At 41.6% G+C, this 127,534-nt stretch overlaps 2 protein-coding genes and 132 non-coding genes across 135 annotated transcripts; 45 read left to right on the top strand and 89 right to left on the bottom strand.

Annotated features, from left to right (window-relative positions):
• Positions 1-43,989: 43,989 nt before the first annotated feature.
• Positions 43,990-44,062, bottom strand: trnav-uac (transfer RNA valine (anticodon UAC)). The gene has a single exon. It is a non-coding gene; the product is annotated as a tRNA-Val (tRNA).
• Positions 44,063-44,165: 103 nt separating this feature from the next.
• trnav-cac (transfer RNA valine (anticodon CAC)) lies at positions 44,166-44,238 on the top strand. Its single transcript has one exon. It is a non-coding gene; the product is annotated as a tRNA-Val (tRNA).
• A 359-nt stretch (positions 44,239-44,597) lies between these two features.
• On the bottom strand, positions 44,598-44,670 carry trnav-uac (transfer RNA valine (anticodon UAC)). Its single transcript has one exon. It is a non-coding gene; the product is annotated as a tRNA-Val (tRNA).
• A 102-nt stretch (positions 44,671-44,772) lies between these two features.
• Positions 44,773-44,845, top strand: trnav-cac (transfer RNA valine (anticodon CAC)). The gene has a single exon. It is a non-coding gene; the product is annotated as a tRNA-Gly (tRNA).
• A 157-nt stretch (positions 44,846-45,002) lies between these two features.
• trnae-cuc (transfer RNA glutamic acid (anticodon CUC)) lies at positions 45,003-45,074 on the bottom strand. The gene has a single exon. It is a non-coding gene; the product is annotated as a tRNA-Glu (tRNA).
• A 128-nt stretch (positions 45,075-45,202) lies between these two features.
• trnav-uac (transfer RNA valine (anticodon UAC)) lies at positions 45,203-45,275 on the bottom strand. The gene has a single exon. It is a non-coding gene; the product is annotated as a tRNA-Val (tRNA).
• A 102-nt stretch (positions 45,276-45,377) lies between these two features.
• On the top strand, positions 45,378-45,450 carry trnav-cac (transfer RNA valine (anticodon CAC)). The gene has a single exon. It is a non-coding gene; the product is annotated as a tRNA-Val (tRNA).
• A 157-nt stretch (positions 45,451-45,607) lies between these two features.
• On the bottom strand, positions 45,608-45,679 carry trnae-cuc (transfer RNA glutamic acid (anticodon CUC)). Its single transcript has one exon. It is a non-coding gene; the product is annotated as a tRNA-Glu (tRNA).
• Positions 45,680-45,807: 128 nt separating this feature from the next.
• trnav-uac (transfer RNA valine (anticodon UAC)) lies at positions 45,808-45,880 on the bottom strand. The gene has a single exon. It is a non-coding gene; the product is annotated as a tRNA-Val (tRNA).
• A 102-nt stretch (positions 45,881-45,982) lies between these two features.
• Positions 45,983-46,055, top strand: trnav-cac (transfer RNA valine (anticodon CAC)). Its single transcript has one exon. It is a non-coding gene; the product is annotated as a tRNA-Val (tRNA).
• A 157-nt stretch (positions 46,056-46,212) lies between these two features.
• Positions 46,213-46,284, bottom strand: trnae-cuc (transfer RNA glutamic acid (anticodon CUC)). The gene has a single exon. It is a non-coding gene; the product is annotated as a tRNA-Glu (tRNA).
• A 128-nt stretch (positions 46,285-46,412) lies between these two features.
• On the bottom strand, positions 46,413-46,485 carry trnav-uac (transfer RNA valine (anticodon UAC)). Its single transcript has one exon. It is a non-coding gene; the product is annotated as a tRNA-Val (tRNA).
• A 102-nt stretch (positions 46,486-46,587) lies between these two features.
• Positions 46,588-46,660, top strand: trnav-cac (transfer RNA valine (anticodon CAC)). The gene has a single exon. It is a non-coding gene; the product is annotated as a tRNA-Val (tRNA).
• A 157-nt stretch (positions 46,661-46,817) lies between these two features.
• On the bottom strand, positions 46,818-46,889 carry trnae-cuc (transfer RNA glutamic acid (anticodon CUC)). The gene has a single exon. It is a non-coding gene; the product is annotated as a tRNA-Glu (tRNA).
• A 129-nt stretch (positions 46,890-47,018) lies between these two features.
• trnav-uac (transfer RNA valine (anticodon UAC)) lies at positions 47,019-47,091 on the bottom strand. The gene has a single exon. It is a non-coding gene; the product is annotated as a tRNA-Val (tRNA).
• Positions 47,092-47,193: 102 nt separating this feature from the next.
• Positions 47,194-47,266, top strand: trnav-cac (transfer RNA valine (anticodon CAC)). The gene has a single exon. It is a non-coding gene; the product is annotated as a tRNA-Val (tRNA).
• Positions 47,267-47,624: 358 nt separating this feature from the next.
• trnav-uac (transfer RNA valine (anticodon UAC)) lies at positions 47,625-47,697 on the bottom strand. Its single transcript has one exon. It is a non-coding gene; the product is annotated as a tRNA-Val (tRNA).
• A 102-nt stretch (positions 47,698-47,799) lies between these two features.
• Positions 47,800-47,872, top strand: trnav-cac (transfer RNA valine (anticodon CAC)). Its single transcript has one exon. It is a non-coding gene; the product is annotated as a tRNA-Val (tRNA).
• Positions 47,873-48,029: 157 nt separating this feature from the next.
• Positions 48,030-48,101, bottom strand: trnae-cuc (transfer RNA glutamic acid (anticodon CUC)). The gene has a single exon. It is a non-coding gene; the product is annotated as a tRNA-Glu (tRNA).
• A 129-nt stretch (positions 48,102-48,230) lies between these two features.
• Positions 48,231-48,303, bottom strand: trnav-uac (transfer RNA valine (anticodon UAC)). Its single transcript has one exon. It is a non-coding gene; the product is annotated as a tRNA-Val (tRNA).
• Positions 48,304-48,836: 533 nt separating this feature from the next.
• On the bottom strand, positions 48,837-48,909 carry trnav-uac (transfer RNA valine (anticodon UAC)). Its single transcript has one exon. It is a non-coding gene; the product is annotated as a tRNA-Val (tRNA).
• A 102-nt stretch (positions 48,910-49,011) lies between these two features.
• trnav-cac (transfer RNA valine (anticodon CAC)) lies at positions 49,012-49,084 on the top strand. Its single transcript has one exon. It is a non-coding gene; the product is annotated as a tRNA-Val (tRNA).
• A 157-nt stretch (positions 49,085-49,241) lies between these two features.
• trnae-cuc (transfer RNA glutamic acid (anticodon CUC)) lies at positions 49,242-49,313 on the bottom strand. The gene has a single exon. It is a non-coding gene; the product is annotated as a tRNA-Glu (tRNA).
• A 129-nt stretch (positions 49,314-49,442) lies between these two features.
• trnav-uac (transfer RNA valine (anticodon UAC)) lies at positions 49,443-49,515 on the bottom strand. Its single transcript has one exon. It is a non-coding gene; the product is annotated as a tRNA-Val (tRNA).
• Positions 49,516-49,617: 102 nt separating this feature from the next.
• trnav-cac (transfer RNA valine (anticodon CAC)) lies at positions 49,618-49,690 on the top strand. The gene has a single exon. It is a non-coding gene; the product is annotated as a tRNA-Val (tRNA).
• A 157-nt stretch (positions 49,691-49,847) lies between these two features.
• On the bottom strand, positions 49,848-49,919 carry trnae-cuc (transfer RNA glutamic acid (anticodon CUC)). Its single transcript has one exon. It is a non-coding gene; the product is annotated as a tRNA-Glu (tRNA).
• A 129-nt stretch (positions 49,920-50,048) lies between these two features.
• Positions 50,049-50,121, bottom strand: trnav-uac (transfer RNA valine (anticodon UAC)). The gene has a single exon. It is a non-coding gene; the product is annotated as a tRNA-Val (tRNA).
• Positions 50,122-50,223: 102 nt separating this feature from the next.
• On the top strand, positions 50,224-50,296 carry trnav-cac (transfer RNA valine (anticodon CAC)). Its single transcript has one exon. It is a non-coding gene; the product is annotated as a tRNA-Val (tRNA).
• Positions 50,297-50,654: 358 nt separating this feature from the next.
• Positions 50,655-50,728, bottom strand: trnav-uac (transfer RNA valine (anticodon UAC)). The gene has a single exon. It is a non-coding gene; the product is annotated as a tRNA-Val (tRNA).
• A 102-nt stretch (positions 50,729-50,830) lies between these two features.
• Positions 50,831-50,903, top strand: trnav-cac (transfer RNA valine (anticodon CAC)). The gene has a single exon. It is a non-coding gene; the product is annotated as a tRNA-Val (tRNA).
• Positions 50,904-51,061: 158 nt separating this feature from the next.
• On the bottom strand, positions 51,062-51,133 carry trnae-cuc (transfer RNA glutamic acid (anticodon CUC)). The gene has a single exon. It is a non-coding gene; the product is annotated as a tRNA-Glu (tRNA).
• Positions 51,134-51,262: 129 nt separating this feature from the next.
• On the bottom strand, positions 51,263-51,335 carry trnav-uac (transfer RNA valine (anticodon UAC)). Its single transcript has one exon. It is a non-coding gene; the product is annotated as a tRNA-Val (tRNA).
• A 102-nt stretch (positions 51,336-51,437) lies between these two features.
• On the top strand, positions 51,438-51,510 carry trnav-cac (transfer RNA valine (anticodon CAC)). The gene has a single exon. It is a non-coding gene; the product is annotated as a tRNA-Val (tRNA).
• Positions 51,511-51,868: 358 nt separating this feature from the next.
• trnav-uac (transfer RNA valine (anticodon UAC)) lies at positions 51,869-51,941 on the bottom strand. Its single transcript has one exon. It is a non-coding gene; the product is annotated as a tRNA-Val (tRNA).
• A 102-nt stretch (positions 51,942-52,043) lies between these two features.
• Positions 52,044-52,116, top strand: trnav-cac (transfer RNA valine (anticodon CAC)). Its single transcript has one exon. It is a non-coding gene; the product is annotated as a tRNA-Val (tRNA).
• A 157-nt stretch (positions 52,117-52,273) lies between these two features.
• trnae-cuc (transfer RNA glutamic acid (anticodon CUC)) lies at positions 52,274-52,345 on the bottom strand. The gene has a single exon. It is a non-coding gene; the product is annotated as a tRNA-Glu (tRNA).
• Positions 52,346-52,474: 129 nt separating this feature from the next.
• On the bottom strand, positions 52,475-52,547 carry trnav-uac (transfer RNA valine (anticodon UAC)). Its single transcript has one exon. It is a non-coding gene; the product is annotated as a tRNA-Val (tRNA).
• A 102-nt stretch (positions 52,548-52,649) lies between these two features.
• trnav-cac (transfer RNA valine (anticodon CAC)) lies at positions 52,650-52,722 on the top strand. The gene has a single exon. It is a non-coding gene; the product is annotated as a tRNA-Val (tRNA).
• Positions 52,723-53,080: 358 nt separating this feature from the next.
• On the bottom strand, positions 53,081-53,153 carry trnav-uac (transfer RNA valine (anticodon UAC)). Its single transcript has one exon. It is a non-coding gene; the product is annotated as a tRNA-Val (tRNA).
• A 102-nt stretch (positions 53,154-53,255) lies between these two features.
• trnav-cac (transfer RNA valine (anticodon CAC)) lies at positions 53,256-53,328 on the top strand. The gene has a single exon. It is a non-coding gene; the product is annotated as a tRNA-Val (tRNA).
• A 151-nt stretch (positions 53,329-53,479) lies between these two features.
• trnae-cuc (transfer RNA glutamic acid (anticodon CUC)) lies at positions 53,480-53,551 on the bottom strand. The gene has a single exon. It is a non-coding gene; the product is annotated as a tRNA-Glu (tRNA).
• Positions 53,552-53,680: 129 nt separating this feature from the next.
• trnav-uac (transfer RNA valine (anticodon UAC)) lies at positions 53,681-53,753 on the bottom strand. Its single transcript has one exon. It is a non-coding gene; the product is annotated as a tRNA-Val (tRNA).
• A 102-nt stretch (positions 53,754-53,855) lies between these two features.
• Positions 53,856-53,928, top strand: trnav-cac (transfer RNA valine (anticodon CAC)). Its single transcript has one exon. It is a non-coding gene; the product is annotated as a tRNA-Val (tRNA).
• Positions 53,929-54,085: 157 nt separating this feature from the next.
• trnae-cuc (transfer RNA glutamic acid (anticodon CUC)) lies at positions 54,086-54,157 on the bottom strand. The gene has a single exon. It is a non-coding gene; the product is annotated as a tRNA-Glu (tRNA).
• Positions 54,158-54,286: 129 nt separating this feature from the next.
• Positions 54,287-54,359, bottom strand: trnav-uac (transfer RNA valine (anticodon UAC)). Its single transcript has one exon. It is a non-coding gene; the product is annotated as a tRNA-Val (tRNA).
• A 102-nt stretch (positions 54,360-54,461) lies between these two features.
• trnav-cac (transfer RNA valine (anticodon CAC)) lies at positions 54,462-54,534 on the top strand. The gene has a single exon. It is a non-coding gene; the product is annotated as a tRNA-Val (tRNA).
• Positions 54,535-54,691: 157 nt separating this feature from the next.
• On the bottom strand, positions 54,692-54,763 carry trnae-cuc (transfer RNA glutamic acid (anticodon CUC)). Its single transcript has one exon. It is a non-coding gene; the product is annotated as a tRNA-Glu (tRNA).
• Positions 54,764-54,891: 128 nt separating this feature from the next.
• On the bottom strand, positions 54,892-54,964 carry trnav-uac (transfer RNA valine (anticodon UAC)). Its single transcript has one exon. It is a non-coding gene; the product is annotated as a tRNA-Val (tRNA).
• Positions 54,965-55,066: 102 nt separating this feature from the next.
• On the top strand, positions 55,067-55,139 carry trnav-cac (transfer RNA valine (anticodon CAC)). The gene has a single exon. It is a non-coding gene; the product is annotated as a tRNA-Val (tRNA).
• A 157-nt stretch (positions 55,140-55,296) lies between these two features.
• On the bottom strand, positions 55,297-55,368 carry trnae-cuc (transfer RNA glutamic acid (anticodon CUC)). The gene has a single exon. It is a non-coding gene; the product is annotated as a tRNA-Glu (tRNA).
• Positions 55,369-55,496: 128 nt separating this feature from the next.
• Positions 55,497-55,569, bottom strand: trnav-uac (transfer RNA valine (anticodon UAC)). Its single transcript has one exon. It is a non-coding gene; the product is annotated as a tRNA-Val (tRNA).
• Positions 55,570-55,672: 103 nt separating this feature from the next.
• On the top strand, positions 55,673-55,745 carry trnav-cac (transfer RNA valine (anticodon CAC)). The gene has a single exon. It is a non-coding gene; the product is annotated as a tRNA-Val (tRNA).
• Positions 55,746-55,902: 157 nt separating this feature from the next.
• On the bottom strand, positions 55,903-55,974 carry trnae-cuc (transfer RNA glutamic acid (anticodon CUC)). The gene has a single exon. It is a non-coding gene; the product is annotated as a tRNA-Glu (tRNA).
• Positions 55,975-56,102: 128 nt separating this feature from the next.
• On the bottom strand, positions 56,103-56,175 carry trnav-uac (transfer RNA valine (anticodon UAC)). The gene has a single exon. It is a non-coding gene; the product is annotated as a tRNA-Val (tRNA).
• A 102-nt stretch (positions 56,176-56,277) lies between these two features.
• On the top strand, positions 56,278-56,350 carry trnav-cac (transfer RNA valine (anticodon CAC)). The gene has a single exon. It is a non-coding gene; the product is annotated as a tRNA-Val (tRNA).
• Positions 56,351-56,507: 157 nt separating this feature from the next.
• On the bottom strand, positions 56,508-56,579 carry trnae-cuc (transfer RNA glutamic acid (anticodon CUC)). Its single transcript has one exon. It is a non-coding gene; the product is annotated as a tRNA-Glu (tRNA).
• A 129-nt stretch (positions 56,580-56,708) lies between these two features.
• Positions 56,709-56,781, bottom strand: trnav-uac (transfer RNA valine (anticodon UAC)). Its single transcript has one exon. It is a non-coding gene; the product is annotated as a tRNA-Val (tRNA).
• Positions 56,782-56,883: 102 nt separating this feature from the next.
• Positions 56,884-56,956, top strand: trnav-cac (transfer RNA valine (anticodon CAC)). Its single transcript has one exon. It is a non-coding gene; the product is annotated as a tRNA-Val (tRNA).
• A 158-nt stretch (positions 56,957-57,114) lies between these two features.
• On the bottom strand, positions 57,115-57,186 carry trnae-cuc (transfer RNA glutamic acid (anticodon CUC)). Its single transcript has one exon. It is a non-coding gene; the product is annotated as a tRNA-Glu (tRNA).
• A 129-nt stretch (positions 57,187-57,315) lies between these two features.
• On the bottom strand, positions 57,316-57,388 carry trnav-uac (transfer RNA valine (anticodon UAC)). The gene has a single exon. It is a non-coding gene; the product is annotated as a tRNA-Val (tRNA).
• Positions 57,389-57,490: 102 nt separating this feature from the next.
• Positions 57,491-57,563, top strand: trnav-cac (transfer RNA valine (anticodon CAC)). Its single transcript has one exon. It is a non-coding gene; the product is annotated as a tRNA-Val (tRNA).
• A 157-nt stretch (positions 57,564-57,720) lies between these two features.
• Positions 57,721-57,792, bottom strand: trnae-cuc (transfer RNA glutamic acid (anticodon CUC)). The gene has a single exon. It is a non-coding gene; the product is annotated as a tRNA-Glu (tRNA).
• A 129-nt stretch (positions 57,793-57,921) lies between these two features.
• trnav-uac (transfer RNA valine (anticodon UAC)) lies at positions 57,922-57,994 on the bottom strand. The gene has a single exon. It is a non-coding gene; the product is annotated as a tRNA-Val (tRNA).
• A 102-nt stretch (positions 57,995-58,096) lies between these two features.
• trnav-cac (transfer RNA valine (anticodon CAC)) lies at positions 58,097-58,169 on the top strand. Its single transcript has one exon. It is a non-coding gene; the product is annotated as a tRNA-Val (tRNA).
• A 157-nt stretch (positions 58,170-58,326) lies between these two features.
• Positions 58,327-58,398, bottom strand: trnae-cuc (transfer RNA glutamic acid (anticodon CUC)). Its single transcript has one exon. It is a non-coding gene; the product is annotated as a tRNA-Glu (tRNA).
• Positions 58,399-58,527: 129 nt separating this feature from the next.
• On the bottom strand, positions 58,528-58,600 carry trnav-uac (transfer RNA valine (anticodon UAC)). The gene has a single exon. It is a non-coding gene; the product is annotated as a tRNA-Val (tRNA).
• A 102-nt stretch (positions 58,601-58,702) lies between these two features.
• trnav-cac (transfer RNA valine (anticodon CAC)) lies at positions 58,703-58,775 on the top strand. The gene has a single exon. It is a non-coding gene; the product is annotated as a tRNA-Val (tRNA).
• Positions 58,776-58,932: 157 nt separating this feature from the next.
• On the bottom strand, positions 58,933-59,004 carry trnae-cuc (transfer RNA glutamic acid (anticodon CUC)). The gene has a single exon. It is a non-coding gene; the product is annotated as a tRNA-Glu (tRNA).
• Positions 59,005-59,132: 128 nt separating this feature from the next.
• On the bottom strand, positions 59,133-59,205 carry trnav-uac (transfer RNA valine (anticodon UAC)). The gene has a single exon. It is a non-coding gene; the product is annotated as a tRNA-Val (tRNA).
• A 102-nt stretch (positions 59,206-59,307) lies between these two features.
• trnav-cac (transfer RNA valine (anticodon CAC)) lies at positions 59,308-59,380 on the top strand. Its single transcript has one exon. It is a non-coding gene; the product is annotated as a tRNA-Val (tRNA).
• Positions 59,381-59,537: 157 nt separating this feature from the next.
• Positions 59,538-59,609, bottom strand: trnae-cuc (transfer RNA glutamic acid (anticodon CUC)). The gene has a single exon. It is a non-coding gene; the product is annotated as a tRNA-Glu (tRNA).
• A 128-nt stretch (positions 59,610-59,737) lies between these two features.
• On the bottom strand, positions 59,738-59,810 carry trnav-uac (transfer RNA valine (anticodon UAC)). Its single transcript has one exon. It is a non-coding gene; the product is annotated as a tRNA-Val (tRNA).
• Positions 59,811-59,912: 102 nt separating this feature from the next.
• trnav-cac (transfer RNA valine (anticodon CAC)) lies at positions 59,913-59,985 on the top strand. Its single transcript has one exon. It is a non-coding gene; the product is annotated as a tRNA-Val (tRNA).
• Positions 59,986-60,142: 157 nt separating this feature from the next.
• Positions 60,143-60,214, bottom strand: trnae-cuc (transfer RNA glutamic acid (anticodon CUC)). The gene has a single exon. It is a non-coding gene; the product is annotated as a tRNA-Glu (tRNA).
• Positions 60,215-60,342: 128 nt separating this feature from the next.
• trnav-uac (transfer RNA valine (anticodon UAC)) lies at positions 60,343-60,415 on the bottom strand. Its single transcript has one exon. It is a non-coding gene; the product is annotated as a tRNA-Val (tRNA).
• Positions 60,416-60,517: 102 nt separating this feature from the next.
• On the top strand, positions 60,518-60,590 carry trnav-cac (transfer RNA valine (anticodon CAC)). The gene has a single exon. It is a non-coding gene; the product is annotated as a tRNA-Val (tRNA).
• A 157-nt stretch (positions 60,591-60,747) lies between these two features.
• trnae-cuc (transfer RNA glutamic acid (anticodon CUC)) lies at positions 60,748-60,819 on the bottom strand. The gene has a single exon. It is a non-coding gene; the product is annotated as a tRNA-Glu (tRNA).
• Positions 60,820-60,948: 129 nt separating this feature from the next.
• Positions 60,949-61,021, bottom strand: trnav-uac (transfer RNA valine (anticodon UAC)). Its single transcript has one exon. It is a non-coding gene; the product is annotated as a tRNA-Val (tRNA).
• Positions 61,022-61,123: 102 nt separating this feature from the next.
• trnav-cac (transfer RNA valine (anticodon CAC)) lies at positions 61,124-61,196 on the top strand. Its single transcript has one exon. It is a non-coding gene; the product is annotated as a tRNA-Val (tRNA).
• A 157-nt stretch (positions 61,197-61,353) lies between these two features.
• trnae-cuc (transfer RNA glutamic acid (anticodon CUC)) lies at positions 61,354-61,425 on the bottom strand. The gene has a single exon. It is a non-coding gene; the product is annotated as a tRNA-Glu (tRNA).
• Positions 61,426-61,553: 128 nt separating this feature from the next.
• trnav-uac (transfer RNA valine (anticodon UAC)) lies at positions 61,554-61,626 on the bottom strand. Its single transcript has one exon. It is a non-coding gene; the product is annotated as a tRNA-Val (tRNA).
• A 102-nt stretch (positions 61,627-61,728) lies between these two features.
• On the top strand, positions 61,729-61,801 carry trnav-cac (transfer RNA valine (anticodon CAC)). Its single transcript has one exon. It is a non-coding gene; the product is annotated as a tRNA-Val (tRNA).
• A 157-nt stretch (positions 61,802-61,958) lies between these two features.
• trnae-cuc (transfer RNA glutamic acid (anticodon CUC)) lies at positions 61,959-62,030 on the bottom strand. The gene has a single exon. It is a non-coding gene; the product is annotated as a tRNA-Glu (tRNA).
• A 128-nt stretch (positions 62,031-62,158) lies between these two features.
• On the bottom strand, positions 62,159-62,231 carry trnav-uac (transfer RNA valine (anticodon UAC)). The gene has a single exon. It is a non-coding gene; the product is annotated as a tRNA-Val (tRNA).
• A 102-nt stretch (positions 62,232-62,333) lies between these two features.
• On the top strand, positions 62,334-62,406 carry trnav-cac (transfer RNA valine (anticodon CAC)). The gene has a single exon. It is a non-coding gene; the product is annotated as a tRNA-Val (tRNA).
• Positions 62,407-62,936: 530 nt separating this feature from the next.
• trnav-cac (transfer RNA valine (anticodon CAC)) lies at positions 62,937-63,009 on the top strand. The gene has a single exon. It is a non-coding gene; the product is annotated as a tRNA-Val (tRNA).
• Positions 63,010-63,366: 357 nt separating this feature from the next.
• trnav-uac (transfer RNA valine (anticodon UAC)) lies at positions 63,367-63,439 on the bottom strand. The gene has a single exon. It is a non-coding gene; the product is annotated as a tRNA-Val (tRNA).
• Positions 63,440-63,541: 102 nt separating this feature from the next.
• Positions 63,542-63,614, top strand: trnav-cac (transfer RNA valine (anticodon CAC)). Its single transcript has one exon. It is a non-coding gene; the product is annotated as a tRNA-Val (tRNA).
• A 157-nt stretch (positions 63,615-63,771) lies between these two features.
• trnae-cuc (transfer RNA glutamic acid (anticodon CUC)) lies at positions 63,772-63,843 on the bottom strand. The gene has a single exon. It is a non-coding gene; the product is annotated as a tRNA-Glu (tRNA).
• A 127-nt stretch (positions 63,844-63,970) lies between these two features.
• trnav-uac (transfer RNA valine (anticodon UAC)) lies at positions 63,971-64,043 on the bottom strand. Its single transcript has one exon. It is a non-coding gene; the product is annotated as a tRNA-Val (tRNA).
• A 332-nt stretch (positions 64,044-64,375) lies between these two features.
• trnae-cuc (transfer RNA glutamic acid (anticodon CUC)) lies at positions 64,376-64,447 on the bottom strand. Its single transcript has one exon. It is a non-coding gene; the product is annotated as a tRNA-Glu (tRNA).
• Positions 64,448-64,575: 128 nt separating this feature from the next.
• Positions 64,576-64,648, bottom strand: trnav-uac (transfer RNA valine (anticodon UAC)). Its single transcript has one exon. It is a non-coding gene; the product is annotated as a tRNA-Val (tRNA).
• A 102-nt stretch (positions 64,649-64,750) lies between these two features.
• On the top strand, positions 64,751-64,823 carry trnav-cac (transfer RNA valine (anticodon CAC)). Its single transcript has one exon. It is a non-coding gene; the product is annotated as a tRNA-Val (tRNA).
• Positions 64,824-64,981: 158 nt separating this feature from the next.
• Positions 64,982-65,053, bottom strand: trnae-cuc (transfer RNA glutamic acid (anticodon CUC)). Its single transcript has one exon. It is a non-coding gene; the product is annotated as a tRNA-Glu (tRNA).
• Positions 65,054-65,182: 129 nt separating this feature from the next.
• On the bottom strand, positions 65,183-65,255 carry trnav-uac (transfer RNA valine (anticodon UAC)). Its single transcript has one exon. It is a non-coding gene; the product is annotated as a tRNA-Val (tRNA).
• Positions 65,256-65,357: 102 nt separating this feature from the next.
• Positions 65,358-65,430, top strand: trnav-cac (transfer RNA valine (anticodon CAC)). The gene has a single exon. It is a non-coding gene; the product is annotated as a tRNA-Val (tRNA).
• Positions 65,431-65,952: 522 nt separating this feature from the next.
• trnav-cac (transfer RNA valine (anticodon CAC)) lies at positions 65,953-66,025 on the top strand. Its single transcript has one exon. It is a non-coding gene; the product is annotated as a tRNA-Val (tRNA).
• A 157-nt stretch (positions 66,026-66,182) lies between these two features.
• trnae-cuc (transfer RNA glutamic acid (anticodon CUC)) lies at positions 66,183-66,254 on the bottom strand. Its single transcript has one exon. It is a non-coding gene; the product is annotated as a tRNA-Glu (tRNA).
• A 129-nt stretch (positions 66,255-66,383) lies between these two features.
• On the bottom strand, positions 66,384-66,456 carry trnav-uac (transfer RNA valine (anticodon UAC)). Its single transcript has one exon. It is a non-coding gene; the product is annotated as a tRNA-Val (tRNA).
• Positions 66,457-66,788: 332 nt separating this feature from the next.
• On the bottom strand, positions 66,789-66,860 carry trnae-cuc (transfer RNA glutamic acid (anticodon CUC)). Its single transcript has one exon. It is a non-coding gene; the product is annotated as a tRNA-Glu (tRNA).
• A 128-nt stretch (positions 66,861-66,988) lies between these two features.
• Positions 66,989-67,061, bottom strand: trnav-uac (transfer RNA valine (anticodon UAC)). Its single transcript has one exon. It is a non-coding gene; the product is annotated as a tRNA-Val (tRNA).
• A 102-nt stretch (positions 67,062-67,163) lies between these two features.
• Positions 67,164-67,236, top strand: trnav-cac (transfer RNA valine (anticodon CAC)). The gene has a single exon. It is a non-coding gene; the product is annotated as a tRNA-Val (tRNA).
• A 157-nt stretch (positions 67,237-67,393) lies between these two features.
• Positions 67,394-67,465, bottom strand: trnae-cuc (transfer RNA glutamic acid (anticodon CUC)). Its single transcript has one exon. It is a non-coding gene; the product is annotated as a tRNA-Glu (tRNA).
• Positions 67,466-67,594: 129 nt separating this feature from the next.
• On the bottom strand, positions 67,595-67,667 carry trnav-uac (transfer RNA valine (anticodon UAC)). The gene has a single exon. It is a non-coding gene; the product is annotated as a tRNA-Val (tRNA).
• A 102-nt stretch (positions 67,668-67,769) lies between these two features.
• Positions 67,770-67,842, top strand: trnav-cac (transfer RNA valine (anticodon CAC)). The gene has a single exon. It is a non-coding gene; the product is annotated as a tRNA-Val (tRNA).
• Positions 67,843-68,000: 158 nt separating this feature from the next.
• trnae-cuc (transfer RNA glutamic acid (anticodon CUC)) lies at positions 68,001-68,072 on the bottom strand. Its single transcript has one exon. It is a non-coding gene; the product is annotated as a tRNA-Glu (tRNA).
• Positions 68,073-68,201: 129 nt separating this feature from the next.
• On the bottom strand, positions 68,202-68,274 carry trnav-uac (transfer RNA valine (anticodon UAC)). Its single transcript has one exon. It is a non-coding gene; the product is annotated as a tRNA-Val (tRNA).
• A 102-nt stretch (positions 68,275-68,376) lies between these two features.
• trnav-cac (transfer RNA valine (anticodon CAC)) lies at positions 68,377-68,449 on the top strand. Its single transcript has one exon. It is a non-coding gene; the product is annotated as a tRNA-Val (tRNA).
• Positions 68,450-68,607: 158 nt separating this feature from the next.
• trnae-cuc (transfer RNA glutamic acid (anticodon CUC)) lies at positions 68,608-68,679 on the bottom strand. Its single transcript has one exon. It is a non-coding gene; the product is annotated as a tRNA-Glu (tRNA).
• Positions 68,680-68,808: 129 nt separating this feature from the next.
• Positions 68,809-68,881, bottom strand: trnav-uac (transfer RNA valine (anticodon UAC)). Its single transcript has one exon. It is a non-coding gene; the product is annotated as a tRNA-Val (tRNA).
• A 102-nt stretch (positions 68,882-68,983) lies between these two features.
• Positions 68,984-69,056, top strand: trnav-cac (transfer RNA valine (anticodon CAC)). Its single transcript has one exon. It is a non-coding gene; the product is annotated as a tRNA-Val (tRNA).
• A 157-nt stretch (positions 69,057-69,213) lies between these two features.
• trnae-cuc (transfer RNA glutamic acid (anticodon CUC)) lies at positions 69,214-69,285 on the bottom strand. Its single transcript has one exon. It is a non-coding gene; the product is annotated as a tRNA-Glu (tRNA).
• Positions 69,286-69,413: 128 nt separating this feature from the next.
• trnav-uac (transfer RNA valine (anticodon UAC)) lies at positions 69,414-69,486 on the bottom strand. Its single transcript has one exon. It is a non-coding gene; the product is annotated as a tRNA-Val (tRNA).
• Positions 69,487-69,588: 102 nt separating this feature from the next.
• Positions 69,589-69,661, top strand: trnav-cac (transfer RNA valine (anticodon CAC)). The gene has a single exon. It is a non-coding gene; the product is annotated as a tRNA-Val (tRNA).
• A 157-nt stretch (positions 69,662-69,818) lies between these two features.
• Positions 69,819-69,890, bottom strand: trnae-cuc (transfer RNA glutamic acid (anticodon CUC)). The gene has a single exon. It is a non-coding gene; the product is annotated as a tRNA-Glu (tRNA).
• Positions 69,891-70,181: 291 nt separating this feature from the next.
• On the top strand, positions 70,182-70,254 carry trnav-cac (transfer RNA valine (anticodon CAC)). Its single transcript has one exon. It is a non-coding gene; the product is annotated as a tRNA-Val (tRNA).
• A 157-nt stretch (positions 70,255-70,411) lies between these two features.
• trnae-cuc (transfer RNA glutamic acid (anticodon CUC)) lies at positions 70,412-70,483 on the bottom strand. Its single transcript has one exon. It is a non-coding gene; the product is annotated as a tRNA-Glu (tRNA).
• Positions 70,484-70,610: 127 nt separating this feature from the next.
• trnav-uac (transfer RNA valine (anticodon UAC)) lies at positions 70,611-70,683 on the bottom strand. Its single transcript has one exon. It is a non-coding gene; the product is annotated as a tRNA-Val (tRNA).
• Positions 70,684-70,785: 102 nt separating this feature from the next.
• trnav-cac (transfer RNA valine (anticodon CAC)) lies at positions 70,786-70,858 on the top strand. Its single transcript has one exon. It is a non-coding gene; the product is annotated as a tRNA-Val (tRNA).
• A 157-nt stretch (positions 70,859-71,015) lies between these two features.
• Positions 71,016-71,087, bottom strand: trnae-cuc (transfer RNA glutamic acid (anticodon CUC)). Its single transcript has one exon. It is a non-coding gene; the product is annotated as a tRNA-Glu (tRNA).
• Positions 71,088-71,215: 128 nt separating this feature from the next.
• Positions 71,216-71,288, bottom strand: trnav-uac (transfer RNA valine (anticodon UAC)). The gene has a single exon. It is a non-coding gene; the product is annotated as a tRNA-Val (tRNA).
• Positions 71,289-71,390: 102 nt separating this feature from the next.
• Positions 71,391-71,463, top strand: trnav-cac (transfer RNA valine (anticodon CAC)). The gene has a single exon. It is a non-coding gene; the product is annotated as a tRNA-Val (tRNA).
• A 158-nt stretch (positions 71,464-71,621) lies between these two features.
• On the bottom strand, positions 71,622-71,693 carry trnae-cuc (transfer RNA glutamic acid (anticodon CUC)). The gene has a single exon. It is a non-coding gene; the product is annotated as a tRNA-Glu (tRNA).
• A 129-nt stretch (positions 71,694-71,822) lies between these two features.
• Positions 71,823-71,895, bottom strand: trnav-uac (transfer RNA valine (anticodon UAC)). Its single transcript has one exon. It is a non-coding gene; the product is annotated as a tRNA-Val (tRNA).
• Positions 71,896-72,227: 332 nt separating this feature from the next.
• Positions 72,228-72,299, bottom strand: trnae-cuc (transfer RNA glutamic acid (anticodon CUC)). Its single transcript has one exon. It is a non-coding gene; the product is annotated as a tRNA-Glu (tRNA).
• A 128-nt stretch (positions 72,300-72,427) lies between these two features.
• On the bottom strand, positions 72,428-72,500 carry trnav-uac (transfer RNA valine (anticodon UAC)). The gene has a single exon. It is a non-coding gene; the product is annotated as a tRNA-Val (tRNA).
• Positions 72,501-72,602: 102 nt separating this feature from the next.
• trnav-cac (transfer RNA valine (anticodon CAC)) lies at positions 72,603-72,675 on the top strand. Its single transcript has one exon. It is a non-coding gene; the product is annotated as a tRNA-Val (tRNA).
• A 157-nt stretch (positions 72,676-72,832) lies between these two features.
• trnae-cuc (transfer RNA glutamic acid (anticodon CUC)) lies at positions 72,833-72,904 on the bottom strand. The gene has a single exon. It is a non-coding gene; the product is annotated as a tRNA-Glu (tRNA).
• A 127-nt stretch (positions 72,905-73,031) lies between these two features.
• On the bottom strand, positions 73,032-73,104 carry trnav-uac (transfer RNA valine (anticodon UAC)). Its single transcript has one exon. It is a non-coding gene; the product is annotated as a tRNA-Val (tRNA).
• Positions 73,105-73,206: 102 nt separating this feature from the next.
• On the top strand, positions 73,207-73,279 carry trnav-cac (transfer RNA valine (anticodon CAC)). Its single transcript has one exon. It is a non-coding gene; the product is annotated as a tRNA-Val (tRNA).
• A 157-nt stretch (positions 73,280-73,436) lies between these two features.
• trnae-cuc (transfer RNA glutamic acid (anticodon CUC)) lies at positions 73,437-73,508 on the bottom strand. Its single transcript has one exon. It is a non-coding gene; the product is annotated as a tRNA-Glu (tRNA).
• A 128-nt stretch (positions 73,509-73,636) lies between these two features.
• On the bottom strand, positions 73,637-73,709 carry trnav-uac (transfer RNA valine (anticodon UAC)). The gene has a single exon. It is a non-coding gene; the product is annotated as a tRNA-Val (tRNA).
• Positions 73,710-77,084: 3,375 nt separating this feature from the next.
• tmem276b (transmembrane protein 276b) lies at positions 77,085-94,446 on the bottom strand. Its single transcript, XM_018763393.2, has 4 exons — positions 93,881-94,446; positions 84,722-84,835; positions 83,274-83,411; positions 77,085-77,942 (listed from the first exon to the last, which is right to left on the bottom strand). The coding sequence occupies exons 1-4, from the start codon at positions 94,305-94,307 to the stop codon at positions 77,698-77,700; spliced, it is 924 nt and encodes a 307-aa protein (XP_018618909.1). The 5' UTR covers positions 94,308-94,446; the 3' UTR covers positions 77,085-77,697.
• Positions 94,447-97,929: 3,483 nt separating this feature from the next.
• Positions 97,930-121,761, bottom strand: slc39a13 (solute carrier family 39 member 13). 2 transcript variants are annotated; one of them, XM_018763143.2, is made up of 10 exons: positions 121,614-121,761; positions 119,406-119,780; positions 115,139-115,246; positions 111,999-112,111; positions 104,251-104,415; positions 103,480-103,569; positions 102,608-102,658; positions 101,886-102,018; positions 100,838-100,937; positions 97,930-100,121 (listed from the first exon to the last, which is right to left on the bottom strand). In XM_018763143.2, the coding sequence occupies exons 2-10, from the start codon at positions 119,731-119,733 to the stop codon at positions 100,046-100,048; spliced, it is 1,164 nt and encodes a 387-aa protein (XP_018618659.1). In that variant the 5' UTR covers positions 119,734-119,780; positions 121,614-121,761; the 3' UTR covers positions 97,930-100,045. The 2 variants fall into 2 exon arrangements, with proteins under 2 accessions (XP_018618659.1, XP_018618658.1); XM_018763142.2 differs by having other exon boundaries at positions 97,930-99,980.
• Between the last annotated feature and the right edge of the window lie 5,773 nt (positions 121,762-127,534).

The following is a 127,534-nucleotide window of genomic DNA, read 5'->3' as shown; positions in this document are numbered from 1 at the left end:
TGGGTCTGGGGTTCGAGTCCTGCTTGGGGTGCCTTGCGACGGACTGGCGTCCCGTCCTGGGTGTGTCCCCTCCCCCTCCGGCCTTACGCCCTGTGTTGCCGGGTAGGCTCCGGTTCCACGCGACCCTGTATGGGACAAGCGGTTCTGAAAATGTGTGTGTGTGTGATTATGATTTAGATTTTATAAAATTTTACAAATTTTAGATAAGAAGGACCATCCCTGTACACTGCATATACTTTCAAGCAGCACTGTAAAGAACAAATATAGAGTTCCTTTAATAAAGCAGTTTTGAGATGTTAATGCGCATCAGTTTTTTTTTTCTCTTTCTTCTTAAAATCAACATTACTAGTTTACGTAATGAAACTGTTTTGACATGCTATTACATTTCGTTCATTTCATATTTGGAATGTGCTACAGTATGTATAGGAAAGCTTTCATGAAACAGATGTGACACGCTTGTGAAAGATTTTAGTTGATTCTTAAAGACAACCACAATAGTTGTGACTTGACCAGTTTCAAGTACTGGGATTAGGAGAAACTGATACATGCAATGCTCATGATTTTCATCGAAAAACAGTAGTCAGCTTCCATGTTAGTTTTTAGTACTGTGTACATGCAGGTGAGAGGCAGCACAAATGATAGATTATATGTCTGTATGATCCCCAGTTATGACAAGAGCAGCCGTAGGATGTAATCTCCCAACAGGAAACGAGGTCTCCTGATTGCTCAGAGTAATATCTAACAAGTTTCCCACACTCTCAGTGCACTAGTCTAGCTCTGCCCCATGCGGATCACACTCAATCTTCACATAGCTGCATAAATACTTTAGCATTAACTCAACAAAGTGCTTTAAAAAAGCGTACAATAAGAACTAAATTAATTACCAAAACTATATGCATATCAGTTAAAGGTTGGCTGCTGAAAACCTCCCAGAAGCCCTGGCAGGATTACACGTTTAATCTCCTCTGTCACTTCCAATGATGGCGTGAATCTCGGGGAGCTCTGCGGGATGTTGGAGCTGTCAGCTTGGATCAGCAAAGCTACCTCAGAAGAAGACATCTACACATCCCTTCTCCCGTCTAGAGCACTCGCATGTCCTCAGACTGCTTAATATGGGCCATGAGCTCAGTCCTAAAATCACACCCACGGATACTGCATCCAAGTTAGTTTAGCAGTGCCCCCACCTCCATCTCCCTAGTGAACCGGCTCCTTGAATGTGAATTACTCACCATCAGCATCCCTGCACTTTAATGAACTGGATCTTGGGATCATGGAGCAAAGACATATAAAGGGCTACCCCTTCAGAATTAGCATGAAAGAAAAGTTTAACTAATTTGTACCCATTACGCTTTTCAGTAATTACCTCCTACCTTTTCTTGCAACAAATGGTATCGGTTTGTCATTGTTAGCCAATGCTACATTAGGCCCAACAATTAAGGAGAAAGTGGAGAAAAATAAGGGTGTATGAGCAGACACACTGAGGGTGAAAATGAGTACGAATGCTGAAGCATTTAATTCCACGTATATTGACACAGTGATTTTTCTCTACCTTCTTGAGCAAACATGTTTCCCTTGTACACAAGTACAAGTTGTGTAGAACAGCAAACTCAATCTCTGTCAAGGGCGCAGACTCTCTACGCACTCCTGCTCAGTATTTGGCGGTCTGAAATACGTAGCTTTTACTTAGTTTAACAGATCTACATGGAGCCATGTTCCAGGGAGCAAAAGCAATTCAGATAATGTCCTCGCCTCCCTGAACCAGCTCTGGCTGTATATCCAATACAGTGCATAAAAATGGTCTCTAAAGCATACGTATTGATCCTTTGTTTCCTCCGAAACTAACAAGCAAAATAAAGCCCTAACAGTTTAGCGAAGCTCTTCCATATACCTCACTTGTAAATACTAACTCTGCTTAAGACCTACAGACGTGCCCAGCACTGCAAGAATTGGTCCAGCTGCTTTTCCAGATTGAACAACTTTTCTAACTAAAAAAACCCAAAAACAGAATCTACACGCACCCTAACAGTGTATAACGTCTGCGTTGTTTTAAATCCTGTGGACATTTCAGTGGATGACAATTCATTTAAAAGTAATTTCAGGTTTGCAAAAGAATGATTGGTCTGCTAACTTGTCAAAAAAAGTACTTTAAAATGGGACATAATGCGTGAATGAGATCTAACAGTTCTCTTACATATTTTTCACTGCTGACAGTTTTAGCTTGGGTGTATTTGAATTTAGGCTTCAGAAATCTATTAACTTTTCTCCTCCACAAATATTCACCGCAATCAACCATGCCAAGCTGCCAGCAAAGATGACATCAAGTCATACACAGCTTTTATCTCCTCCCCACAAACATGTACATGTGGTCGTTTTGGTATGCAGCCAAACCCCTGCCCCTACCCCAACCCCCAATTACCTCAATTACAGAGGGTGCCGATTCCATTCCTACCACCTCCCCAGCCCTCACCCCTCCCCCCCTTTCATCATTGCTTTTTCACTCTCCTCTGGGCCGCAGCCCTAATGAAATATGTATGGGTGAAACTGTGACACTCTGTCGAAAACAGAGTTGATAGTTTCCACATCAGGCTCTATGGGCACTTGTCGAGCAACAGGCAAGAACACATGAGCCTGAGGTCCCCTTGTGGAGCTAAGTGACTGAGCTCAGCTATGAAGCAGGATTGCATTAAGTGACACTCCAATAGGTCAAACTACTCTTTCATTTTATTCCTGTTCTTTTCTTTCAGCAGCCCCACGTCCCTGTATCAGCGTATGTGATATGCATATATTTCTATGAGCTGCATTGATTTCCTATTAATCCAATTTAATTTCTTGAAGATACACATACCATGAAATAAACACACAGGGTGCATAGTAATTTCAATTAGATAAACCCTTCCTATATTATTTTTACCACCCCGTCGGTCTACTTGAGATGTATTCATCCATTGTCAGTAACTACTCGTCCCAAATGGGGGTCACGGCGAGCCGGAGCCTTACCCAGTAACACAGGGCGCAGGGCTGAGGGACACACCCAAGATGGGACATCAGAGCAATGCAGGGTACCCCAAGCAGGGCTCAAACCCCAGACCCGCCACACCACAAGTGGTGGCCAAACCAGCTGTGCAGATAGATATATATATATAGATAGATATATATATACAGATTATAACTGAGAAATACTGGAATGAATCACTGCACTGTTACACACACACACACACACACACACACACACACACAGAATGTCTACAACCACTTGTCCTGAGCAGGGTCGTGGCAAACAAGAGCCTAACCCAGGGCACAAGGCTGAAGGAGGAGACACAGCCCAAAAGTCCACCGCAAACCCTAGACCCCCCACACAGCAGGCCCCAGCCAAGCTACACCACTGCACCCACCTGCATTATGTACAATCATCATTTAAAAATGATCGAGTTGCTGAATCTACTACCTTCAGATTACTTCCACAATGTCTTACCTGTGCAAAATTCCTTAACAGTTACAAAACAGATGATATGTAATTGCTAATCTCTCCCTAATATCAGTGAGGAATGAGCATGAGAATAGAAGACAGAATCCAAAATCCAAAGCAGTCACTCACAGATTAGGGAGACCAGTTGTTCAACAATTCTCATAAGAAGCAAACGAGCACAATGTTTTCATTAGAGTATGAGAAGCAGTCTGAGAGAATCTACTAGACTATAGAGTCAGATATGGCCTTTGCTCTCTTAAATGGGCCTCATTCTCAAGGGTTCATAATAGATCAATTCAAAATTTAAATTTAATACAATTTGAGTTTACCGACAATTGTAACAAATGTTCACTTGTAAAGTTATACATGCATAACAAAGGTGTTTGGTGTGTCTGAAACAAGGGCAACTACAGCCCTTGTCAAATCCAAGGATTATCGTTAGTCAACTAATCAATAGCACATATAAAGACAATAGTATATCATTCATGGCCCTCAGTTTTATGATCAGACAAACAATCACATAGCAAGGGAAAGAGTCAAGTTCAAGAACTAAGCCTTTCACTGATCCAAGCCCTGCATTGGATGAAGAACAAGGGAACTGGGCTGGGGGTATGAGGTCTGCAACCTCCCCAAAGGAAACTGATAAGACGACATCGGTTTCTTGTCAGAAACAAATGTTATGTCGGCCCATGCTCAAGTATTTCAAGATGTTATCTGGGCTTGTTTGAAACTGGTCCGAAAATGAGTCCCCAAGTAGTGGGCTTAAATGGGTCCCTGGCAGACCATTTATTTATCCCAGGCCGAATTCAATAACAGCAACCATATATAAGACTAGGAAAATAACACAGCTGCTGGCAATTTATCACGGGATGGAAACTCATTGTTATCCTTATCTTTCCAATGATGTTCTATTTTCAACCAGTAATGAATTATGGTTCTATCCACATCTTCACAATGTGGCAGTTCATCGGTTGCCTCTGAGGAAGGTTCTGTATTAGCAGAATCAATAAGGAGCTTACAAAGGGTAAACTAACAACAGGGTGCTCGTTGCTTAGCCTGGCTTGGGGAAACCCGTTTAGTGTTGACACAGGAGGTGGAATGGCAGGTGGAAATGCTGTCACACCAGCCATCAAGCAGCAAGGAAATAGGAAATATGGGGTTTTCTGAGTTATACTACCTAGACACTTTTGCACAAAATATGACACTGTGAAGTATCAACAGATAGACCTGTTCACCTTATACATGAACTGGGCTCATCGTTTGCAGCAACAGCATTTATGGTCAGGGTCGATGTCACTAAGTTTCCGACCTGTCACAGTTCTTTCTGCTCCTTCCAATCCAAAAACACAGATCATAGTGTCTGTCCTGAGTATTTAAATATTTAATTATAATTGATATATTGTAAATTATAATATACATACATACATAGAGTCTGAAACTGCTTGCCCTAAGCAGGATTGCGGCAAGCTGAAGCCAAGCATGGCAGCATAGGGTGTGGGGATGGAGGGGGAGGGGACACACCCAGGATGGGATGCCAGTCCATCCCAGGCCCTCCAGAGCGCAGGCCCCGGCAAACCTGCTGTGCCACCGCACCCCTCAAATTATATTTACCATAAATTTATAATTATCAATTATAATTATTGTGAATGAAACTGGAATCAAGTTTATGATATGCAATTCAAGACTGGGTCAGTGTGAAATCTTGTATGAAGAATGTATGAACTTCTGAATAAGGACTTACATTGGGAAAAACACAGAGGCTAATGCAGAAAAAAAACAACATTGAATTATTTAATTTTTTAATGCAATCTTTGCCAATTACACACAATAAAGGTAACTTAAAAATAGTGAGTTAGAGTTTTTCAGGAAAGAACCTAAAGCATCTTTTGTGGTGATTTACATTATGTTTCTTTCAGTTTTCTCAATAGCATAAATATTTAGCTGAGACTATTATTGTTGTTCTTACTGTTGTTGTCATTGTTACTGTTATTGTTGTTGTGTAACACCTGAAGAAATTAAAGAACTAAGAACAGCTGGACCTGGAGGAACGTGTCAGCTTATGTCAGAAGGTATCCACGACTGAGGCACAGCAGGAACTTGGCACAGCCTTTCACTGTGGAGACCATGTTAATCCTGTGGGTCCCTTGATCATTAATGTAAATCCTGAGAGTTCCTTCCTCATTCCTACCTGGCAAGTTTTCAGATGAATGATTAAAAAAATGGAATCAAGAATTACAAGGGGTTTAATTTAATTAATACAGCACAAGAGAGACATAGGTACTCAAGGTCAGACTGAAATTAAACTCCTTTTTCTACCCACTGAGTCTGACTGACTGGGATCGACAGGGGAAAGGCAGCAGACCAGAAAATGCATCCAACAAAAGCATAGATTATGTGCATCAGCCCCACCAATGCTGGGTGACTGCAACATGCAATGGCCTTCTTCACGCATTCTGCCCATTGCTTGTGGCATTGCATCATTGGAGTGATGTAATCGCAGCAGCATTAACCCATGGTTATGGGCCTTGGCTGAATGCTCGATGTTGGGTCCACAGGTTAATACTGAAAAGGCCTTTGTCTTTCATGTTAGATAAAATGATTCTAAAATAGAAACACGTTGAACTCTCAGTTACTAGCTTTCCAGCTATGCCACATAGAGATTGGCCACTCCAGTGACAGTGAATTTTCAACATTCCTTTTGTGAGTCTTCTCAGTGAGTAGGTCCATGTGTTTGCCCATAAAAAAAAATTACCTTGCTGAAAGGACAGCAGTGCTCCAGGGCTACAGAGAAACAGTGTGTCTGGATTTCCAGGAATTAATAACTGACCCCTCACCCTTATCAATCATCTATTTCCCAGTACCCTTCATCAGAGGCCTAAACCACGGCCATTGCTCCACAGTGGAGTGGGCTTCCGTCTGCCTGTTCACTTACAGTATCTCTGCTTACATTAGGTGTGTTTTTAAAAAGGGTGTTCATTTTACTTCATATTTACAGCAGGAACTGACTTCAGAATGCCACTGAACAGCTTTAGAAATGAGGAAAAGTCAACACAAACCAAATATCTTATAACATAGATATAAGCCTTAAGTTATTCTGTAACTTTTGAAATATTGAATATTGCCTTCAGCAACCAAGAGCATGAAACAAGCATAGATGAGGCTTGTACAGTGCCGTGACAAGAATTTCAAAAACATCCAAACATTCACTGTCTTCCCACAGACAAGAAATGGAATATTTCTAATTGTCCTCAAATACGTAGATGCACAGTGTTTTCTTAAGTTATGTTTTTACTAGTCATTAAAGGTTTCGCAAAAAACCAACACTGCGAGGGGTGGTTACACTTACTATGTCTTTTACCCAGTTCTTGAAAGACTGCTTTATTTTCTTTTGTGTAATCCACTTTCGTTTAAAAAAAAAAAAAAAAAAAAAATGTAAGGGACACTACATGCATACACTGTGTTTTTTTCTAACAACCACATTGATAGTTGCTAAAGTACTTTTTCTCAATCCAGAAGGTAAAGTTTAATAGAAGTGCTCAGCTTATGTATCTATTTTAAATATGAAATATGGGCTGCCACTCAAAAACAATTGCCTTTATAAAAGTGTTTCACTCAATTTTTGTCTGCTTCTCTCCATATATGTTGTTCAATTGCATGCACATTAGATGAGAGAGGAAAACACCTCAGACCTTCAGACTGCAAGGCAATGGCACTAAGCATTACACTACTTGCCGAGCAGATATACACAGCCTAAATATATATTTATTGTTCTCAGTTAAAAAAAGCAAGATGCCCTCCTGGCATGTGAGCCTGCATTATGCTGATTTCCATTCTGCTGCATGAAACCTGCCAATGCTTGGTTAACCACTAAGGCACTCCGCTTTATCTAAGGAAACTCATACCACCATTGTTATTAGCCAACAGTTTATTAATTCCTGTCTTACATTTTTAAGGCAATGATGAAATGGTAACTTTGAATGAACATGGCACTAGGTTATACTTTGTGCAACAAGAAAGACAAAACCTGTGGAGGTTACCAGTTTCATCAGGTCTAACTGTTATTTGTCTCTGTTCGAGGGGGGCATTATTACTGAGAAGAGAGAAGCGCTACTCAAGAGAAAATTAATTTTATGTTATACTAAAATCTGATACTGTTGAAATGGGCTAAAACAAATTAAGGAGACCAAACAAAACACATTTCTGCATTCATTCGTTATGTCACAGGTGTAAAACAGTTGGAGATTTTTTGCTAACAAGCTAATTACCAAATACCACACTGTCACATTCATCAAAATACAACGAAAACGAAAGCCCTCCCTGCCAGAGAATCTGTATTAAATTTATGGGTGATATTTTAATTTAATGTTTATGTTAATTATTGGCAAATACAAACTGCAAACATAGGTTTTAAGTGGTAATGGACATTTTATAGCTAATAAAGACATCTGGGGGCAAAGTTTAAAGTAAAGGTTCATGTGCATCTTCCTTCTTTGTCCTGGCCCTCATTGCCACTGCAGTTCATTGCTGAAAAGAGGCACTGGAGTCATAACAATAAAGATCAATAATTCACTTCATAAAACCGCATGCTAGTGTGATGTGACCTTAACAGAGGTGTTCAAGCATTCTTCATCTCTCTTTCAAAATGAAAAAGCTGATGCCTACATTTTTTTTAATGAGCATAAGAAGCTTCCAAATCTATTTATTAAGGTTGTCCAGCGGTTGCCACTAAAAAGCCAGTAGCTTGTGCAAGGAAACACTGATTTTCTTTTTCAAGACATTTTACAGAAAAAAAAAAAATAAATAAAATAATAATAACTTTTTGCCCCAGGAAAATAAACCAAAGACTTTAAGTGAAAAGAAATCTGACGAAAAATTTTATAGTGGCCTGCAGAATTTTGCAACACAACAGACCTAATTTTTCATGTTTATGTCAGCAAAGTGCTGTGTTTCCCTACAGACCAGTGGTATGTCCCGCAATCCCAGCTTGTTCACTAAGAATTTACCCAGCAGTAAAACAACCACAAGGTACAGATATAGCCAGAGTTGATGATATTCAGTGTAAGTGCCCTCCAACCACTGTAAATCGAAACTTTTAGTATTGCATGCTAGTGAGTCCTGAAGGCCAATGCCACACTGCACACGGCCACATCATTACAATCACTTTGATACAGTGCCTTTAGGCACAGTTTATGTTAACCTGATAGAACTAGTCGTAAAAATCCTCCAGATCTTATTGTTAGACGGTGCATGACTATACCGTATGTACCAATATATTTTTAAAACAAAATATCAACACACAAATCATTTTAAACAGGAGACTCAGTGACAGATTTTCTAACACTGTTGTTAAAGTGCATTTTAAAATGTGCTGATCATTAATAGGGGGTCCCTATTAATGGAGTATCGCAGCTGGTTTGACCGAGGCCTGCTCTCTCAGGGGGTCTGGGGTTTGAGCCCTACCTTGGGTGCCCTGTGACAGACTGGCATCTATTCCTGAGTGTGTCCCCTCCCCATCCTGTCTTGTGCCCTGTGCTGCTGGGTTAGGCTCCGTTTCACCGCGACCCCACTTAGGATGAGCGGCTTCAGACAATATGTATGTATGTATGTATGTATGTATATGTGTGTGTGTCTGTGATGATCACTTGCACTATAAATGGTGCTCATAACATGTTCTAATCAACAATGCAAGAAAGATTAGAAAAAAAATTTTCCCAATACAGATGCATAGGTATGATTTTCACATTAAAGGTGTTACAGCAGTGCTCAGTTGAAATCACGTATGGATTACATGACAGCTGTTTCACTAAAATGTATTTTATATAATAATTACATAATTTATATACAGCTGCTTTTGAGGTTAACTTAATTTTTTAAATGTACATGAGGTATTATATCATGCACGCATATTTTGGAAGATGTATTTTAAGAGATTTAATTATGAATTTCTTGCAGCAGAGAACAAAATAAGCAAAAAAAGTAAAGAGTAAAAAATAGGATGTAATTTAAATAACTCATTAGGAGACTGAGACAGTTGTAGTTCTCACTCTAGATCAGCAGGAGGACACCACCCTGGCTTTAAAAGAGCAAGTCTGAATTTGAGAATAATACAAACAACGACAAGACCTCACAGCACAATAAATAATTTTTTTGACAGAGCTTTTAGGAAGATATGCTTCCACTTTACTTCACGTCACAAATACAAATTTTTGCCATCAAAACACCAAAGAGTTAGGACATGGAATGCCTTTTAGCAGATATGAAGAAGGTCCAAAGTTGAAATGACAATGTTTATTACAGTAATAGGACAGAAATGAAGATACGCAGTTGCTCCCATTTATGAGTTAACAGCTTGTTTTTCCACACTGAAGTCCACCTATCTGGGTGGCTATAAAGGGGAGTGGAAATTTCTTCAGTGAACATTTTTTACATTTTAACAAGAGGTTATGTGTAGTTGAATATAAATGCATGTAATGTACCGCATTTACTAAATAATTAACTTTTAATTGGTATTGCTGAATACTCCAACAAGCTTTGTGAAATGTGAAATGTGACTTACGGAATGGTGTGCACATGCAAGTTCACCTTGAAGGCACAGTCGTGTTATCATACACTTGGCATGCCAACCTTAGTTCCAGCAGTCATATTTCCTGAAATACAGTATTTTTTGAGCATATCTGGAAAAACTGCTATTTTCAATTTCCATTTTAATTTTATTTAATTATTAGGAACTTAAGGGGGGGGGGGGGGGGGGGGGGGGGGGGGGGGCGGCGCAGTGGCACAGTGGGTTGAACCGGTTCCGGCTCTCCGATGGGTCTGGCGTGCGAGTCCCGCTTGGGGTGCCTTGCGGCGGACTGGTGTCCTGTCCTGAGTATGTCCCCTCCCCCTCCAGCCCTATGCCCTGTGTTGCCAGGTTAGGCTCTGGCTCCCTGCAACCCTGTATGGGACAAGCGGTTCGGACAGTGCGTCCGCGCGCGTGTGTGTGTGTGTGTGTTAGGAACCCGTTCAGAGTGATGACGTTATTTTATGACTTTAGACAGGAGGCCTGTGCAAAACCTGCATATATAGAGAATTTTAAGAACTGAGTTGCACACATGTGAAACTAATTTCCATCATTATAAAAAGTGCTCCTGATCTTATCAATGCAACTATTTTTATTCAAAATGTGATTTTGATTAACTAGACATTTACCTGATAGAAAAGCAACATTAAGATCACTAGCACTTAAACAAATTTCACTTGATTTCATTGGAGGGGATGTATAAGTTTCATACTAGTTATAAGGAACAAAGAAGTACACTCTAATGAGCAAAGTTTTACATTCAGCACTGAGAAATCGATACCTGGTTTTGTGCTGTGAAGGGCACTAATATTCTACACAACCAAAACTGAGCCACAGAGACCTTTATGGTTTAAAATATATCATCAGTTGTCCTACATCCACATTTGATTATTAATTACTTTGTCCTTCACAACAAACTAGAATGAAAAGAAATTGTTTCTGAGGTTGCTAAAACTAACATCAGCTTGAAAACTGGAAAATATAAAAGGGATAGAGACAGAAACCAACACATCTGATGGGACTTTGAGAACTTATGAAAGCCAATGTTGCTGAAATTGTTAAAATCATCATGCAAGTTCTTTATGCAATATTTGCTTTACCACATTGCTACAAAAACATTAACAAAGAGAGGCAGGGGATAGTGATAAAATTAATGGACCATTAAATTGTAACTGCCTGTTTTTTTGTCTCGGTAAAAACTGCATTATTTTCCAAGGTTGACTCTCTATAGCAATACCGCAATGTGACAATACAATATGTCCAAACATCAGTTGGTCATTTAAAGCCAGTAGGAAGACAATGTTTGTAAATGTAAACTGATGAAAAGTTCTGTACAATAAAGGGGAAAAAAAAATGAATGGAGGTAATTTTCTGTACAGCAGTTTTTTTAAAGCAGGAAAAAAGGAAGAGGGAAATCACATTACATAATTTGTTTTTGCATACGTTATTATAAACTTTATTCCTCTTATCTACAGATGAGGAGAATCTCCATGGATATGAATCAATAAAGCAACACATTTATGGCACACTTCTTATCAAAAAGCAATGAATTATGGGAGGTGAAAGACTCAGTGGCCAACGGGTCTTGTTTGTTTGCCAGGGTTCATGGTAATAATGTAGGATACAGCCTCTACAGTGGAGCATTAAAGTCCTTCACATGCAGTGCCAAACTTCAAACAGTGCCAGCCACCTAAGACAAAACCTTAACTGAAAAAAGTGTAAAGCTACAATGACCATTTCCCTTACAAAAAATGAAGTAGTTAAACTCACTGCCTCTTCTCTCACTTGTTAACAAGGCAGCGTAAAGCAGTATGGCTAAGGATGAGGAGTTGAACCTGTCACATTCTGCTACAAGTCAAGAGCAGTCTTGCCATTGTACTTTTTCTAGAGCAACCTTGTCTGAATTACACAGCAAGAATACCCAGCTATACAATTTGGGTTTTTTACTGCAACACTGAAAGTAGCTATAAGATTGTAAGAGTCCTATAGATAAACAGAGACAGAGACAGACAGACAGACAGACAGACAGATGGTGGCCAAGACCACACAGCAAGACCGGTGCCACATGCCACCTTGGCAGAAGACAGAGAAGGTAAAAAAAAAAAAAAAAACAGCCAGATCTTGTTGAGGTTAGGTGAAACTAAATATTGAGTGAGACATTTTTCTTAATCAACAAAAAAGAATATGCACGTTTGCTAATAGATAGATAGATAGATAGAATCTGCTGTCAAATTTATCAGAGATGAACAGATGAGAACCACAGCACTCCAGAACTGACTGATCCCCACAGAAGGAAACAAGCTCCCAGCAGCATGATTCACTTTAAGTCACATATGAAAGGCTTAATGAGGATTCAATTATCTCTCAAGGCATTAATTAAGAATGAAAAGTGATGATGCTGGCCAATTTACCCAAATATGATATGAATGAATGTGAGAAAGAGAGCATGTCAGATATTTCCTTTACACCAATCTGTCTCATAGTAGCTCTCACAGCATCTTGTTTCAATCTGTGCTTTCAAATTATGTTTAAGATTTCATATTTTTGCCAGCAAATCTGGAATATATTGTAAATCACTGTAAACCATACTAATTAATCTAACTGAACAGTTTTCTAATGAGTGTCGTAGCTAAATGAAACCACCGAAAAAAGGGACAATTATGGCACAAATAAACAATCTTAATTCCTTTTCGAGGGTTCTTTTAGAAGACAGCTGGTAGCATAGCAGTTAGAGCTACTGCCTTTGGATGCGCAGGTTTGCTCCTATCTTTGGGTGTAGAGCCCTTGAGCAACATACTTTTAATGGCCCTAGTAAAATTTTCTAGTTATGTAAGTAATTGTAAGCTTGTAATAGCCATAACATTGCAAGTTGCTTTGGAGAAAAGCATCAGCTAAATATATAAACACTTCAAAATGTCAATTTACTATTATTTTAAAAAGAAAATCAATATTTTTAAACACCTCCAAGGAATATTTATTGATTCAAGATATTTTAACATTCTATTTAATTCCAAAATTAAAGTTTATGAGCAATCTCAGGCCTCTTTATTGGCAAGTAGAAGACAGGTCTACCATTATATTTTGGAAAATGCAGAAACGGTAGTAACAAATTTGAAAGTCACATTTTATGGACGTTCTCCCATCTTTTCCTCCTGCTGTCAAGGAATCTATGCTTTCCGCGATACATTTTCTCTTTTGCAATGGAGCGTAGCTGTCAGTAATGCTGATGCAAAAAGATTTCCTCTGAAAAATAAAGAGGTGATTTAGTTGTCTGTCCTCCCAATGCCATGTATTCAAACTCTGAGTAAAGAGAACGGAATACTTGTCTTCTTCCTTTCAGCAAAGAGGAAACTCACTAACACCAGTGGACGTGTACAGGAGCTGCCATTCAAACAGTGGAAGGTTGAAGGGTAAGAAAGAGACAACTAACCGGGTAATCATTTTGTAATCAAACATCTCAAAAACTGTTTATCTGATCAACGCCATAAACTGTCAGCGAGTTGACTTGTGCCTTTTTACTAATTTCATCATGTCAGCCCAAATAGACAACACTGACTTAGAGAGTTAATTATCTCTGACAACGTTGCCAGCTAATTTCCTATTTATATGTACCAAAGCAATGAGGCCTCTTTTATTCTCTCTTGTCACCGAGGATTTATCAATCAAATCAAGGCCTAAAATTGGCTGCCAGCGCATTCTGACTTGCTGATGGAACGGAGCGAGTTTATCCATTTGAGATCTTTCTGACTGCATAATGACAGCGAACACTGACATGAAACATAATAGGCATTGTTTCTTTTAGAAAGAGCCCTTTCCCCTGTGCCCTAATGAGAGGAGAACAATCCTACAGTGTGTGACTCCTTCACCACGCAGTGAACATGCACACACAGACATCGCACACGGACACTCGTGAACGTGAGCACATTCACGCACAGATTTATAACGTAAACACACAGACACACATACACTCACAAAAAAAAAAAAACACTTGCATACAGGTGTGTGCACACACATACGCACACAAATGTATGCACCCCCACTCTTCCTTGTCAACATCTCTGTGCAACTGTCAAGACTTGCCTCAAGAACCCTTGCTCTAGGCTAGTATTTAAGTTGGCATGTTCTGCCGTTGCCAGCTCTATCGGTGTCGGCAGCCATCCCTGCCTGCGCACTCAGAGTTTGGAGCTGCATTCGGACGTGGAGATGAGAAAAGAGGGATTCCTTCAACATACAGCCCTCCCATGCAGTCGCATTTCAAGCAGTAACAATACTTTCAGCTCCGCCCTGACCTTAATAGCAAAAAATAAATAGCTTAACACATTACGAATAAAAACCATTATACTGTTGCATGCTGTGACGAAATGTAGAAAAAAAGAAGATTCAACTTCTTTCCATACTTCAGTGTGCTAAGTTTGACGAAACTTAGAGGTTGTACTAGTATATTCTTAATATAGTAAATCCTAAAGAGCGCATTGCTGAATTCAGTTTTGCTTACAAAAATTCAAAAGTAGTTTAAACATCTTGGCTATATTTCTGTTTACTAATTTAGCAGATGCTTCCCACCAAAGCAACGCACATCTTAGAGAAAAATACGAGTGTATTACATCAACAGAAGGAGAGACTTGGATGCAGACACGTGATTCTAGAGTACAATTATTTTGTCACAGTCCAACATATGAACCAGTATACATTACACGAGAAGCTCTACAAAGGTTTACCAATTACCTGTTGTTAATTTACCTCACTTTACAAAAGAGTTAATTAACTAAGACATACTATATGGTTGAGTAAAACAGTACAAAAAAAGAAAAACACATTTAAAAATATTTCCACCTGAAAAAAAATTTAAATTTAAAAAAAAAAAAAAAAAATTAAATCATGTGGCACCCCGTCAGCAAGATAAGGAGGGATGAGGAAAATGGCACTTTGACAGTGGGAATCGGTTGGCCTCATAAGCAGGCAGGTGGAGTGGCAGGCATCAGTGGACTGAGGAACCAGCATCCTGTCGCTAACAAATGGACAGCCAGGACGCCTCGGCCCACGGGCCCTGCCACAGCCTGGCTTGTCTCCCTCTCGCTGACACCCGGTCCTCCTGACGGACAGCTCCGACTTGCCTGGCGAGCTGGGGTGTCAACACCGATTGCTCCCGACAGGCGTCATATTGTCAGGTCGGCCATGTTACATGGGAGTGGAACGGAGTGGAACGATGCGGGTGGATAAGGGGGTGCGCAATCCCACATGCTCCCCATGAGCTACCAATGCAGAGTGAGCTAATGGTGGATCCCCATTCTCTCTCATGAAGCTAATCACCCATTTCCTACATCATCTCACAGCTCTCCATTGGCAGGTGCCCAGGGCAATGAAAAATTCCTTCCATGCCACCTCAGCTTTACTAGGTAGCATGCACATGCTCAACACACATTACTTTTGGTTTTATTTCATACATAGTCCATCCCATAATAGTCTTACTTCCTACATAATATTCATGTTCATTTCACAGACTTCTCAAGTTTACGTTGTGTCACTATTCAACTATGGGGAAATGCCCAACTCCATTCAGGGGCTACAATGCAAATATGACACAAATAAACAGCAACAAAAATGACAATTACAGTAATGAACTGTAATGGGAATATTATTAAAATGCAAGAAATTGCACAGAATACCGTGAAGGGTTAAAGTTCAACTACATTCTTGAGTTTCTTTTCACATTCTTTCGCAATGCAATGAAATTACACCCAGTTCTATCACTGCAGGTTATGAGGTTAATTAATGAAAGTAACTACTGCATTTTAAAGATAAGGGATAAGGAAAAAGGAATACAAAGGCACAGTTCACCCTGTCCCAGCTGTCTGGGCCACCACTTAGTCTGAGCAGACTGATTATTGTTATCATTCACAAATGTATGGGCCATTTAACTTAAGCTTCTGATATTCTTGCTAAGTCAATGATAACCGATTCATGTGTTTATGGACTGTATATTATATAGTAACATTAAAGAAACCATAAACATGACAAACATTTTTAACTTTTAAAAGGCCAATTGCCAAAATTTAACAGCAATATGAAATATTAAACATGAAAAAGATTGTAAAACACATAAGATTTTTACTTTACTCAGAAAGTTGATTAAATACCTCTGGTAGCCTAAGATTTCACCAAGTCTGTAACCCTTATGTACTACATGATATTTAACCTATACCACATTGTACTGAATTATTTCCTAAAGAAAAGACAGTACCCATAAAAACTTTTTAGAGCAGAAGAAAAATTGTGCCTTATCATCACTCATTAGCAAACAGATAATGACCTGCTTATATTGTGCTTTAAAGTCTGTTGTTGCCATCAACAGAGGCTGTTTAAATTACAGTAGAGACTAGTGGAAACATCTATTTTTGTGGAACTGATGTAAAAAAAAAATCGGAACTAAAAGGTCATTATTACGTTCAATTCACCATATATACTTTATGCAAGCCTTTGTTTGTAAAAATGAAGTTATGAATGATTTATAAAGCACAAGAGTATTGTAATTAGTGAAATAAACACATTTTTAACGTCCCCATTAAGTGGCTGGAATGCAGTATCGGTTTTCAAGATTCAAAGAGTGTTTAAATGTCCAGAGGTGGCAAGCTGTCAAGCTATATTTGTTCCTGAACGCTTTTGCTGGAGGTTAAAAAGGGGAGATACCTATTGTGACTAATCTGTTTTGATAATTGTAAATGACTGTCTGAAGTGGATATTACAACTGACTGTCCTTAAAAAGTGTATGAACTAGTTAAACGTTACCAGCCGTGCAATTATAACATTAACGATAATAGTTTAATTATTTCTACCAGCACCCTACAGTGGAAGACTGCAATAATTACACATCGGTTTGAAGGCTGTGCATTTTTGTCAGTTACCGGTACAGTTTATGTTATACTGCTCCTCAATCGCTGAACTACATTTTGTTTTATACACAGGAATTTAGAAAATTAATGTTCAGCAGCATTAGCAGCAGCAACAGCCATAATAAAAGTGATACACCACCTGACACTGGAATCTGATTAATTATTGTATGTCCACATGTGCAATATGCTTCACAATATAAAAGTACGGAGCCTTGTGGGATCTCAGTTGCTGCAGAAGCCATCCAGATTCCATCCACAGTCTCACTGCTGTTACATTAAACAACAGAATGTTTAAAATACTTCCAAGCTATAACATTTTCAGACTTCGCATTTCTCAGACAATAATATTATTTACCTTAACACCCCTGACATATATTCATAAATGAAAAAGTGAAATTCAAATTGAAATTTAAGAAGTGTTCGGTACCTATAACTACAAAATCTCTTCTGCAGAAAATGGCCCTCTTCACGACAGCATCAATCTGGCAGACTGCGCCATTAAAACTTGGTGAAAAACTGACAGACGGCAGGACAGAGCAGGAGGAGACACTTCTATCCTCCATATTACTGTATATTATTTTAATGGCAGTGTTCAGAATATTAAACAGTGCTATTGTGCCTTTAAATGTTATGCTTTCCTGCTGAAATATGATCAGAGGGTATGAAGTGAAGAGAGCATTTTTATTTCTGGCTATTAATCTGGGTGAAATGTGCATCTTTTTATTGAATAAGTGTTAATTCATTAAAAAAACAGTCTGTGCTCTTTGAGTTTTTCCTGATTGGTGGTGATAGGCACTCACACTCTGATTGAGCACCTGAGAGCAGGGCAGCTTTACGGCACACTTAATTTAGAATTAAAACTGCAGCCGCAGACGCCCCATCTGTGAATCAAAGGGGTGCAACCGACCACTTCAAACTGTCAAAGACAAGATGAATGATCAAACCATCTAGTCCCTCTCACTATCTGTGTGACAGTGTGTGCCTGGTGGCATATGTGGCTTGCATGTGCACACGGAGAATGTGCTGGGTTATATTTCTCTGTATATTTTCACTTTGGTTGATTCTACAAAGTAGTTGCTGTTGAGAAAATATCTCTTGAGCAAATGTAATAAGTGACAAGTTTGTGTATGCCAGCATTTTTTTTTTTGCATATTTTATTTCTCACTGTAAGTACTCATATGTGCCTGCGCATGTACAGATGTTGAAATAAACCCAACAGAAATTGAGCTTTAGAAATAAATTAATTGTATATTAATATAGGGGGTGCGGTGGCGCAGTGGGTTGGACCGCAGTCCTGCTCTGCGGTGGGTCTGGGGTTCAAGTCCCGCTTGGGGTGCCTTGCGGCGGACTGGCGTCCCGTCCTGGGTGTGTCCCCTTCCCCCTCCGGCCTTCCGCCCTGTGTTGCCGGGTAGGCTCCGGTTCCCCGTGACCCCGTAAGGGACAAGCGGTTCTGAAAATGTGTGTGTGTGTATATTAACATTTAGTATAATTAATATTGACTCTTGTATTTATTGTAAATATAATACATTGAATCCAGGCGACTTTACTGCAGATTACATGTGAAAAAGATTTCACGATGAAACTCAATGTATTTAAGTACTTTAGAACTGAACACGACAACAAAATATTAAACAGGTGTCACCTCCATCAAGTACTACTACCAGTTCATCTGAAGAGATGTAAAAATTAAAGTCTCTGAAACTAAACAAGTGTTTGTCAGCCTTCAGATGTAAAATTTAAACACTGGCAATCTTTTAACATCAATGCAGAACACATCTGTCTAGCTTGTCTTTATTAGCGTTCTGTGTGCATTTATACCAGTAACATTTAATACCAGTTTGTAACATGACGGACTCTCCTAGTATGTTAGCATCAAAGAATTTCACATCTTTTGCAAAATAAGCCAGCATTAGACTAATACGTTGATGAGCAGAGACAGAGCATTCCTACTAATCATTTTATAATACACACACACACACACACACACACACACACACACACATTTTCAGAACCGCTTGTCCCATACGGGGTTGCAGGGAACCGGAGCCTAACCCGGCAATATAGGCCGTAAGGGGAGGGGACACACCCAGGACGGGACGCCAGTCCGTCGCAAGGCACCCCAAGTGGGACTCAAACCCCAGACCCACCGGAGAGCAGGACTGTGGTCCAACCCACTGCACCACCGCACCCCCCCATTTTATAATACTTGATGCTCAATTTGATATTCTCTAGCATACCATTCTTTGTAATATGAACCAGAATCCTAATCAGTCTAAAGAATAAATATGTCCCTGAAGGCTAACTGGAAAGAGACTATTTCAAATAAATGCTTGTCTTTATGACCATTTTTCCCAAAAAAAAAAAAAAAAACCAGGCACACTGTATTCAAACCATTAAGTATGGTGAGGAACCCTCATTGTGGAGATTAGATCCAATTTTACATGCCAGGGCTGAAGGACTAAACCCAGCATGAAAACTTGTCATATATAAAAACTGTACTGTTTGAGAAATAGTATTATATTTTACCTACAGCAACTTAAACTGCAGGCAGTTGTTTTAGCAGAACAGCTTTTAAACTTGTCTGAGGGTACAACAGTAAAGTACCTCCTACGACTTAAACCAGCAACTCCAAGATTGTAATACTGTTCCCATAACTACTAATACTGTGGCACAGAAGGTAGTGCAGTGGTCAAGAAAAGGGACTTACAACGTAAGTGTTCCCCCCACCACTTATAGTACCCTTGAGCATGATGCTTACTCTGAATTGCTCCAATAAAAAATTTTGCTCTATAATTGGGTAAAATCTGTAAGTCACTATGGATAAAAAGAGTCAGCTGGAAAACCAATAACAATAAGTCACTGGACCACCATGGTTGCTACTCTTTCTTCGCAGCATTAAACTTCAGTGTATCATTGCATGCAACACTGCTTTTCTCAAAAGTCAGTTACTCATATAAAAGTGATCAAGGCTTAAGCTCTCTTAAACGTCATGCAAAGTGAAGCCTAAATAGTGAAGCGCATCAATGACAAAAGGGAGAAATACCCTGTATTGGCAACTCACATCTTCAATAGCTTTTCAGCCATTATCTTATCAGAGACGCTATAAGAGCTGCGCAGCCAGACAAAGTGGTGGTCGCCTATAACCAGTAAATCCACTGTAATTATGTGGAAGTTTCTAGATGAAATTTGATAAAGAATAACCACCATGAGCAAATAGAGAACATGCCAAAAAACACTGACGAAACTGATAAATTTTAACTTCGGAATGTGCCATTCTGGGCGTTCAGCCCTGGGAAGAACAGCAATGTCTCCTCAGAAAATGTTTTATCACAGAGTGCCACGCCTTCAGGGTTACACCCCTTCTGCTTCAGGCCAAACAACTTCACCGGAGACTTCCAGGTGACAAAGCCATTTGTTATTATTGTGGCCTGCAGTGTATTTTTGTCACATCAGCGATGTTGCGTTGTCTTCCAAACATTATGTAGCTGCAGTGTACTGTCATGTCGGCATTCCTGCACGGTTTTCCCTGCATTATGTATGTGCAGTAGACTGTCAGGGATATGGAAAAAAATGGAGTTACTTGCCCCAGGAGGAGAGCTCCTTTGGTGCCCGGGTGCGCATAAGTCGCAAAATAGCTTTGCCGTGCGCCACCATAACTCACAAATCCGTGTCCCGAACCTTGGAAACCAGCACGACTCCCTTTAACCTGAGAATTGTAAACATCCTTGGCAGGGCCATCAATAAGGCTCATTCCACGGAAGAGTAAGTAACGTTTCCTGGCAAGCCACGGCACTTTATTAGCAGCCTGTACATGCAAGCTTGTGACAGCTCTTTAAAAATGCATCAAGCAAAAGCGGGCCTCAGGGATGGAGCAGAATGCCACGGTGGGCCTGGTGTGCAATATGTGTCCAAGGGCCAGGGCAGCCGAAACTTTATGATCAATTAGCTTCTTCCACCATTTGTTGCAGCCTGGACCAGTGTTAGCAACCGCTAAATTTAGCCGCTAACAAATGAGAGTGAGATTTTTTTTTTTTTTTTTTTTTTAAACAGTAAAGTGATCAAAGTCCTCTACTTCTTTGAACTAATACAAAGTCATTAGAAATGCATATTGTGCAGCACCAATTGCATATTAACACTGTTCTGGAGCCAATTAATCATTAGTGCATCAATATCTAGTTTGCATAAAATTATTCTCTCTAAAGAGTCTATGTTTGAGGTGACAGGGTTACCTCATCGATAATGCAAATGCCCCATTAAGCCTTCCAAAAGCAGTCCAAAGGAATAAAAGGACACATATTGCCTGTTATTTGATACCCAATAGGTACATCGCATTATATTTAAGAAACGGATCATGTGCAATTTAACAGGTGGCTGCATTTTATGTTTAGTACATTTATACATTATGAAGTTTATCTTAAATACATGCAAAACACTGTTTAAATGATTATTTACAAAGTTTTTAGAGGAATTAATCTAGTTCTGATCTTCAGTTCTTCAGAATGAAGCTATGTTTAATGTGTAATTTTAGAGCAGTGCCATTTGGTTCTCAGGCTTTTTTTTTTATGTCTGTCATTTTAGATTTGTTTTCATGTAGCCTGATGTGCTAAGCCTTTCTTGTAATTTTCAAATATAAACCTCATGAGGCCACTGACACTGAGTCTGCAGCAGTTCTTTTAAAAGCAGGTGTGGTTTGATCTCATCTAGGGATCGAGCGCTACAGCAATCCATACAACTTGCGACCCTGGGACACCTCTGTCCCTTAGGGCTTGCCAGTAGTGCACAGAGCACAGAGCGTGGCAGGAAACGGAAGTGGCTTCGAATTAAACTGATGGCGTTGCCCATTCGTGCTGAGCACAGGGTATGCAGTGAATGTGATCCATCACGGCATTGATTCCATAGAATGAGGGAACGTGTAGAAAGGATGAAAATGCATATGAACCAAGAAGAAGTGCTAATGGAAGGTATGAAAAGCCTTCACTTGCATCACTGCTGTACTTTTTTATTTGAGAGGCATGATTTACATAGTGAAAGGAGTAAATTTACATCCCAAGGAATAGTTCTGTGACGTGTATAAAAATAGCAATCGTGAATTAGACAACTGAAAAAAAATACATTTACGCCAGTGTTGAAGTTCAGAGTGGAATTGTAGCGCAGGGAGTGCCAGCGCTTCACAGTCTCTGGGCTATGCGATCACCTATAGCTATGACCACCCATTCAGTCTGTGTGGAGTTTGTATGTCCCTTTGTTCATGTGAATTTCCTACAGGTGCTCTAGTTTCCTTCCAGAGTGCAAAGATGTGTTTTTCATGTGGATTGATGACTCTAAAAAGTTGTAATGTGCAAGTTCTTGTGAGTGGCCACCTTGTGATGGACTGGCATCCTGTCTGGGGCGTACCAGGCCTAGCCAAGCACCTAATGCTTCTGTAATAGTATCCAGACTGTTGCAGTCCTGCCTTCCAATAAGCAGCCATTCACAGTGAGTGCAGCACTTCAGGACACATCAGCACAGTAGCTTCCACTATGTTCTATTTTACAACATGAGATTTATTCCAGTTAACAAAAAATTTGGAAAGTGTAAGGACAAGAGGATACTCAAATAAAATAATAAATCACTCCACACTGAGGCTGCTATGTGTATATATTTTTTCCACATGTGAGTTTTTTTTATAACTCACAATCTCTATTTCCATCATTGTGTGGAAAACTGCCACTTAACAGAGACAGCCAGATCCTTTGAATTTCCTCCACGGTTGTGATGCAGTGCCAAGTCTCACTTCATCCTCCCTCTGCCCTGCCACTCAAAAAGCACCCATGCTCCTCCAAGCAACCCGCTGACTGTCTGCAAAAACCCACAAAATCCCGATGACAAAACATTACTTCGGCACTCAGAGCTCGTCGGAGAGCCTTCCGTTAACTAAGAAAAATGCACGACAGACTGCAGGGGGTCTTGAGGATTGGGTGAAGCTGTTAGAAGTTACCGCCTTGCATTTGGGACCTTTATGACAGAACATGTTTATATTTCAAGTTCATAAGACCTTCTGGCACAATATATTTAATTCAGATTAAAAACAAAAAACTGTTACACACAATCAAATTTCCTGATTTAATATAAAATTTATCTTAAAACATAAAAGATATTATACTGTACATGATGAGGCATTAATTAGAAGGCAATGAAACTAGATTGTCCTAATCCATCCGACATGATTGAAATCCCCAAATTGTGAATGGAAACATAACTGAATTTGCTGGAGAATAAGCCAGCACAAGATTTTGTGTTTCCACAACAAGCATGCAAAGTTAACCCAGACATTATAGATCATGTGCTTATGAAACTTGAGCAGGGGATAGGCAATTTTTATATTAGGTATAACTGGGGTGCAAATGCAAATATGGGTCATATGAATCTTACAGAAGCGGTGCTAATTATTTTTAGGGTAGCAGCGTGGTTAGAACTGCTGCCTTCAGACCCAAAGGTCACAGGTTTGAATCCCACCTCCAGCTATAGTAGCCTTGAGAAAGTTGCTTATTCTAAATTGCTCCAGTAATATTACCCAGTGGCACACATGGGTAAATAATAAGTAGCATAAAATTGTAAGTTGCTTTGGAGAAAGGTGTCAGCTAAATGGATAAACGTAAGTAAAAGCTTGAATTACAAGTATCTGTAATAACAAACATCGTTGTAAGTACACAAATATCCTTAATTCATATAATCACAAATGTTGGAGATTTTTTATTATCTCAAGGTTTATATTTTAATGTTCAAAGCAGCTCAGCAGAAAGATGCAATGATACAATTCTTATTACTTTAATGTTTAATTGTTTTAGTTGTTAATTTCAATAATGTAGTCCACAAATGCATATTGTGGTTGTAGATAAAGCAAAGCTAGAAAAGGGAACCAACTTGACAGCATTTGTTCTGGTCAAATGCTAAATTTGAGTAGATAGTCACCCGACCAGTGGAAAATGATTAATTGTCCTGGTCAGTTTTCCGGCAAGTGCAATATGGTTTTGCATGACATAGTTGTTGGGGTGTTTGTCTTACACAGAACCTTGTCTTGGAACGCACTGGCTATCGATGGCCAGGCTTCGCTTCTGTGTTATTATTGGTTATTATTGTCCCTGTCCACTGTTTCAAGGTCTACAGAGGCCATCCTACACAACAATATGTATTTATGTCAGATTTCCAAGCTTCTCCCAAGACCTTGAATAGTTGACAACCTGGGCTTTATAGGCACATAGAAGGCTATGGGAAGCTCCCACCAATGTATCATTGTAGAACTTTGCCATCTACTTTTGACAGACTTGGGCTCTTGTTAAAATGAATTTGATTTAGTCTTAACTTTAAATAAAATAGGTGATACTCATGTTGTGAGTAAAATTCTTTTGTTAATTGCAGCTGCTTCTGAGTGCATGAAACTAAAAATTTAAAACACTTTATTTCCACAAAAAAAATATGTCAAATCACATAATTGATACAGAATATAACAGCATTTTCTAAGATTCTGGCCAAGTTCTTCATTCATTAGTTTCCTTGCTTCATATGTCCTGAGGTCCTAATCATTCACTTCACAAAAAATTAAAATTACCTACATCATTCAGTTAAAGACATTTGCCTGCTTAGAGCATTGGAGGAAAAAAGGTTCAACATTTATATCAGGGATTCATTTAGACGGCGGAAAAAAAATCTTTTCATGAAACATAAATCTCAGCCAGCTTTCAAACAGTAATTACAGGAATCCGCTAATACATATTCAATAGAGGGCCTTGCTATGTATAAGTGCATAGCCAATACCACTGACATTTACTGGCTTTGGAAAGATTCTGTGAAAGTCTATCATAAGGATACCAAAATAGTGGCTATAATTGGAGCTTTGGTTTTCCAACAAATGTGTGCAGCCAAGCAAACTTAGTGACTTTAATATTCCATATAATAAAAAAGACCATTTTGCCTGTGTAAGACAAGCCTGGGCTTTAAGATGCAATCCATAAAGATGACACGGGGAGGAAGACACTGGGCAGGAACAGAAATGAGAACAGGCTGGTGACTGAAAGCAAACTCCATGGAAGCTGGAACACATACGGATCTACATCATATCAAGCAATACACATTTTCACATTTGCCTTCATTTAGTCAAGTTACCTAACCACATAGGTAAATAAAGATAGAAGTATAGTGACACAGTACAATTCAATGACAAACATTAAAAAATTATATCTATAAAACATTAAAAAATATATATCTATAAAATGTTATGATACTTTTTTCTAGTATTGTTAAATCAAAAGCCCTGATTTTCATTCAAGAAAATCTGAAATTGTCCAATGTAGTTCTGTATGGTACCAGATCTTAGGAGTTCAGCAACGTAAGCATGAGGAAAAAACTTAATTGCGAATACATGGAAGTGTTTAAGTTATTCTGATTTATCCGTATCAAAATGTGCAATGTTAGCAAACCCAAATGCATGTTTGCAATCAGCTCTGCAAATGCACTCCCAGAGAAATGCCAATTAATGTTAAAAAAATAAAACAGGCACACACAAAAGCAAAAAATAAATAAGTATGAATTAGGATTCAAGAGGTTTACATAAACAGCAGCAAAATTTGAATATTCATCCTACCAGGAAAAAAGGGCTTTGAGTGTATGTGCAATATCATTTCCAGTTTGTTACTAATACTTGAATGAACTGCAACACAAATGTAGTAACAAATACATGCATTAAATCTGAGAAAACCCACCAGTAATTCCTTATTTTCCATTTGTATTGGAGAATGTATAAATATTATTCCTCAGTGTAATTGTAAAGTCAAAAAAGGAATAGAGGTATAAAGCCCACCTTTCTTGATTTGAGTCAGCAACATCTTTTTTTAAAACATGCAATGAAAGTGCTGATTTAAGTTTGTGTTTCTTCAACAAATAATCAGAGAACAGAAAGCATATGGGAACCAAATTATAATAATTAAAATATTTCAGCAGTTAATAAATGAACAGGTATACAATTTTAAACGAGGAGGCAAGGGCAGATACTTGTACATGACTGAACAACTTAGTGCTGCTGGTTTACAATTCCATCCGCTACCCGACTAAAACTTTGACACTGCAGTCACATTGTTTAATCAGATGCAATAAACCAGTTTGAACATTCTTTATTTTGTTTTAGTACCTTTAACTCAAGCAACTGTGTTATACTGCTCTGAAGCAGTAATATAATTATCTGAAGCCTTTAGTATTGATGATCAGGTTAACCAGTGTGGAATAGTGCAGAGCGTTAGGCAGCTGATAAAGAGCCACATGCAAAGAAAGACTTTCTGAAGACCTAAAGAGCCTCTCTCAGGCCACATGGAGGAACTGCACTGGGTACATTTCCACTTGTGCTGCCATCCCAATTTGTACTTCAGTTCAAGTGACATGTCTGCCCAGAGCTCATTACCAAACATGATAAGGTATTCTAAGTTCAAGACTTCTCATTGATTAGCCCTTTAGGCCCAAGATATCATCTTCTGTCCCTATGTTAGCCAATCTACTTCCAAGGCAAACAGCTATTGATCTGCAAGGCAATTCTGTCACCAGACATACAGGTAAGAGTTGAAACATTTGAAGAAACCAATAACAAGAAGAGGTGGATTTCAATATAAATGTGAATTAATGGGAATGATTTCACATACATTAACATAGTTATCAATTAAAATGCAATTGACTTTTTGTAGTTTCATTTAAAGTAATAGCACAGCTTTTGCATCTATTTTGAATATCTTTGTGGTTAGATGATCGATATCTTCGTATTTCAACATGTTTCAAACATAAAATCTGAGTAATGACTGCATGAACTTACCTGGGTGCATTAAATTAAAATTGCAAAAACTGTTCCCCTAAGTATTTCTTAATTTTTTTAAAGCATTCATGAAAATTTTATACAAATGCATTTAAGAAATATTCATTTTACCACTAAATACTCTGCAAAATGCAGTTATGATCTTTATTGAAGAAAAAAATTACAAATACAGAAATGCCTAAACCAGTCAATGAATTCAGTCAGTTAATTCATTTTCCCAAATAATGAAACTTAGATAAGATCAGTCCTATAATTACGGAGTATAATAAATTGGCCAGTTTATAGAGGGTTGGCATAAGGTTACTGTTTACAAGCACAGAACAATCCCAGCAAAGTTAACATCCCATACACAACAAATGTACACATTAAATATATCAAAAAGGCGAGCAAACAGCCTGGATAATGAACCTGAATCATCAGAATCCTGCAGGTTGGGCCAAGTTTCAGGAAAGGTTATGCACATCATTTGAAATCCCTGACATGAGAACATTGAGGGTAATGGACCCTAAAGGTCATGTCTGTTGACTAGTCAACATAATCTCTTGCCAGCTAGAGGACAGTCAGATGAGAGGCTGAAGAAAATACCATTCCCTGTGTGCACACCAAAGTTGCCTTTTTGCCACTAGGAACAGTGACAACAGCACACCTCTACAGCCATCATCTATGAGCAACAAACGACTCAGGGTATCATTAGCATTACGTTACAGTCAGACAGGGAGCACATAATAGCTCATAATTTTAAATGCCAAATTTTCAATCTAATAAAAATTAAATTGATTAATGAAAACCACTTTTGACAGAACAGCTACGCCGTTGTTAGAAATAAAAAAAATGATGTATTAATCCACCACTATTACAGATGGTTCTACCCTCTTGACAACTGCTATTCATTTGAGATGCTATTACCATGCATAATTATGCTAATTAAGTTGTAATTAAGTGCTAATTCTGCAGAGGCCCTTTTTTGTCTATAATTTAATACAACTCGGCTGTTTGAATTTTTATAAAGCTTTTAATTTTTTTTTCCCCTTTTCCTAAATCTGTCCTAAATAATATGGTGAGAACAAAAAAAACACTCCTGTTCCTATTAGAGTTAATTACGTTCCAGTCTATTTTCAATTGTGAGGAGTATCAGATTATGGATTCTTTTCAAGCTCATTCATTTACTATGATGGAGCTCTTCTGTTCTGGTGCCCCAGTCATGTTATGTGTAGAGCGGCTGCAGCTCAGGTGAGGAGAATCCTTTCAGGTTGGAATATATGATTAGTTCAGCTTGCTTTTCATTTTTTCCCCCACTCTTTTATGCACAGTCAATAGAATCGGCATTCACCAAGTGATCATCACTGTTTATCATAAATGAGCAGAACATGGGGGGGACATGTATAAAATGCACTGTCTGTCATATTCTCAAAATCCATCTCCATTTGTTGTATTCTACTGATGCCAAAAGAGTTTTGTATTTGAATTTTTATTAACATGTACATGAGCTCATCTTCTATAGTATTTTACTGTTTATATTCCTGTGCATAAGTGATTTAATTTAAGGACGTATGCCTGTTTGTCAAATTAAAAAAAAAAAAAAAAAAAAAAAAAAAACAGGACTGATTTAAATTTGAATGTTAAATGATTGCTTAACAAAGCAAAGCAGAAGCTTAGATATCAGTTTTATTTTTAATCAGTTTTAAGTCTTTTTCCTAATGTAGTGCATAAATTTGTATGATGCCACTTTGGAAAAAATAGTCTGCTAAATAAATACATGTAAATTCACTTTTATTAGTCCTGCTTGGGGTGCCTTGCGGCGGACTGGCGTCCCGTCCTGGGTGTGTCCCCCTCCCCCTCTGGCCTTACGCACTGTGTTGCCGGGTTAGGCTCCGGTTCCCTCGACCCCGTATGGGACATGCGGTTCTGAAAATATGTGTGTGTGTGTGTGTGTGTGTGTGTGTGAGAGAGAGAAACTACACATAGTCTCTTTGGTTACAGGAAATGTAAAGTTACTTTCACAGTACAACATATGGATTCCTGATTTTATTGAATCAATTCATTCATTTTCAGTAACTGGTTGTCCTGATCAGGGTCGCTTAGGTCTGGAGCCTATCCCAGAATCACTGGGCACAAGGGGGATCCACTCTGGGCAAGATGCCAGTCTATCACAGGGTAGCCATACAGATTAAAACAGATTCAAGCCTATGCCCAAATAACTCAGGTACTGTAAGGTCACAATGCTACTCACTGTGCTACAGTGGCACCCTTTACTGAATTGAAGAATGAATTATGATTAAGAATGAATATCTTATGTAAAGCAAAGAAAATGGTTAGATTTATTTATTCAGTACTTTTTCCATTATGTATAAAACAACAAAAATGTTCTCTTTGTTTGCAGCAAATGTAATGTATTTTAATAAAACATATCACTGTTAAAACAATCAGTTCTTATAATTATGAGTTGTCATGCAGATAATCAATTTTCAGAGAACAAAAGATAAAACAAAGCATAAAAATGGTTAAATATTTACAAAATATCTGCATTTACTTATTTACAACTTTGAGTTGATTCAAATTATTACTTAAGGTATGAATTATGATTTAATACAGACTTCTTTATTATAACAGGATATGAACCACTGAGTAATTCTATCTGAGGTAAGAAAATGCATATGGGTGCAACATCTTCCCATTGCTTTTGTCTAAAAAGCATTCTTCTCCACTGGGAGCCAGTATACAGAAAGGACAAAACACTCCTCACCCCAACAAACAACAACAAAAAACTTTCTGCAGCAGGTTCCAGCACCACCAGGTGGGCTTTAACTACACACCAACCTTTATCACCTCTTCTATATGTACCTGTGTAGCTCACTTGCAGCAAATCCCCAGATGTCTTCAGCGGAACCCATTATACTCCCACAATGAGGTGAATGTCAAAAACATCACTCACTGCAGCAAACCTCCCGCAAGATTTTCGGGTATATGGTGCGCATCTTTGGAGCCATTTTAGCATACAGCCAAGTACCAAGGGATGTCCATTCTCCCCTTGTTTAACTGACATTGTATCTAAAGCATGTCTAGAACAGCATTCTGTGCAATAAACAGACTGGTTTCCTTCTCCAAGTGCCAATAGAAACAATTTAAATGTTAGATGTAAACTCTGATGTCCTTTTGCCCACCTCTAAATTCTTATTTCTGAACAACTTTCATTGGTATGAAGATAGCATGCATCATTTAAAGACACCATCCAACCTGGCAGTTTTGCTATGGAAAAGGTATTCAATCCATACTTCTGCTGAACAGTAACTAGAATCTCACTTAAAATTTTATGCTAGAATTCCATGATCAGAATTATTAAATTCCATTGTTGAGTCTGGGCTTTGCGTTCAAGAAACAAATTGTTTTATTTAGTTTTTTCAAGCATTGTACAGATCCATAATGTGCTCGCTCTTCAAAAAACATTAATCCTCCACAGTAAGGTGATGAACTGTCCATTCGGCTATAGTTTGCCTTTAAGGAGAATTGGACCTCCGCCAGGGGTGCATTAGAGGCAAGCATCTTGGCAAAAGCACAGCTTGCAATCCAATAACCAAGTCTGCAGGCTATGAGTAAGTCAAAATCATTTTCTGAGCAGGAGGAATTCACTAATTGGTAACATTAGTTACAAATCCACTCTTTTATAAAATATACCATGTTGAGTGACTTTTGGAAACATTTTTTTGCAGGAAGCCCACAAAATGTTTTTTCTTTTTTATTTTCTCCCCCTTCTCCCTTGTGAGTATTCTGACTTTAAAAGAGTTGAGAGAATCACTTACGCTCTATTCTCTACACACAGAAGCCATAACCCTGACATTCTACCTGGGGCTCCATGACACCTTAAAATTTAATTAAATGTTATAACTTTTGCCAGATTGTAATTCAAATTAAAATCCCATCAACATCTCTACAAATATGATCTCAGAGATAAAGGAGGCATGTGTGTGTACTCATATCACCCCCACACTTCCTATATAGAAACATATGGAAACACATCAACTAAATTATAAAGAGGTACTTACAATGGAAGCTTCAGTATAAATATAATTAAGTGCAGTGCTAAAACAAATTCAGCACTCCTGCCAAAATGTAATTAGAGATTCATCCGGCATTATATATCAAAATTAGTACATGCCAACAGGGTACAATGCATCAATAGCAACTAAAACATGTTTCATTGTGGAACCCTGGACTGTAGATGTGAAATATTACAGGCAGTTGAACCTCTGAAATTAAGTGATAATAATTAAGTCAGCAGAAGTTTAGCACCTGTTTTAGACCACTGCTAATGGATTTTTGACAAGGGACACTCCTGGTGATTCGCTTAATGGACAAGTCTAAAATAAACAGAAACTTTAGCCTTAACATTTTACATGAAGTCAGGCAGCAGGCTATATATAGTGTTTGCCTCATAAGTTTTGAGAAGAAAGCAAAAAAACTGAACAGTGCATAATGGAGAACTGATATGAAGCTAATATCTGAAAATTACATTTCTAATATTAGTCTCATCGGTCAGAATATTTAGCAGCAGTTTTAACTGCAATTGAGACATCAGTGAGACTGTATTTGAACTAGAGCAAAAGACAGATACAAATGATCAAACTCCAATGTTTACCTTCAGGTAGTGCAAATTCTAATGCAAAAAAATATATAGTATTTATTTGTATTTTACACAGGATGACCATCTTATGTCCGTTAGTTTTGCGAGTAACCCACATAATGTCAATATATCACTACAGAATTGCTATAGTGTGGTATTCAGAAGTCATGAGTTCACATGACAACTTCACTTGAGATAATGTATAGAAGCAGAACAGACAAGGCCCTTAACATCCATTAAGCTGTCTTCATCAAGAGTCCAGTCAGACTCCATTAGGAAGGAGGAAAGAAGCCTATTGATTATCAGATGTTTTCTTCCATATAGCTCTATAAAATGTACTCATACACCAAATGTCTTGAACTACTGGTATAGTTCAAAGGATGTTAAGAGCCACTGGGTACGTGTTTTCCTTCAGAACTCAGAAGAGAAGTGAATCTATATAGTATTCCTGTAAGTATAAGGCAAAGGTGTGTAGTGTTGCAATAACTGAAATAAGGCTTCTGTCATTGGTTCCCTAATTTTTCTAATAACATAACAAGGCACTCCATATACCCCAAACTGAATATGTATAAAATTTCAGTTTACACATTTCAGAATGTTTCAATCCTTCTTCAGCAACATATGAAAAATACAAATGGTAATAGCTAATATGAAGCAACCAAAATAATATTTCAGTCTGTCAGAATAATACAATCTTGGATGACAATATCACAAAAGGAATCCCCCCCCCCCCAATTAAAAAAAAAAATTTAAAAAACAAACACTGAACTGGGAGCAACGAGGTATAAATATATATCTTAAAGGTCATACCACAACACTTTGTAGCCAAATGATTTGACTCATCTTTTTATTTTAAGAAGGTGCATAAAATAAAGAGATTTTTATACTTTCTTAGCAATGTTATACAATCTTTTCCTTTCAAAATGTTAGGCCAGGGATCAATTTTATTGTATGTCACATTCTATCCTGCCAGTACCCTGGATTCTGAAAGTTTCCAGATACTAGATCTCTCTGGATTACTCTAATTCAGTCACCACAGAACTTGCTTATACGTCCCAGTTAGTATTGTCAAACTCATGAAGGGCCAGTACATACTTTCTGTAGATATATGTACTACCAAAGGAGGGTTTAACAGGTCAATGTGAAGCCCATTGTTTTTCAACTTATGCTTTTCATTTTATTTTTATTTATGCCCTTGCAGTTGTTTTTCATAGTGGTCAGTGCCCATGGCAGAGGAATGTAGCTCAGAATGACAGTGTCTAATTCACCCAGGCATCCTTCCCTGCCAGTTTACATGGATGGGGAGACAGCTTCTCATTGGACATGTTAGCATCATTTCATTATATGTGATACATGTCACCCTGGATCAATAGATCGGATAGCCCCAGGTAAGAAGACTGTTTGTTTCTTGCCAAAATGTAGACATGAACATTTTTGTATTTCCAGTTCTCCTGGACCTGGCTCGACAGCCAGCCAGCCCTCCTCTCTCATTAAAACACACGTGACAGAAGAGGGGCGAAAAAAAAAAACAACCTGTCTGTGAGGCCATGTAGACAGGAAAAAGTATGCAAATATTTGAGTGAATGTGTGTGATGCATGAATTTAAAAAAAAAAAAAAAAAAAAAAAAACCTAGAGTTCTGCATCAAAGCAAAACACTAACTCACAAATCAATTAATGTCCAGGACAACACTTGATTATCGACAATGTAAAAAATGAAGACCCCCCCCTACATCACAAAAACAGTTTGAACCCTTATGGGTCAGTCTGCCTTAAACAACAAGCATCAAGTGAGTTTTGAATTTCCATTCAAACAATTCACTGGATAAAGGCTTGAAAATTGGCTTTCATATGTTTTTCAATATGCATTTTGCATAATTTTATAAGATCCATATAGGATACTGATTATCTACTTTTAGCCATATGAAGCTTGAAACAAATACTGTATGTGAAGTACTGAGTTAAATATGACCATGCAAAACAAAAAAGTAAAAAGATATGAAATATTAATAAAGGCATAACACCATATTAGATCTTTTACGCAATGCAGTTGTCTTCACCCCAAATTTTGAGAGGAACTTCCTCTTTGACCCAGTAATCATAGTAATGGTCTTTCCCCATGTTAAGTGACTGTATGATCTCTAATAATGCAGATGCCTAAAATGAACTGGGGAAACAAGCAGCAAGAGATAAATGGATTTAAATCAGAATTAGTATTCATAGGGACATACGTTTCAAGGCCTTATTCTTTTTAGACTTGGTAATGAGGGCCACTCATAATCCATGTGCACTTTATTCCTATATTCACAGGACAGGACCAATTTAAAATTGTTAAAAAAAAACCTTGCCAAATTCATTCAGTTCCTTCAAATTCAAAAGACATTATAAGCAATTCTTGCATAATGCTTTTGCAGTACATTCTATTCTGTCATTTAATAACTCGCCATCTGTGGCTTCATAATGCTCAGGATATCTATAAGATTGATAGTCCAGAGACCTGGAAAATCAAGATAAGACAGAGAGCATCAATACTTGAGTATAAATTTCCTAATTATTTCCAGTTTTCTGCCATTCACAAGAGAGAACAAAGTAAATGGCTTAGCGGGGTTATAATGCAGGGGGAAGAAAAAAAAAAAAATCCATCGATTCCCAACCTTTTAATTCAATTAGATCTATTAGGATACCCTGAATTCTTTGGGCCCTGGCATGGTACAGCAGCATCTGAAAGTGTAAAGAACACATATTTTAGTCTCAGATACCTTCACCTTAATTGCAGTCAGAAATGGTCCCCGCTAATTGACTCAGCATGCGGAAAAAGGCAACGACCACAGAAACTATCAAAACTGCTCACACAGGAGAAGGACTGCAAGTTTCCTCTCATTTTATCATTTACTTCACCAGCTTGGAGCTCACATATCCCTTCTCTTCACACAGTGGGTGACCACATTTCCGAGAGGCACACACTGGAGGGCCTCCTTCTAGAGGGCGAATGCAAGCCCACTGTGCTTAGCTTTAACAAACCGCCCTTGAGATTGTATTATTTCTATGCCTGTGCCCAGAGGTGCTGGAGGTAATGATAGCTCTTGGGAACAGAGTTCAGTCATTTTCCAGTGTAAGGAATCTATCTCTGAGAGACAAATAGTCAATTTCTTCACAGTAAGACATTCTTTCTGCTCTCTGCTGGTGAGGTCTACTACCTTTCGCAAGACGATAGTATACAGCATGGAGAGTATGGCAAATCTTAAAATATAAGAATTCACAAAAATGTATTCTGTTTTAATTGGATGCGCATTTTATTCAGAGGAGAGAACATAGAACATTTCATAAACTAATACCTGGAGCTATTTCATTGTTCCACAAACCTGCAAATAACTATATGTGGAGGTGTAACCATGTGAAATACCTGTCAAAAAGTTTCAAACCTTAGGCAAAAGATGCCATATCTTGGTGTGGTGATCCTAATGATTGCCACTGCACAACTGTTGTCCAAGACTAATAATACAAAAGACAATCTCAGCAATAATCTGAGAGCACACTTAACCAAAACAAATGGATTGGAGGGATCAGAGTCGAAGATAAGAAATCTCAAGCCCATCTGTCAAATCAATTTGCTGAATGATTCACCCAAGCCACTTTAAAGGTTACTTTAAATCACATTTCTTCTCTGGAAGAAACACTACTTTCCACATGCTGACAATTTTTACAGGAACATTAACATGAACACAAAACACGTCTGTACATACAAATCCAAAACCGTTCTGTTCAGACAACTTAGCTGTAATATTTTGCATTAGTCTTGGAATAAGCTTGACATGAGGGTGTGAACCAAGGTCTCAGCTCCCACAGCATACAGGTTACCATGTTGTCTGAGGAGACAATGTGCGCCATGCTGCATGGGTGTGGACACTATGGAGTCCTGCAGCACTCATGGTATCACTTAACACCCCCTTCCCACGTATCTCTCTGGATAACTGTGAATGGAAGAGAGCGTTTCGGGATGCCTTTCTTCATTTGTAACCCTTTTCTTGGCCGTGTCATTTAATCTCGTTAATTGAACGCTTCAATAATTCTAAGAAGATTATAATTTAGCAAAGTGTCATTTTAAGGTCAGGGTTAAGTAAGGCCAATTATCTGTTTGTCAAATATATAAAGCACTCATCTAATTTCCTTTTATTGAAATTGATTGCCTTGTAAAAACAAAGCCCAGATGGCTAATAAGATTTGTTTCTTTTGTGAAGAAAGAGGTAAGGCAAATGTTATTTAAAGGTCCTGGATAAACACAGGATTATATCAAAGTCTAGAACAAAATAAACAAAGCTGACTTTCACCTAATACTGGTCACAGGCTGACAGGCTGCCTAAAGTCTAGTTCGTCATCTGCTTCTAGAGGAATTTGGGACTCTGTATGCTCTTACCTGCAGAACTTCTTTGAAAGGAGCTTATGTGCTTAGTTATAGTGTCTCATTCTTAATCTTCAATCACGGCTTGACACCATACGATTTGCCTGCAGATTGACTGAATGCTGAAAGCTGCACGTGGCTTGGAGACTCTGAAGATGAGCAACAGTCGGATTACTATTAACACATGATGAAAAGGTTTTGTTGGTAAATGTGTGACACCATTTGGCTGCTGGAGTGTTTGCTCATTGCCAACGTGGTGGGACTCGAAAATGTCATGCAGATTTCTGCATAATTAAAGAATGGAGATGGCCTAGGATTAAGTATTGCCACTACAGAGAAGACCCTCTGGTGGAGGTCAGTGATTCACCACCCACCCCAAAGTGAAACAGCTGGACCATTCTGTCAGAAGTAAATTTTGCTCCACAAGGCAAAAAGTTTAGATATCCTAGGTGTCACTCAAAAATAGATATCAAAAATGAACTTTTAGCATTTAACGGTTGCTGTAAAAAAAAAAAATCTGTAGCATGTCTTTATATATAAAGAAACTTGGGGGGAAAAAAAAGTGGTTTTAGGGCACATTTAAAACCGAAGATGTATCTTTACATGTAAGAAGTATGAAACAAAGTTTTCTCTTTCAAATCCAGGGGTTTTTTTTTTTTTTAATTATTATTATTATCTGTGCAACACATTTGACGAGTTCCTTCAGGTTTTTCAGTCAACAAAGAAAAGTCCCATAACTGCTTGCAAGTTTCATGTCTGTTCTGTTGGGAGCGCAACGCTGTCTGAATGAATGACTGCAGACACTCTATAAAGAGACTGCTCCTTTAGTGACCATTTTTGTTCCTGTCTGAAGACATTTTCTTAATGTGTTCCAGGCAGAGAAAAGGCCTGTTCTGAGTATAGATGACAGAAGCTCACCCGCACATGCCAGCAAGACAGGAGCATGTCCTAGGGCGGTGAGGGCTTTGTGGCTTTGTCCGATCAGGACCTTGCCAGTCTTCCAGATCACATCAGCCCTCGTCCAGACACCAGCCCTGTCGGCTGCTGGCTTCCCCTCCTACACAGAGCCTTGGCTGGACAGAACATAGATGCAACACGGCAGATAGAGATGGATTTAGAAAGCTGACTGCTCTTTTTCCGCTCACCGTCGCCAGGGTGGCCTTCAAAAGTTTTTTGTCCAGCCGCATTCAAGGGGGTCATCGTTGTGGCATGGCTGTCAGACTACGCAGCTTGTTGAGCACAGTGGCACTGCTTGATGTATCCACTGCTCTGACAGGGAATATGTTTAAAAAGCTGGCAAGCTGGTGGCAACTGAACAACCGAGACAACCAGCAACATGACAGGGGACCTCTTCGCACTCCTCCTATGCGCACATGGCAGTCAGAGATTCCCGCAGAACCAGCTACAAGTTAAACTTATTCCTCAGTGCCACAAGAATGCTGCATTGACGTGCCAAAAAAGTCTGCATTATACATGTTCACAAAATGTTCTTTCAGTTATTCCCTTTACTTTTATAGATCTTGGTAAGTGGAGTAGTTCATTTTCATTGAAAAGGAAAAAAAAACACTGAACTTTCATGCATTCCATTGGGAGGTATTGTTTTAGGAAAATTGAAGTGGTAATGCAATGAGATCAATCACAGAGACAGAAGTGAGATGGCGCAATGTTCCTCACATGACGTTACATGCCTCGAAATATAAAAACAAACAGCTCTCCCGCTTTCATAAAGATGTATGAAAATATAAGAGCAATTGCTCAAATTTAATTCAATGCACCCTGTACATTAACCTCTATTCTGATTTCAAGGTTATTCAAACAGCAATGAGCACATTTAAGGCTTTTAATTCAAATGAAAGCCAAAAAGCTGTTTTTTTGATGGATTGGTTTTATGCGTTTAGCCGCTATTGTGATTTTATGCAACATCGGCAGGGGATTTTAATTGGACTGCAGATTTTCTTCACTCTCATAAGGTGAATTAAAATGACTTTCCCATCCCTCTCTGGACAGACGGCTCCGTAGCACAGCTTGGAACTGAAGACCATCTGACAGCAAGAACAACTGAGCCGGGAGAATAGTGCTATGCTACCGTACATGTCAGTTAAATCAAGTGTAATTTCTATCACAGCGGCACTTTTCAGCTTGCTTCAGAAATACCATGTATCAACCCTGCACTTCCCAAACAAGAAACAGCGTCATAAGCTGTTGCATAGAGCACTGCAAGTGTGGAATGTTACAAATAGCCACATTATATGGATATTCCATTATTTTAAGAGTATAAGGGGGGGGGGGGGAGCATATGTCGTGAATCAGTAATGTTTGAATTTCAAGCAAAGATCAAAAACATCTTAGCAGAGCAGTTTTCCTGGTACTTGAACCCCTAATGTTCATTTTTACATGAAAATTATACAATTGATGTTCATCTTATAGTAAGGAAACTTCACCCATTTGGGGAAAAAAGCAAGCGATATACTGGACTTATTTGACATTCAGGATAAAATATATTGGGTGACCAGTCCAGAGCTCGTTTTTGGTTATTTCAAGTGCAGTAAAAATACTGCTGACATGTATGCTTAAACAACAGTAAAGGACCACTGCGGTTTTATAAATGACTTTTGACAGACTGATGCATTCTGAAGAACATAACAGAAGACTACATTGTGAGTATATCGTTATTGAAAAGAAAACACACGAGGTCGCAATCTCTTTCCTCCTACCACCCCTGTAAAGACTAAAATTTATATACTGCTAATTCACTAAAGAGCTGAAGAATGCAACACAGCTGACCATGAAAGGACTATAACAGAAACGCTACAATTTTATATTTGGTATTCTTTCATACAGTACAGATTAAGTGAGACAATAATGAATAATCATTAGCTAAAGGTCCACAAATTATTGATGTAAAATAAGCAATGTTTTTTTTTTTTTTTTTGCTCAGCAATTTATTGCCATTAACAAGTAACTTGCAATCCAATAAATGTCACAATTGCTTTCATTTAATTAAAAGAATAGATATTATATAGTAATGCAGGGTGGCATTTATATCTCAATTTCTGTGCAATGCAATTTACAGCCAATGCTTTATTTGAAAGAAACCACAAATAATGGCCATTAAACTGTCAGGGAATAGACACAAGATCACATTAATGAAATTAGATAAGGTAGACCAGTGATATACAGAGCTCTTCTGCCAAGGAAATGCAAAGACCTGGTCACAACTAGCTAGGAGGAGGGGAGGGTGTTCTCTTTACCACATAAATACCTAATGATATGCGGAAAATGGAGTATGAATGAATTTTGAAGGTGTCTAGCTAAGGTGGAACTGTGCTGGCGTTAGCAGCCTGCATCAAGCTAAAGCCCCATTACCTGGTCATGCATTTAACAGGGTTGTTTTTTCTTACAAGCTGAAATAGGATGGTATTAGGTACCCTTCCAATCTCCACCTAACAGAGGCCACACATGAATCCTGACACCAGCATACCACATCATAGAGCTGGATGCTAGCAGTCTAGCTCAGTCTTAAAATAGACACATTTTGCATGAAACTAGATCCAGGAAGACTTCTAATAAAATTGTAATTCATAAAAGGTCATGACTATTTAAAAAAAAAAAAAAAAGATAAACCTGATTTCAGGTTAAAGTTTTCCCCCCACCCCCCCAAAGATATTTCAAGATCCCACAAATAAAACCATGTCTGGAAAATGACATGAACGGAATGCTGTATCAAAAACCGGACATTAAATCCCATTTAGTTAAGCATTTTAATGATGTGGGACAGAAGAGCTTCCATTGTCGAACTTGCAGGTGAAAAAGGAGCCAAACATCTAGCTCTGAGAGAAGGTTGATACATTCATTTTCTTACCACAGAGGTATGAAAGAGGATAATTGAGGATTATTCCTCTATCTGCTTTGTGTAAACTGTTTTAAGTTTTATTTAACTGATTTCATCACTCCTACCCCCTGCCGTTCGTTTTTATTTGTGGTTTGTACATTTGTAAAATCCAACAGTTTGGCTATGATTTCCAGTGGTTACTAAGCGCATATCACCACATTACATTAATGTCTTACGAGACTGGCGCCCTCCACTTGACTACACAATTGTCCAATTCCAATTTGTACAGTAGGTAAAGACAGAACAGATATATCCATGCAAATACATTACATTCATTCTCATTTTGCAGTATTTTAGTATTTTCTAGATAGGCCTATAGCAAATTAAAAACCAAACACTTTTAAAAAAAAACACATTACAAACAATGTTTCAGTTTCTTTACCTGTTCCAGGAAAATATATTACATAATGTTAAGCATGCTTAAAATGTGCATTTAATTTTCTTGAAACAGATTCATTTCAACTCATTAATTCATGGCTCCTTCCTAATAAGCAAAAACCCTCATGCTACCCTGAAAATGGCAGCACCAGGTGGATTTACACCCTAAAAAGGGCAGTTTTAAATCTTCAAAGTAAAGGCCACCTAGACCATACATCAAGGTTTACGTTACTTCATTCAGCAGATGCTTTTCTCTAAAGCAACTTCCAATGAATACTATATAACATTCAATGTACAGCCCACACCTTATTCACCAAGGTGACTCACACTGCTAGATACTTACAATGGGTCAATCATTCATACATTAGTGAAACACACTCTCTGCCACTCACACACTATGAGTACACCTGACTAGCAAGTCTGTGGGAGGAATTAGAGAACCTGAAGAAAACCCACAGACATGGGGAGAGCATGCAAACTCCACACAGCCCAAGTGGAGATCAAACCCACATCCTCTCACACCACCCAAACACTATGAAACAGTAGCACTACTCACTGTGCCACCATGCCACCCAACAATTTGCCCCGAAAAATTATTTACTTATCAGTTACAAGACATTGACGCTGGGTATTTTGAATTTGATATTTTCAAAACAGTTTAAACGCACAGACTCTTCACTTTAACCATAAAGTGGAACTCTTGATTCTCAGATAATTTCAGAACACCACACATAAAGAAATTATTTTTTTGAAGGCCTTTCAACAAACAAAACGTCATGAATGAGATACCTAAGAATGGAGGAAAAAAAAAAAAAAAAAAAAAAAAAAAAAACCAAAAAAAAGTACAACACTGACACCCAGTGATTTCAAATGGAATAACAACATGAAGTTTGTTTTCCTGCTTTACATTTATTTCTGCATGCTGAAAGTTTTACCTGGAGAGAACTAATCTTTAGAAAGTCTCAAAATATATCCAGGAGCTTGAAGCCAGCATAGGGTTGCAGGAAGATCACATAGCAGCCAACCATAAAAAGGCAGCAACCTCACACCCACCAACTGGATGCAAAGAGCCGATATCAATGCAATGATTATAACAAGTTTGTCAGTTTTGAAATGCATTTTTCTATTCACCAATTTGTATGTCACTCTGAAGAAAGTGTCTGTTAAAGTGTAAATGACACCTTACCCCAATTTCCATACCAAAGCTTTCCCAAGCCTCTAGTTTCTCATCACTTTTTCATGCAGGCATTAAATTCAGTCTAGATCTCATTTAGCAGTGAACAAGATATTGAGACTAGTAGAATAAGTGTGCTATGACACCACATGATCAACGGAATGTGATATGCTACACCATGGCTAAACTAAAAAATTAGCCTTATGGTCTACTTTGTCCTGTGTCTCACAGCATCTCAGCACTTTTTGTGTATGTGTGTCCTTATATCAATTAATTTCCCTTGGAACATGAGCAACACACTTCAGCACTCACTGAAAGTCAATTTAAAGAAAAGGCCCGCTAGTTCTAGCACATCTGCTATTTCCACATGCTATACATTGCAACATCATTTATAAGCATTCATTGTAACTACTTTTCCATGGAACCGAACAAAAATAAAACCATGTTCTGTAATTGATTTGTGAAGAAGAAGTGAAACAGGATCCAGAACTTCTATGCAAAGTGTCCCTCATTTCAGAGGAAAAGGAAGTGCAGTCTTCACATATACACTTCAATCTAACCTTTGTGCGGTCCCAAGTTCTTTGACAGCATACCCATTCTTCGGCTAACATAGTCAATGCATTCAGTGAAGTCACCCCGCAGATTTTTTTTGTAAGGCTGTCAAATTACCATAGCTTCCGCCAGAAAAAAAGTTATTGGCTTCTGGATGAAAAATGTGTCACCTATAATTAAGTAGAAAATTCAGATAAAAGCTATTTTATGCTTTACAATGAAGGGCTGGATAGCAGTACAAACATGCTTGATGCTAGATGATTTTCATCTAATCTGAAAAATGTTTACACTAGTGTAAGGGTGCTTGTGTTATTAATGATGTTCATATGAACATACCTCACATGCATGACCACAGTAACACACATGCAGGAAGGAAGAGGGACAATTTCCATAACACACTTTAGTTAAACCTTCCCCAGTAGTACGAAGATGTTTTACTCTGAGGAGATCAGAAAGCATGGCCTTGCCAGAGACAATCATCTCTCATAGTCATCCTTTCTCTGAAAAGCATGAAAACACAAGCTTCACAGATTTTCAGTGTTGTTCCCTGAACCAACCTACCATGGCAAACAGAATACTTACAACCAGTGATGTTAAGCCATTTCCATGTGTCTTGTACATCATTTTGTTTCTGTTTATTGTAAACCTTCTTCCAGCAGGTGTTCTTGCCAGTTCCAGTTCTCAGCTGTCTCTTTACCTGCCTCGCTTCCTCTTGGCCCCCAGCTTATTTGTGATCCAGAGTTTGTTATTAAGAAAGCAACATGCAGCCCTTGAGGGTGCATAGGTTTCTTCACTGGAAGCTATGTTGCCTGCAACATAGTTAATCAGTACATCTATGTCCTTTGCTCCCCTAGGGAACTTGACAGTCTAGTCTCAAAGCAGCCTGAGTCTTCTCAGTCACTGATAATTCATCCTATTGGTTACCAGTTATTATGAAATGGAATTATACACAGACATGAGGTAGAATAAGTTATGCTGTATGTATCTGCAACATTAACATACTATATATAGAAAAATACATGGGAAAACTCAAAATTAAAGCTGAATGCACCATATACTGAACAAATGATTCAATAAATTTCTGCAATATAAACATTTTAGTCCTTTACTTCCTTACCTAACACTAATTGTTCAAAACAACAAGATGATTTCAAACCAGCTTAATCATGGTGATGTTCCCTTAAATAAATACCAGGGCTTGATTCAAGACACTGCTAGATAACGATGAAACAGCAAGTTCATTTGAATCTGTGCTGGAGCATTAGTAATTCAGCTAGCTGTTGGTATTGATAATTGCATATTGCTTCAGAGGCTACTCCCTCTTCCCTATCCCTGCTTAACATTGTGCATTGATTGCCACCACACACTCATTGCCAAGAATAATTTATTTATGAACTTGTCATTCCAAATTATTGATTGGGAAGTCTTTCACTGAAGATTTAATTATATGCAAAGAACAAATGCAATAATTAACAAACCTTTTATCTAATTGAGGGTGTGCACTTCTGGATGAAAGTTCACAGGGGAGCAGTACTGCCCTTGGAACAAGCAGATTTTCGGTGAAAATGTAATTAGCATATATGATGGGCCAACTTAAAAGGTTAAATAGATAAGACTTCTCCAAAGAATTGTACTCACTAAATTTAAAACTTTATATGTTTATTAGGAATATTTATGTGGAATGTAAAAAAAAAATAAAATAGGAGTGGGATACCATGTCATTCTTTCACAAATGAAAAGTTCCAAGTATTTAATGGAAGGGGAGAAAATATCTAGCAGAAGTTAATAATGAAATTTTATTAATCCAAGCAGGAAAATCCACCAAGGGTGCCATGGTAATGGTACTGAACACACATGTTGATTATGAGAAGAAACTGCAGCACACAGAGAAAACCTACAAACTCCATAACAATGAAGCACAAATCAAACTCATATTCTCGCACATCATCAAAGTACTAGAGCACAACAGCACTAGGGGCAACGCCACCATATCCTCACCAGGTCAAGGGTGGTGTACTGGAGAGGTCATGGAAGACCCTTCAGTTAAATCTAATGTTCTTTAAACCACCTCTAAATATTTAGCAGTATCTAGCATATATAAAAGTAAGAAGAGAACCTAGTGGTCTTCACAATACCTTAATATTCCATAACAACAGCAGTGATGGAAGTGAAGTGAACTGAGAATTAAATGTCTGGGGGAACCAGGCGATACACCCGTTACCACTGAGATGTGTTTCCACCCGGTTTCGAACCGGGGACCTTTCGCGTGTAAAGCGAACGTGATGACCTCTACACTATGGAAACTGACAAGTGCCCTGATTTAACCGAAAAAAATTGCTGCCCTAGTCATTCTTGTATCAATCGGGACGTTTTTCACACACGATGAGAGAACCCAAATCATCTTTGTGTTTCCATAGTGTAGCGGTTATCACGTTCGCCTCACACGCGAAAGGTCCCCGGTTCGAAACCGGGTGGAAACAACCTTTTGTTGCAGCCTAAAGAGCTACCGTTCACATGAAGAGAGAATTAAATGTCTGGCGAGAAATTCACAAAAGCACCTCGAGCCAATATCTGGCCGTAAAGCCCAAGCCTAGTTCTCGGACGAGGTTTTTTGGATTCTTTAAACCCGAGAGAGCGTTCCCTGACCGGGAATCGAACCCGGGCGTGTGGCGGTGAGAGCGCCAAATCCTGACCACTAGACCACCAGGGACACGAGGGCAACTTTTGTGAGAATTCCCACAAAAAAAAAAAATTAAAAAAAGAAAAAAGATTCAAGTGCAACCAAAAGTGTGCCCTTTGAGCGAAGGAACCAGGCGATACACCCGTTACCACTGAGATGTGTTTCCACCCGGTTTCGAACCGGGGACCTTTCGCGTGTAAAGCGAACGTGATGACCTCTACACTATGGAAACTGACAAGTGCTCTGATTTAACCGAAAAAATTGCTGCCCTAGTCATTCTTGTATCAATCGGGACGTTTTTCACACACGATGAGAGAACCCAAATCATCTTTGTGTTTCCATAGTGTAGCGGTTATCACGTTCGCCTCCCACGCGAAAGGTCCCCGGTTCGAAACCGGATGGAAACAACCTTTTGTTGCAGCCTAAAGAGCTACCGTTCACATGAAGAGAGAATTAAATGTCTGGCGAGAAATTCACAAAAGCACCTCGAGCCAATATCTGGCCGTAAAGCCCAAGCCTAGTTCTCGGACGAGGTTTTTTGGATTCTTTAAACCCGAGAGAGCGTTCCCTGACCGGGAATCGAACCCGGGCCGTGGCGGTGAGAGCGCCAAATCCTGACCACTAGACCACCAGGGACACGAGGGCAACTTTTGTGAGAATTCCCACAAAAAAAGAAAATTAAAAAAAAAAAAAGATTCAAGTGCAACCAAAAGTGTGCCCTTTGAGCGAACGAACCAGGCGATACACCCGTTACCACTGAGATGTGTTTCCACCCGGTTTCGAACCGGGGACCTTTCGCGTGTAAAGCGAACGTGATGACCTCTACACTATGGAAACTGACAAGTGCCCTGATTTAACCGAAAAAATTGCTGCCCTAGTCATTCTTGTATCAATCGGGACGTTTTTCACACACGATGAGAGAACCCAAATCATCTTTGTGTTTCCATAGTGTAGCGGTTATCACGTTCGCCTCACACGCGAAAGGTCCCCGGTTCGAAACCGGGTGGAAACAACCTTTTGTTGCAGCCTAAAGAGTTACCGTTCACATGAAGAGAGAATTAAATGTCTGGCGAGAAATTCACAAAAGCACCTCGAGCCAATATCTGGCCGTAAAGCCCAAGCCTAGTTCTCGGACGAGGTTTTTTGGATTCTTTAAACCCGAGAGAGCGTTCCCTGACCGGGAATCGAACCCGGGCCGTGGCGGTGAGAGCGCCAAATCCTGACCACTAGACCACCAGGGACACGAGGGCAACTTTTGTGAGAATTCCCACAAAAAAAAAAATTAAAAAAAGAAAAAAGATTCAAGTGCAACCAAAAGTGTGCCCTTTGAGCGAAGGAACCAGGCGATACACCCGTTACCACTGAGATGTGTTTCCACCCGGTTTCGAACCGGGGACCTTTCGCGTGTAAAGCGAACGTGATGACCTCTACACTATGGAAACTGACAAGTGCTCTGATTTAACCGAAAAAATTGCTGCCCTAGTCATTCTTGTATCAATCGGGACGTTTTTCACACACGATGAGAGAACCCAAATCATCTTTGTGTTTCCATAGTGTAGCGGTTATCACGTTCGCCTCACACGCGAAAGGTCCCCGGTTCGAAACCGGGTGGAAACAACCTTTTGTTGCAGCCTAAAGAGCTACCGTTCACATGAAGAGAGAATTAAATGTCTGGCGAGAAATTCACAAAAGCACCTCGAGCCAATATCTGGCCGTAAAGCCCAAGCCTAGTTCTCGGACGAGGTTTTTTGGATTCTTTAAACCCGAGAGAGCGTTCCCTGACCGGGAATCGAACCCGGGCCGTGGCGGTGAGAGCGCCAAATCCTGACCACTAGACCACCAGGGACACGAGGGCAACTTTTGTGAGAATTCCCACAAAAAAAAAAAATTAAAAAAAAAAAAAGATTCAAGTGCAACCAAAAGTGTGCCCTTTGAGCGAAGGAACCAGGCGATACACCCGTTACCACTGAGATGTGTTTCCACCCGGTTTCGAACCGGGGACCTTTCGCGTGTAAAGCGAACGTGATGACCTCTACACTATGGAAACTGACAAGTGCCCTGATTTAACCGAAAAAATTGCTGCCCTAGTCATTCTTGTATCAATCGGGACGTTTTTCACACACGATGAGAGAACCCAAATCATCTTTGTGTTTCCATAGTGTAGCGGTTATCACGTTCGCCTCACACGCGAAAGGTCCCCGGTTCGAAACCGGGTGGAAACAACCTTTTGTTGCAGCCTAAAGAGTTACCGTTCACATGAAGAGAGAATTAAATGTCTGGCGAGAAATTCACAAAAGCACCTCGAGCCAATATCTGGCCGTAAAGCCCAAGCCTAGTTCTCGGACGAGGTTTTTTGGATTCTTTAAACCCGAGAGAGCGTTCCCTGACCGGGAATCGAACCCGGGCCGTGGCGGTGAGAGCGCCAAATCCTGACCACTAGACCACCAGGGACACGAGGGCAACTTTTGTGAGAATTCCCACAAAAAAAAAAAATTAAAAAAAAAAAAAAGATTCAAGTGCAACCAAAAGTGTGCCCTTTGAGCGAAGGAACCAGGCGATACACCCGTTACCACTGAGATGTGTTTCCACCCGGTTTCGAACCGGGGACCTTTCGCGTGTAAAGCGAACGTGATGACCTCTACACTATGGAAACTGACAAGTGCCCTGATTTAACCGAAAAAATTGCTGCCCTAGTCATTCTTGTATCAATCGGGACGTTTTTCACACACGATGAGAGAACCCAAATCATCTTTGTGTTTCCATAGTGTAGCGGTTATCACGTTCGCCTCACACGCGAAAGGTCCCCGGTTCGAAACCGGGTGGAAACAACCTTTTGTTGCAGCCTAAAGAGTTACCGTTCACATGAAGAGAGAATTAAATGTCTGGCGAGAAATTCACAAAAGCACCTCGAGCCAATATCTGGCCGTAAAGCCCAAGCCTAGTTCTCGGACGAGGTTTTTTGGATTCTTTAAACCCGAGAGAGCGTTCCCTGACCGGGAATCGAACCCGGGCCGTGGCGGTGAGAGCGCCAAACCCTGACCACTAGACCACCAGGGACACGAGGGCAACTTTTGTGAGAATTCCCACAAAAAAAGAAAATTAAAAAAAAAAAAAAGATTCAAGTGCAACCAAAAGTGTGCCCTTTGAGCGAACGAACCAGGCGATACACCCGTTACCACTGAGATGTGTTTCCACCCGGTTTCGAACCGGGGACCTTTCGCGTGTAAAGCGAACGTGATGACTTCTACACTATGGAAACTGACAAGTGCTCTGATTTAACCGAAAAAATTGCTGCCCTAGTCATTCTTGTATCAATCGGGACGTTTTTCACACACGATGAGAGAACCCAAATCATCTTTGTGTTTCCATAGTGTAGCGGTTATCACGTTCGCCTCACACGCGAAAGGTCCCCGGTTCGAAACCGGGTGGAAACAACCTTTTGTTGCAGCCTAAAGAGTTACCGTTCACATGAAGAGAGAATTAAATGTCTGGCGAGAAATTCACAAAAGCACCTCGAGCCAATATCTGGCCGTAAAGCCCAAGCCTAGCTCTCGGACGAGGTTTTCTGGATTCTTTAAACCCGAGAGAGCGTTCCCTGACCGGGAATCGAACCCGGGCCGTGGCGGTGAGAGCGCCAAATCCTGACCACTAGACCACCAGGGACACGAGGGCAACTTTTGTGAGAATTCCCACAAAAAAAAAAAATTAAAAAAAAAAAAAAGATTCAAGTGCAACCAAAAGTGTGCCCTTTGAGCGAAGGAACCAGGCGATACACCCGTTACCACTGAGATGTGTTTCCACCCGGTTTCGAACCGGGGACCTTTCGCGTGTAAAGCGAACGTGATGACCTCTACACTATGGAAACTGACAAGTGCTCTGATTTAACCGAAAAAATTGCTGCCCTAGTCATTCTTGTATCAATCGGGACGTTTTTCACACACGATGAGAGACCCCAAATCATCTTTGTGTTTCCATAGTGTAGCGGTTATCACGTTCGCCTCACACGCGAAAGGTCCCCGGTTCGAAACCCGGTGGAAACAACCTTTTGTTGCAGCCTAAAGAGCTACCGTTCACATGAAGAGAGAATTAAATGTCTGGCGAGAAATTCACAAAAGCACCTCGAGCCAATATCTGGCCGTAAAGCCCAAGCCTAGTTCTCGGACGAGGTTTTTTGGATTCTTTAAACCCGAGAGAGCGTTCCCTGACCGGGAATCGAACCCGGGCCGTGGCGGTGAGAGCGTCAAATCCTGACCACTAGACCACCAGGGACACGAGGGCAACTTTTGTGAGAATTCCCACAAAAAAAGAAAATTAAAAAAAAAAAAAAGATTCAAGTGCAACCAAAAGTGTGCCCTTTGAGCGAAGGAACCAGGCGATACACCCGTTACCACTGAGATGTGTTTCCACCCGGTTTCGAACCGGGGACCTTTCGCGTGTAAAGCGAACGTGATGACCTCTACACTATGGAAACTGACAAGTGCCCTGATTTAACCGAAAAAATTGCTGCCCTAGTCATTCTTGTATCAATCGGGACGTTTTTCACACACGATGAGAGAACCCAAATCATCTTTGTGTTTCCATAGTGTAGCGGTTATCACGTTCGCCTCACACGCGAAAGGTCCCCGGTTCGAAACCGGGTGGAAACAACCTTTTGTTGCAGCCTAAAGAGCTACCGTTCACATGAAGAGAGAATTAAATGTCTGGCGAGAAATTCACAAAAGCACCTCGAGCCAATATCTGGCCGTAAAGCCCAAGCCTAGCTCTCGGACGAGGTTTTCTGGATTCTTTAAACCCGAGAGAGCGTTCCCTGACCGGGAATCGAACCCGGGCCGTGGCGGTGAGAGCGCCAAATCCTGACCACTAGACCACCAGGGACACGAGGGCAACTTTTGTGAGAATTCCCACAAAAAAAGAAAATTAAAAAAAAAAAAAAGATTCAAGTGCAACCAAAAGTGTGCCCTTTGAGCGAACGAACCAGGCGATACACCCGTTACCACTGAGATGTGTTTCCACCCGGTTTCGAACCGGGGACCTTTCGCGTGTAAAGCGAACGTGATGACCTCTACACTATGGAAACTGACAAGTGCCCTGATTTAACCGAAAAAATTGCTGCCCTAGTCATTCTTGTATCAATCGGGACGTTTTTCACACACGATGAGAGAACCCAAATCATCTTTGTGTTTCCATAGTGTAGCGGTTATCACGTTCGCCTCACACGCGAAAGGTCCCCGGTTCGAAACCGGGTGGAAACAACCTTTTGTTGCAGCCTAAAGAGTTACCGTTCACATGAAGAGAGAATTAAATGTCTGGCGAGAAATTCACAAAAGCACCTCGAGCCAATATCTGGCCGTAAAGCCCAAGCCTAGTTCTCGGACGAGGTTTTTTGGATTCTTTAAACCCGAGAGAGCGTTCCCTGACCGGGAATCGAACCCGGGCCGTGGCGGTGAGAGCGCCAAATCCTGACCACTAGACCACCAGGGACACGAGGGCAACTTTTGTGAGAATTCCCACAAAAAAAAAAAATTAAAAAAAGAAAAAAGATTCAAGTGCAACCAAAAGTGTGCCCTTTGAGCGAAGGAACCAGGCGATACACCCGTTACCACTGAGATGTGTTTCCACCCGGTTTCGAACCGGGGACCTTTCGCGTGTAAAGCGAACGTGATGACCTCTACACTATGGAAACTGACAAGTGCCCTGATTTAACCGAAAAAATTGCTGCCCTAGTCATTCTTGTATCAATCGGGACGTTTTTCACACACGATGAGAGAACCCAAATCATCTTTGTGTTTCCATAGTGTAGCGGTTATCACGTTCGCCTCACACGCGAAAGGTCCCCGGTTCGAAACCGGGTGGAAACAACCTTTTGTTGCAGCCTAAAGAGTTACCGTTCACATGAAGAGAGAATTAAATGTCTGGCGAGAAATTCACAAAAGCACCTCGAGCCAATATCTGGCCGTAAAGCCCAAGCCTAGTTCTCGGACGAGGTTTTTTGGATTCTTTAAACCCGAGAGAGCGTTCCCTGACCGGGAATCGAACCCGGGCCGTGGCGGTGAGAGCGCCAAACCCTGACCACTAGACCACCAGGGACACGAGGGCAACTTTTGTGAGAATTCCCACAAAAAAAAAAAATTAAAAAAAAAAAAAAGATTCAAGTGCAACCAAAAGTGTGCCCTTTGAGCGAACGAACCAGGCGATACACCCGTTACCACTGAGATGTGTTTCCACCCGGTTTCGAACCGGGGACCTTTCGCGTGTAAAGCGAACGTGATGACCTTCTACACTATGGAAACTGACAAGTGCTCTGATTTAACCGAAAAAATTGCTGCCCTAGTCATTCTTGTATCAATCGGGACGTTTTTCACACACGATGAGAGAACCCAAATCATCTTTGTGTTTCCATAGTGTAGCGGTTATCACGTTCGCCTCACACGCGAAAGGTCCCCGGTTCGAAACCGGGTGGAAACAACCTTTTGTTGCAGCCTAAAGAGTTACCGTTCACATGAAGAGAGAATTAAATGTCTGGCGAGAAATTCACAAAAGCACCTCGAGCCAATATCTGGCCGTAAAGCCCAAGCCTAGCTCTCGGACGAGGTTTTTCTGGATTCTTTAAACCCGAGAGAGCGTTCCCTGACCGGGAATCGAACCCGGGCCGTGGCGGTGAGAGCGCCAAATCCTGACCACTAGACCACCAGGGACACGAGGGCAACTTTTGTGAGAATTCCCACAAAAAAAAAAAATTAAAAAAAAAAAAAAGATTCAAGTGCAACCAAAAGTGTGCCCTTTGAGCGAAGGAACCAGGCGATACACCCGTTACCACTGAGATGTGTTTCCACCCGGTTTCGAACCGGGGACCTTTCGCGTGTAAAGCGAACGTGATGACCTCTACACTATGGAAACTGACAAGTGCTCTGATTTAACCGAAAAAATTGCTGCCCTAGTCATTCTTGTATCAATCGGGACGTTTTTCACACACGATGAGAGAACCCAAATCATCTTTGTGTTTCCATAGTGTAGCGGTTATCACGTTCGCCTCACACGCGAAAGGTCCCCGGTTCGAAACCGGGTGGAAACAACCTTTTGTTGCAGCCTAAAGAGCTACCGTTCACATGAAGAGAGAATTAAATGTCTGGCGAGAAATTCACAAAAGCACCTCGAGCCAATATCTGGCCGTAAAGCCCAAGCCTAGTTCTCGGACGAGGTTTTTTGGATTCTTTAAACCCGAGAGAGCGTTCCCTGACCGGGAATCGAACCCGGGCCGCGGCGGTGAGAGCGCCAAATCCTGACCACTAGACCACCAGGGACACGAGGGCAACTTTTGTGAGAATTCCCACAAAAAAAGAAAATTAAAAAAAAAAAAAAGATTCAAGTGCAACCAAAAGTGTGCCCTTTGAGCGAACGAACCAGGCGATACACCCGTTACCACTGAGATGTGTTTCCACCCGGTTTCGAACCGGGGACCTTTCGCGTGTAAAGCGAACGTGATGACCTCTACACTATGGAAACTGACAAGTGCCCTGATTTAACCGAAAAAATTGCTGCCCTAGTCATTCTTGTATCAATCGGGACGTTTTTCACACACGATGAGAGAACCCAAATCATCTTTGTGTTTCCATAGTGTAGCGGTTATCACGTTCGCCTCACACGCGAAAGGTCCCCGGTTCGAAACCGGGTGGAAACAACCTTTTGTTGCAGCCTAAAGAGTTACCGTTCACATGAAGAGAGAATTAAATGTCTGGCGAGAAATTCACAAAAGCACCTCGAGCCAATATCTGGCCGTAAAGCCCAAGCCTAGTTCTCGGACGAGGTTTTTTGGATTCTTTAAACCCGAGAGAGCGTTCCCTGACCGGGAATCGAACCCGGGCCGTGGCGGTGAGAGCGCCAAATCCTGACCACTAGACCACCAGGGACACGAGGGCAACTTTTGTGAGAATTCCCACAAAAAAAAAAAATTAAAAAAAGAAAAAAGATTCAAGTGCAACCAAAAGTGTGCCCTTTGAGCGAAGGAACCAGGCGATACACCCGTTACCACTGAGATGTGTTTCCACCCGGTTTCGAACCGGGGACCTTTCGCGTGTAAAGCGAACGTGATGACCTCTACACTATGGAAACTGACAAGTGCCCTGATTTAACCGAAAAAATTGCTGCCCTAGTCATTCTTGTATCAATCGGGACGTTTTTCACACACGATGAGAGAACCCAAATCATCTTTGTGTTTCCATAGTGTAGCGGTTATCACGTTCGCCTCACACGCGAAAGGTCCCCGGTTCGAAACCGGGTGGAAACAACCTTTTGTTGCAGCCTAAAGAGTTACCGTTCACATGAAGAGAGAATTAAATGTCTGGCGAGAAATTCACAAAAGCACCTCGAGCCAATATCTGGCCGTAAAGCCCAAGCCTAGTTCTCGGACGAGGTTTTTTGGATTCTTTAAACCCGAGAGAGCGTTCCCTGACCGGGAATCGAACCCGGGCCGCGGCGGTGAGAGCGCCAAATCCTGACCACTAGACCACCAGGGACACGAGGGCAACTTTTGTGAGAATTCCCACAAAAAAAGAAAATTAAAAAAAAAAAAAAGATTCAAGTGCAACCAAAAGTGTGCCCTTTGAGCGAAGGAACCAGGCGATACACCCGTTACCACTGAGATGTGTTTCCACCCGGTTTCGAACCGGGGACCTTTCGCGTGTAAAGCGAACGTGATGACCTCTACACTATGGAAACTGACAAGTGCCCTGATTTAACCGAAAAAATTGCTGCCCTAGTCATTCTTGTATCAATCGGGACGTTTTTCACACACGATGAGAGAACCCAAATCATCTTTGTGTTTCCATAGTGTAGCGGTTATCACGTTCGCCTCACACGCGAAAGGTCCCCGGTTCGAAACCGGGTGGAAACAACCTTTTGTTGCAGCCTAAAGAGTTACCGTTCACATGAAGAGAGAATTAAATGTCTGGCGAGAAATTCACAAAAGCACCTCGAGCCAATATCTGGCCGTAAAGCCCAGTTCTCGGACGAGGTTTTTTGGATTCTTTAAACCCGAGAGAGCGTTCCCTGACCGGGAATCGAACCCGGGCCGTGGCGGTGAGAGCGCCAAATCCTGACCACTAGACCACCAGGGACACGAGGGCAACTTTTGTGAGAATTCCCACAAAAAAAGAAAATTAAAAAAAAAAAAAAGATTCAAGTGCAACCAAAAGTGTGCCCTTTGAGCGAAGGAACCAGGCGATACACCCGTTACCACTGAGATGTGTTTCCACCCGGTTTCGAACCGGGGACCTTTCGCGTGTAAAGCGAACGTGATGACCTCTACACTATGGAAACTGACAAGTGCCCTGATTTAACCGAAAAAATTGCTGCCCTAGTCATTCTTGTATCAATCGGGACGTTTTTCACACACGATGAGAGAACCCAAATCATCTTTGTGTTTCCATAGTGTAGCGGTTATCACGTTCGCCTCACACGCGAAAGGTCCCCGGTTCGAAACCGGGTGGAAACAACCTTTTGTTGCAGCCTAAAGAGCTACCGTTCACATGAAGAGAGAATTAAATGTCTGGCGAGAAATTCACAAAAGCACCTCGAGCCAATATCTGGCCGTAAAGCCCAAGCCTAGTTCTCGGACGAGGTTTTTTGGATTCTTTAAACCCGAGAGAGCGTTCCCTGACCGGGAATCGAACCCGGGCCGTGGCGGTGAGAGCGCCAAATCCTGACCACTAGACCACCAGGGACACGAGGGCAACTTTTGTGAGAATTCCCACAAAAAAAGAAAATTAAAAAAAAAAAAAAGATTCAAGTGCAACCAAAAGTGTGCCCTTTGAGCGAAGGAACCAGGCGATACACCCGTTACCACTGAGATGTGTTTCCACCCGGTTTCGAACCGGGGACCTTTCGCGTGTAAAGCGAACGTGATGACCTCTACACTATGGAAACTGACAAGTGCCCTGATTTAACCGAAAAAATTGCTGCCCTAGTCATTCTTGTATCAATCGGGACGTTTTTCACACACGATGAGAGAACCCAAATCATCTTTGTGTTTCCATAGTGTAGCGGTTATCACGTTCGCCTCACACGCGAAAGGTCCCCGGTTCGAAACCGGGTGGAAACAACCTTTTGTTGCAGCCTAAAGAGTTACCGTTCACATGAAGAGAGAATTAAATGTCTGGCGAGAAATTCACAAAAGCACCTCGAGCCAATATCTGGCCGTAAAGCCCAAGCCTAGTTCTCGGACGAGGTTTTTTGGATTCTTTAAACCCGAGAGAGCGTTCCCTGACCGGGAATCGAACCCGGGCCGTGGCGGTGAGAGCGCCAAATCCTGACCACTAGACCACCAGGGACACGAGGGCAACTTTTGTGAGAATTCCCACAAAAAAAAAAATTAAAAAAAGAAAAAAGATTCAAGTGCAACCAAAAGTGTGCCCTTTGAGCGAAGGAACCAGGCGATACACCCGTTACCACTGAGATGTGTTTCCACCCGGTTTCGAACCGGGGACCTTTCGCGTGTAAAGCGAACGTGATGACCTCTACACTATGGAAACTGACAAGTGCCCTGATTTAACCGAAAAAATTGCTGCCCTAGTCATTCTTGTATCAATCGGGACGTTTTTCACACACGATGAGAGAACCCAAATCATCTTTGTGTTTCCATAGTGTAGCGGTTATCACGTTCGCCTCACACGCGAAAGGTCCCCGGTTCGAAACCGGGTGGAAACAACCTTTTGTTGCAGCCTAAAGAGCTACCGTTCACATGAAGAGAGAATTAAATGTCTGGCGAGAAATTCACAAAAGCACCTCGAGCCAATATCTGGCCGTAAAGCCCAAGCCTAGTTCTCGGACGAGGTTTTTTGGATTCTTTAAACCCGAGAGAGCGTTCCCTGACCGGGAATCGAACCCGGGCCGTGGCGGTGAGAGCGCCAAATCCTGACCACTAGACCACCAGGGACACGAGGGAACTTTTGTGAGAATTCCCACAAAAAAAAAAAATTAAAAAAAAAAAAAAGATTCAAGTGCAACCAAAAGTGTGCCCTTTGAGCGAAGGAACCAGGCGATACACCCGTTACCACTGAGATGTGTTTCCACCCGGTTTCGAACCGGGGACCTTTCGCGTGTAAAGCGAACGTGATGACCTCTACACTATGGAAACTGACAAGTGCTCTGATTTAACCGAAAAAAATTGCTGCCCTAGTCATTCTTGTATCAATCGGGACGTTTTTCACACACGATGAGAGACCCCAAATCATCTTTGTGTTTCCATAGTGTAGCGGTTATCACGTTCGCCTCACACGCGAAAGGTCCCCGGTTCGAAACCGGGTGGAAACAACCTTTTGTTGCAGCCTAAAGAGCTACCGTTCACATGAAGAGAGAATTAAATGTCTGGCGAGAAATTCACAAAAGCACCTCGAGCCAATATCTGGCCGTAAAGCCCAAGCCTAGTTCTCGGACGAGGTTTTTTGGATTCTTTAAACCCGAGAGAGCGTTCCCTGACCGGGAATCGAACCCGGGCCGTGGCGGTGAGAGCGCCAAATCCTGACCACTAGACCACCAGGGACACGAGGGCAACTTTTGTGAGAATTCCCACAAAAAAAAAAATTAAAAAAAAAAAAAAGATTCAAGTGCAACCAAAAGTGTGCCCTTTGAGCGAAGGAACCAGGCGATACACCCGTTACCACTGAGATGTGTTTCCACCCGGTTTCGAACCGGGGACCTTTCGCGTGTAAAGCGAACGTGATGACCTCTACACTATGGAAACTGACAAGTACCCTGATTTAACCGAAAAAATTGCTGCCCTAGTCATTCTTGTATCAATCGGGACGTTTTTCACACACGATGAGAGAACCCAAATCATCTTTGTGTTTCCATAGTGTAGCGGTTATCACGTTCGCCTCACACGCGAAAGGTCCCCGGTTCGAAACCGGGTGGAAACAACCTTTTGTTGGAGCCTAAAGAGCTACCGTTCACATGAAGAGAGAATTAAATGTCTGGCGAGAAATTCACAAAAGCACCTCGAGCCAATATCTGGCCGTAAAGCCCAAGCCTAGTTCTCGGACGAGGTTTTTTGGATTCTTTAAACCCGAGAGAGCGTTCCCTGACCGGGAATCGAACCCGGGCCGTGGCGGTGAGAGCGCCAAATCCTGACCACTAGACCACCAGGGACACGAGGGCAACTTTTGTGAGAATTCCCACAAAAAAAGAAAATTAAAAAAAAAAAAAAGATTCAAGTGCAACCAAAAGTGTGCCCTTTGAGCGAAGGAACCAGGCGATACACCCGTTACCACTGAGATGTGTTTCCACCCGGTTTCGAACCGGGGACCTTTCGCGTGTAAAGCGAACGTGATGACCTCTACACTATGGAAACTGACAAGTGCCCTGATTTAACCGAAAAAATTGCTGCCCTAGTCATTCTTGTATCAATCGGGACGTTTTTCACACACGATGAGAGAACCCAAATCATCTTTGTGTTTCCATAGTGTAGCGGTTATCACGTTCGCCTCACACGCGAAAGGTCCCCGGTTCGAAACCGGGTGGAAACAACCTTTTGTTGCAGCCTAAAGAGCTACCGTTCACATGAAGAGAGAATTAAATGTCTGGCGAGAAATTCACAAAAGCACCTCGAGCCAATATCTGGCCGTAAAGCCCAAGCCTAGTTCTCGGACGAGGTTTTTTTGGATTCTTTAAACCCGAGAGAGCGTTCCCTGACCGGGAATCGAACCCGGGCCGTGGCGGTGAGAGCGCCAAATCCTGACCACTAGACCACCAGGGACACGAGGGCAACTTTTGTGAGAATTCCCACAAAAAAAGAAAATTAAAAAAAAAAAAAAGATTCAAGTGCAACCAAAAGTGTGCCCTTTGAGCGAAGGAACCAGGCGATACACCCGTTACCACTGAGATGTGTTTCCACCCGGTTTCGAACCGGGGACCTTTCGCGTGTAAAGCGAACGTGATGACTTCTACACTATGGAAACTGACAAGTGCCCTGATTTAACCGAAAAAATTGCTGCCCTAGTCATTCTTGTATCAATCGGGACGTTTTTCACACACGATGAGAGAACCCAAATCATCTTTGTGTTTCCATAGTGTAGCGGTTATCACGTTCGCCTCACACGCGAAAGGTCCCCGGTTCGAAACCGGGTGGAAACAACCTTTTGTTGCAGCCTAAAGAGCTACCGTTCACATGAAGAGAGAATTAAATGTCTGGCGAGAAATTCACAAAAGCACCTCGAGCCAATATCTGGCCGTAAAGCCCAAGCCTAGTTCTCGGACGAGGTTTTTTGGATTCTTTAAACCCGAGAGAGCGTTCCCTGACCGGGAATCGAACCCGGGCCGTGGCGGTGAGAGCGCCAAATCCTGACCACTAGACCACCAGGGACACGAGGGCAACTTTTGTGAGAATTCCCACAAAAAAAGAAAATTAAAAAAAAAAAAAAGATTCAAGTGCAACCAAAAGTGTGCCCTTTGAGCGAAGGAACCAGGCGATACACCCGTTACCACTGAGATGTGTTTCCACCCGGTTTCGAACCGGGGACCTTTCGCGTGTAAAGCGAACGTGATGACCTCTACACTATGGAAACTGACAAGTGCCCTGATTTAACCGAAAAAATTGCTGCCCTAGTCATTCTTGTATCAATCGGGACGTTTTTCACACACGATGAGAGAACCCAAATCATCTTTGTGTTTCCATAGTGTAGCGGTTATCACGTTCGCCTCACACGCGAAAGGTCCCCGGTTCGAAACCGGGTGGAAACAACCTTTTGTTGCAGCCTAAAGAGCTACCGTTCACATGAAGAGAGAATTAAATGTCTGGCGAGAAATTCACAAAAGCACCTCGAGCCAATATCTGGCCGTAAAGCCCAAGCCTAGTTCTCGGACGAGGTTTTTTGGATTCTTTAAACCCGAGAGAGCGTTCCCTGACCGGGAATCGAACCCGGGCCGTGGCGGTGAGAGCGCCAAATCCTGACCACTAGACCACCAGGGACACGAGGGCAACTTTTGTGAGAATTCCCACAAAAAAAGAAAATTAAAAAAAAAAAAAAGATTCAAGTGCAACCAAAAGTGTGCCCTTTGAGCGAAGGAACCAGGCGATACACCCGTTACCACTGAGATGTGTTTCCACCCGGTTTCGAACCGGGGACCTTTCGCGTGTAAAGCGAACGTGATGACCTCTACACTATGGAAACTGACAAGTGCCCTGATTTAACCGAAAAAATTGCTACCCTAGTCATTCTTGTATCAATCGGGACGTTTTTCACACACGATGAGAGAACCCAAATCATCTTTGTGTTTCCATAGTGTAGCGGTTATCACGTTCGCCTCACACGCGAAAGATCCCCGGTTCGAAACCGGGTGGAAACAACCTTTTGTTGCAGCCTAAAGAGCTACCGTTCACATGAAGAGAGAATTAAATGTCTGGCGAGAAATTCACAAAAGCACCTCGAGCCAATATCTGGCCGTAAAGCCCAAGCCTAGTTCTCGGACGAGGTTTTTTGGATTCTTTAAACCCGAGAGAGCGTTCCCTGACCGGGAATCGAACCCGGGCCGTGGCGGTGAGAGCGCCAAATCCTGACCACTAGACCACCAGGGACACGAGGGCAACTTTTGTGAGAATTCCCACAAAAAAAAAAATTAAAAAAAGAAAAAAGATTCAAGTGCAACCAAAAGTGTGCCCTTTGAGCGAAGGAACCAGGCGATACACCCGTTACCACTGAGATGTGTTTCCACCCGGTTTCGAACCGGGGACCTTTCGCGTGTAAAGCGAACGTGATGACCTCTACACTATGGAAACTGACAAGTGCCCTGATTTAACCGAAAAAATTGCTGCCCTAGTCATTCTTGTATCAATCGGGACGTTTTTCACACACGATGAGAGAACCCAAATCATCTTTGTGTTTCCATAGTGTAGCGGTTATCACGTTCGCCTCACACGCGAAAGGTCCCCGGTTCGAAACCGGGTGGAAACAACCTTTTGTTGCAGCCTAAAGAGCTACCGTTCACATGAAGAGAGAATTAAATGTCTGGCGAGAAATTCACAAAAGCACCTCGAGCCAATATCTGGCCGTAAAGCCCAAGCCTAGTTCTCGGACGAGGTTTTTTGGATTCTTTAAACCCGAGAGAGCGTTCCCTGACCGGGAATCGAACCCGGGCCGTGGCGGTGAGAGCGCCAAATCCTGACCACTAGACCACCAGGGACACGAGGGCAACTTTTGTGAGAATTCCCACAAAAAAAGAAAATTAAAAAAAAAAAAAGATTCAAGTGCAACCAAAAGTGTGCCCTTTGAGCGAAGGAACCAGGCGATACACCCGTTACCACTGAGATGTGTTTCCACCCGGTTTCGAACCGGGGACCTTTCGCGTGTAAAGCGAACGTGATGACCTCTACACTATGGAAACTGACAAGTGCCCTGATTTAACCGAAAAAATTGCTGCCCTAGTCATTCTTGTATCAATCGGGACGTTTTTCACACACGATGAGAGAACCCAAATCATCTTTGTGTTTCCATAGTGTAGCGGTTATCACGTTCGCCTCACATGCGAAAGGTCCCCGGTTCGAAACCGGGTGGAAACAACCTTTTGTTGCAGCCTAAAGAGCTACCGTTCACATGAAGAGAGAATTAAATGTCTGGCGAGAAATTCACAAAAGCACCTCGAGCCAATATCTGGCCGTAAAGCCCAAGCCTAGTTCTCGGACGAGGTTTTTTGGATTCTTTAAACCCGAGAGAGCGTTCCCTGACCGGGAATCGAACCCGGGCCGTGGCGGTGAGAGCGCCAAATCCTGACCACTAGACCACCAGGGACACGAGGGCAACTTTTGTGAGAATTCCCACAAAAAAAAAAATTAAAAAAAGAAAAAAGATTCAAGTGCAACCAAAAGTGTGCCCTTTGAGCGAAGGAACCAGGCGATACACCCGTTACCACTGAGATGTGTTTCCACCCGGTTTCGAACCGGGGACCTTTCGCGTGTAAAGCGAACGTGATGACTTCTACACTATGGAAACTGACAAGTGCTCTGATTTAACCGAAAAAATTGCTGCCCTAGTCATTCTTGTATCAATCGGGACGTTTTTCACACACGATGAGAGAACCCAAATCATCTTTGTGTTTCCATAGTGTAGCGGTTATCACGTTCGCCTCACACGCGAAAGGTCCCCGGTTCGAAACCGGGTGGAAACAACCTTTTGTTGCAGCCTAAAGAGTTACCGTTCACATGAAGAGAGAATTAAATGTCTGGCGAGAAATTCACAAAAGCACCTCGAGCCAGTACCTGGCCGTAAAGCCCAAGCCTAGCTCTCGGACGAGGTTTTCTGGATTCTTTAAACCCGAGAGAGCGTTCCCTGACCGGGAATCGAACCCGGGCCGTGGCGGTGAGAGCGCCAAATCCTGACCACTAGACCACCAGGGACACGAGGGCAACTTTTGTGAGAATTCCCACAAAAAAAAAAAATTAAAAAAAAAAAAAAGATTCAAGTGCAACCAAAAGTGTGCCCTTTGAGCGAAGGAACCAGGCGATACACCCGTTACCACTGAGATGTGTTTCCACCCGGTTTCGAACCGGGGACCTTTCGCGTGTAAAGCGAACGTGATGACCTCTACACTATGGAAACTGACAAGTGCCCTGATTTAACCGAAAAAATTGCTGCCCTAGTCATTCTTGTATCAATCGGGACGTTTTTCACACACGATGAGAGAACCCAAATCATCTTTGTGTTTCCATAGTGTAGCGGTTATCACGTTCGCCTCACACGCGAAAGGTCCCCGGTTCGAAACCGGGTGGAAACAACCTTTTGTTGCAGCCTAAAGAGTTACCGTTCACATGAAGAGAGAATTAAATGTCTGGCGAGAAATTCACAAAAGCACCTCGAGCCAATATCTGGCCGTAAAGCCCAAGCCTAGCTCTCGGACGAGGTTTTTTGGATTCTTTAAACCCGAGAGAGCGTTCCCTGACCGGGAATCGAACCCGGGCCGTGGCGGTGAGAGCGCCAAATCCTGACCACTAGACCACCAGGGACACGAGGGCAACTTTTGTGAGAATTCCCACAAAAAAAAAAATTAAAAAAAGAAAAAAGATTCAAGTGCAACCAAAAGTGTGCCCTTTGAGCGAAGGAACCAGGCGATACACCCGTTACCACTGAGATGTGTTTCCACCCGGTTTCGAACCGGGGACCTTTCGCGTGTAAAGCGAACGTGATGACCTCTACACTATGGAAACTGACAAGTGCCCTGATTTAACCGAAAAAATTGCTGCCCTAGTCATTCTTGTATCAATCGGGACGTTTTTCACACACGATGAGAGAACCCAAATCATCTTTGTGTTTCCATAGTGTAGCGGTTATCACGTTCGCCTCACACGCGAAAGGTCCCCGGTTCGAAACCGGGTGGAAACAACCTTTTGTTGCAGCCTAAAGAGCTACCGTTCACATGAAGAGAGAATTAAATGTCTGGCGAGAAATTCACAAAAGCACCTCGAGCCAATATCTGGCCGTAAAGCCCAAGCCTAGTTCTCGGACGAGGTTTTTTGGATTCTTTAAACCCGAGAGAGCGTTCCCTGACCGGGAATCGAACCCGGGCCGTGGCGGTGAGAGCGCCAAATCCTGACCACTAGACCACCAGGGACACGAGGGCAACTTTTGTGAGAATTCCCACAAAAAAAAAAATTAAAAAAAGAAAAAAGATTCAAGTGCAACCAAAAGTGTGCCCTTTGAGCGAAGGAACCAGGCGATACACCCGTTACCACTGAGATGTGTTTCCACCCGGTTTCGAACCGGGGACCTTTCGCGTGTAAAGCGAACGTGATGACCTCTACACTATGGAAACTGACAAGTGCCCTGATTTAACCGAAAAAATTGCTGCCCTAGTCATTCTTGTATCAATCGGGACGTTTTTCACACACGATGAGAGAACCCAAATCATCTTTGTGTTTCCATAGTGTAGCGGTTATCACGTTCGCCTCACACGCGAAAGGTCCCCGGTTCGAAACCGGGTGGAAACAACCTTTTGTTGCAGCCTAAAGAGTTACCGTTCACATGAAGAGAGAATTAAATGTCTGGCGAGAAATTCACAAAAGCACCTCGAGCCAATATCTGGCCGTAAAGCCCAAGCCTAGTTCTCGGACGAGGTTTTTTGGATTCTTTAAACCCGAGAGAGCGTTCCCTGACCGGGAATCGAACCCGGGCCGTGGCGGTGAGAGCGCCAAATCCTGACCACCAGACCACCAGGGACACGAGGGCAACTTTTGTGAGAATTCCCACAAAAAAAAAAATTAAAAAAAGAAAAAAGATTCAAGTGCAACCAAAAGTGTGCCCTTTGAGCGAAGGAACCAGGCGATACACCCGTTACCACTGAGATGTGTTTCCACCCGGTTTCGAACCGGGGACCTTTCGCGTAAAGCGAACGTGATGACCTCTACACTATGGAAACTGACAAGTGCTCTGATTTAACCGAAAAAATTGCTGCCCTAGTCATTCTTGTATCAATCGGGACGTTTTTCACACACGATGAGAGAACCCAAATCATCTTTGTGTTTCCATAGTGTAGCGGTTATCACGTTCGCCTCACACGCGAAAGGTCCCCGGTTCGAAACCGGGTGGAAACAACCTTTTGTTGCAGCCTAAAGAGTTACCGTTCACATGAAGAGAGAATTAAATGTCTGGCGAGAAACTCACAAAAGCACCTCGAGCCAATATCTGGCCGTAAAGCCCAAGCCTAGTTCTCGGACGAGGTTTTTTGGATTCTTTAAACCCGAGAGAGCGTTCCCTGACCGGGAATCGAACCCGGGCCGTGGCGGTGAGAGCGCCAAATGCTGACCACCAGACCACCAGGGACACGAGGGCAACTTTTGTGAGAATTCCCACAAAAAAAAAAAATTAAAAAAAAAAAAAGATTCAAGTGCAACCAAAAGTGTGCCCTTTGAGCGAAGGAACCAGGCGATACACCCGTTACCACTGAGATGTGTTTCCACCCGGTTTCGAACCGGGGACCTTTCGCGTGTAAAGCGAACGTGATGACCTCTACACTATGGAAACTGACAAGTGCCCTGATTTAACCGAAAAAATTGCTGCCCTAGTCATTCTTGTATCAATCGGGACGTTTTTCACACACGATGAGAGAACCCAAATCATCTTTGTGTTTCCATAGTGTAGCGGTTATCACGTTCGCCTCACACGCGAAAGGTCCCCGGTTCGAAACCGGGTGGAAACAACCTTTTGTTGCAGCCTAAAGAGTTACCGTTCACATGAAGAGAGAATTAAATGTCTGGCGAGAAATTCACAAAAGCACCTCGAGCCAATATCTGGCCGTAAAGCCCAAGCCTAGTTCTCGGACGAGGTTTTTTGGATTCTTTAAACCCGAGAGAGCGTTCCCTGACCGGGAATCGAACCCGGGCCGTGGCGGTGAGAGCGCCAAATCCTAACCACTAGACCACCAGGGACACGAGGGCAACTTTTGTGAGAATTCCCACAAAAAAAAAAATTAAAAAAAAAAAAAGATTCAAGTGCAACCAAAAGTGTGCCCTTTGAGCGAAGGAACCAGGCGATACACCCGTTACCACTGAGATGTGTTTCCACCCGGTTTCGAACCGGGGACCTTTCGCGTGTAAAGCGAACGTGATGACCTCTACACTATGGAAACTGACAAGTGCCCTGATTTAACCGAAAAAATTGCTGCCCTAGTCATTCTTGTATCAATCGGGACGTTTTTCACACACGATGAGAGAACCCAAATCATCTTTGTGTTTCCATAGTGTAGCGGTTATCACGTTCGCCTCACACGCGAAAGGTCCCCGGTTCGAAACCCGGTGGAAACAACCTTTTGTTGCAGCCTAAAGAGCTACCGTTCACATGAAGAGAGAATTAAATGTCTGGCGAGAAATTCACAAAAGCACCTCGAGCCAATATCTGGCCGTAAAGCCCAAGCCTAGTTCTCGGACGAGGTTTTTTGGATTCTTTAAACCCGAGAGAGCGTTCCCTGACCGGGAATCGAACCCGGGCCGTGGCGGTGAGAGCGCCAAATCCTGACCACTAGACCACCAGGGACACGAGGGCAACTTTTGTGAGAATTCCCACAAAAAAAAAAAATTAAAAAAAAAAAAAGATTCAAGTGCAACCAAAAGTGTGCCCTTTGAGCGAAGGAACCAGGCGATACACCCGTTACCACTGAGATGTGTTTCCACCCGGTTTCGAACCGGGGACCTTTCGCGTGTAAAGCGAACGTGATGACCTCTACACTATGGAAACTGACAAGTGCCCTGATTTAACCGAAAAAATTGCTGCCCTAGTCATTCTTGTATCAATCGGGACGTTTTTCACACACGATGAGAGAACCCAAATCATCTTTGTGTTTCCATAGTGTAGCGGTTATCACGTTCGCCTCACACGCGAAAGGTCCCCGGTTCGAAACCGGGTGGAAACAACCTTTTGTTGGAGCCTAAAGAGCTACCGTTCACATGAAGAGAGAATTAAATGTCTGGCGAGAAATTCACAAAAGCACCTCGAGCCAATATCTGGCCGTAAAGCCCAAGCCTAGTTCTCGGACGAGGTTTTTTTGGATTCTTTAAACCCGAGAGAGCGTTCCCTGACCGGGAATCGAACCCGGGCCGTGGCGGTGAGAGCGCCAAATCCTGACCACTAGACCACCAGGGACACGAGGGCAACTTTTGTGAGAATTCCCACAAAAAAAAAAAATTAAAAAAAGAAAAAAGATTCAAGTGCAACCAAAAGTGTGCCCTTTGAGCGAAGGAACCAGGCGATACACCCGTTACCACTGAGATGTGTTTCCACCCGGTTTCGAACCGGGGACCTTTCGCGTGTAAAGCGAACGTGATGACCTCTACACTATGGAAACTGACAAGTGCCCTGATTTAACCGAAAAAATTGCTGCCCTAGTCATTCTTGTATCAATCGGGACGTTTTTCACACACGATGAGAGAACCCAAATCGTCTTTGTGTTTCCATAGTGTAGCGGTTATCACGTTCGCCTCACACGCGAAAGGTCCCCGGTTCGAAACCGGGTGGAAACAACCTTTTGTTGGAGCCTAAAGAGCTACCGTTCACATGAAGAGAGAATTAAATGTCTGGCGAGAAATTCACAAAAGCACCTCGAGCCAATATCTGGCCGTAAAGCCCAAGCCTAGTTCTCGGACGAGGTTTTTTGGATTCTTTAAACCCGAGAGAGCGTTCCCTGACCAGGAATCGAACCCGGGCCGTGGCGGTGAGAGCGCCAAATCCTGACCACTAGACCACCAGGGACACGAGGGCAACTTTTGTGAGAATTCCCACAAAAAAAAAAAATTAAAAAAAAAAAAAAGATTCAAGTGCAACCAAAAGTGTGCCCTTTGAGCGAAGGAACCAGGCGATACACCCGTTACCACTGAGATGTGTTTCCACCCGGGGACCTTTCGCGTGTAAAGCGAACGTGATGACCTCTACACTATGGAAACTGACAAGTGCCCTGATTTAACCGAAAAAATTGCTGCCCTAGTCATTCTTGTATCAATCGGGACGTTTTTCACACACGATGAGAGAACCCAAATCATCTTTGTGTTTCCATAGTGTAGCGGTTATCACGTTCGCCTCACACGCGAAAGGTCCCCGGTTCGAAACCGGGTGGAAACAACCTTTTGTTGGAGCCTAAAGAGCTACCGTTCACATGAAGAGAGAATTAAATGTCTGGCGAGAAATTCACAAAAGCACCTCGAGCCAATATCTGGCCGTAAAGCCCAAGCCTAGTTCTCGGACGAGGTTTTTTGGATTCTTTAAACCCGAGAGAGCGTTCCCTGACCGGGAATCGAACCCGGGCCGTGGCGGTGAGAGCGCCAAATCCTGACCACTAGACCACCAGGGACACGAGGGCAACTTTTGTGAGAATTCCCACAAAAAAAGAAAATTAAAAAAAAAAAAAAGATTCAAGTGCAACCAAAAGTGTGCCCTTTGAGCGAAGGAACCAGGCGATACACCCGTTACCATTGAGATGTGTTTCCACCCGGTTTCGAACCGGGGACCTTTCGCGTGTAAAGCGAACGTGATGACCTCTACACTATGGAAACTGACAAGTGCCCTGATTTAACCGAAAAAATTGCTGCCCTAGTCATTCTTGTATCAATCGGGACGTTTTTCACACACGATGAGAGACCCCAAATCATCTTTGTGTTTCCATAGTGTAGCGGTTATCACGTTCGCCTCACACGCGAAAGGTCCCCGGTTCGAAACCCGGTGGAAACAACCTTTTGTTGCAGCCTAAAGAGCTACCGTTCACATGAAGAGAGAATTAAATGTCTGGCGAGAAATTCACAAAAGCACCTCGAGCCAATATCTGGCCGTAAAGCCCAAGCCTAGTTCTCGGACGAGGTTTTTTGGATTCTTTAAACCCGAGAGAGCGTTCCCTGACCGGGAATCGAACCCGGGCCGTGGCGGTGAGAGCGCCAAATCCTGACCACTAGACCACCAGGGACACGAGGGCAACTTTTGTGAGAATTCCCACAAAAAAAAAAAATTAAAAAAAAAAAAAGATTCAAGTGCAACCAAAAGTGTGCCCTTTGAGCGAAGGAACCAGGCGATACACCCGTTACCACTGAGATGTGTTTCCACCCGGTTTCGAACCGGGGACCTTTCGCGTGTAAAGCGAACGTGATGACCTCTACACTATGGAAACTGACAAGTGCCCTGATTTAACCGAAAAAATTGCTGCCCTAGTCATTCTTGTATCAATCGGGACGTTTTTCACACACGATGAGAGAACCCAAATCGTCTTTGTGTTTCCATAGTGTAGCGGTTATCACGTTCGCCTCACACGCGAAAGGTCCCCGGTTCGAAACCGGGTGGAAACAACCTTTTGTTGGAGCCTAAAGAGCTACCGTTCACATGAAGAGAGAATTAAATGTCTGGCGAGAAATTCACAAAAGCACCTCGAGCCAATATCTGGCCGTAAAGCCCAAGCCTAGTTCTCGGACGAGGTTTTTTGGATTCTTTAAACCCGAGAGAGCGTTCCCTGACCGGGAATCGAACCCGGGCCGTGGCGGTGAGAGCGCCAAATCCTGACCACTAGACCACCAGGGACACGAGGGCAACTTTTGTGAGAATTCCCACAAAAAAAAAAAATTAAAAAAAGAAAAAAGATTCAAGTGCAACCAAAAGTGTGCCCTTTGAGCGAAGGAACCAGGCGATACACCCGTTACCACTGAGATGTGTTTCCACCCGGTTTCGAACCGGGGACCTTTCGCGTGTAAAGCGAACGTGATGACCTCTACACTATGGAAACTGACAAGTGCTCTGATTTAACCGAAAAAATTGCTGCCCTAGTCATTCTTGTATCAATCGGGACGTTTTTCACACACGATGAGAGAACCCAAATCATCTTTGTGTTTCCATAGTGTAGCGGTTATCACGTTCGCCTCACACGCGAAAGGTCCCCGGTTCGAAACCGGGTGGAAACAACCTTTTGTTGCAGCCTAAAGAGCTACCGTTCACATGAAGAGAGAATTAAATGTCTGGCGAGAAATTCACAAAAGCACCTCGAGCCAATATCTGGCCGTAAAGCCCAAGACTAGTTCTCGGACGAGGTTTTTTTGGATTCTTTAAACCCGAGAGAGCGTTCCCTGACCGGGAATCGAACCCGGGCCGTGGCGGTGAGAGCGCCAAATCCTGACCACTAGACCACCAGGGACACGAGGGCAACTTTTGTGAGAATTCCCACAAAAAAAGAAAATTAAAAAAAAAAAAAAGATTCAAGTGCAACCAAAAGTGTGCCCTTTGAGCGAAGGAACCAGGCGATACACCCGTTACCACTGAGATGTGTTTCCACCCGGTTTCGAACCGGGGACCTTTCGCGTGTAAAGCGAACGTGATGACCTCTACACTATGGAAACTGACAAGTGCCCTGATTTAACCGAAAAAATTGCTGCCCTAGTCATTCTTGTATCAATCGGGACGTTTTTCACACACGATGAGAGAACCCAAATCATCTTTGTGTTTCCATAGTGTAGCGGTTATCACGTTCGCCTCACACGCGAAAGGTCCCCGGTTCGAAACCGGGTGGAAACAACCTTTTGTTGCAGCCTAAAGAGCTACCGTTCACATGAAGAGAGAATTAAATGTCTGGCGAGAAATTCACAAAAGCACCTCGAGCCAATATCTGGCCGTAAAGCCCAAGCCTAGTTCTCGGACGAGGTTTTTTTGGATTCTTTAAACCCGAGAGAGCGTTCCCTGACCGGGAATCGAACCCGGGCCGTGGCGGTGAGAGCGCCAAATCCTGACCACTAGACCACCAGGGACACGAGGGCAACTTTTGTGAGAATTCCCACAAAAAAAAAAAATTAAAAAAAAAAAAAAGATTCAAGTGCAACCAAAAGTGTGCCCTTTGAGCGAAGGAACCAGGCGATACACCCGTTACCACTGAGATGTGTTTCCACCCGGTTTCGAACCGGGGACCTTTCGCGTGTAAAGCGAACGTGATGACCTCTACACTATGGAAACTGACAAGTGCCCTGATTTAACCGAAAAAATTGCTGCCCTAGTCATTCTTGTATCAATCGGGACGTTTTTCACACACGATGAGAGAACCCAAATCATCTTTGTGTTTCCATAGTGTAGCGGTTATCACGTTCGCCTCACACGCGAAAGGTCCCCGGTTCGAAACCGGGTGGAAACAACCTTTTGTTGGAGCCTAAAGAGCTACCGTTCACATGAAGAGAGAATTAAATGTCTGGCGAGAAATTCACAAAAGCACCTCGAGCCAATATCTGGCCGTAAAGCCCAAGCCTAGTTCTCGGACGAGGTTTTTTGGATTCTTTAAACCCGAGAGAGCGTTCCCTGACCGGGAATCGAACCCGGGCCGTGGCGGTGAGAGCGCCAAATCCTGACCACTAGACCACCAGGGACACGAGGGCAACTTTTGTGAGAATTCCCACAAAAAAAAAAATTAAAAAAAAAAAAAAGATTCAAGTGCAACCAAAAGTGTGCCCTTTGAGCGAAGGAACCAGGCGATACACCCGTTACCACTGAGATGTGTTTCCACCCGGTTTCGAACCGGGGACCTTTCGCGTGTAAAGCGAACGTGATGACCTCTACACTATGGAAACTGACAAGTGCCCTGATTTAACCGAAAAAATTGCTGCCCTAGTCATTCTTGTATCAATCGGGACGTTTTTCACACACGATGAGAGAACCCAAATCATCTTTGTGTTTCCATAGTGTAGCGGTTATCACGTTCGCCTCACACGCGAAAGGTCCCCGGTTCGAAACCGGGTGGAAACAACCTTTTGTTGGAGCCTAAAGAGCTACCGTTCACATGAAGAGAGAATTAAATGTCTGGCGAGAAATTCACAAAAGCACCTCGAGCCAATATCTGGCCGTAAAGCCCAAGCCTAGTTCTCGGACGAGGTTTTTTGGATTCTTTAAACCCGAGAGAGCGTTCCCTGACCGGGAATCGAACCCGGGCCGTGGCGGTGAGAGCGCCAAATCCTGACCACTAGACCACCAGGGACACGAGGGCAACTTTTGTGAGAATTCCCACAAAAAAAAAAATTAAAAAAAAAAAAAGATTCAAGTGCAACCAAAAGTGTGCCCTTTGAGCGAAGGAACCAGGCGATACACCCGTTACCACTGAGATGTGTTTCCACCCGGGGACCTTTCGCGTGTAAAGCGAACGTGATGACCTCTACACTATGGAAACTGACAAGTGCCCTGATTTAACCGAAAAAATTGCTGCCCTAGTCATTCTTGTATCAATCGGGACGTTTTTCACACACGATGAGAGAACCCAAATCATCTTTGTGTTTCCATAGTGTAGCGGTTATCACGTTCGCCTCACACGCGAAAGGTCCCCGGTTCGAAACCGGGTGGAAACAACCTTTTGTTGGAGCCTAAAGAGCTACCGTTCACATGAAGAGAGAATTAAATGTCTGGCGAGAAATTCACAAAAGCACCTCGAGCCAATATCTGGCCGTAAAGCCCAAGCCTAGTTCTCGGACGAGGTTTTTTGGATTCTTTAAACCCGAGAGAGCGTTCCCTGACCGGGAATCGAACCCGGGCCGTGGCGGTGAGAGCGCCAAATCCTGACCACTAGACCACCAGGGACACGAGGGCAACTTTTGTGAGAATTCCCACAAAAAAGAAAATTAAAAAAAAAAAAAGATTCAAGTGCAACCAAAAGTGTGCCCTTTGAGCGAAGGAACCAGGCGATACACCCGTTACCACTGAGATGTGTTTCCACCCGGTTTCGAACCGGGGACCTTTCGCGTGTAAAGCGAACGTGATGACCTCTACACTATGGAAACTGACAAGTGCCCTGATTTAACCGAAAAAATTGCTGCCCTAGTCATTCTTGTATCAATCGGGACGTTTTTCACACACGATGAGAGAACCCAAATCGTCTTTGTGTTTCCATAGTGTAGCGGTTATCACGTTCGCCTCACACGCGAAAGGTCCCCGGTTCGAAACCGGGTGGAAACAACCTTTTGTTGGAGCCTAAAGAGCTACCGTTCACATGAAGAGAGAATTAAATGTCTGGCGAGAAATTCACAAAAGCACCTCGAGCCAATATCTGGCCGTAAAGCCCAAGCCTAGTTCTCGGACGAGGTTTTTTGGATTCTTTAAACCCGAGAGAGCGTTCCCTGACCGGGAATCGAACCCGGGCCGTGGCGGTGAGAGCGCCAAATCCTGACCACTAGACCACCAGGGACACGAGGGCAACTTTTGTGAGAATTCCCACAAAAAAAGAAAATTAAAAAAAAAAAAAGATTCAAGTGCAACCAAAAGTGTGCCCTTTGAGCGAAGGAACCAGGCGATACACCCGTTACCACTGAGATGTGTTTCCACCCGGTTTCGAACCGGGGACCTTTCGCGTGTAAAGCGAACGTGATGACCTCTACACTATGGAAACTGACAAGTGCCCTGATTTAACCGAAAAAATTGCTGCCCTAGTCATTCTTGTATCAATCGGGACGTTTTTCACACACGATGAGAGAACCCAAATCATCTTTGTGTTTCCATAGTGTAGCGGTTATCACGTTCGCCTCACACGCGAAAGGTCCCCGGTTCGAAACCGGGTGGAAACAACCTTTTGTTGCAGCCTAAAGAGCTACCGTTCACATGAAGAGAGAATTAAATGTCTGGCGAGAAATTCACAAAAGCACCTCGAGCCAATATCTGGCCGTAAAGCCCAAGCCTAGTTCTCGGACGAGGTTTTTTTGGATTCTTTAAACCCGAGAGAGCGTTCCCTGACCGGGAATCGAACCCGGGCCGTGGCGGTGAGAGCGCCAAATCCTGACCACTAGACCACCAGGGACACGAGGGCAACTTTTGTGAGAATTCCCACAAAAAAAGAAAATTAAAAAAAAAAAAAAGATTCAAGTGCAACCAAAAGTGTGCCCTTTGAGCGAAGGAACCAGGCGATACACCCGTTACCACTGAGATGTGTTTCCACCCGGTTTCGAACCGGGGACCTTTCGCGTGTAAAGCGAACGTGATGACCTCTACACTATGGAAACTGACAAGTGCTCTGATTTAACCGAAAAAATTGCTGCCCTAGTCATTCTTGTATCAATCGGGACGTTTTTCACACACGATGAGAGAACCCAAATCATCTTTGTGTTTCCATAGTGTAGCGGTTATCACGTTCGCCTCACACGCGAAAGGTCCCCGGTTCGAAACCGGGTGAAAACAACCTTTTGTTGGAGCCTAAAGAGCTACCGTTCACATGAAGAGAGAATTAAATGTCTGGCGAGAAATTCACAAAAGCACCTCGAGCCAATATCTGGCCGTAAAGCCCAAGCCTAGTTCTCGGACGAGGTTTTTTGGATTCTTTAAACCCGAGAGAGCGTTCCCTGACCGGGAATCGAACCCGGGCCGTGGCGGTGAGAGCGCCAAATCCTGACCACTAGACCACCAGGGACACGAGGGCAACTTTTGTGAGAATTCCCACAAAAAAAAAAATTAAAAAAAGAAAAAAGATTCAAGTGCAACCAAAAGTGTGCCCTTTGAGCGAAGGAACCAGGCGATACACCCGTTACCACTGAGATGTGTTTCCACCCGGTTTCGAACCGGGGACCTTTCGCGTGTAAAGCGAACGTGATGACTTCTACACTATGGAAACTGACAAGTGCTCTGATTTAACCGAAAAAATTGCTGCCCTAGTCATTCTTGTATCAATCGGGACGTTTTTCACACACGATGAGAGAACCCAAATCATCTTTGTGTTTCCATAGTGTAGCGGTTATCACGTTCGCCTCACACGCGAAAGGTCCCCGGTTCGAAACCGGGTGGAAACAACCTTTTGTTGCAGCCTAAAGAGCTACCGTTCACATGAAGAGAGAATTAAATGTCTGGCGAGAAATTCACAAAAGCACCTCGAGCCAATATCTGGCCGTAAAGCCCAAGCCTAGTTCTCGGACGAGGTTTTTTGGATTCTTTAAACCCGAGAGAGCGTTCCCTGACCGGGAATCGAACCCGGGCCGTGGCGGTGAGAGCGCCAAATCCTGACCACTAGACCACCAGGGACACGAGGGCAACTTTTGTGAGAATTCCCACAAAAAAAAAATTAAAAAAAGAAAAAAGATTCAAGTGCAACCAAAAGTGTGCCCTTTGAGCGAAGGAACCAGGCGATACACCCGTTACCACTGAGATGTGTTTCCACCCGGTTTCGAACCGGGGACCTTTCGCGTGTAAAGCGAACGTGATGACTTCTACACTATGGAAACTGACAAGTGCTCTGATTTAACCGAAAAAATTGCTGCCCTAGTCATTCTTGTATCAATCGGGACGTTTTTCACACACGATGAGAGAACCCAAATCATCTTTGTGTTTCCATAGTGTAGCGGTTATCACGTTCGCCTCACACGCGAAAGGTCCCCGGTTCGAAACCGGGTGGAAACAACCTTTTGTTGCAGCCTAAAGAGCTACCGTTCACATGAAGAGAGAATTAAATGTCTGGCGAGAAATTCACAAAAGCACCTCGAGCCAATATCTGGCCGTAAAGCCCAAGCCTAGTTCTCGGACGAGGTTTTTTGGATTCTTTAAACCCGAGAGAGCGTTCCCTGACCGGGAATCGAACCCGGGCCGTGGCGGTGAGAGCGCCAAATCCTGACCACTAGACCACCAGGGACACGAGAGCAACTTTTGTGAGAATTCCCACAAAAAAAAAAAATTAAAAAAAAAAAAAGATTCAAGTGCAACCAAAAGTGTGCCCTTTGAGCGAAGGAACCAGGCGATACACCCGTTACCACTGAGATGTGTTTCCACCCGGTTTCGAACCGGGGACCTTTCGCGTGTAAAGCGAACGTGATGACCTCTACACTATGGAAACTGACAAGTGCTCTGATTTAACCGAAAAAATTGCTGCCCTAGTCATTCTTGTATCAATCGGGACGTTTTTCACACACGATGAGAGAACCCAAATCATCTTTGTGTTTCCGTGGCGGTGAGTGCGCCAAATCCTGATTACTAAACCATCTGGGATCTGCAACCAACCAGTCCACCCAGGCACCTGTTACCAGCGAGACGTGTATGAAGTGTCAACCAAAAAATAAATGCAACATGAGATACGTTTCTTTTTAAAATCTTTGTGTTATCGGTAAAGGTTTGAAGCCATAATATGTGGAATTATGTATTTTTTCACTGCTTTCCTGATGGAATTGTCACTTCCTTTGTTTTGTTATGATGGCAGGCAGCAAGGAACATTTTGACAATCAAAGAATGTTTTGATAGCCGTATGATTGTTGTACACATATTTGTTTTGAAATTGTAAAATTACAATTGGGTAAAATACGTTTAGACACAATATTAGTATGTTCTAATTACATTTTATTTCAGAAAAATAACATGAAACTGGCACAATTTTTAAACTTTGAAAGAAATTTTAACTTCATGCTAATTGTTCATTGACCTGGTTTGTACACTTAATCCACTATTCTGAATCAAAATCTACATATGCATATATGTGTGTGTGTATTAAATTTTTACATGAGATTATATTAGTGGTACCTTAAATTTCAGGGATCTGTATGTATTTTTTAATTTTTTTTAATTTCGTAAATGGAAAGTACATAAACAGTTCTGTACAATGTGGTATCTTTCTTTCTGGGACCTACATAAACATGAATCATTTATGTTTTTGTTTGCCGTTGTACATATAAATAAGTTCTGCTTTTAGCCACCATAGTACTATACACTTTCAATAGCAACCATCACAACAACCAAGTTCTCATTCAAAAAAATGGAAAAGAGGTCTTTGAAAATTTGTCAGTGGTTGTTCAGATTGTGAGACAGTGTTTTGATAAGTTAGGGTGAGGGTTAAAAATATTGTGCAAGGATGAAATCATCAAAACATCTTTTTGAGACATGGAACCAGATGTAACTGTGTTACAAAATAGCATTAGAATCCTATTGTAGCATGAGTGACTGTAAAAATCCCTGCCTGAATCATTATTTATCAATACATTTAATTTTATTTCATCTTGTTGGATTCCACTTACTAAAACACTGTAAACAGGTAGTGGTATGGCAATTATTCTCCTGCAGTAATATTACGACAAATCTTTGAGAACTAATTCTTTGAACTTTTTTGGTATTTATTGCAATTTGCTGATGAATGTAACTTATGAATAATGCAATGACCTTTCCTGATTTTAAAGTTAAGCTGGGCAATCCTTTATCAGTCCTTTTCCTCTGTATGGCACACCACAACTTCCCAGTGGAAGCAGCAGTCTTTTTATGGGTGAGTGTTCTTCCTGAAATGCTCACTATACATACACTTACATTTCATAAGTGTGTTGTCATCTTCTTCTGCCGAAGGATGTTATTCTCAGTATACATGAACTGCACATCCAATCTGAAACAGGTTACACTTTGCCTGTTACAAGTTCAACTTCTTTTCTAGCCATGAAAAATATGAAGGTTAGAAATAGAATTATCATTTAATAATTAAGTTAGGTGGCATTTACCAAGCTGCAGCAGACTAGCTGTCTAACCTGGGTTCAGTCTAATGCTTTCAATAATGTCTAATTTTGATGCCCTAAATTAACCATTGCCTTGCAAGATAATTAACAGTTCATTAAACTTGAATAAAGAAAGCAGTTTCATTGATTGTGTCTAACCCTATAGGGTTAAAACTTTTTTTTCGATTTTGAGGAACTGTAATGACTGTTCTTTTTTATTTACTTATTTGGATAGTTTTACTTTTACTTTGTGTCTGGGATTTTTTTATGGAACAGTTGATGGTGTAGTGGTTAGGAATAATGCCTTGTAACGTGAAGACTGTCAGTCTGAATCTTGCTTCTGCCAGTTTTAATTTGGTTTGGATGAAGGTCTCAAATGAACTTTATGTTCTTTTGAATGAGTGAGTATAGTACCCTTGAGCAAAGTTGTTGTCACAAAATGCTCCAGCAAAAATTACCCTGCTATATGAATCATTAAGTAATTGTGACTAGTTTATTGTATAAACCTGATAATGTGCGTTGCCTTGGACAAAATAAATAATTGTTTGTAACATCTAACAGAATGTGGTCTTAAAATTGTTTTGTTCTTGATTGATCTAATTAACAGTATCTAATTTTATTGGCACAGATTATTTTATTTATTGAAAAGATATATAAAAATATAATTTTCCAAGAATAAAACTGTATATTGAAACTACTAACATTGTTTATCATTCAAAACATTGAAAAGCATAATATGAGTCAAAGTAAGACGAGTTAGTAGCTTTTTGAGCTGATACTTGAGTATTGTCCTTGACTATTGTTCTTGACTGCTCTGCCTACCTCCAAATGAATTTTAACTCCTTTAAGATGTGCTTCTTGTTAAAGAGGAGACGGTCAAAACCTAGGTGAAGTGTGCAATGAATTTAACTTCTTTGGCACCTTTTGAAGCAATTTCAAAAATAGTAACCTCTTAAAATCATGCAAAGCTTTTCTGTTATTTTCCACATACGTACACAATATTTTTAAAAATCTATCTTGAAGACTACCGGAATATAAAGTATTATTTTAACCCAAAGAAAACAACGATGAATTGTACACCATTAAGAGACAATGATAAGCACGAGGGCAGAATTTGTCAAAAGGTGTCAAGGCAGATAAGTCACAAAGATCAAGAGAAATTTAACAAAGTTTTAAAAAAAACTAAACAAAATTTGCTGTGTACAGACATTCATTTATGTGATATCTCACTTTAACAAGGTTTTTCGAGGTGGCTCAAACTGAGGGCTTGCTGTTCTCGATACTGTAAGTGTAAATTCCCTTTGTTGGTTTATAATAAATGTATGATATAAAGTACAGTGATCATGTTTGCTGGAGAAGGATGGACCCAGGGAGGAAACTAATCAGGCTATTTGCAATAACATACTGGTATACTTTTTACATTGTAAATACAATTAAATGCATTGAAACCCATAACTCTTCTTCGTAACCTGAGAAAGAAAAGATAATTCCTTACGTAAACACTGTTAATGGAACCTTGATTTTTCTTGGATACATGCCAATAGTTTGGGCTTTTTATGTTTTAGGAAAACTGTGATTCAACCCCAAGGGCACAATCATCTTTACTTCCAGGAAACCACCACATAGTCAAGGTTCCATTAAAATGACATTATTACTATGGAAACAAGCATTCAACAAAAAAAATTAACATCAATCCAGAAATGCATGTACACAAACTTTACCCTGGAAGCAAAGAAGTTGCCCTTTAAAGTTTAAAATTGTAATTTTATATTTCAGTATTACCTTTGTGTTTTGTGCTCTTCCGCTACCAGCAGAACCACTGTCAAGGTTTCAGGTATTTTTGGAATTATCAGTTGTTCAAAATCATTTAAAAAATGTATTATTCAAATATTTGTAACATCCATCAAGGTTGAACGTTATGCCAGCATAATTTATTTGGTTAGTATCTCCTTTTTGTATTTTCCAGGCAATAACAAGCACAGTACAGTCCACCCAACTAGAAGACAACTTAATTCTATACGTATTGTTTTGTTTGGGTTTCTTTAATACTGAAATCGTGTCTTTTTACATATACAATTTGTGGTGAGACACAAAATGGGTACAAAGGGAGACAGCACCATTTTAAGAGAATACCTCTTCATAACAGCATCCTTATATCTGTCCACTTTAGGTCGAGCAGTATGCCCCAAAGAACTGCGGGTCCTGTTGGTCTGTTATGTGCGAGTGCTTCTTGAGTTCAGCAATAGTACAGCACTTTGCCCACTTCTTGCTCCTGACAGAACTGTTTACATTAGGAATGTCTTGGAAGGAAATGATTCGGGAGCCAGGAGTCAGACAAGTGCAAGGCTACGTCCGTGGTCAGACACTGCCATTTTCTTGCCTGGGCTTGTGAACCATCGTGCGGGGAGCAGTAAGGGATGGGGCCAGTGTACACAGAAATCCAGCCAGAAGGGTGAGGCCCAGCCCTCCCCAGGCACAAAACATGGACCAGCCATACCCATGACTGATGTCCTCTGGTAATCCATACATGTATCGTGGATAACGGGACAGTTCGAAATTGATCCCTGCCACACAGGTACACAGGGAGATAATGCAGCATGTTCCTGTGGGAGACACCAGATCGGGAAAGAAAATTAATTACAAACCTAAGAAACCTACAAAGAAAGATTAGTAGTACAGAAAAACAAGAATTGCATGCATATTTTTATCACCATTTAAATTTTGCTCTCAAGCCTGTTTAACAGCTGACCAGTCTGTTTGAGCCAACTTTGCTCTCTTTTTTTTTCCAAAAATGTTGACAAGGAATTATTGTAGCTTTATGTTCTCAGCTCAGAAACTGCATTCTTTGAAGAGAGCACACGTTTCATTTTCTTTAGAAATTTAGAGCCAGATCTTGCATTCCACAGGTAAATTTAGAAGTGTAGTTATCTTTACATCTGTAGAATAACAGGGGTGCAGGTAGCAAAATATTTAGAGCTGCTGCAGGACCTGGTTTTAAATCCCATCTACTGATGTGGTAGGCTTGATTAAATTACTTACCCTGAACTGCTAAAGTAAAAGTTACCCAGATGTATAAATGTGCAAATAACTGCAAGTTACTGCTGCAAGTCTCTTTTCGGAAAAAGTGTCAGTTAAATAAAAAGTGTAATGCTGACTGTAGATCATTTGTGAAACCTGTTGGATTTATCTGAAATATATGGTAAACATAAATCAGTAATAATAAATCATAAACCTAATAAATATCCACATTCAATAATAATAATAATAACAACAACAATAATAATGTTTATCCAGTAGATGGCACCATAACTACGTAAATAATGATACGATGACTAAAATGCATTTTGAAGACAAAAAAGAGGGGTTAACTGATAATGGCATCAGTGAAAGAACAAAATAAGAAATTAATCATAGAAATCCACAGAATACAAAATGACACTAAGACATCAGAAAAGCACAATATAAGGAGAAAATAATAGTAAAACAAATGATCAGAGAGAAAATAACACATTTTATTAAAAGCAATTCTAAAAATGTAAATATTAAGTTTACATTAAAACCTGCATAGAGTAGGTGATTCCCCGACAGTCTTGGAAAGGGAATTCCACAGATTGGCAAGGTGAAAACACTCATTAAAGTGCTCACTCAGCTCAGGAATTTCACCCATATTCAAAAAAAAAAAAAAAAAATTCCATTGTGAAATTATAGCACCACATTCCTTCCACATGATGTTGTCCTCATTCACCAATTGTCAGTAGAATTGTGTCATATCCACTATAAACACAATATTCCCACAAACCCAATATTTATCTGAGATGGACAGGCCTCGCACATTCTTATTGATGGAGCCCCAGTTCATAATGACAGTATTACAATGGATGCCATGCTTAGGCATGTTTGACAGGTGGCTAATCTAAACTCTCAAAAGGCAGTCACTTAGTTTCACTGGTGAATATTTCAATTCAAACATTAACTGTGTCAAATGAGTTTTAACAGGAAAAAATGGCTCAGTAATAGTAATAACAGTAGTAATAACAACATTTCTTGTGCTCAAATATTTAGCATGGTTCTATTTTTCGTATTGATAATGGTTCATATGAATTTTAAAATTATTTGCATTTAAGAATTAGCATAGTAACAGTTAACATTTTCTTCTGTATGGATCGCAAACCTTACCATGATAGAGAGCCTTGTGCAAGGGATTCTGAGAGCAACGCTATCTAGAGCTTTATATTCCTGGTGGGGTCACTCTACATCCACAGTGAGACAAAACGGGATCCATAAAATAGACTTAAAAGATCTAAATTGTAATATGAGCATCAGTCCAGACTGTATTCACTGGAAAGCAGATCGACGGTTGGTATTCACCGGCGAGAACCGAGTGGGTGGGTAACCAGTGTAGCCTGGCCATACCACATGTAAAAAGACTATGGGCTCACAAACCACTAGGTAAGGTTTGGATATTATGGAATAGCTGAGAGGCAACAGAATGCATGAAACATTGAGGTGAAGGTGATACGGTTATTTACAGTGAAAAAAACACTACCAAATTAAATAACAATTAACATATTAAAAAATCAGTTACTTGCAAGTGTTTCCAAAGCATAATTCTTGCTTACAAATCTTTCCTCATCTATCAACTTCCCCAAAATGAGGCAGAAGATCTAAGATTCTCACACAATAACAGCCATATGAACTGCAAAGTTAAATATTTTAATTATTTAGGTTACTTTGACCAATCATGAGATTGTTTCATATTTCCATCAAGCCATTAATATACTGAAATTAATCAATACATTTTAAAATTAACAGATCAGTTTCAGTATACAAACCATAAAAAAACATCTCAACACCCTTTAAAAGACCTTAATTTTTTTAAAAAAATTAGCCTTCTGCAAGATATGTGTATGTGTATTAAAGGAGAGCTTGACATATGTAAAGTTTATAAAACTGGATTATGCTAGCAAGCACAAAACAGAAACTGGATGGGATATGAAGCCACCAAACGGATTCAATTTGTTTCTAACTATAGGATGTTGTGCAAAAAAACAGAGGTCGGTAACTGAAAAGCACTCAGATGGGTAAACATACATATATTGTTTGGCGTTGCTATGAAACAGTTGGTCCATGATTTATGTGACTTTAAGATACCATGGCGTGATTGCCAATGCTGCACTTGTCCAAGACCTAGTTCTCTGTCACAGCGGGGGGTTAGGTGCACTGCCTATAGGGGAGTGAGTGAAAACAGAAGAGATCTGTTTAACTTTCACTAAAACAATGCAAACTGGTTCTTGGGATATATGGAATGTCACCACACAGTGAGTAGGGCAAGTGCTTGAGCTCCACACATACTATTTACCCTGATGCCAAACTTTTTGACTGGAGGTGTTCCCTCCCTTTCTCTGGTTCATTGGCTGAGTCCTGTACAGTTAAAGCTTGTTCCAGTAAACAAGAGAGAGGCCTGATGAGGATACAAATTGCATTAGGGGAAACTCATGGTTATTAGTGGTTACCTGCCAAGGAAGCTTGCATGCTATAGAGCCTTTCTAGAGACAGTAAACCCAGTGCCAGAGAGGTAACACCCAAAAACTGTGCAGTCCTAAGAGATTTCAATGCACATGTGGGTAACGGTGAGGAAACCTGGACAGACGTAATCAAAAAAAAACAGTGCGTCTGATCTGAAGTCCAGCAACGAATTATTTCTGGACTTCTGTGCATGTTATGGATTGGACTTAACAAGCACCATGTTTAAGCACTAGGTAGATCACAAGTTAAAGGTCAATCACAACTTTGCACTTTTGATCTCTGACCTGAGGCCATTTGCTATAGACTCTAGGGTGAAGAGGTGTTCTGAGCTGTTAACCAATCACTACAATCAGGGAGCTTGGGAGATCACCATACAGACCAGGAAAGCTGATTGAAGTAATAAGGACATCCTGGGAATGCCTAATGGAGTCTCTGCTTTGGAATGTCTTTAACTTCCACCTCCAAATGAGCACCTCTTGCATTTAGACTGAAGTCAGGGACATGGAGTGTGAATGGATTCCGGTCAAGGCTGCTATTATGCAGGCTGCTTTAACAAGTTGCGGATGTAAGGCTGTTGTCGGCCGCCAGAGAAATAGAGCAAGAACCTACAGGGATAAAAGAAGCTTCCAGGTTAAACCAGGAAGCCTACGGTGCATTCCTGGCCTGGAGATTTAGCAGAAAGTTACAGACAGGTTAAAAAGGCAACAGCAGCATCAGTTGCAGAAGCCCAAGCAAGGATATGGGAGGAGAGGAGTCAGGTTACGTTATGAGGACTGGCCTTTGGGGGTCATGAAAAGGGATCTCCCAAATTGTCTGGCAACAAAGGAAAGAAAAGCAAAGTATCATTCAAGATCTTCTCAGGAAGGATGAGGCTATACTGACTGTGCTTGGGGGTGTCATTGGGAGGTGGAAGAAACACTTTGAAGAATTCCTGAACCCAGTAAAAAAGCTTTCCATTTAGGGGGTAATGCCACATTTTCCTAAAGCATCAGAGTCTCTTTCTAATGCTAACTTCACTGCGGCAGGGAGACAGCTCCAGCAGTGGCAGGACAAGTAAAAAAGATTTGTCAAGAAATATTGTAAGCATTGGATGCTGTTGGGGTTTCTTGGATAAAATGGATCTTCAATTTTGAATGGAAGGCTGGGGCAGCACCTATGGACTGGCAAACAAGAGTAGTGATTTCAAGATTTAAAACGGGGGGAGGGGGGACAAGGGGATTTGTTCTAACAAAGGATGATGCTTCTCAGTCTTTCTGGGAAAGATGATTCCAGGGTACCGGAGATGAGTCTATGGTCAGTTGTCAAGCCTCAGATTCCGGAGATACAATGTGGATTTTCTTCTGGCTATTGAACTGTCCCCTATCTCTGTACTCTTGCAAGGATACTGGAGAGAACAGCACAAGAAAGCATAATCTTCAGAATTTACACCATTTTACATGAGTTTTGTCAACTTGGATAAAGTTTGTGTTTGTGAACCTTGGCATGTTCTGTGGTACATGATGCAAGAATACAGGGGTGATAGGACTACTTCTGTGCATCACATTCTCTGGGTCTACAGAGTGAGAGTTGAGCCTACTTCTTCAATGTTAAGGTATTTATCCTCATTCAGCATAGATACAGACTCTAGCGAGGACGTGTGTTGCCTCCTCTTCTGTTTGTTGTGTTTATGAATAGGATGTCAGGGCACACTGAAGATTTGGATCATATCCACGTTGGGGATGTCAGGATTTCGTTGATGTTTTTTTTTTTTCTTTTTTTCAGATGATGTGCAACTTAGCTTTATGAGACTGCAACTTGCTGAGAGTAGTTCAAACCCAAGTGGGATGCAGTCATGACGAAGGTCAGCACCTCATAAATCTGAGAGGTCACCAGAGCTCAGAATTTTATTCAGTTTACAATCAAGCTGCATTTCTACCTATTCATCTTATTTTTCTCAAAGGCTGGGTGGACACGATTACAAATGCAAAAAGAAAAACAGTTAAATTAGTAATTAAAAAAACATTTAAATTAGTAATTATGGCACATGCCACCCTGACTTAATCAAGAGGTTTGCAGTTAAGAAATAACTAAATGCTTTAAATGTGTCTTCCATGTGAAAATATTGAGTATCCCCATGCACCTGTAGAGCTGTGATAAGATGGATTTAATCTGGCACGTTTTTGTTTCAGGCAAGGAAATAAATCCATGATCAGCAACAGCACTTCATAGCTATGTTTATGAGAAGCAAACGCCCTGTAGCCAACCCTGCTCCCTTGTGAAATAAACAGCAAAGCACAGGCAAAGTGCCAAATAGCAGGCCTATCCCTTCTCAAGAGCAACTGGAAAGGAGCCGGCACAAAATACCACTTCTGCCAGGCAAAGTAGGGACAAGATGTGTGAAACGGTACACATGCAAACTCCATTCTTACCTCCCATGAGGAAAAGAAGTCCTGCTACATACTGCATCAAGTCGTGTTGTTTACAGCAGCCCAGCACCCCAATGATCCAACCAAAGAGAATGATGGATACTGCCATGCCTATAAAGCCAGCTGTCATTCTGCGGAGGTCTAGTGAGACCCAGGGGACAAAGCAGGAGGACAGAGTGAATTATGACATGTGCTACAGGACAAGGAGGCTGGAGGCAGGAGAAAGTCTATCTATCTATCCATCTATCTATCTATCGGGGAAGAACCCATTAAAATTTTATCAAGGTAGTTAGTTATCTACTTCGTATTTCATGCTAAACCATCATGCACTTCAATTTTCCAGAATTTTAGGTTGCACTCGTTTTTAATTTTATTAAATCACTTTATTCAACAATTCATGAAAAGAGTTGAGCTTATAAAGCATATAATTTTCATCCTCTAGTGAGATGCTCTTTGAAAGAATGAAATCAGTTGCATTTCATGTACATTACATTCAACATTCAGAAATGTTCATTGTAATATTCATCTACTTCATCTCTTTGAAATTCAGAGGAATATCATTTTGTTTGTTTTTTTTTTTTTTTACTGAATCCTGCTTCAGGCTCATCTAACATCTAACAAACTCTTGTAAAACATCTAACAAGAGCTTCTTAGATATTTTCTATAGGAAAAGAAGGAAGAAGTTGTTTTAAGAGTTGATATGGCATTTTAAACTCATGTATTCTGCAATATCCTTTTAATAAAATTTTGTTAGCTGTTGTCTTTTCATGAATTCTTGAAAACGATATCGGCAAATGTGCAGCACGACTGACAGGATAATTATGTTAATTAGAATTTTGAGTGTAATTACTTCCAAGTCACCTCCTCTACCCTCAGGCGCACTTAGTATAAAAAAACATATGTTCACTTTATTAAAACCTGTGTGCAGCTGGAGATCAAATGTGGAGTTATACACACTTTTCTTTTTGTGACTCAAAAATGTTCACCTCGTATGCTGTGCGCCACAGTGAAGACCTCCTGGTTTTGGAAAACAATCATAACATTTCAATATTTCAAAAATTGTTCTGTTAACAGCCTTTACATCTACTTTGCTGATATCTTCATCCAAAACTATATAGTTTAGTTACACAGCTGGGCATCTTACTGGAGAAATTCTTGTTGAAGGGTACTATAGCAGCGAACATCTATCAATTTCTTGTCCTTTACTACTGCGTTACTTAATTTATACACCTGATGACACTAAGTTAATCTTCTAAGATGGTTACAAAAGCAGAAGGCCTCACACTTTACCATGTGAGATTTCATTTTCTCATTTACTGCATTAGGTAACTGTGCAGAGTTAGGGCATATCTGTCTTTGTCTAAATTAGCACTAATAGTGCAACATTCACACAGAGAAAGGCAGGCTGCCCAGCAAGTGATAAACAAGGCACTGAGACGGCCACCACTTACGGAGTGCGTGCCACTCGTCCTGCCGTATTGTCTTGGTTATGTTGATGGGCAGATTTCGAGGAAGAACAGAGGATGAGTAGTGGTACTTTACTGGTGTGCAACGCTGAATCAACCCTGTAAACACAAAGTGCACAGCGTCCAGCAAGAGACAGACAAGGAAGGAGACAAAAAGAACAAGAGAAAACAACACTTTTCAAAGAACTTCTTGTCTTAATTATGACTGACTTTTAGCTGTTGCTTTACCTTTTGCTGTTGGTTCAGGGCTGAAGTTCTGCAAACCTTTGCCAAAAGGCTGGTTTCTGACAGATACTGCTTATTTTTGGTTGTAAAAACAAATAATATTGATTTTGGTAAGATTTTCATATCTTTAAGGAATAAATTGAAATTGCTTCCTTATAAATATCTTATATGAGCAATATGCAATTTAAAGAAATTTAAATAAAAATAAAAAAAAATATGCCACTAAATTATTTTTAAGCCTTTTACAAACATAATTTGTCTATGGGTCCAAAATACTTTAAATATGTATTTAGACTATAATTGTTTTCATAAATGCCCAAAAAAGAGTAAAATTGCAACAATGTCCTGTGCCATATTACAGGTGGCTACTGCTAAAGTCTAGGTACATTTGAGCCTTCTAGTGTCAAGCTAATGTAATATTCAAGTATATTAGGACACTAAAGCATCATAAGTACAGAAACAAGCAAAGAGGACAAAACTGTTAAAAAAATTATCAAACAAAACAAATTCGTCGCTTCTGTCCAGGTGCTGTGAGACAATTACGCTATTCGTTGCATCACCATGCTTCTGTTAAATCTGAGATTGTTCTTCACATTCTCGGGCCATCTAGAGTATGGTGCTCAATCACATAGAGCAGCAATACACACAAAATAAGTAAAATAATAAAATTAAATAAAAGGGTAAATAAAAGACTCCTCCGTGAACCGCCACCTTATCGTGGTGGAGGGGTTTGAGTGCCTGAATGAGTCCAGGAGCTATGTTGTCTGGGGCTACATGCCCCTGGTAGGGTCTCCCATGGCAGACAGGTCCTGGATGACAGACGAGACAAAGCGCGGTTCAAAAACCCCTTATGACAAAAAAATCAAGGCGTCCGTTTACCCCGCCCGGTATGGGGTCACCGGGGCCCCACCCTGGAGCCAGGCCTGGGGGGGGGGCTCGCATGCGAGCGCCTGGTGGCCAGGTCTATGCCCACGGGGCCTGGCCGGGCTCAGCCCGAAGCCACAACGTGGAGCCGCTCTTCGGTGGGCTCACCACCTGCAGGAGAAACCATAAGGGGCCGGTGCGTTGTGATTTGGGCGGTGGTCGGGGCCGAGTGCCCGGCCGACCCAAACCTCGGGCGCCAACTCTGGTTTTTGGGACTTGGAATGTCACCTCACTGGCGGGGAAGGAGCCTGAGCTGGTGCGGGAAGTTGAGAGATACCGTCTAGATATAGTCGGGCTCACTTCCACTCACAGCTTGGGTTCTGGAACCACTCTACTCGATCGAGGGTGGACTCTCCACTATTCTGGCGTTGCCCAAGGTGAGAGGCGGCGGGCTGGTGTGGGCTTATTAATAGCCCCCCAGTTCAGCCGCCATGTGTTGGAGTCTACCCCGGTGAATGAGAGGGTCATCTCCCTACGCCTTCGGGTCAGGGAACGGTCTCTCACTGTCGTTTGTGCTTATGCGCCTAGCGGCAGTGTAGAGTACCCGGCCTTTTTAGAGTCCCTGGGGGGCGTGCTGGAAAGCGCTCCCACTGGGGACTCTGTCGTTCTACTGGGGGACTTTAACGCCCACGTGGGCAGCGACAGTGATACCTGGAGGGGCGTGATTGGGAGGAACGGCCTCCCTGATCTGAACCCGAGCGGTGAGTTGTTATTGGATTTCTGTGCTAGTCGCGGTTTATCCATAACGAACACCATGTTCATGCATAAGGGTGTCCACCAGTGCACTTGGCACCAGGACACCCTAGGTCGGAGGTCGATGATCGACTTTGTAGTCGTTTCTTCTGACCTTCGGCCATATGTCTTGGACACTCGGGTGAAGAGAGGGGCTGAGCTGTCAACTGATCACCACCTGGTGGTGAGTTGGATTCGATGGCGGGGGAAAAAGCTGGACAGACCTGGCAGGCCCAAACGCATAGTGAGGGTCTGTTGGGAACGTTTGGCGGAGGCCCCTGTCAGAGAGGTCTTCAACTCCCACCTCCGACAGAGCTTCAACCAGGTCCCGAGGGAGGTGGGGGACATTGAGTCTGAATGGACTATGTTCCGCTCCTCCATTGTCGGTGCGGCTGTTCGGAGCTGCGGCCATAAGGTCTCCGGTGCCTGTCGCGGCGGCAATCCCCGAACACGGTGGTGGACACCGGAAGTAAGGGATGCCGTCAAGCTGAAGAAGGAGTTCTATCGGGCCTGGCTGGCTCATGGGACTCCTGAAGCAGCTGACAGGTACCGACGGGCCAAACGGAGCGCGGCTCTGGCAGTCGCCGCGGCAAAAACTCGGGCTTGGGAGGAGTTCGGTGAGGCCATGGAGGAAGACTTTCGGTCGGCCTCAAAGAGATTCTGGCAAACCGTCCGGCGACTCAGAGGGGGGAAGCGGTGTTCCACGAACACTGTTTACAGTGGAAGTGGTGCGCTGCTGACCTCAGCTGAGGATGTTCTCGGGCGGTGGAAGGAGTACTTTGAGGATCTCCTCAATCCCTCCGACACGCCTTCCGTAGAGGAAGCTGAGGCTGGGGACTCGGAGGGGGACTCGTCCATTACCCTGGCTGAAGTTGCTGAGGTAGTCAAAAAACTCCTCGGTGGCAAGGCTCCGGGGGTGGATGAGATCCGCCCCGAGTTTCTCAAGTCTCTGGATGTTGTGGGGCTGTCTTGGCTGACACGCCTCTGCAGCATCGCGTGGAGTTCGGGAACGGTGCCTCTGGACTGGCAGACCGGGGTGGTGGTCCCTCTTTTTAAGAAGGGGGACCGGAGATTGTGTTCCAACTACAGGGGGATCACACTCCTTAGCCTCCCTGGGAAAGTCTATGCCAGGGTACTGGAAAGGAGAATCCGACCGATAGTCGAACCTCGGATTCAGGAGGAGCAATGCGGTTTTCGCCCTGGCCGTGGAACACTGGACCAGCTCTATACCCTCACTAGGGTGTTGGAGGGTTCGTGGGAGTTTGCCCAACCAGTCCATATGTGTTTTGTGGACCTGGAGAAGGCATTCGACCGTGTCCCTCGTGGCATCCTGTGGGGGGTGCTTCGGGATTATGGGGTTCGGGGCTCGTTGCTACGGGCTGTTCGTTCCCTGTATGACCGGAGCAGGAGCTTGGTTCGCATTGCCGGCAGTAAGTCAGACCTGTTCCCGGTGCATGTTGGACTCCGCCAGGGCTGCCCTTTGTCACCGATTCTGTTCATTATTTTTATGGACAGAATTTCTAGGCGCAGTCAGGGAACGGAGGGTGTCTGTTTTGGTGGCCGCGAGATCTCGTCTCTGCTTTTTGCGGACGATGTGGTCCTGTTGGCTTCATCAAGTCAAGACTTGCAGCGTGCACTGGGGAGGTTTGCAGCCGAGTGCGAAGCGGCGGGGATGAGAATCAGCACCTCCAAATCCGAGGCCATGGTTCTCAGTCGGAAAAAGGTGGATTGCTCCCTCCGGGTTAGGGGGGAGTTGCTCCCTCAAGTGGAGGAGTTTAAGTATCTTGGGGTCTTGTTCACGAGTGAGGGAAAAATGGAGCGGCAGGTCGACAGACGAATCGGTGCGGCGTCTGCAGTAATGCGGTCATTGTACCGGTCTGTTGTGGTGAAGAGGGAGCTGAGTCGTAAGGCGAAGCTCTCAATTTACCGGTCGATCTACGTTCCTACCCTCACCTATGGTCATGAACTCTGGATCATGACCGAAAGAATGAGATCGCGGATACAAGCGGCAGAAATGAGTTTCCTCCGCAGAGTGGCTGGGCGCACCCTTAGGGATAGGGTGAGGAGCTCAGTCACCCGGGAGGAGCTCGGAGTAGAGCCGCTGCTCCTCCGCATCGAGAGGAGCCAGTTGAGGTGGCTCGGGCATCTGTTCCGGATGCCTCCTGGACGCCTCCCTGGGGAGGTGCTCCGGGCTTGTCCCACTGGGAGGAGGCCTCGGGGCAGACCCAGGACACGTTGGAGAGACTATGTCTCCCGGCTGGCCTGGGAACGCCTTGGGGTTCCCCCAGAGGAACTGGAGGAGGTGTGCGGGGAGAGGGAGGTCTGGAGTACTCTGCTTGGACTGCTGCCCCCGCGACCCGGCCCCGGATAAAAGCGGAGGAAGATGGATGGATGGTAAATAAAAGAAAGTATACTCAATCAGCTAAAACTGGTATAAGCTCTTGTTTAAAAATGTTTCATTTCACACTGATCTACATACGGTATGACAGAAGAAAACAAGTGGAAAAAAAAATCATATCGGCTAATTAAAAAGGCAGATTTTACATTTACATTTATTCATTTAGCAGACGCTTTTGTCCAAAGCAACGTACATCAGAGCAAAAGTACAATTTATGCATTCATTTTAATAGATTTTAATACATCTTGGACTGAAATAAGGTATTTATTGCAATAAGGTAATTATGTGAAAATTCATTTCAAATGTACCATGTGCAAAAAAAAAAAAAAAAAACTATTAATCATAAAACAAATTTCTAGATGCAGCTAAACAGACCAGCCAACTAAAGTAAAAGAAAGTGAAATGACTCTGCTAGAGTTCAAGTTGGTTTACTGTGGCAGTGTTGTTGCTATCACACAATCCCTCACCTAATGCATAATGAGAAGACTTGAAGACTAATTATTGTTGATTAAGATGTCATCAGGAAATATGGTGCTATTAAAATTTAACAATGACTGACAAGTTAAACAGCATAAAGAGGAATAATATTCTAAGGCTGTGATCCATACAACATTAAAACTTTTATTAATGAAAAAAGTCACAGTGCCATAAACACATTCCTGTAAAGAAAAAAAGACCAAGGTTTAGGATTTGAATCCATGAAAGCAGATTATATTATATAAATTAGATACTTTAGAATGACCTCTAGAAATACTATGCTTTCAAGTTTCACCTAAATTAATATTAACCATAATCTTCATCTTAAGTACAGCACTTATCGATACTTGTTACACAACATAAACTTTGAGAAAAATGCAAAATGCAACCAAAACTGGAACTGGTTAATTCACTAAAACTAAAAACAATAAATTATGGCTGTTTGTGTGGCTGACACTGTCTTCAGTTTGATATACAAAAAGTTAATATAGTTTTTGCTGTGACCCTGCACTAATAAGTGAATGTGTGACTAAATAATAAACTTTTGCTGGCTACAAATCTAAAAATACTTAGAATGTATCATTTACAGTATGTATATTAAAATATATATATCTCATTTGGAAGCACTTGCCATTCAGATTAAACTGTCATCCATATTCTTTACTACTTATGGATTAAATCATAGTAAAATTAATACTTTTATAATGTATGAAATACACACTCACTGGCTGAAACCACTTGTTCCAAGCAGGGTCACAGCAAACCAGAGCCTAAACAACACAGGGTGCAATGCTGGAGGGGGAGGGGGACACACCCAGGACGGGACGCCAGTCCATCGCAAGGCATCCCAAGTAGGACTCAAAGCCCAGAACCGCCAGAGAGCGGGACCCGGCCAAACCCGCTGCACCACCGTGTCCCCCATTTTTTAAATAATAATTAGAAATATTTTCTAATACCCTGTCAGAGACACCAAGCCCTCAAAACCATCTGTATTCATAACAATTCAGAACAGTCACACATTTTTGTTGTAAATATTCATTAACATTTCTTGTAACTAGATCCCTGCAGAACAGGATATGCGATGGACCAAAAAATGTGAAAAAATTATTTTGCCTTTCAGCAAAAACTGTGTCTCATCCATCCATCCATTTTCAGTTACTGCTGGCCCTGTCCAAGGCTACAGTGATCCGGAGCATGTCCCGGAAGCCTAAGGTCTCAGATATAACTATAATTAAAGTATTTTATTTTAGCATTATTATTAACTGAAACCATAGGGGGCACGGTGGTGCAGTGGGTTGGACCGGGTCCTGCTCTCCGGTGGGTCTGGGGCTCGAGTCCCGGCTGGGGTGCCTTGCGACGGACTGGCGTCCCGTCCTGGGTGTGTCCCCTCCCCCTCCAGCCTTACGCCCTGAGTTGCCAGGTTAGCCTCTGGTTCCCTGCGACCCCGTAAGAGACAAGCGGTTCAGAAAGTGTGTGTGTGTGTGTGTGTGTGTGTGTATTAACTGAAACCTACATTAAAATTTTATCTATTTTAAAACAGATGAAACTCACACAAATACGGGGAGAACACCCAAAGACTGACATTCATGTGTACTGCATATACATGTGAGAAGGTAAGGAAAGAATGATGGTAAGGTGGATGAGGACATAGGAGCAAACTAACTTCCTGTGTAGTTGCTTGTGTAAAGCATCCTATGTCTGCAATACCATACTTCACAGTCACACATTCCTGTTCACCTGAAGCACTGGTTCCATGAAAGAACTGAAACAAACTGTCACCAGCACACTGACACCCTGACTGTGCCACAATTTGTTGCACCCCAAATGTCATAAAGAGTCACACAACGTTTAATATGCTGTAGCATGTGGCTAAAGGATACTTAACTTTTTCCAGCGGTGAACAGATCAGAATGAGAGCGCATATTAGTTTGAATATTGTTGCTTAACATACAGAAAGCTTGTTTTATTTAAAATGGACCATATAGTGCATTTATAAAATTTTAGGTAGAGAAAATGTAACACATTACGTTGGACTAGTTTCAAATATACTGTCACATATCGTTTTTCCAGATTTTACTTCAGAGTAAACACTGGTGAGTCACATAAATTTATATTTATTTATTTAGCAGATGCTTTCCTCAAAAATGATGTACAACTCAGAGTAAACAAAAGTACACTCCAGAACAGACAGATACAGAAATGATCATCAAAGCACAGCATATCTCTCAAAAAGCAATGGTTTGTTTGTTTGTGGCATGTAGGAGATAAATAAGAATTTAGAATTAAGAACCATACTATAGAATTAAGCGTCCAATGCGAAATACAAAGATGAACGCAACAGATGAGAAGCAAATTCATGCAGCTGTTACTAGAGCAGGAGAGGGAATCAGCAGTTCTGAGGGAAAGAGAGCTCATTCCACCATCTCAGCCAAAACCCAAGGACCTACAGACTTTCTCTTTTGGACCCGTACATATATTCATACCTGCACGCACGCGCACGCACGCGCACGCACACACACAGACAAAGAATATTGGAAACACCATATATAAGGACTCAAACTTTGAGTAGCAGCTACATGACAATTATAAAGGAAACTACACAGGTGAGTGAAATTAATTTATGCGTTTCAACAATAAGGACATTAACATCTAGTTTGTAAAGCAACACAGAACAGCTGTCTAAACCTGAGAAATGGCCAGATTGCCTTGTGCAGGTGCATTAGCCACAAGAAAAGCAACGTGAATTCATGGAGGGGGGAGGCGGGGATTAGTGTTAATAGTCTCGACAACATACTGTATTTGTGAAAGTAGAAAAAAGTCAGTCAGGAATGAGGAAGAGCAGCTCAATGCCAAAGCTTCTTGACATGGATAATAAGAACCCTGAGGCTTGACAGAAAAGGTGCTAAAAACCACAAAACTGCCTCAACATACGGATCATCATGGCCTTTGTGACAAATCTCAACAAAAACGACATGTTGTGAGCTTCACAAAGCTATTCATTTAGGGTTATTTCGGTATTTATAAGTATTCAAGACCAATAGCAAGACTATTTTATTGTGGACCTGGGTGGTATACAATTGTATTGCACACAGTAAGCAATTAAATAAAGCAAATGTTCTCATTAACATCTTGGTTAAGATTTAACCGGTTAAATCTGGGACATGTTCTTCTAATGAGAACGTAGCATTAAATTAAAAGCAACATTTTCAATCGAAAGTTGAAGCACTGGGTGATCTTACTAAGGATACGAAACAAATACGGAGATGAATATTGACTAGACTCTAGAGCCCAATTAAAAAGATGGGACTAAATGTCTGGCTTCAGATACTAAGCACTATTTAAAACAGGAGCTCTGAAAATCCCTTTTTTAAATATATAAATCGTTGTAAAATTACTGCAACACAGCGTTACTAGTTTTCTATCAGTGATGAAGAAATACGTTAATTAGCGCAGTGCTTTCTTTCTAGATTGCTTGTGCGGGAAATAAAGTAAATACTGCCGTTACATTTATCCGACGCTTTTCTCCTAAGCGACTTACAGCGTTAAAGGTACAATTACCCATCCGGGTAATTTTACTGGAGTAATTTAGGGTAAGTACCTTGCTCAAGGGTAGAACAGCCGGAGGTGGGGATCGAACCTGCGACCTTTAGATCCAAAGGCAGTAGCACTAACCACTACGCTACCAGCTGTCCATAATAAATAAAATAAAATAAAATAAAATAAAATAAAAAAAAAAAATAAAATAAGGCATTCATCTTGTTGAGAATCAACACTGCCTATATTAAAAATGAAGCATTCGCGACCCGATTTTGACTCAGTAGAAGAAGAGTGAGCTCTGCAGGCAGACAAATAAAACGCCTGTCAATCATCGCAATGAAACTCAGCGGCACACGGACGGATCCAGTCCAGCGCACGTCGAGTGGAAGCGCCCTGGGCAGGACAGCGGTCAGCGCACGGACGCGGGTACTGCTCACTCATGATGATTAAACGTGGAGATCGCCATCATGTCATGTAATAAACATCCCCATTCCGTGTAAAAAAAAATCCGATCGCTGTGTTATCCAATTGCGTTTTGACTATCCATTTGATTTGTCCAAACACGGTGATTACTGCTTTCCTGCTTACGTTCCAAACAATCACGATCATCATCCCTACCGAAGCGAAGGCACGGGATTCAGGGATGTTTGGGAACCCTGGGCAGAAATGACATGACAGCAGTCGCGCTTGTGTCATTTCGTCTAAACTGCTCTCTCACCCAACAAAGGCGATCTTATTCACACGCTAAACCATGAAATATTTGCCTACTGTTTTGTTTGTAATTCCGTGGCGAGTCACCCGTTAAGCGCACACGTCGCGATCGTGTAAACACACACATTGAAAATGCCAACCTTTATATATGAGATCTTCAGTCTCCAAGTCAAATCCTTCCCGAAGACACTTTCTCCACAGCCCGGAGATGGTGGAGTTGAACTGCCGACTGCAGTGGGATTCCATGGCTGGAGCGGGGGCCAGGAAATGCCGTTTAACTCGGGGCAGACGAGCCCCCACACTTTCCACCTGCTCGCCTTCCACAACATGATCCCCATGATGATGATCATCATCCTGCTTCGGCGGCATCCTCAGGGGGAGGTTATGGCTGGAGATATAGATGTATCCCGGATCATTTCTTTTGTTCGCGTAATTCTTACACCTCTCCCGGTGCCGCCGCGCATCCGTCTCGTACCAGTAATCTGTACAAATGGCAATGGCCAGCAATCCCAACGCAGAGAACGCCAGCAAGAGACCCGTGCTCGTTAGGATCTTGATGGCAGCCATCTTCCTCGCGCGCTCGAGCCACTGGATCCGGACTCGCGGCCGTGATGGTAGGAGCTCGGCGCAGACAGCAGCGGAGCAGCGGAGCAGCGCTCACATTATTTCTGCAGCCGGCTGCACACACTGACGCGTCAGTCGCCGTCCGAAGTGCCCCCCTCCCTCTCTCTCTCTCTCTCTCTCTCGCTCTCGCCCTCCCTGCCCCGGCAGGGACGCAGGAGCCTAAAGCTCTCTTTTGTTGTGGTGCTTGAGCGCAGATGCGGTGCTCTTCACACCATCTGGGCTTCCGTCTGCATCGATTCGCGATGCTTGGCAACCTGCGCTTCGAGGCGAGGCTGGTGATGCAATAGCCCGCTGTGTCTCCCTCTCCTCCCTCCGGGGCTTCGGTACAACGAGGCGAGGGCAAGTCTGTCGTTTACAATAACAAAAACCGAAATACAACAAAAACAATCACAGAAACGTTACGCTTAAGTACTGGGGGGAGCCAGCAATACCTCAAAGACAAGTTATTCTTCTCCTTCTAACATATTGATAAAAAGACGCAGTCTAAATATTATTCGTAATTTGTCAAATGCTTCACAGATCTTAAAGTGAACATAAACGTCGCCGTGTCGAATTCGACTCGTACCGACCACTCCCTCGCTTTTCACCGTTTCTTCTTATAACTAAGTGGGAATATTAGACTGAGATATACGGAAAGGATCTATAAATTTGTTCCCGTACGTTCCAATATGATTAAGAGACCGCCGTTTTTTCTTTTTTTTTTTTTTTTTTTTAATTCGCTTAGAAATTATTATTGATGAAAAATCTGCGTGTTTTGCTTGCACTTTATTGCATGATTTGTTCATTTTATGTCTCTTTAGATGGCAGTTTGGTTGAAGCTATACAATTGGAAGCTCCTCCCAAAATTGGAGCTCATGTCCAAAGTAGGAGCGGGGTTAAATAAATGAATTAAATTACTATAATGGGGTTGGCAGTTTCATTTTTTTTCAGTGATGTCAAATTATTTGCAAAAAAAAAAAACAACTATTAAACATACCCAGAAGTTGTTGGCCCCTACTTCCCACCTTAACTTGGACAAAGAGTTAGTTTGTTACTCAAAAAAATCTATGTGACATGATATTGCAGGCCTGGGGTTTATCATCAATTGGATTGAAATATGCATTATTTCCATTCATACCTGTGAGGTTGTGGCAAGTACAGATACAGCAAAGTCTGCTGTCAGTGATGGATTTGTCATTACATTGGCTACCCATGGAAGAATGCTTTGAAATATTGGGCTTCTCAAAACAACCTGTTGCTTAAAACCTCTACTTCATTGTATGATGGGGAGACATAGCTCAGACTGACACAGTTTGAGAGCCATTGATAGCTGAAAAGAAAGTCATTTTCCATTTTCTTTGGAAATACAGCTGTTTCAGGACAAATTTTGCATAGACCCCCTTGGCCACTCATTTACCTTAGAGCATTTCATTGCATGCCTATACTTTAGAAAGAGGCTCCTAGTGCAGTTACATATTATATGCAGTTTAATGCTAGCAAAAACTTTTATATATATGAAAAAAAGTCCCTAATGTAGTGCAGCATGGATTCGAACCTCCATGACCTAGAGATCCCTGTTTTACTGTTTTGAAAGAAGAGTCCTTCAAGTTCCCGGTGATGTTAATATCTTTGGACCTCACACGTGAAGCCAAATTCAACTCCATGTCAAAGGACTTACTTTCTGAGACAGTTTGAACAATTCAGCCTTCTGCTTGCGGTGTAGATTCAATTCTGTGCTGCCATCATTGAGTCATTCTCATCTCCAAGTACCTGTCTGGTTTGGGCTACCCTAAAAGTATTACCAAGTGAGCAGAGAATATCATTGGCTGATACCTACCCAAATTTCTTGACCACCACAAGCCCACCCTTGTGGGAAGCTATGCAGGGCAAACAAGACTCACCACGATACAAAAAGAGATCTTTTCTTGAGTCTGTTACCAACTTCTAAAGTACACAGCATAATCTGCATCAACATTTGAAAGGAAATTAAGATTCCACTGCTGGCACCCAGCTATGAACTAATGTAATGCTATTGAAATTTGCACAGGTAATAGTGTATAGTTTACAATAATAGTGTTCTCCTGCCTTATGAAGTTAGCCTTCCTGACAAACCCTTTGTTAAGGTGAATTCTCATAACTTGAATATGTAATTGTCATTAGTTTTAATGGTAATTTTTATTTGCTCCCAAACCCCAAAAGTGACACCCAATTCTGCAAAAATCACAAAATCTGATTAAAATTAATACAGTTACTTTAATAGTTATCATTAGGTATCATACCACAACATAGTAAGGCAGCTTCCCTTCATAAATTGCTCTGTAGTACTGTAAGGTTGTCTACCTGTGCTTGTTCAGCCTTTTAAATATGTTTCCTTGATTGGCTACTGAGAGAGATCTGCAGTCAAACAAATCTAATGGATCTAAAATCCACAGAACACTGTATTCCAGGTTTAACTCCACCACCCACTATAACCCAAGAAAGGTGAAATAATTGATGCTGTGGAGGTAGCTTTTGGAGACATGCCACTATTGCAAAGTCTTGGGATCCTTGGATTTGAGAAATGAGATGTAATTCCAAGTTAGGCATAGTGTACTGAGAAGGAAGATCACTAAAGAGATCTGCTAAAATGTATTGCAAACTTCACAGAAATATTTACTTCTAGCAGAACAAGGAGGATGTTGAAGACTCCTAAATGAATGGTTTCCAAGTAATTAAAGTCAAGACACAACCTCTCAAATGACCCGCCTACCCCACTAAATGCAACGTGATTCAAATCAGTAATCATGTTGAAGTACAGTGATAACAGCTGATTTAATTCTGATTCATCCAAATCTGTAACAGGGACTGAAAAGAAAATTACACTTAGTAACTCCTTGGTAAAACTGTAGGCACATTAGTTGCACAAATTCTGAAGAATCATTAATTTAGTCATCATCCAGAAGAGTTTTTAAATTTGAAAGCACTTAGAAAATGTTTCTCTCTCGGATCTGTATGTGGGTCTTGCCTAAGCACATTAGACAAAGTTTTGCGCTAAGAGAAGCTCTTGTACTTCATATTAATCCTAAATGTTGTAGCTGAAAGGAATCTGGAAAACATTCAGCGATCATCAGACCTGGAAGACATGAACAGCAGCATCACAGAATCCTGCACAAGTATAGATTGTAAAGCACTGCAAATTCTAATCGATCCATATCCGATAGGGTTGCAGGATCTTGGAAAATAAGGTTTGTCAAAATGTAAATAAAGCATATTAGTATAACAATTGCAATTTGCCATACTGAAAATATAATTGACAGATGCCTGTTTTACATCTGATTAACTTCTCCAATGTAAAGCACCCCATCAGTCTATTTATGCTGCTAGTATATCATAATGTATAATACAATAAGACCTAGGTCCAGTGCATTAATATCTGGATATTTTTTTTCACCAAACATGGTAAACTTATAGGCTCCTTGTCTTAGGAAGTAAAAAACAAATAAGAAAAGCAGAAGTGAAAGAGGTGCTCACCAGGGGGTGGCAATAAAAGCTCAAGCATGTCAAAATTTATTTTTCCATTTGAAATATTTTATTGATTATGCAGACACATTTAGAGATTTTAGTATCACATATTGGTTAAAACTGGGAAAAAAATAAAATCTCTGCAATTATACCTTTAATTTTAGAGTGATAAACAATATGCTTGAAATAGCAACAGCCTGCTTTAAGTTCCGAATCCCTTATAGATGAACACAGCTATTATTTTTATTCTTTGCGGATTACATGTAGTTAAGGCACGTGTATGAAAACCTCCAAAAACTGGACTGTGTGGTGTGCTGTCTGGTTCAGCATACGATGATACAATAGTGTAGCTCGTGCATAAAGAGCATGGTAGAGCGCTCGATAGCAGATGACTAAGCTAGGAGACCCGGAGGGGAGTCGTTATGGCAACGTCACCCTACCGAAATGGACTGTGATGCAAGTGTGAACCCATAATCAATATCCTCCCCCTAGTTCCCTTATGACATTTATGCCAGCACTAGACTGTAGAAAGTAAACCATGTTACAGCAAATGCGTATATTAACTACGTGAAAAGGTGCAGCCTGGTCAACAAAGAAAACTATTTTAGTTCCATAGGATGGGCAATTGCAATTAAATAAATGAGGCATAATTTAAAAGGGATATGCTAGCTCATCACTACTACAGTCCCTTGGTTGAAAACTGAATGAACCACTGTGAAAACAGTACTTGCATAAAGCATTATGAAATATTAGTTATATTAGTGTAATTGGGATTTGTATTTGTGCAACAATCAAAATGTAATTCATCAGCTGCTGTTTACCAGAATCTGCAGTTCAAACATATTCAATTCAAAACTGTTTTAAATACACATATTTAACAACCATAAGAGAGGGAAAAAAAAAAAAATATTCCTTTAAAACCTTACTTCAGTCTGTACGAATCCAAATAGAAAAAAAACACAACTTAAGGTGCATAGGTTCGAAATCTATGAAAGACACAGAGGGAACTGCAGGAATCGGAGGTAGCCATTACATAAAGCTGTTTCAAGTCCTGTGCACCGCTATTGATAAAGACAAAACCATGGAACTGCATTCCTTGTCAGTGTCATAGGTTGCCTTTGCCTTTAAATCCTTCAACAATCAGCTTTAGAGATGCACTCGGGGTAATTGTGTTCCAAGGCTGAATCAAAGTACAAGCTGTATCCTACTCGGAGTGAATGTGTTAGACAATTCATCTTAGACGTGTGACGAACAAAGTAGAGAAAAGCAATAATAGCATTTTTGTTTATTTAAAGCTTTTCATCTCCTTAACTTACTTCAGTGGAACACATTCACACCTTCTAGTTATCTATAAAGGTATGGAGTAATACCCAGTAAAATACTTTGTTCCATGCACATGCATCAAAGCAACTCATGAGCACCTCTAATCTCATGAACGATGTTGTCAGTGGCAAATGAGATGTGAGCTCAGCTTTCCAAGTATTCTGATTCATTTAATACCACAGTGAGGCGTAACAGAAACACTTAAATATAATATGAATCCTTATAAAACAGAGCGGAAAACTACATAGCACAAAGCAAAGAATGTAACAGCTGCAAGACTGAACATGATTATGAATGCCTTCCTGACAAACCCATTACATCAATAACCGAGGCACTAGTCCTAATATTAAAATGTAGTACGTGTTAGTGTGAACATTGCAAATGAATTACTGAAAGCCTGTACTTGTACAGGAGAAGATTTGGTCCAAATGTCCATGTAGTGGTAACTGTATGTCAGAGAGAGATGAGGGATTAGGGATTAGCTTGTGAGGGTGGACCCTGCCTTTTTCTTCAGGCTGTTAAATTCAGCAGCAGTCCTGTGGGGGCTGGGTGCCACGTCGCGTTACGCTGGATGAGCAGGAAGAAGCACGCGGATTTCTATGCATGCACCACACACTCCATCAAGCTTTGTTTCCCTCCTGCTGCCCCTCTCCATCAGCCTGGAGACCTCCCGGGTCTGAAGGATGGTGCCAGAAGGGACTCAATGCGTACCATTAAAACTGAGGTCCGTGAGCCTCCGATTGTCTGTTCGATTCACCCATCAAGTCACCTTTTTGAGTCTCGGAGGTGGCAGTTCTGCTGGAGTCATTAAAGCTAGGAAAAAGAAATGTCTTTTCGGTTGTGCAGAATAGCGCACGTAGGGGAGTGGTTGTGGTGGTTCAGTCCACCACGGCTGTCATGAAGGCCATGACAGCGATGCCACAGCATAGCAACAGGATCTGCATCAGAGAGTTCCTGACAAGAGAACACAGCATTGATATAGGAAACATATGTGGTCTTTGGCTCCATATTATCTTATTTCTGACCGTTCTGTCTCTGTAGCTTCCTGAATGGCTTTTTTCTGAGTTTTCAGTGCAGGCCAAAAAAAAACCTTAACTGGTCTGATTGGTCTAAGTACATTACATAATAATTTACTTAGCCATAAAAAGGAAACGTAATCAGTGCATGTGCCAGGAAATTAGCTAAGAAATCCTGCAGGGTCAGATACTGCTGCTTGCACTGGGCTGCATGTGTTTATACTGACATCTACTTAACTTGAATTAATTAAAATTGATTAAAAAATAGCCATGACAAAAGAACGTTTTGAAAGAATAAACAGAAATAAAAGAAATGGAATTCATTCAAGCTATGAAAGATTTGCAAAATTTAAGGCTATCGTCCCCTATTGGACAGTAGTTAAACTTTGACAAAACATAAAAAGCATGAAAAGAAACGTAATAGAATAATCACAAACAGGAAGTCACGAGTTAATCCTCTTAGGGCCAAATTAGTGCTAGCAGTAGGAAAACGCTGTACCAGTTGATGCTAATTTGCAACGTCTACCTGGAGAGGGTTAAAACTATTAGTTCATAATTAACACGGTCAGGGCAAATAGCTAAATTTAGTGGTAAAATCTGTTTTGAAGCTGGAATTCCATGCTCATAACAAATGCAAACATAACACCAAATTACCTGGGGTTAGTTTCCTGTAAAAGATCTGGAACAATATTCACTAGGGCAATGTAGATGAAGCCACCAGATGTAAAAGGGAGGATCCAGGCTGTAGAATTTTCTGGATTTGATGGTGAAAGGAAAGAGAGGATTGCAACTAGCGATACAACTGCAGTACCAATCACAAAACCCCAGTGGGTAGGTTCTGTATTGCCAATTTTGTTAATATTTGTTATTAAGCTTGCGACATTTTAAGGTGTGACATACAGTAAATACGATTAAAAGATTATTTTTTTAACTGACTGCAAAAAAAAAAAATCTGCAAATGCAATTTCTTCTGACAATTGTTTTGTTTTTTGTTACAGCATTAGAAAAAGAATATATTGTCAATGCAACACATTACACACACACATATTTTCAGAACCGCTTGTCCCATACAGGGTCACGGGGAACCGGAGCCTACCCGGTAACACAGGGCGTAAGGCCGGAGGGGACACACCCGGGACGGGACGCCAGTCCGTCACAAGGCACCCCAAGCGGGACTCAAACCCCAGACCCACCGGAGAGCAGGACAGTGGTCCAACCCACTGCGCCACTGCACCCCCAAAGTAAATTACTCTGAACTCTTTCACATTTTAATATATATATATTTCTTAAATTTTAGTAGTTTCCATGCATCTTCTGTATACTAGGTATCTATTAAGCCATAAAAATAAAACTTATGTATTAAATACAAACACACTGAAAAGAGAAGGGCAGGGGGAGTGTGGTGGTGTGGTGGATTTGGCCAGGGCCTGCTATGTGACAGATCTGGAGTTCGAGTCTTGCTTGGGGTGCCTTGCGGTGGACTGGCGTCCAGTCCTGGGTGCGTCCCTGCCCTTCAGCCTTGCGCCCTGTGTTGCCAGGTTAGGCTCTAGTTTGCCGCAACCCCGTGCGGGTGTGTGAAAGCACAAGCTGATGTGCATGAGTACTTCGAGAGAAACGGTCACAGAGGGAAAAACAAGGGAGAAAAGGGGGTGGGTCTGCAGCAATACCAGTCACCTCCACACCTGGCATTTTGGAGTCTCACCTGCTCCTTTGGGGGACTGAGCACAGAGGGCAAAGCAGGCACCCAGCACCCCACCCAGGGCTGTGGACAACTGCATCTTCGCTGCCCTCCAGCGGTCGAACCCTGCCCGCAGTAAGATGGCAAAGTCCCCCACCTGAAATAACAAAAAAAAAAACAGAAACATCACAAAATAACATATCCCTTCACAGTCTCACCCTATGCCTAACCCTTATGACACACAGGACTGCTAATTCTTAGGATGAAAATGGATTCGTAACACCTATGGGGATCACCGGACTTTTATCTTTTTGAAAATAAACACTGTAAAAAGGCTACTTAACACTCAGTATTTAATTACTTCAGCATTGTTCTGCATTCACTGACCAGTGCCTCCCGTAAGGATGGGTTTCACTATTTCACACCATTTGTTACAATAAAAGTGAAGAGACAGCAGAGGGCCACGTGCAGAGAAAATAAATCTATATTTCCATTACTAGAGGCCTGAGGCCTATAGGGAACATCAAGCACTGATCCTTCCTCTTGTCTGCCATCATTTTGGAACTGAAACTTGAGGCATTCCCCCCCAGCCCTCACTTCCAACAGTGTAAATGTCAAACTCATGCAAGAAAAGATCTACAGATAACTCCAAAGTACTAAAGTAACAACTAAACAAATTAATTAAATTGTTTTCCCATGTCAAATGCGCTACAAGAAAACAAAGAGGCAGTCTAGCATTTATTTACCTCATGGGGGATTTCATGGAGGAGAATGGCAAATGTTGTCAGGATGCCAACCTACAAACACAAAAGTTAGACAAGACCTCATCAACAGCAGGTTGCTTCCGGCAAATCAATTAGGTAAGCTGCTCTGATACATGGAACCTAGGAGACACAGCGATACCAGCAGCTAATGTGGGGGTTGAGCGGAAACTACATTTCTCTTAGTTCACATTCCAGGTTTGTGCATGTGCGCAATAGCCATTTTCACTCCCAGGCTAGTGCAGATTTGACATGAATAAAAAACGAAAATGCTTTTTCTTACTCCACCACCAGTCTGAAACAGCGGTTGGTGGACAGGCATGTCAACTTGATTTAGTCTTCAGTACAAATGCACTCGGTTCCAGAGGGCTGTAAACAACTCTTATCCCCCCAAGTTCCCTGTATCCTCGCCCCTTGCACTGGTAGTGCTGTTAAACATCATCCCATGGAAAATATGTACAATGCAATGAGAGGCAATTCCATCCATTATCCACTATATTAAAACAATGTTTACCTGGAAACCCAATTCTGTGCAATTTATTCACTTTGTGTTCTGTATTCTAGTCTAGTGTTAAACCATTCACAAAATTAAACTCTTCAGAAATATACTCCTCGTAGAAATGTAAAGAATGTATTTACTATAACAAATAACTGCAACTAGTATCCAACAGAAGGAATGTCTACGCAACGCAACAAAATCCAGCCCGATCCAATCCGACTCATCCTGCTCAAGGATGACCATGATGGATTTTGTCTGTTAGCGCTCATCTACCAATCAAATGTTACCATTAAATAATATGATCGATGAGAAAATGTTCGTATTCTATTTTTAATACGATTCCAGTAGAGGTACTTACTTTTTTACTGACGAGAAAGCTCCCGGCCACTGCCAGGCCATGAGTGAAGTTGTCGATGCAGTTGGCCAGGAGGTTTAAATATCCACTTGTCTGTCAATACAAAATCTTTAAATATCCACTTGTCTGTCAGATTCAAACACTTCTCCACAACCACACCACTTGATACTAAACCAAGCACGGAATTAAACTAACTGGTGTCCCATGCTGCTTACATCACAAATTTCAGTCTCAATGGCATTTCAAGATTTGAAAGCTTTGTGAAAAAAGCCTGTCTGTGGAGTGTAATGGGACCTGGTTATATGAGTATGTCTTTCCCAGAGGGCTCTTCTGTTAAGAAGAAAACAGTACTCTGTCATGGACCACAATGCTGCCAACTGGACTGAGAAACAGATGAATTCAATGGAAGTTATTTACAGAGACTACAGCCATCTGGTCTCTGGCTCTGATGTAGGGGAAGAAACCAGGCAAGTGAGAGATGGTTATGGCAATAATTCTCCAGGTGGAGCTCATATAGCTGTGCTATACTGGAATGACCTCAGAGACAGGCCTCTTAGTTTGAAACGTGTGAACGGCTATTTTAAGGTGATACTAAGTACGATGCCTTACAATTAAAAGTTTTATTCAAAAAAAGGTAAATGCAGGTATTCCACAGAACACAAGGATCTGTTAAATATATTCTATATGGCAAAAGCATAAACCAAATGGGGGAAATAAAAAAACAATGTGGAAATCTCTACCTTATATGTGCAACAGATACAGATTTTATCTCACCTTTATTTTTTCCGCTGCGTGGGGTGAGGTTTTCTTTGGCACCGCAGCAAGATGACAGACGTCGGGACCGTGTCCATTGGTGTGTGTAGACCACGCCCCCCGGGGGATGCTCTTCTGTCCGCAACTAGACTTAGTGTGGGGACTGACTTTTGTGCACGAGCAGATCTAGGTCAGTGCAGAAATACAGACAGACTTTCTAACTATATTTCTTAAGCGAGTGGATTTGGTGAAGACAGCAGTCGTAACAGGGACAAAACATACTGTATATAATAACAACTTACAGTTAAGCAAGACTACTGTTGAGGAACCAAACTGCAAAAAACACTTGATATTTTAAGATAACAAATGTCTGTCAAAAGTTTTGAACATTTGAAAATAAAAAAAAAAACCCAAATATATTTTACATATATTTATAAACTTGCATATATAACTGCTTAATGCAAACAGATTTATGCAGAAGTGGTATAAAGAACAGAACAGTACACCCATCGTTGAATTTTTCTGCAAATATATTTAAAAAAAAAAAAAAAAAAAAGAGCATAAATGCTAGCGCTTTCTACAAAAACTTAGAGAAAAGAGACAAACGTGTATGTTAATTTTGGCAGAACAGAGCCTTTCTACACATGGGTTGTGACAGAACAATACTAACAGCTGCAGCCATCTGCAGCGAGTCATGCCCCAGAGACCCAGCGCTCGAGAAGAGGCCATATGCTCCCACACAGAAGACTCACGCAAACAACTGGAAATGCTCTTCGCAAGAAATGCCTCATTTGTCAGAGCTATTATGCTAATTTCTCACTTAATGGCACAAAAGACTTCCAACCACTCTGTGAAAATGCTGGGTTTGAGGTTGCGGGGGTATTTTATAACTGTACATTGAACACCTCATTCACAGGGGGACATGGTGGTGCAGTGGGTAAAATCAGTGCCACTGAGTGGCTTGGTGAGTGTGGGGTTTGAGTCCACCTCTGAATGTATAGAACTTGCATGTTCATCCCGATAAAACAACACCGGCAAACCACTTCCATTCCTCTCTTGCTTTGGAAAGTGTGCGTGCGGTTGCTACAAGCTGTATCTATGGATGAGTGACCCATTGTAAGAAGTGTATCTAGCAGTGTAAGTCACTGCGGTGAATAAGGTGTGTGGGCTGGTAAAACTACATAGTATCCATTGTAAGTTGCTTTGGAGAAATGTGTCTGCTAAGTGAATAAATGTAATGTACAAGCTGGCCTTGATTCCACTGCACTTCCATTCATCATCGGCACAAAAATGTAAATGTAATCAAAAAAGTCTCAATGCACTGTGATGATTAGGACAATTAGAATGGGATACATCATGATATAAAAATACTAAAGTACAAAAAAGATTATGAACACTGTGCATACCACAGGAGAGACCATTTAAGACCAGTAACCTTCCAACACATTTAGCTCCTTGTTACCGCCCCCTGGTGGCTATGAGTGTCTACTAGGCTCCTAGCTCTTGATACTGGTAAAGTCCCCTATGATGCTAGTAACTACTAGAGTATAAGACAACTCGCAAACATATGCAGTGGGAAGAATTTTAAACGTTAAATTAGTGTCTGCATCATAATCGCTATAACTACATAAAACAGTTACCATGAACAAGAGAGACACTCATTTCTTCAACTTTTCTTAGAACTCCTTAAATGTTTATTCTTCAGTGTTATATTTCTCTGTGTTGCTAACCCTAGATTCTCTATAATAGCTTGCTAATTATAATTTGTTGGCTCTTGCCTTTGTTTATAATTTAAATTTTATATAATCCTTTTGTTTTGTCCTATTTTGATGCTCTGTTTGTTGCGGCACAATATGCCATCTGGGACTATCACACCAGACTTATAACGACTTTTGCATTGTACAAATTTTGTACAAATGTACCACTGCATTCCTTGGATAAAGGTGCCAAAACACTACACAAATACTGCAAATAAAATCACTGTGTTACCAGCTGAAGAAATGTTATATTCAATATAAATGCAAAAATATGGAAACAGGAATAGACTGAAAATATAAAACCTATAACTACTGCCTTACTATACTTACAGATACAAAATACAGTATGCGCAACATACAATATGTTCAAAGAGAAACTAGACATAGACAGATATAATACTGAAACACACAGCCCAGACACTGTGAGGCACCAGAGTTGCCTGTTGCACCACTGTGCCTCCTAGCATTCATGCATTATTAACAGATGCAGACTACTATAAAATCTATTTATAATTGCTTTAATTATGGCATTAAAACAACGGATATAAATACAAAAATGTATACAAAACAGCATGAAAGGAGAATTACAAACTGAGAAGGTCAAACACTTTATACTCTATATCTGGCAGCTTCTGGCAACTATTAATACTGCTTGTCATAGCAGTATTACATCCATGATGTATGGATGAGTGACCCAGTGTAAGTAGTGTATCTAGCAGTGTAAGTCACCACGGTGAATAAGGTGTGTGGGCTCATAACACTACATAGAGTTCATTGGAGGTTGCTTTGGAGAAAAGTGTCTGCTAGATAAACAGATAAATGGAAATGTAAATAGCAGCATTAGGAATCAGATGTGGAAAACTTGAGGGGACAAGGTAATGGTCTCATTTAAATAGCTATAATGTAAGAGAGAATGTTTTGACAGTGAGAATGGTTATGCACCACTCAACACTCCCAATATATTTTCCTTGAATGCCTACCTGGTACATTATAGTATAAAGCAGGGCTTTCTATATCAGGGCTCTTTAAGTGGAGGCATGCAGGCCAAATTCAGTCCGCAAATAATTTATCTTTAATTTTTAACAATCGAAATCAGCTAAAGTGCAATTATCACTGCAAAAAAGCAGTTTCTGGACATAAATGTACCCTGTCCAAATTCCTCAAATAGGAAACAGCTTGTGCTCTTTGCGCTGCCCCTTCTGTCAGATCCCGCTTCTACGATTCTGACATGCGTGCTCAGAAGCTTGACAAAATCGCAAGAATCTGCACTATTCTGCCTCATTTATATACATTTACATTTATTCATGTAGCAGAGGCTTTTCTTCAACGCAACATACATGTCACAGAAAAAACAATGTGTGCATTATATCAGCAGAAAGAGACTTAGATGCAGATGTGCGATTCAAAAGCAGTTAGTTTCACGCACGAGTAGCTGCATAAAAGTTTATCCGAATGTTGACGGTTCCTAATCACATTCCTAATAATTCTTTTTTAAACATTTACATGACACTACACAGGTAGCTGCGTGAAGGTTTATGACCTCAAGAGTGATGTTATATAGTTATGATCTAAAAGTTATAGAGCATGAATATTTACACATTACGTGAACTTAAGAGACCATGGGAGAAGTGAGTGCAGAAGAGGTGAGTTGTGGACAGAGATTCAGCAGTTCTGAGTGAGGGGGGAGGTCGTTCCACCACATCGAGGCAGAGAAAGAACCGAGAACCTTCGTGCTTTTGGATCTTTTGTGCATGGGACCACCAAGCGGGCAGAGGTGGAGGAGAGTAGCAGTCTGGTAGGGGGGTGTAGTGGATGATCAAGTCTTGTAGATAGCTGGGAGCAGTTCCATTTATGCTTTTGTAGACCACAACCAGAGTCTTGAATTTGATCCGGGCAGCTACAGGAAGGCAATGCAGGGAGACGAGAGCCTCTTTGCTAGTTAGTTAATTTCTCCAAAAACAGCCAAAAATGTCTCTCACTATGAAAATAGACAGTTTAATAATTTTTGGACTGAGCAATATCTACTTGCAAATACTGAAACAAAAGCAGCGTTTGGTTCGTATCAAGGTCCGGTTAAGCCCAGCGGGTTTGCTACATTGTATATGTGCGAGTCAAGCTTTCTGCAAATGAACGCAATAAAAACAAACATTTATTCCCCCATACATCAGTGTCTACAGAACACTGACTGATAGATACATACCTTGAGCGAAAGAGATACAGCAGACATAAAAAGAGAATGAAATCAACTGACAGGCTCATTTTTATGGAACCCGTGCTGCTGCGGGTATGTTGTTTCCTTAAATGAAAACTGATTATAAAAAATGTGAATATGAAAAAAGACTAACGAAAAGCAACATACCAAGGGCGTGACAGTCCAACCCATTGTGTTACACTTAAATCCCTTAGCACCATCCCTTAGTGCATTTTTCAAGATGCTATACTAAGTGCTAAGTACTAGGTTGTGTGTGCATGATTCATATCAATTTAAATATCAATATAACTCAAACACCCTTGACAAACAGTATTATCCTTAGTGTTGCTCTTCTTTTGATGTAAGTGCTGAGATCTGAGAATTGCTCAGAAAATGTTTGGCCCTCCCTACATTTTATAATCTGTCCCTCATGAGAATGTAGTTGAAGAACCCTGGTCTCTGTCTTTAGGCTCATTGCACAATGGATGCCTGTCTAAGTAAATCAGTACCAAAGAGCTTAATATAGTCATATTTCAGGTAAAGTCACAGTATGGTTCAGTTGAAAATGGACCTTCGAACACACCTATGATTAACAGGTTAACTTAAATCAAGCTAAAACTAACCTACATCTACGTGTACTTCAATGCATAAGTGCCAAAACACAAACTCATCACTCCTATCCCACATTAAACGCTGACTCACAAAAGACTTCACCACACCCATGCCTTTCTTTTTTCCCCAACCATCGCAGACAAGCAGACTTCCCAGTCCTTTTTCAGTCCAACCATTTATATTTAGCCCGTGGAATAAAATGCAAAGGAAAATTCCTTTTTATAATGTGGCCTGGAAACTCTTACTGTCCATCCGCACAGCAGAGACAGTCCACATAATTCAAAGTTGCTAAGTGTACAACGTTAGACTTTCTGGGAAGTAAAAAACTATTATTGACAGGTTCTGCGCATACACGACCCCCAATCATCTTAGTGCTATCAAAAAGACAGCAATACTACAAGTACATTTATCCTTTGTCAATATGAATTTGTTGCCGAAAACTGATCAAATGCTTAAACGAAATGATTAACGAGAAAATTAAAGCACGATGTTGCAAAAAAGCATACAAAACGCTCGAGCGGCCGAGAACGACCACGGCGTGCCAGAAAATAGCTAAGATGATGGGTCTGCAGTTCCCGGAATGCGTTGCCTTAGTCTCTTTCCCACACAGCTGCTTGGCGCAATTTTGAAATGCGGTCTCAGGTTATCATGACAGTTCAAATGTTGAGGGCCCGCTCCCGGTGTAGCAAACCGGATATAAGAAAATCCGGAGAGAACAATAATAAGCGGTTTTAATAACTGTGGATACGTGAACAACCAGATATCGGGAGATGGAATAACAAGGGACGAGTTTATGCTGTAACAATAAGACAGAGATTCTATTTACCGTAATAATAACACAGTAGAAACCAGAATGAGCACTACCTTGCGAGCAGGTTTTTATATTTCTCCGAGATGTACGTCGCATTGGAGAAAAGCGCCCGCTAAACGAATAAAGGTAAACGGAAACGTAAGCAGGCAGCACAAAGAACCGCAAAATACAGCTTTGCATAAACGAGCCAAGTTTTTCCCCCATCAGGAGAGACAAATGAGATAAAGAGTATCTTAACTATCGCCTTGCGTGCATGACGTGCGTGCAAAAAACAGCTACGGCATTTTTCCACTCGTCAAATGTTCTGTCTTTACTTTAACCTGAGGAAGTATAATCAAGCTACGCCGCAGCGACACACTCAAGCCTGCGCGGCGGCGGCGGCAGCAGTAGCGACCGCCTAACGACCGATGCTATAAATAGCCCGGCAGAGTTAATGCCTGGACACCAGTCACCAGCAGCAGCTGGAAAGAGGTTGGTGCCTGCAAGGCCCATCAATCACAGCGTTTCGCGGAGCCAGTGGGTGGACACAAGTGCACTTCCTGCTCAATGCAGAGGACAGATTAAGGATTGCTGAATATGAGTCATTCACAAGAAGCATTACTTGTTATTAAAGGAGTCCAGGACTGGAAAATGAGGATGAAATGACTCCTTCCTATGCAAGAGATATTGCTTCAGTGAAGATATTTTCTCATGGCGCTTAATTAGAAATTACAACCATCTCAGCAGGTAAACTGAAACAGGTTACTTGCATTTACTTTTCTTCATTTTGCTGGCACTTACCTCTATCTATCTTAAGGAATTTCCAATTATTTATCCATTTACACAGCTGTGTGTGTGCGCGTGTGTGTTTGTTTGTTTTCCAGCAGGGGGGCGTGGTGGTGCAGCAGGCTTGGCCAGGTCCGGGGTTCCAGTCCCCGCTTAGGGTGCCTTGTGATGGACTGGCGTCCCGTCCAGGGTCTGTCCCCTCCCCCTCCAGCCTTATGCCCCGTGTTGCCGGGTTAGGCCCCCGGTTCACCGACAAGCACCTTCAGCCGGCTCGCTTTTCCCTCTTACCGAAGCAATTTAGGGCAATTACTTTACTTGAAAGTACTACGACATGAGGTGGGACTCAAACCTGGGCCCACTGAGTACATGGTGCCAACACTTGGTATTTCAGTGCTACCTGATGACGGTACCAATCTACAAAGTACTCAGTTCATTATATGCCATGCGCTTCAGACTAATTTAGTTACAAGGCAGTCTGTCTCAGTAAAGGAAGTATTTATTTTCATTCTAAAAATATCATACCACTGGACAAGATCCGAACGAAACCGCGGGATATCTTTTGAGAGACTTGCATGGCCCGTCTCTGGGTGTGCTGAACCAGAGAATAAGAGCCCCCACATGTGATCCTGAGCACTCCTCTGCCTTTCCAATTGGTCACACAAAATGCAGGGGAGAGCAGCGCACCGCAGCGCCTTTCAAAGTGACAAGCGCTACAGCTTTTCCCCGGAGGTATTTATTTCCTGTCCCTGGCCTTCAAAGAGCCCACGCTTAATATTCAAAGCCAATCCCCACCTCAAATATCGGCATGAAAAACTGCTTTGCCGGTTACAAAAGAAAGGACGAGGAACGATCAGTAAGTGCGGAGGGAATCCGAAGCTATCGGGAAAACTTGTGCCTGGAAGCAAGAGATACTCGGAGCGTTGCGCAGACAAGCCGTGGCAGGTCTCGCTCCTGAATGTGCCTGAATTAGCGCGCGTCTCTCCTTGCGTAACACTGCCAGCTTGTCTTGAACAATTTGCACCCGTGCCGCATTTGAGCAAAGCAGACAGCTCAGGGGCCGCATTTCAGCGTATCTGACATACTGGAGGCTGCGTGGATAGAGGCTGCGTTTCAGCGCACCGTATGTGTTAGAGGCAGTGTTGGAAAACACACTGATGCGCTAAAAGGCTGTGTTTACTTCTCACATGTCAGAGGCTGGAATTCAGTGCACTGGACAGATCAGAGACTGTATTCGTTCAAACGGGTCTGACAGGCTTAAGTCCATACGGAGGTGTGACCTGCAGTGAGAGTGGAGGTGTCTGGAAGAACTACGGTAAAATGGGTCATCAGGGGGAGCGCACAGCAAGCGCTTGCATATATTTATACTCTAAAAAAAAAAAAAACGTCAGTCTACAAAAAAAAACAGCAGCCTAAGCATTCCAATCCTCCACAGCAAGACGGTAATAGGAGGGAGTGCAGAAGTACGTTTCTCTGCGAGCACCTTTTCTTAACCTTGAGAAATAAAATCAACAAAGTGTGATGTAGCTCGCAGGGTGAAAATCAAACTCAAAGCCAAAGGCCACTTAGTCGAATGTAAGACTGGGCAACAGACAAGTCTTCGGAAAGACAGAACCGGTGGCAGTCTGGGACTTACCGAGGTCTCGTCTTGGCCATCCTCATCTGGGAACATCTTCTCCAGGAAGAGGAAAGAAAACATGCCCACAATGACCCACAGGCCCTGGGTCCGGTGGTGTCGATGGCCCCTTTCTGCAGGAGAGACACAAGGACTTGGAGACCAAAGGCAGCCAAAAAGCTGAACAACTCCCCTAAATCATGCACACCACAGCTCTTCATGTGGTTCCCGTGGGGCAAGCCTGGCCAAAAAATAATTTTTATCCAGCCTACAGCTGACTCTGAAAAATAAAAATTAAAATCTATTCATCATTGCAAAAAAAGCCGTTTGTGAACAAAAATTCACCCAGTTCAAATTCCTCAAATAGAAAATGGCCTTTGGGCAGCACAGTGCCGTAGCAAGTTGCACCGCCGCCTCACGAAACCTAGGTTCGAATAGACATAGGTTCGAATCTGGCCCAGTATGTGTGCATTTTGCATGTTCCTCTCGTGTCTGCAGGGTTTCCTCTGGGTGCTCCAGTTTCCTCGCACAGTCCAAAGACATATAGTTCAGGTGGACTGAAGACGCTGAACTGTCTGTTGAATGTGAGCGTGTGCACGTGTGGCCACCCTGCGATGGACCGGTGTCCCGTCCAGGGTGTACCCTTCCTCTGCTTTGCACCCAATGACTCTGGGATAGGCTCTAGACCCCCATGACCCTGATCAGGACAAGCAGTTAATGAAAAGTGATGGATGGACACGGCTTTTGCTCTTTGCCCTGTCCCCTGTTGACAGATGCTACCCAGATGCTCGTCACGCGTGCTGCAAAGCCTGACAAAATCATGAAATTCCGTACTGTTCCGCCTCTTTGCTAGTTAGTAAACTATTCCAAAAACAGTCAAAAATGTCCCTCCCTTCCAAAAAGAAGAGAAAAGCTGACAATGAAAAAACTAAAACTAAATACTAAAATATCTGTAAATATACATGTGAGTTAAGCTTTTTCATATGAATGCAATAAAAATGAACCCCCCCCCCCAAATAAGGGTACCCACCTTCATCAGTGTTTATGGATTGCTTTGTTTCTTGAGCATAACTTTACAGCTCTTGCTATGTGCAGTAAGTGCAATTTTAGCCATCAGAAGACAAATAGAGCACTGGCAGTTAGATGTGTACCTTATGTAAACAACATAAATCAGAAGAGAATGAAGGTCAACTAAGATAGGTACATTTAGTTATGTAATCTATGCTAAAGATGGATATGTTCTGTCCTCTTAAAATGAAAAGTGATTGTTACAAATGTAATTATTAAAAAAAGTAACAAAAACTGAAAGCTTTAATAAAATCTAACAAATTAAAATATATCATTGACTTTCTGGAATATCATTACCTCAGAAGCACATGCTGTATACATATATGCAGTATGAGTATGTAATGACAACGTATTTCTGCATCATCACTAACTGTCAGTGTTAGTGTAGAGTGAAATAGTGCTCAATTATTATGTTTTCTGACATCTTTATTAAGCCGATGAATACAGTATTGGAATCCATCCATCCTTTTCCAATAACTGCTTGTCCTTGGGTTGCGGTGATCCGGAGTCTAGAATCATTGGGCGTATCGTTGAGGGAGACTACACCTTGGATGGGACACCAGCGCATCGCGGGTATTGCTTAGCAATATAGTATAGTAAACCACATCCAACTTATCCTACCATATATGCGCTATATTTTAGACTTATGCTTAAAAATATGTAGAATACAATGTAATAAAAAACAGTCTCTTAAATAATGTCACACATATCTTTTAGACGCGCATACTGATTTCCTGGTATATCAACATCTCATAAGTGCTTGTATAGCATTTTGTCCATTACAACAGTATTTTGTTGCATCTATAGTCCAGGTTAACATTAAAGTGAAACGGTGAAAAATTATTCCTCTTTTCTTGAGCTGAAACCTTATTTATATATATAGTAAAGCAAGTCCAACTTTCTATAGTATTTACTATATTCTCTATGTAGGACTGCACATACATATAGTACAGTAAAAAAAGCATACAAAATAATATATTTTATATACACACACACACACACACAGCATTCATCTTAGAAATCCAAATAGAATTATATTAATCACTGACTTCCTGGTTTATCATTATCTCAAAAGAACTTCAATAATACTGTGTCTACAGTTTGTTGCTGTGCAATAAAATCTACATGCATGTGCGCGCACGCGCGCGCATGCGCGCGCACACACACACACACACACACACACACACACACACACACACACACACACACACACACACACAGAAACCGCTTGTCCCAAGCAGGATCGCAGCAAACCAGAGTCTAACCCAGCAACACAGGGCGCGAGGCTGGAGGGGACACACCCAGGACGGGGCGCCAGTCCATCACAAGGCACCCCAAGCAGGACTTGAACCACAGACCCGCCAGAGAGGAGGACCCAGCCAAACCCGCCGCGCCACTGCACCCCCTCAATAAAATCTAACAAATTAAAATATATCATTGACTTTCTGGAATATCATCAACTCATAAGCACATATATACTGTATATATTCAGTACTGTGTCTGTAATGACAGCATATTTCTGCATCATCAAGTATCAACATCATTAGTGTGAAATAGCATTCAGTTATTTTAAGCTACACCTTTATTAAGCACAGATGTATGTGTTAATGTCATTTTTGAGAAAAAGTGTAAAAGTACTGGTTTTCCATCTGACGTCTTAATTTAGCTGTTGTATATACAACTTAGTCGCCTTGAACTTACTGCAGGCGCTACAGATCATATACATTAGTTAACATACTGAAAATGTGCACGTAAGAGTGTAAGAAATATGTTGTATAAAGCAATGTAATGTAAATCTGTAATATACCCAACAGACCTTTTGCATCGGATGGCAACAAAAGAAAGGTTTGTCTCCACCTCATTTCTTTTTTTTTTTTTTTTTAAACTTTGCTATTCTGAGACCCAGTTCAAACACCCAGGAGTACATCCGAGTTGTTAAGTACACAGCCAGAGGAAGAGATCCATTACAGCACAGTTAATTTATGCTGTACACCTGTTTCTCCAGCAAGGAACTGGGTAAAGGGAGAGGCAACGGGAAAGCGAGCAGAGAGCGCTGAGCCAGAAGAAACAGGATGGGGTTGGTGGCCACTTACCGGGGCTGCAGGAGTAGGCCCACGCCTCTGGAAGCAGGTGGAGGAACACATCCCCCAGGAGACCCCCAATGGCAAAACTCAGCAGCTGCTTCAGCTTCTGGCAGCCAGCTAGAGGCAAGAACAAGGCGGCAAAGGCATATGAACATAACCGTGCAACGGCTGGCAAGAGAGAATCTCTGTTTTGACTGAATTCAATATACAAGCTTGTGCATCTTCGCAGAAGGAGACAATGAACACAACTTTGGATCCAACTCAGAATGCCAGGAGCAGTAAGCTGCTGTTTTAGAAGAATGCTACTTTTTACACTTATTCATATGGCTCATCCTTTTTTCCAGTGACATCATTTTTTTTTTTTTTAACCCATGTACACAGCAGGGTATTTTCACTGCAGAAATTCAGCACAACTACTTCGTTGAAGGATAGCACGGCAATGGCAGAAATAAGGTTTTGAAACAGCAACCTCCATGTCAGAATCATTAATGTCTACGTTATCGGCTAGGGCAGCTGTCGAGGCACGAGTACTCCGTCGTCATCTGCTAACTTTCACAGACACATGCATGCATAAACTGGAAAAACACATTAAAATTCATACAATAAATTGCGATCCCATTTTCAATTTTGAAATTTCATTTAAATCCAAAATATGCTTCCAGACTACTGAATACTGTATTATGTACATAGATAAGTATGTTTATTTTAAACGTACACAGAAATGACCAAGAAAAATGTGCGAGCCTAAAAAGATGTTTAAAAATAGCTTGCGTCATGGAAATGTCTGCATCATCGGAGAATAAAAAGAAATTTGTATGTCAGACATTTGCGCAGCGTTTGTTTAAAGCTGCCGTTTGGTTCTTTCAGGCCTGTTATCACGATTATGCCCTGCTGTCAATGAAAAGCCAATCCTGGTGTTTATTAACTGGCCACGTGTGTTCTGTGCGTGTTCAATTGTTCAGTGGTGGGTTCGTCGTGAGCTTTACCTATTCACTGGCAAGGAAGGCTGGGGATTTATATAGAGCTACAATAGACAAACACTGGATATCAGTGTTTCTCCTACTATTTAAATGGTGGCTCAGCAATGCTCTTAAGTCACTGCTGTTTTGTGACTATCAGCCAAATATGTGTGATGTACAGAGTTTACCATCAATGCACTGACCTTAGTGAGAAGACGGAGTATCTGTTGATGGTAAAAGAACCTGATATTTAATGTACCTTGTGAGGAAAAGAGATCAAGGAAGTTCCCACACAATGGAATCCAAGCGGATTATGTTTATGTTTCATGTTAACAGGATCTGTATTATACATGTTTTCTGTTTCTTCTTATCAACACACTGCTCTGTATCAAACCCAAACCCCTTATCTATGACACAATTATCTTTGCTCTGAAGGTTAAAAGAATTTCAGTACAGTTTTTCATATTTTTAAACAGAAATTCTGTGAAATTCAAGCCTTTTCAATTTTCAACTTTTAGCACCAGTTAAGAGGCACAGATTTACATTTTGCAAATGAAGAATGTCAGAATTCAGCCTGTTCCTTTTCACTGGGGGCACTTTCTTTTTATTCTTGCATCAAATGGTTGCCAGTCAAATCAATTATAGACAATTATCCCATCACCCCTGATTTCAGCATTCAAGTTGGTGCCACTGTAATTTGCCCTTACTCAAGGCACCCTGCAGAATGAAATGAATTCATACATAAAAGTAAACTGAACGACAGTAGCAGTTTGTAAAGTGCATCACTCATCAAATTTGCCAGCACTTGCTAGCAAGTAGCAACCATGTTCCACCAGCAAAACACAGATATAGGCATCAGAAACCATGTATCTAGCAAGCAAAATATATTAAGATATATTTGTCTATACTTGCAGCAAACATAAACTGAGCCCTAAAAAGACAGAGATATCAGAACTGTTGTTTTGCAGAAAACCGAGCTGTCTTTTGGATCTGGACACGTTCAGGACTTTTTAACTTTGTTCACTACAAATACATTTACATTTATTCATTTAGCAGATGCTTTTCTCCAAAATGACATACATCTCATAGAAAATGCAATGTGCCCATTACATTAGCAGAAAGAGACACAGATGCAGATGTATGATACTTAAGTATAGTCTTAAGTAAATCGTAGTAAGTCTTAAATATAAACAAAATTTTCTTGAAAGAATGCAAAGTTACTCAATTCCTACGATTTTGAACGACAGTTTCTGGAAAAATTTATAAATGATAAGCTTGACCCTACTGAAGTCTAACAAAAACTAACTAAAAAGGTAATACATGACATTACTATGTTGTATTGTGTCTATTACTTGTGGATTCCTTTTACCACAAGCAATACAGCACCACCAATTCCATTTGCTTCCTACCCCAAAATCACTATGTTTCTGCACAGAGACATGGAAAAAAATGCATATGGGATCATTCTGATATGCATGATGACTAGACAAGAAACTATAAGAGATAATGCAATTTCATAATTGCAATAAGAGATACAAGAGAGAAGAGAAAAACAAAAAAGATAATGCAATTCCATAAAAGAGGAAACGGGGAACGTGAAAGTCAAAACAGAACAATATTGATGGTCATTATGAGAGGTTGAATAACAAAATATCTGGGCCACATACATAATTAGTAAATGTAAACTTAAGCTCCATCATGTGGGTCTCACAAATGCTGACATCACACACCTCTGACTAAAAACACTATCCATTTTTTCACACAGGTACAGAGCTTCTCCTTCTGAATGGAAATATTGCAAATATCTGTGAATTGCTGATTATAAGCATTTCAATGACTGGAAATTACACAAATACACTGACAATAGCACAAGCTCCTATAATTTAAATATATGGCAAATTCAAATAGATTAAGATACCATGGATTGCTTCTGTGCTGGACTTCAGGAAGCGTAATCCATTTCTTGATTTAATTAAATATACGTTTTTTGAAAGGCAAAGGTTCAGTGGGTTAATTCTTACACTGAAGAGTGCATTTAAGATGATTCAACTTGATTTCTTATCATACTCCTTAATTTCATCAGTAACACAGTGGAATCAGTGGGGGTCTAATGAAGAACGATCCTATTCTGTCAATTTATTATTTAAAAAATAAAGAATAGACTACCTTATGATCAAACCACACAAAAAAAGTGAGGGCAGAGTATGAAAAAATGCGGTGAACTCTCTATTATCACGAACAGTATCAACATTTTAATGTAGAATTTCAGTAAGTCTACAGCTTTTCAAGAATTACTGTTTTGCACAAACAGTTGGCCATTCGTACCATCTAAGTGTTTCTTTTTATTACTTTCTGTATAAATAAATGAGGAAACTAATTTTTCATATCAAAATCTTTTTTTTAAAAAAAAAAAAAAAAAGCTTCAGAAGAAGAAAAATACAATCAATCAATCACATAACAACAACCTTTAAACATCAAAATCCAGAAAAGAACAGATAATGAAAAGTATGCTGGAAATAGTGCTGACACAGTCATTCAGTGTGAATGACAAAGATTATTCAACCAACATCTTTCTCTAAGCGACTTACAATATGAGGCTTGTGCAACAAGCAACTTGTTGATTGGCTCATTTATCAAGTAGGGTCTTCTTACTGTATCAATACAGGGTAAATAACTTTATCAAGCATAGAACAGCAGGAGATGAATCCAAACTGGGAACTTTCAGATTACAAAGCAAAGGCTTTAAATGTTAATCCTATTCGTTGACCTATACTAAACCAATAATTTGGTTTTTTTTACTGTGGAATCCATCATTAAAAATCTGAAACGCAAAGCATTTATATATTCAAAAAACAGAACTCTGAAATCATCTTTGATTTGTAAAGCCTTATGATGACCTTTATCCTTATTTCTGAACATTTATCAAATAACTGTCTATATTAGTCACATGCGGGCCTTCTCAAGCATTATGTAGAGAATCCTTCTTTTTGTTGTGTTACACTGTGGCAAAGACATCTTTGGTTTCCATTTCATGCCCGTGGATGAATAGCAAAACATGGCACAGCAGGTAATGGAGGTAACTCACACCTCCTTGGCTGTGGATTTGGAATCACATGCATTTCACACGGATTGGTGAGTCTAAATTGCCTGTAGCGTGTGTCTTAAACGGTGTGTTGTGTAAATGGTTTTACATCACTCAGGATAACATATCCAGAGAGAGCTACAGGTACAGCCACACAAAACCGGCAAAAATTCCCATTCTATGTGAGCACCAGTACCAGGCCTGGCTGTACACCTCACTTAGTTTGGCTTCCTACCTTCAGTCTTCAAGGCAGCTCCTGCCTCGATGGGGATCACTAGAAGGGGGAAAATCCCGCTGAGCCCAACAATAATGGAACCGATAAGGGAGCAGAGAAAGGCTTCTCCCTTCTCGCCGACAAACAGTTCCGATAGGGCTCGGAGTCCCAGTAGCTCCTCGACAAACCAGGTACCCGAGCCTGCTGCAGCTGCCTGCATCACAGCAGCGTGGGACATCTTTTTAGCGTTGGCACGGTGGCTAGACGTCGCCGAGGAAAGACACGATAGGGCAGCAAAGCTGAGCAACAGAGCTAAACCCCAGCCAGGGCTCCAAGCTCGCAGTCTCATGGTTTCTTTAGGGTGGGTGGCATACACAGTCAGCACAGACCTGGGCACTGCAACAAAAGAGTACAACACACAAGTGTCAAGTTTCACTTCCTTCCAGCCATGAAAAAAAACTGCACCTTATGCATACAAACCTCAAAAGGATCCTACTTTTGAGCAGCATTAATAACACTACTGTTGCTATCAGTACTAATTGTCAATACATACTTCATTATGAGGATGAATGAATAAATGAGAACTAAACCTTGAAGGAAACTGAAGGAGGCCACATTGGCACACAAGCTGACAATAGGTAAAAAAGGCAAAAAAAAAAAAAAAAAGTAAGTGACAGAACCTGGACAAAGACTGGAATCACAGTAGTCTAGTAAATAAAGAATTATGCACATGTAGAAAAAAGCAATAAAGGCAGTACGGAGGAAGCTTTATTTTGTACTTACGAACCTTATCGTGTACTATTTTGGAAAATACTGCACCAAAATAACACACCTAAGATGTGTTATGTGCCTAATAAGCCATAAATTTCTACTATAAGTGGCAACTTTTTTAGGGTAAAAAGCAGAGAAAAATAATGATTTTGAGGGACTCTGACAATTACTAATATAATTACTTATATGCTTAGCACAGATTTTTGCTGCATTCCATTAAATTGTATACATACAGATACAAAAGGTAAGATTTGCTGTTAATTCCTACATTTATTGATTTAGCGAACCCTTCTGTAAAAAGCCACTTATACATTAATAGCTCAGCGCATTAGGGGCTGCAGGTGGTATAGCGGTTAAGGTTCCCAATTCAACAGAATCCCATTCCTTCAGCAGTACCCTTTAAAGTACTCAAGGTACTTTCCTTGTACCGCTACAAATACCGTGGTGTATAAGCGGAAGGATAATCAACTTTACAATGATTTCAGTGTAAGCTGTCTGGGACAGAGATGTCAATTAAGTAAAGGTTTATAATTAAACTGAAGTAAGAGTGGCCACAAGAAGTGGGTCGGGTAACTAAGCCTCCAGGGAGCTTCGCCTGGCATCCACATTCCAAAGTGACTTCTACACAATTTAACATCTCAACTCAACCACTCAAGAAAAGAAATGGGGGGGGGGGAAAAAAAAAAAAAAAAAAAAAAAAACATTCTGGAGCTTTAGGCGAATCAGGACTTACACGTAGCGGCAGCATGAAGAATAGGGGAGAGAAATCACATTTTATTTCATCATAATGATACAAAGTGTTTTTCAAGGTTATTAAAATTTCTTCTAGCATCGGAAACTAACTTGTGGAAACGTAAATATAACTCTCTGTCCCCAAAAGACTGCAGCCCATTACATCATGTGAATAACTTAGCCTTTTGACACAGTTCCATCCATCCTGCAACACGCACTGCTTTATATTATTTATTGCACATCATCATGCAATTTAACAAGTCTCAGTACACTGAATGCATGAATATTTCCGAAGTAAAAAATTTCAATTGGATTAAGAAACAAAATTAGCGTCGAAACTGTGGCACGTCGTGTTGAAATGTGCGGCTCGAATATTAAGCGAATAACAATACTTCTCAGTACTTACTTTAAAAAAAAACTTTAGTAGGAAGTAGTTTCAAGTTTGTGTCAAACAAGTAAGCCTGGGCTGCTAAAATGTTTGCAACAGTCTTTGCTTTCAGTTTCAAAAAGCTTGATATTATTATTGTTATTATTATTATTAAAATAATAATAATGTACATAAAAAAAGATCGATGAAGCACATGATTCGAATCACTCACTCACTGAATAACTACCCTCGGGCGGTACCGCTAGAACAAAGTTGCCAAACATAAGATGACGGCTTTTAAATTGCAGACGACAGGTAATCGCTAATATTCGCATAATTATTATAATAAGGCGGTTTACCAAGCTCAGATTGCTGCCGCTTTCTCTCCGCAGTGTCCCTGCCATCCGACCCCGGTCTCGGCGCTGCTGAGTTGGACGCTTCAGCTGATGCGGCAGCTGCAAGGAGAGCGCAATTCCGCACGTAGCCTCTCCACCAGCCACGTCTCCGCGGTTGGAACTACCTTGGGGAAACTTGGGGGACGAAATAAAACGAAACACACATCCGGTACGCAGCGCGCATTAGACACTGAACGAGTTTGCTTCCTTTTTGCCAAGTCCTAGAAACTTCTACCGGTTTCGCGAACGCGGTTTCTGCTCTTACGAAGCAGCGTTCAGGAACTTGTTTCGCTTTAGCCAAAAAAAGTTTATATTGTTATTGGGAGTGAGGGAAATTATTGAAATGATGCTTCTATTCAGATTTTAATTGAAAAAAAAATCCAGTGTAACTCTAACGTTTTCCGCTATTGAACTTAAGTGTTTTCATTCAATTACAATTCCCAAGCCAAGTAGTTTCACGTTATCGGAAAATTTAATTATGATTCTTCATTTACATTTAGTTAAATATTCGTATGACCTAGGCTATTCCAACCGCCACGTTAGCATAGCCTCTTAATTTTATCTGTTCGGATGGATCATTAAAAGAAAATAAAGAGAGTTTTGTGGTTTCTTGACAGCTGAACAAGTTACAAACGAATGCAACTTACTGTAATAAAAATAATTAAACATATAGTAAAGTTGATTCAAGGCAGATTATGGCTTTTTGTTCTCAATCATTCTCAATAAAGTCATTAAACATTTCAATATCAAAAAATGAGTGAACCTTTTGTGGTCAAGTAATGCAGTAAGTGCCTGCTGTATACAAAATAACTTGAAAATACAAGTAAATAATGTTAAGAGTAAAAAAAAATACGTATAATAATGCTACAATACAGTAAAATTATGACATAATTTTCAAAATGTTGGTTTCACGTGGGTCACGTGATTAATTTCCAAAGATCTGCTGTTCAAGTGAATTTTCCTGACAAGATCTCTACTGATAATTTAAATTGGGGAGAATAAAGGCTTAGCTGCAAAAAATTCACCCAAATATTAAAATATTAAAAATTTCTTTTTCAGTTTGAAGACTTTTTTTTTTGTTTCAGTTTGAAGCACCCTTTCTAGATCGGGGCCTCGGCGTGGCGGAAGGGCTTGCGTGATCTAGGGATCTCCAGAGCTATGTTGTCGGGAGCAGTATGCTCCTGGTAGGGTTTCCCAAGGCAAACAGGTCTGGAGTGAAGATCCAGACTAACACGATCCAAAAACCTAAGAACTTCTACCCTGTCCAGAATAGGGTCACCAGGACCTACCCCTGGATCCAGGTTTGAGGGTAGTGTTCCTAGGCGAGCACCTGGTAGCCGGGCAGCCCATGTAACCCGGCCGGGCTCAGCCCGAAAAGGCAACGTGGGGGGGTAATGTGGGCCCACCACTCACAAGGTCCAACATGGGGGTTGGGTGTGATGCGTATCAGGCGGCAGGAGCGGGCAGGATGGCGCATGGTGTCGCGGCCCCTCGCAACAGAAACTGGCTCTTTGCACGTGGAGTGTAACCTCACTGGGGGGAAGGAGCCGGAACTGGTGCAGGAGGTTGAGAGATACCAACTAGATATACTTGGGCTCACCTCCACTCATAGTGTTGGCTCTGGAACCAAACTCCTCAATAGGGGCTGGTCTCTCTCCTACTCAGGAGTTGCACAGAGTGAGAGGTGCCGAGCGGGTGTGGGGATACTCACAACCCCCCGGCTGGCTGCCATACAGCTGGAGTTTATCCTGGTAGACGAGAGGGTCGCATCAATGCGACTTAAGGTTGCAGAGAGGAAAACTTTGACTGTTGTGTGTGCTTATACACCAAACAGCAGTTCAGAGTATTCGACCTTCTTGGAGAAGGTGGGTGGGGTTCTCGACAGGGCCTCACCTACAGTCTCCATAGTCCTGCTGAGGGACTTCAATGCTCACGTTGGCAATGACTCGGAAATCTGGCGGGGAGTGATTGGGAAGAATGACTTGCCCGATCTGAACCCGAATGGTGAAATTTTATTGGACTTCTGTGCTAGTCATGGTTTCTCCATAACAAACGCCATGTTCAAACAAGCTACTACTTAAGCTGCTTTTAAATGCCTTATAGAATATAGTTATTAATACAAGGCTATTCTCATGATACTGATCACTTATAAAGTCCCTAACCCCTCTCTGACGGGTTACGCATAAAATATCATTTGCAATAAAAAACAGTTAATCATAGTCATTCATAAGTTTCAAGTTTATTGTCATAGGTACAAGTACCATGTACAAGTATCATGAAATTCTTCTTGAATGCTTCTCCACAGACTACGAACAAAACAACAGAAATACTGCACAAAACAAAGCAGTGAGGACGGACTCCACAGCACACCTGTAGAAAATGGTGAGGACTGTAGTGGACATCCTGGCTTTCTTCAGACGCTTGAGGAAGTGGAGACGTTGATGCATGAACCGAATCCTGTTTCCTGAAGTCAGTCACCACCTCCTTAGTTTTACTGACATTGAGAGACAGGTTTTTGTCCTAATGATACTGCCTCTCAAGAGAATTTATGAATTTATCACTTAAATGTTCAAGCTTTCCCTTGCCTTTTCAGCTTTTTGCTGTTTCTTTAATATTTTAATGCTTTAGAGCTCAGTATTGTTATAGATGATAAAACTCTCAAGATTCTTGAGAGGCTCTTGCCCACAGATACATGGTATGAGAAAATACAGATGCACGCGAGAAGCCTCTCCTCTCTTCGGGATGCTGCTTGTGTTGCCTTTTTCCTGGAGAAATAACAGCAGCAAAATTCTGAAGGTTAGTCTTGTCAAGGTTTTTTGCAGTGGAGCAATCTGACATGATGATTTTAGGTTATAACTAGTTTTCGTCTGCTGGTTAATGGGAGGCAGTAATTGCACCCAAGGGAAAAGCGATTCTTTAAGAATAAGAGATTTACCTAAAGCAACTGATGACTAACTATTTGTAAGGAAGAAGCGCCGGCACAGTCATGAGGGTTGCTAGAGAGGAGGGGTTTATTCAAAGTTGTGTGGGTCAACAGACAGAGGAAAGGGGGAAACGGGGGCACAGGGAATTGGTAGGTCGTGGGTGCACTCGGAAGGGTGGGTTGCGTTCGGGGTCGATGTCGTGTCCTGATTCGCCGACGTCTCGGGGTCGTCTCCGGCGTCGGCTTCTTAGTCGCTCTCTCTTCCTCACTGGCCAGGCCGGGGAAAGAAATAGGGGCATTGATTAAGTTCAGCTGCTGTTAGCCCGTCCCCGGCTCCGCCCCTCCCCTTCAGACTGCCCCGGCGTGCTACACTATTCAAATATATATTTTAATAGAACAGTGACTAGCTTTCAGGACTAGATTGTCATCTCTGCAGAGTCGGTCTTAGCTTTTAAGTACTGGTCCTGGAGGCCTTTTGTGTGTGTTGGCTTTGCAACTTTCTGTAACTTACTAATAAATAAATATTAAAGAGGAGGAATCTTTGTTTCAATACTACAATCAAGCTCTGAAGTGGTCGGGTAGAATCTAAATCTTAATAGATCACGATATGGCCCTTTCATGTCCTGACTTGAAAATCTAATAAAAAATCATTAAAGAGTCATTGTATTTAAAATACAGAACACTTGATGGCAGTGTTGTCAGCTAGTTATGTTGTTGCATTGTTGTGTAGCCTATTGTAACACTTTCATCAGGAAGTGTTTTCTGCAGTGAATTTCCGTCATCTGCCAACGGGTGGAACATTTGACATAAGATACTAAACTATTTTAGCACTTCTGATTTTAAAGTTATTGTTATGGGACTATAGCAACATAAAATAATTTTTAGTCATCTTTGGCTTCATGTGTCCCTCTTTTTTTACCAGGATACTTTGACTGAGACAAACAGTTCCAATCACATATTGAGCAAATAAGAGAGACATTATATTGATATTAATTTGACATGCTTCCTGATGTGAAAACAACATACAGCTTTTTTGCAACTTCTCTACGGTTAATTCAGACATATGGCTACATGGCTGCTGCTAAAAAAATACCGAAAAGTGATGTAAATATCATCAACTTCAAGAGTTGATTAAGATTTCAGCTGATACCTGCAACAGTTTCGGAGCACAGGATTAAAAGGATTCACTGTGCTGTCTGCTACACAATGGGCACAGCAGGGGTTAAACCAGTGCAGACCCAGATGTAAAAAACATTCTGTTTCAGATAATATGAGTCATCTTAGACTGGCTTAAGCAATGCATATAGAAAGAGGAACTAACTGGAATGGGTTTAAGGGACCCGGGCCATATACCGCTAACATGGGTTTTCATCAGAAATTTGTGAGTGTGTGTACGTCTGTTTGAAGATATACCTCTGAGATCCAATTGTGCATTTTTCAGGAGTTGTGTCAATGTCTGTGCACCCGTTACAATCACCACTACAGAGAAAACAATCTAATCGCCATGTTGTCTGTCCTTTTGGGTGTCTATTATGCTGATCCGCTGTAAAACCACGCTAACAGGCCTCGTGAGAAATTTATTCATGTTCGACAGGCAGAACTTTTTCCAAAAGGCTCAGAACTGTTAACTCACAGTACAAATTTTTTATGTTTTCTGGGATTTCCTTAAAATGGGTGTCAACTTTACGCGATGGGTGCATTGCTCTTATTCAACATTTATATTGCATTGAATTTATTTATATTTCCTTGAAAAGCTATTGTTACAAAAGGAAATAAGAACAAACCCAAGGGAGGACTTTTGTCTAATGAAGTAAGACTTGATCAATTTTTTGAATTAGCCCTTGATGTTCATTCTCTCACAGCTCATGTCTTGTTTTGTTTGAAAGTTGTTCACATTATTAATTATATACATATACATTGTAAGTGGTATGGTGGCATAGTGAGTAGCACTGCTGCCTCACAGTGCCTGGGTGGTGTGAGAGAATGTGGGTTCAGTCTGTGTGGAATTTGCATGTTCTCCCTCTGTCTGTGTGGGTTTCCTCCCACAGTCCAAAGAACTGCTGTTCAGGTTCCCCCATAGTGTATGAGTGACACAGAGAGAGTGTGTTTCACTGATGTATGGATGAGTGATCCATTGTAAGTAGTCTATCTAGCAGTGTAAGTCACCTTGGTGAATAAGGTGTGTGGGCTAGTAACACTACATAGTATCCATTGTAATTTGCTTTGGAGAAAAGTGTCTATTAAGTGAATAAATGTAAATGTATGAAAGGGGGGTGTGGTAGTACAGTGGGCTTGGTCAGGGCCTGCTCTCTGATGGGTCTGGGGTTCAAGTCCTGCTTGGGGTGCCCTGCAGCACACTGGTGTCCTGTCCTGGGTGTGTTCCCTCCTCCTCCAGCCCTGTGCCCTGTGTTGCCAGGTTAGGCTCCAGTTTGCCATGACCCCTACTGGGGACAAGCAGCTTCAGTTGATGTGTGTGTACATCATAAGCATGTAACTCTAATAGTTATTTGGAAGAGAATAAGAATTTATGAAAGCTAAAATTTCATTAGATTTGTCCACTTTATGCTCCATCATTGTTCTTCCTTTGTTTACCTGCATACCACAGATTACAACTGAATAAAATATAATTCAGTTCCCCAAAAGTACAATTTTTTCATGATTTGTATATATTCATTTCGGTAACACTTAGGCCCACGTCATGAAAAAGTGAGCAAGCTACAGTAAATGTTTTTCAGACATCGTTAAAGATGTCTTCATATATAAAACCACAACTGCTTTTCTTAAAGTAGGTGTTATTCACAGAGAACACAGATGTTCATCTTATTACACAGTTTGGTAGAGCAGATGCATGGAGATGAGATCCTTATTAGTTTAACCCGGGTGGAACGGTGGACATTGTAGAGGTTAGGACTGTAACCTTACATTTGAAAGACCCAGGTTGAAATCCCGCTCCTCCTATAGC

This window comes from Scleropages formosus, chromosome 11 (genome assembly GCF_900964775.1).
Source record: "Scleropages formosus chromosome 11, fSclFor1.1, whole genome shotgun sequence".
NCBI lineage: Eukaryota > Metazoa > Chordata > Actinopteri > Osteoglossiformes > Osteoglossidae > Scleropages > Scleropages formosus.
This window is presented reverse-complemented; position numbering and strand designations above follow the sequence as displayed.

What these genes read in the sequence shown, in the direction of transcription:
- tmem276b (XM_018763393.2), bottom strand. Translation starts at nt 94,307, where the DNA reads ATGGCTGCCATCAAGATCCTAACGAGCACGGGTCTCTTGCTGGCGTTC. An exon ending in TGAAGATCTCATATATAAAG is followed by an intron (nt 84,836 to 93,880) that starts GTTGGCATTTTC and finishes TTGTGTTTACAG; the next exon opens with GGTTGATTCAGCGTTGCACA. An exon ending in GGACGAGTGGCACGCACTCC is followed by an intron (nt 83,412 to 84,721) that starts GTAAGTGGTGGC and finishes GGGTCTCACTAG; the next exon opens with ACCTCCGCAGAATGACAGCT.
- slc39a13 (XM_018763142.2), bottom strand. Translation starts at nt 119,733, where the DNA reads ATGAGACTGCGAGCTTGGAGCCCTGGCTGGGGTTTAGCTCTGTTGCTC. An exon ending in AGCTGCCTTGAAGACTGAAG is followed by an intron (nt 115,247 to 119,405) that starts GTAGGAAGCCAA and finishes TCTTGCCTCTAG; the next exon opens with CTGGCTGCCAGAAGCTGAAG. An exon ending in ATGGCCAAGACGAGACCTCG is followed by an intron (nt 104,416 to 111,998) that starts GTAAGTCCCAGA and finishes GCACTGACCTAG; the next exon opens with ATCTGCTCGTGCACAAAAGT.